Raw genomic sequence first — 144,179 nt, 5'->3', positions numbered from 1 at the left:
TAGAGGAAATGCTGGTTCAATCCCTGGGTTGAGAAGATCTCCTGAAGAAAGGCATGACAACCCACTCCAGTATTCTTGCCTGGAGAACCCCATGGACAGAGGAGCCTGGTGGGCAACTGTCCATGGGTTCACAAAGAGTCAGACACGACTGAGTGACTAAACACACACACAGTACCTGCATTACCAGAATAAATTTCATTTAAATATTTGGCTTTACCATACTTGGAGTCACAGAGTTATAATATGTTCTTGGGATTCTTAGAAATCATCTAATCCGAGTCTCTCATTTATAGAGATGAGAAGATTAAACCACAGACAATCCACTAAGTGAAATAAAAATCATATTCAGGTATTATTTGCAATCTTCCACGGAATTCCATCTTCAAGGCAAAGAAAATGGTATCCCACACCTTACAAGCTAGAGCTTTACAGCCATTCTTAAGGGAGGACATAGGAAATTGTACATGCCATCAGGTTTAGCATAATCTGAATTTTTGTCCTTTTGGAAAGGAAAACTGAAGTTTGCCTTTTAAGGAGCTTTGTGAATCAGTAAGCAGAAAGAGCCAAACAATGCCTCAGTGGCAATGCAGCTCAGCACAAGAATTACAAAAATTCTCTTTGAGGTCTTTCCTGGTGGTCCAATGGTTAAGAATCTGCCTGCCAATGCAGGGGACACGGGTTCGATCCCTAGTTGGGGAAGTAAGATCCCACATGCTGCAGAGCAATAAGCCTAAGCGCCTCAACCTGAGCCCATGCATCTGAAGTCTGTGCTCCTAGAGAAGAGAAGCGTGTTCACGGCAGCTAGGAAAAGCCCGCAAGCAGCAGCAGAGCCCCAGCACAGTCAGAAACAGAGATAGATCATCCTTGAGTAGTTAAGCTTTTTAATGAATGAAAAGAAGAAATACTACATCCTCTGTCCTTTTATCTATAAACTTGGTCTTGCTAGTTTAAAAAGAAAGAATTTTTAATTTTTTATTTTGAATGAAAAGAAACTAACAAAGTTGTGACTGTCTCAGATGGACAGCAAAGGGACTCAGTCATACATAAACATGTATCCATTCTCCCCCAAACTCACCTCCCATCCCGGCTGCCACATAACATTGAGCACAGCTCCATGTGCTATTCAGTGGGTCTTTGCTGGTTATCCATTTTATATAGCAGTGTGTACATATCCATCCTAAACTCTCTAACTATCTCTTCCCCCCATCTTTCTCCCTGGCAACCAAAAGTTTGCTAAGTTTGTGAGTCTGTTCCTGCTTTGAAAGTAAGTTCAATTGTATCATTTCTTTTAAGATTCCACATGTAAGGGATGTCATATGATATTTCTGTTTCTCTGTCTGACTTACTTCACTTAGTATGATAATCTTTAGGTCCATCCACATTACCACAAATGGCAATATGTCATTCTTTTTTTATGACTGAGTAATATTCCATTGTATATATGTACCACATCATCTTTATCCATTCAAAAAGAAAAACTTTTAAGTAGCCAATGGCACATATCTTAATTTTGATTCATGTTTTTGTCTGGATCTCACAAAGTAGCTATTTTCCAATTTCTAGAAGAGGCACTTCATGATCAATGTGTGTGAGTGTGTGTGTGTGGGTGTGCAATTCCTCATTTGTATCTGACTCTTCAACTATGAACTGTAGCTGCCAGGCTCTTCTGATCATGGGATTTTTCAGGTAAGAATACTGCAGTGGGTTGCTACTTCCTTCTCCAGGGAATCTTCCCAACCCAGGGATTTTACCCAAGTCTCCTGCGTTTCCGGCATTGTAGGTAGATTCTTTAGCCACTGAGTCATCAAGGAACTCCTCAACCTCATGATCATCATTGCTAAAGATATAGCCAAATGTTCATCTAGGAAGAGAGTTCCACAAATGGAAGTAATAATGTTGTGTTTTAATAGTTAATCAGCATCTCTTCTCCATTTGTCTTTGTATGTCCTTAAGACCAGAACCATTCTCCTACCTTTGACATCTCTGGTGCCTGATAAGTGCTCAGATCTGTCAAATATGTGGACATCATCTGCCTGTCCTGCACCCAGTGCTAAACAGGTTCCTGGCATATCATTAAGAGATGGGGGTGGAGGAGGAAGTGAATCTAAATGGCTAGAGAGTCCCCAAAGGATTTATGTCCTGACTCTTTTGTCTAGAAAATTAACTTTGGTTCAGAGTGACATGCTTGACAGAATGAAGACCAAAAAATGCATGATCAAGCTGTCCTTGAATGGTTGATTGTCACTGATGCCACACCATGGAGTGACTGAGGTTTCCTGAAGAACAGTTCCTAAGGTAGCCTTGTAAGAATGCTGAAAAACTCTTCATCACAAATCATTGGGAATGTCTGCTAAAGGAAACCATGTCCTAGTGGATGCATGGTACCCACATGCTGTCCCAGAAAGCTAGGGAAGGAAGAACCCCAAATTGACAGGAAATGTCTATCACCCTGATGGAGTGGTGCCTCCAATTAGACATTATGTTTTGAAACGTAAGTTACAATTTTAGGCACCTAATTTGTAAACCAAAATTTGGGTCCAAACTATAGGAAGGCTTATCAAGAATCTCCAAGAACACTCATACAGGCATGAACAGGTAAAAAGCCCTCCACACAGAACAAAGTGCCCTGGAAGCAGTGGCTGTAATCCCAGGAGGGGATGACCAGACTCAGATATTGCGTCCGACTTGCAAAATCACAGACAATGATGAACCTATGACTGAAAAACATGTAACAAAATTCTGCAAGATTGGTCATTCAGAAAAGGAGGTAAAGAGAAAGAATGTGGCCTTGTAGATTCTTGTAGATTCCATTCTCTGGAACCAGAAGAACGCCAGAGAAGAGGAGAAGACTTACAGCCTCTGATCGGGACTAAGGGGTCCTCTAAGTACGAACCTCTCTCTGCAGAGAGGAGAATGGCTTCAGTATCACGGGATCCAGCCCCTGAGATGCCACCTTCCCACCCGTGACTTGCCGTTTCCCTGGCCACGAACCCTGAAGGCTAAGGGGGTGTATGGAGAGGTGGCGCTTGGAGAAGGCTGTGCTCCTTTGCAAAGCGGGTGGGCGATGATAGAAAGCGCACAGGGGACTTCTAAGATCCGCTGGTGCATCGCCTCTGGTCTGGAGACGGCCAGAGGCAGCAGGAGACCCTGGCTCCCAAAGGGCCTTGAGGGTGACCCAGAGGCGTGACCCTTCATCTGTGCCCCTGGATCGATGACCACAGGGCCCCAGATTCAACCAACACTTGCCCTCAGAGACTGGACGTCACCCCTGGGAAACGGAACAGGGGCGACCGCAAATCACTGTGACTGGTGGGATGAGGGCTTGAATAAAAATTAAATTCAGGCATTTAGAAAGTCTGCCATCTGAGACATAGTTCCTGTTTTAAAAGTCTATGGTTTGAAACCGCAAATCAGACCTCACACTGTAAGTGCCGCATGGTTCCCTGCGCACGGCTGCGTTGGTTGCCAGCAGCAGTGAAGAGCACCAATGCCAGCTTCATGTTAACGACCTGAAGAACCCACCTGTCCCTCCCCCAGGAATGCCCTCAGTCCCCAGGCAGACTTTGCCATGGTTCTCGCCTCAAGGCCGGCCTCTGAGTCTCCTGACAGGTTGGTGGGGTCCTTGACCTTTTATTGCCTTGTGACCCCTGGCCGGCCTTGCTACCTGACCTCCTGCACGCTGGACTCAGAGTTCCTGGGTCCACGAGGCCTGATTTCATCAACCTGCCTTGGCTGAACATCTTTGAACTTGGCCTTCGGACAATGTGACTTAGAGAGACACCAGTCTGACCTCAGGCTCATCCCTTAACCCAGACCAGCCCGTTCAAGATTCTCCGGAGGACACAGAGAAGACCCCTGTGAAGTAAGACAGTGCCCCATCCCCTCAAATAGCTATTTGTAGAGACAAGGATGGACCTAGTGTGTGTCACACAGACTGATGTCACTCAGAAAGAGAAAAACAAATATTGTATATTAACACACATATATGAACGTGACGTGAAAGTTGCTCAGTCGCACCCAACTCTTCACGAGTCCGTGGACTGTAAGCCCCCAGGCTCCTCTGTCCATGGGATTCTCCAGGCTAGAATACTGGAGTGGGTAGCCATTCCCTTCTCCAGGGGATCTTCCCAACCCGGGGATCAAACCCAGGTCTCCTGCATTGAAGGTGGATTGTTTACCATCTGAGCCACCAGGGAATCCCAAGAATACTGGAGTGGGTAGCCGTTCCTTCTCCAGAGGCTCTTCACTACCCAGGAATCGAATCAGGGTCTCCTGCACTGCAGGCAGATTCTTTACCGGCTAAGCTACCAGGGAAGCCAACACATATATGGAGTCTAGAAACAAGGTACAGATGAAATTTCTCCAGGGCAGGAATAGATGCACAGGGGTAGAGAGTGGACGTGGGGAGCAGGGTGGGATGAACTGGGAGATCAGGACTGACATATATATAGACCAGCAGGTGTAAAACAGGTAGCTCGCGGGAAGCTGCTGTTGGGCATGGGGAGCTCAACTCAGGGCTCTGTGTCGACCTAGAGGGGTGGGACGGGGGGTGGGAGGCTCAAGGGGGAGGGGATACATGTAAACATAGAGCTGATTCACTTCGTTGCACAGCAGAAATTAACACAACATTCTAAAGCAACTATACCCCCAATAAAGTGAAGTCGCTCAGTTGTGTCCGACTCTTTGCGACCCCGTGGACTGTAGCCCACCAGGCTCCTCCGTCCATGGGATTTTCCAGGCAAGAGTACTGGAGTGGGTTGCCATTTCCTTCTCCAGGGGATCTTCCCTACCCAGGGATCAAACCCAGGTCTCCCGCATTATAGGCAGACGCTTTTACCGTCTGAGCCACCAGGGAAGTCCCTATAAATACCCCCAATAAATTTTTTTTTAAATAACAATGTCAAGAATAGCAGGTAAAGGGGCCATTAGACCCTGAAGAAGAGAAGGTCAAACTGCAGCGTGAGGTGGAATTTGCACATTTCACATCAAGCTAGATAAACACGTCAAGATCACTAAGGCACTAGCTCACATATTTATTCAGAACTGGCCACAGAAATAATTTTGCATCTCAAAGCAGCCGAAAGAGTTGAGATGAATAATACATTTTTATCTATCCCAACATTTTAAAACCCAAGCAGCCCCGTGCTATTTGTTCAAACCTGTCGGTGTTTTACATGGTGCTCTAGCATGAGTGTTTGAGTAGAAATCTCATTTGAGATGTGAAATTGTTTATGATGCTGACACAAATTCAAAACAATCTACCATCTATCGACGCCCCACTGTAATGGATTTCTAAACACATTTATTATCACAGAGTCACTGCAGAGATGAGAGGCCGCAAAATGGAGCACAAGTCTCTTTCCTTCATGAAACTTCCCAAGGATGCTCCTTTTGCAGAGATGGAAGGTCTGTGAGCCGTTCTGATCCGCTCGAGAGACCCACATTCAGAGGTAGAAAAAAGGCCCTGTAGCCAAAAGCTACATAGGAATTTGTTCCACCTCCAGTTGCTTCAAAGGTTTCCAGGACAACAGCTCAAATGAAAAGGTAACATACGGGTAGCTTGAACAAGATCTAGAATTCTAAGCCATAAATTCCAGTGGTGTTTCCAAATCACGACCAAGAATCAGACAACATGAACGGCCACGTGTTACATGTTACATCTACATGTCCCTGTGAGGCCTATCCTGGCCAGTTGCTGGGGGAAAAATACTGTGGATATTCAGGATCCTGCCAGTTTGTTCCAATAGTGAAGTTTTATATCTCCGGTGGTCCAGGACAAGTCAAAATGACCCTTTACCTTCAAGGATTTGTTGCAACTTGTATCACCTGCCACCAAAGATAAAAAAGGCACAGGGGCCTCTTCTGCAGCCTTTCAAGTCAACTGATAATAGTCTGGGGCAAGATTCTGCAGTCTTACAGATGCTATTTCCCAAACCTAGGCTCAGGAGGGCCCCGGGGCAGAAGAAAGTTCTGCAGCAAATCCAGTGCCTGCCCAGGTGGGCCATGTGCCCAGCAGATCCAGGCTCTGGGGACCAGGGGTCGACAGGTCTCTGGCAACCCCCAGTGGGATGTTAAAGTACACACCAGCCATTCCACAGTAAAACTCTACCTCTGCTGCAGAGGGCTTCCGGATGTGAAAAGCGGTGCTGGGGTTGTAGCAGAGATTACACGCTTGACTGTTCGTGGGGAGCCATGGACCAAGTACTCCCCATCACATGACCCCATGTTGGGGCCAAGAGACCCCCTTGTTTCCCCTTTGGTAACCATAAATTTGATTTCTATGTCAGGCTTTTTAAACGTATGGTTTGGTCTCTACTCAATGGACTTCCCTTGTGGTTCAGCTGGTAAAGAATCTGCCTGCAATGCGGGAGACCTAGGTTCGATCCCTGGGTTGGGCAGATCCCCTGGAGAAGGGAAAGGCTACCACTCCAGTCTCTGGCCTGGAGAATTCCATGGACTGTCTAGTCCTTGGGGTCACAAAGAGTCGAACATGACTGAGTGACTTTCACTTCACTTCACTCTACTCAACATGTGTCCCCCACTGCCTGGCTTCTCCAGCAACCTCTGAGCTTCAGAGGAAGTGTGTTTGCCCAGGACACCAGGCCCCTGCCCTGCTGACCTGTGATAGATCATTGGTTAATGGAGTCCCTAGAAATTTCACCACCAGTAGTATCATGGGGTCATTTGCACAGACTCTTGGGATCCTAGCAAAACATCCACTTTTCACATGAGACATACTCGATCGTGTGCATGTCCCCACCTCACATCAACCACCTTTCTCAGTTTTAATCAAAGTTCCTTTTTTGCTTGAACAATTTTGGCACTGCCTAGAATCCTCACTGCCATTTCTCAGGTTGCTTTTCTTGTTTATAAAGAGAATGTATGGGCGCCTTAGTCACATCACAACTTTAAGTTATGATGGAATTTGGCATTCTATACTTTTGAAGTTTGGGTTCTATTTTCTAGGACCATTGCCTGTTATGACTGTTTCACTTTTTATTTCAACAAGACTAGAAGTTGGTGTTCTTTGGGGAACTGTGTTTTACAAAAAAATGGAACTGATTGCTGGGGGCAAGTCAGTGAATATCTGGAAAGTATAAACCAACAAACTGTTTTGAGACATGGCCGCAAGGATGTGTAGACACCAGGGTCGGCTACCCCTCTGGCTAAGGAACGCCCCTCCCCCCTCCCCGCCTCGTGGAACAGACTCAGAGTCTGCCCGGTTCAGATGTATTCTCAGTAACCTTACAACACGGGCTGGAGCCTCAGGGTGACTCACAGAATGCTAACTACTGAAATTCCATAATAGTACATCCTGCTCATCACTTCATGTTTCATCATGAGCATTTCCCTCAGTCATTATGGTGATTAAATATTTGCCTGGCAACCCACTTAATGGGTTTAAAAGATCCCATTATATAGATATGCCACGTGTTAACCATTCCCCAATGCCTGGGACATTTCAATTGCTTAATTCCTTCTAGTCATTGGAAGGACTGATGCTGAAGCTGAAACTCCAATACTTTGGCCACCTGATGCGAAGAACTGACTCATTGGAAAAGACCCTGATGCGGGGAGGGTTGGGGGCAGGAAAAGGGGACAGCAGAGGATGAGATGGTTGGATGGTATCACCGACTCAATGGGCATAAGTTTGAGTAAACTCCGGGAGTTGATGATGGACAGGGAGGCCTGGCATGCTGCAGTCCACGGGGTCGAGAAGAGTCAGCCACAACTGAACTGCAGTCCTTCTAATTCAGTATTCTCATGTGCAGAAATGGAGGTGATAAGCAGAAATGTTCTACCTCTGCACCTCCAAGATATGAAGTGGCAGTGGTTCATGGTGAGACCTTTAAGGAAGATGGGTATCACCGAGAGAGCCCCCAGTTGTCAGAACAGGTTAGAACTCACCCTGCAGGGCATTCTTCCCTCCACAGGTGAAATAGGGACACATCTAAATGAGTTATAAAGTGGGTTCCTTGCTAGACTAACCCACTGAGAGGAAGATGAAACAGGTTGGGGGTAAGAATCAAGAAACGACAGGTGGCATTTGCACTATATGGATAGACCTACAGACGGTCATGCTAAGTGAAGTAGTCAGACTGACTGACAAACACCATGTAATGTCACTTCTGTGTGGAATCTAGAAACATAATGGTGCAGATGAACTTATTTACAAAACAGAAATAGAGTCATAGATGTAGAAAACAAACACGGTTACCAGGGGGTAAGGGGAGGAGGGATAAATTGGGAGACTGAGATGAACATATACACACTTTACCTCAGTTCAGTCGCTCAGTCGTGTCCGACTCTTTGCGACCCCATGAATTGCAGCACGCCAGGCCTCCCTGTCCATCACCAACTCCCAGAGTTTACTTAAACTCAAGTTCATCGAGTCGGTGATGCCATCCAGCCATCTCATCCTCTGTTGTCCCCTTCTCCTCCTGCCCCCAATCCCTCCCAGCATCAGGGTCTTTTCCAATGAGCCAATTCTTCGCATGAGGTGGCTGAAGTACTGGAGTTTCAGCTTCAGCATCAGTCCTTCCAATGAACACCCAGGACTGATCTCCTTTAGGATGGACTGGTTGGATGTCCTTGCAGTCCAAGGGACTCTCAAGAGTCTTCTCCAACACCACAGTTCAAAAGCATCCATTTTTCGGTGCTCAGCTTTCTTCACAGTCCAACTCTCACATCCATACATGACCACTGGAAAAACCATAGCCTTGACTGGACGGACCTCTGTTGGCAAAGTAATGTCTCTGCGTTTTAATGTGCTGTCTAGGTTGGTCGTGACTTTCCTTCCAAGGAGTAAGCGTCTTTTAATCTCATGGCACAAACACACTACTGTATATAAAACAATCAACAAGGACCCACTGTTTTGTTGTTGCTCACTCATCCAGTTATGTCCCACTCTTTGCGACCCCATGGACAGCAGCACGCCAGGCTTCCCTGTCCCTCACTATCTCCCGGAGTTTGCTCAGATTCATGTCCACTGAGGAGGTGATGCCATCCAACCATCTCATCCTCTGTCATCCCCTTCTCCTCCTGCCCTCAATCTTTCCCAGCATCAGGGTCTTTTCCAATGAGTCAGTTCTTCGCATCAGGTGGCCAAAGTATTGGATCTTCAGCCTCAGCTTCAGTCCTTCCAATGAATATCTGGGGTTGATTTCCTTTAGGACCTACGGTACAGCACAGGAAACTCTACTCAATACTCTGTAATGACCTATATGGGAGAAAAATCTGGAAAAGAGTGGCTGTATGTGTGGGTATAACTGAGTCAGTTTGCTGTATATAGCAGAAACTAATACAACACTACAAACCAACTATGCTCCAGTAAAAAATTTTTCAAAAGGACCAGAGGAGTGGGCGACGAGATTCAAGGTCAGAGCCCTGCAGGGCCTCAGACTGCAGTCGCAGGAGGGGGTGAGGCAGTCACAGGGACCACTGACCAGCCCCATGAGAAATAGCTGCAGCTGGCCACATGGCCGTGCAGGGGGAGGGGCAGTGACTGAGTCTCTACAAAGCGTGGAAGTCCTGGAACCTCTGTCCAGGCTGATGGAGCTAAGCAGATGGATTTCCTTCACTCAGTAAGGCAGTTGGACCCTCCAGCCCCCTCTCACATTCCCTTTCGCACATTCCCTGCAGCTCACAGACCCTTACTGTCATCTCCCCAGCCATCATGTGCTGCCCCTGCCTTAGCACATGACCTGAAGAAACATTAAAAGCAGTTTGATGAGTTCAGTTGAGATACGGAAATCCGAGATTCAAAGCCACGCATGTTTCCTGAAAAGAACATGAAGCACATCCACTTCTGGCTGAACCTCTGATAGGAAAACTAAATTGTTCTTTATTCGCAGTAGAAATTGTATTTACAGTTCTGACTTACTTGAACTGCACTGTCCAAAGGTCCAAGGGAAAACGAGATCCTGCTCCTTCCTAGGCAAGAGCAGCTTCAGCAAGGCAGCCGTGGAGCCACAGGTGTGTGGCTTTTGCCAGGTCGCTCTCCTTGGGTGTCACTTCCATGCGATGACCCAATCAGGAGGGTCAGGAACTGTCAGGATCCTCGTCCGCCAGATTGTTCAGTCCACACTCGTGCATATTTGTTTCTCTAAACTCAATTATTCTACAGGCTCTTATGATATTGAATTACACAACTCACAATATTTGAAATGGCTCATTTGTTCTGGGAATTACATGCCTCTAATTGTATCACAAAAATGCTGACAACCAGCAGAATGCTAATGAAACACGGCCCTCCACCAGCAGGCTTTGAATGCGAAGCGAGATGGCACGCTTAAATATTGCTACAGCGCCGGTCAAGCGCACGACGGACGTGACCGAGTCCCATCAGGGGTAACGAGGGTTCGCATTGATGCCACTCACTCCTCCAGAGAGCTTTGCCATCAACCCACAGACTTCAGGATGCTTCCTGCCTTACAGGTTGAAGGACTCGCTTATTCTGCTGAAGACACACCCAACCTCCAAGTAAGCATTTTGCCCCTGACAATAGATTCCTTAAGACCCGGCAGTGATGGACAGCAAGACGCCCAGTAAGGGACACCACAATGTACCACCCAAGCCTCCTTCAGGGGTGAAGGACTCTCCACACACCCCCCACCAGGTGACTGATCGTGGCTGCCATCCTCTCTGCAAACTGCTCTCAGACGAGGAGCACCCCTTCACCCCGTGACGCACCACTGTGGGCAGAGGAAGCCACGCCTAATGACTGGCCAGTGTGAGAGGAGCAAGGCCAGGGCCCCTGAAAATGCACCCGCTTCCGAGGTCCTTCCCGGGACCATCAGCTGAGGCTGCTGTCGACACCCCAGTGCCCCCCGGGCCCTCCTCCCTTCCTCGGGCGTTGACCTGGAAAGTGCTCCCGGTAAACTGCCTGTAGGTGTGCCTGTATCCCAGAGCGCGCTTGGCCCCCTTTCCCCTTCTCCATCAAATTTAAACCGCTCACCTTGGCTTCGGATGCTCCTAGAGTCCAGCCCCAACTTCTCCGAATGAAAGCATTTAATGAAACCAGACTTCTCACTCTCTTCTGTTCATGCCACTATCGTTTCTGTTCCTGTGTCCTTTTGTTTTTTTTTTTTTCTCTCCTTCAACATGGGGAATTTTTACCCTAAATAGTAATTGCTAAGCTTAAGAATGATAATAAAGAAAGACATCGGTACGGATGAGAAGGGAACTCACGCACACAGACCGCAGCCAGTTTTGGTGGAGGAAGAAAACCCACCCCTCTCTCTGCCTCTGTAAGAGTGATGCAGGCGCTGAAAGAGATCGCAGTGATGGTCCCTGGTCCACCCTGAGCTCCCAGAAAAGGACGAGAGATAGGAAAGATGAGAGAGCAGGGGAGGTGGGACTGCCCCGGAGGAGGGGAAAGGCCCTTAACACCAGCAGCAAGACTTACTCCAGATGTTCCAGTCCTGTCTCCTCTCCCATCGAGGGCGGCCCTTGAGAAACACCAGCTGCCCACATTCCTGAGGAGATTTCCACTCCTGATGTCTGATAATGGATCCAGCTTTGAGGGGGAGAGAAGGGAGTCGAGTTAAGAAGAGGGTTTATCAGATGCTGTTACATCCCACTTAGTTCTCTACTCCACGCAGCGTTCAGAGAGCCCTGCCTTGGCCAAGAACACAACGTTAAGAACTGTGAAGTTTCTGTTTCAACTGCAGTGGCCTTTGCACTCTGCTGCAATACCTCTAAAATATCATTAGACTGACACCAAACAGCACTTTTTGTGTGACAGACACACCAGAAACGGTAATTTAAAGGATTAAATCAGGGATGGTGACATTTCGGGCAACTTACAGAACTGTAGTTCACATTAAACAAATGCAAATCCTTCATAATCCTTTTTCAAAAACACTTAAAACCGGTTTTTACTCTAAGAGAGGCCAAGTTGCCAAAATCAATGACTATAGATCAAAACTCTCATTTTAACTATTTTTCTCGAGTAAGCTCATTCTTTCAGACCATTTTTCCTGAGGCTTGAAAACTTTTAATACAAGATAGAGTTCACACTTGAGGGGCACTCCAGGCTGTGTTGATCCAGCAAGAATCCTACAAATACTAATTATTGATCAATGCTAATAGCATATCTAAGTTTCAGCCAACAAAACAAAGGCTGTTAACACTTATTAAAATATTCAAATATATTTACAGTCTGAAATTGATAAATTGAGTTATTGAACAGAATTGATCCTTTGCATTTTAAGCTCTGGTATATTACATCATGCTTTATTATCCATTGTAATTTACAATGAAAAGAAACAGTCCAGTAAGGAAAGATCATCAATAACTTACCAATTTTCATGATACAAGTGTTCAGGATGTTTCTGTTTGACAATTATTAGAAGAGAATCCATGAGGTTTATTGGCAAGCATCCTGTGTATGTCAGGATTTTCTGAGGAGCTTATTAAAAAGTACAGATGCTCAAATCTGCCATAGACGCATGACAGACTCATCAGGGGTAGACATAGGGATCTACTTTTTAATAAGTCTCTCAGTTGGAGCTACAGATGAGCCAACCTCAAGAACCCCCATTAGAGTAGATGACATCATATTCCTAGTACTGAGCCTGGGGGACATTCATTCTCTTAACCTTAAGAAGCTTTTTCCTGTCCTAAGAACTCTGGAAATCTACATGAAGCCTTCTGGTATCCCTGGGGGGAAATGGCAATTGCTAAATCAAATGCCAATCACCCCCAAGACATGCAACCACCCGAAAAAAGCTCTCTGCACACGAGGAAGTACTGAGGACAGTCTTCCCAATGAGAAAGGCTCGTTGTGAACACCACGTCACACGCAGTGGGTGTGTCGTTATACTAGTGGGGTTGTTGTTCAGTCGCTCAGTTCTGTCCGACTCCTTGTGACCCCATGGACTGCAGCATGCCAGGCTCCTCTGTCCTACACTATCCCCGAAGTTTGCTCAAATTCATGTCCATTGAGTTGGTGGTGCTACCTAACCATCTCATTCTCTGCTGCCCCTTCCCCTTTTGCCTGGAATTAAACATTTTTCAGTGCATGGTTGGAGTTGACAGCCACATCCGTGTCTATTCTCTTTCGTAGAAGTGAAAATTGACTAACAAATGAAGGCGCTGTCAGTGTGGGGCTTCCCTCATAGCTCAGCTGGTGAAGAATCCACCTGCAAGGCGGCAGGTTTGATCGCTTGGGTTCAATCCCTGGGTTGGGAAGATCTCCTGGAGAGGGAAAGGCTACCCACTCCAGTATTCTGGCTTAGAGAATTCCATGGACTGCATAATCCATGGGGTCACAAAGAGTCGGACATGACTGAGCGACTTTCACTTTCACTTTGTCCGTTTGTAAACAAATTTTCCAAAACAAAATTCTTAGAGTCATTGTTAGATATTTTAATTATTGTAATAAATAGGAGAGCACATCACTTAAGGAGAAACAGTTCTCCAGTTCTATGCATAATAATTGGATTTATTAGTGACCACATGAGCAGCCCTTCTTGTTGAATGCAGCCAAGTATCTTTGCAATACCTAATCACTAATAAATTACCATTTAAAATTCTAATCACCAAGATTTTTTTTATAAATATTGGGTTCAATTTGCATACTTGGTCTCTCCAACAAAATGGGGGTCAATAAGCATCCTTTAATTGTTTCAAAAGTTAGAGAAATAAGAGACAAAACACCCTCCTAAATATCACAAAGTCATAAAATGCCCTGGGTCTCTCCAGACTTTGCTGCTAATCATGGACAAAGCCTCTTCCGACTGAGTGACTGAACTGAACTGAACCCTCTACAGAAACTCAAACAGAATCAGTGCTAGAACCAACTAACTCTCCTGCACTTTCTCTCTCTCTCCTTCTCCTTTCTGCCCTCGAGGCAGGTGGACCTGAGACTCAGTGACACCCTCTGGCCATGGATTCCCAAGAAACACTAAACCAAAACAGGAAGGGCTGCCCACGTGTGTACTGAGAGCAGAGTCACCACGGTGATGGCCAAAAGAACAGCATCTAGAGCTAAGCAGAGACCCAAGGCCTCCATACCTGCAACCAGAGACGTCCCCAGGGCCATGTTTGCCCCTCCATGCTGCCAGCAGGCTTTGCTTTCAACTCTGGGAAGAATCCAAGTCTTCCTGCTTTCCCTTTCTTCTCTCCTTAAGCAGAAAGACAGACACTAGTCCCATTTAAAGATTCCATAGAATGCCCTGGTGTGCCACGCGCTTTCCCAGTTCATCATCTGTTGTTGTTCAGTTGCTGAGTAGTGTCTGACTCTTTGTGACCCCGTGGACCACAGCATGCCAGGCTTCCCCGTCCTTCACTGTCTCCCAGAGTTTGCTCAAACTCCTGTCCTTTGAGTCAGTGATGCCATCCAACCATCTCACCCGCTGTCTCCCCCTTCTCCTCTTGCCCTCAATAGTTTTCTCTATTTCTTTGTTTACCTCAAAAGTGAAAAGCATAGAAGGGTGTTGTGGGGGAGTCTGGGGGTGATTTATATGACTGTCCTCCTCAATCAGACTTCAACCGGAGGCTTATGTTGAACTTTTCATCTAATCTTTGGACTCCAGGTTCCCAATTTTGATCCTAGTGATTATCCATGCCATCCACTCTTTCCAGTGACCCAAACCCAGGTTCCCTGACCCTGTCTTGGCCAAGATCACTGACATTGACCACCCAGCTGCATTAGTTTCTTGTAACTGTTTTAATTCATCATCCTTTCTTCCTCAGGAACATATACAGCTCAAGTCTTAACTCAAAACTCCCATCAGAGTTTTCCAGTCTTACCTCCTAACCAATATGGGAGGAGCTAGTCTCTTTCTCCCAAATATACAGGATACAGGACTAGCAAGCATTCGGTCTATTCCACATGGAAGCAGGGCAGACTTCAAACTTCATCTTAGGAGTTCATAATCACAGGCAGCCCTCTAACCCCCTAAAATAGTCTATCTTCTCCCTGACTTCTTGAAACCTCCTAGTAAAGCACAGGGATATCACTGTGCTTTAAACTCAGATATCCCTTAAAACTCAGATATTAAAACTCAGATATTCGGGATGTCAGCTTGCATACATGATACTTTTAGAAGAATTAGTCAAAGGTGGTCCATTTAGGATTAGGGCATAGAAGCTGTAGTGAGATACCGTTTTCCAGAACAGTCCACAAGGACTCAGGACTGGGAAAGTGAGTAAGGTCTGACTCCAGCCCATCATGTTGGCACGTTGGCCAGGTGCCCTTGCATGGGGCACCGTCTATACAACCAGAAGTGCTGGACCCACAACCTCCTTTAGAAGACAGACATGTCACCCAGATCCATGTAGTGGAAATATCCTTTCAAAACAGTGTTCAAAAGCATGAAAGGAAGGGCAAGATAAAAGGGCAGATAGTATTTGAGAGAAGAAAGGAACGCATAGGAGAATTTATTTTAAAGGAGACTCTAAAAGACAAGAACAAGTTTTGTCTGCTTCATAATTTAACACATGGAGCTTTGCCTGACTGGGGTCCTTGCAAGAGAGTCAGGCAGATATTTCTTCATATCCCTGAGATACCACTTGTAGTATTACCCGTTGTAAGTCATCAATAAGCTTTTGGTTGATAGAGGAAAATGAGGGGTGACTAGCCAGTTTCCATGAGCCCAAAGGGTTGAATTAAAACTGTATCTGGTTAGAGACTTCCCTGGTGATCCAGTGGTTAAGAGTCTGCCGGCCAGTGAGGGGACCTGGGTTTGATCCCTGTTCTGGAAAGATCCCACATGCTGAGGGGCAACTAAGCCCATGCACCACGACTACTGAAGCCCATGCACCCTAGAGCCAGTGGTCCACAAGCAAATTCACCACCATGAGAAGCCTTTCTCTAGTTGCCCTGCAACGAGAGAGCAGCCCCTGCTCACCACGACGAGAGAAAGCCCACAAAGAGCAATGAAGACCCAGAACAGACACAAAGAAATAAATAATTTTTAAATGATATCTGGTTAAAAGCTATGACTCACATGATAATGTTCTAACCGACCACTTTGTAAATATGACTTAAATGGATCCTCCATACGTGTCAACGATTCAAATATTAGATGGGAAATATGCACATAGAGTATAGTATATTAGATATATGAAGGATTCTGATAAATCCTTGTAACTAATCCTTAAAGGGCTTCCCTGGTGCCTCAGTGGTAAAGAATCCGCCCACAATGCAAGAGACATGGGTTTGACCCCTGGGTCAGGAAAATTCCCTGAAGAAGGAAGTGGCAACCCACTCCAGCATTCTTGCCTGGGAAATTCCATCGACAGAAGAGCCTGGTGGGCTACAGTTCATGGGGTCACAAAAGAGTCAGACAGTCCATGGCATTCTCCAGGCCAGAATACTGGTGTGGGTAGCCTTTCCCTTCTCCAGGGGATCTTCCCAACCCAGGGATCGAACCCCGGTCTCCCGCATTCCAGGCAGATTCTTTACCAGCTGAGCTACCTGGGAAGCCCAACTGAAAAACAACAATCCTTAACAGACAAGGGGAGGGAGTTCCCTGGCCGTCCAGCGGCTAGGACGTTCCCTGGACCTAGTTCTTTCCCTGCTGAGGGTCTGGGGAACCCTTGGCTGGGGGAACTAAGATCCTGCAAAGACGCAAAATGCGGCCAGAATAAAGGCAGTTCAGTCCAGTTCAGTCACTCGGTCGTGTCTGACTCTTTGTGACCCATGGACTGCAGAACGCCAGGCTTCCCTGTCCATCACCAACTCCCGGAGCTTACTCAAACTCATGTCCATTGAGTCGGTGATGCCATCCAACCATCTCATCCTCTGTAGTCCCCTTCCCCTCCCGCCTTCAATCTTTCCCAGCATCAGGGTCTTTTCAAATGAGTCAGTTCTTCACATCATAAAGGCAAAGGGGAGAAAATAAAATACACCCCTGCCACACTCAATTTCACCAAAGATCAGAGGACACAGCAGAGCATAAAGGTCACTTGGCTACTTGCTTTGGTTTCTTCGGCATCTTGGTCTGCAGTATGGATAAAGGAGAGTGGATAAATTCTCCAGCAAACATCAAAATCTCAGAGTATTTGAACAGAATGCACACATGACTAGACATTTTAAGGATCTCTGTAGAGCATTGTTGTCTGGTCATAAAACCCCATAAAAATCTAGCTAGCCTAAATCTCTCCCTGGGGAGCAAATACCAAATAATAAATTTATCTCTAAGACCAAGTTGAGGATTTAAATCTATAATAGGACCACTGGTCCAAAGGCATTTGGTAATAAAAATTCACAAGTTGTTGGGTTAAATATTCATGGAGCAAGAACTGCAGCTATAACAATGAGTTTCCTTTCTGGATCAAAACTGTAGCGTTACTAATATTTAATGTCGTCTCAGGGGACTCAGTCACTTACTTCAATAAAGATACTTGTGCTAAACCTTTTCCATCAGACAAAAATGGTGAATTACAGCCCACATGCCAGGCAATTGAAAAAAAAAAAAAGAAAGAAAGAAACGTTTATTTTCATGTAGTTGAGAGCTGCCTTCAGAAGAATTCTGGAATGAATGGGGAGTCCAATGACTCCACTCTCCCTGGAAAAGCAACCACTTAACTAGTGAAAATTATTTTCTAAAACAGTCATCTAAACCTCCTGGGGACTGTCCTGAGGGCATTTAGCAATTGGAGAAATATTCGAGAAAATCGACTAAGGCTCAGTAAGAACGGTGGGGGTCTAAGGAATCTGAGCCCACTGTCACCCCAACCCTGGGTAACTCGATCACAGGCGCTCTGATCTGGGAAGGTCCAGCCAAGAAGACAGGGCTCCTCTCCCCACCTCATCCCAGTGCAGCTACACTTTCACTTTGAAAGGCGAAGGTGACTGGTGCTTCTCAGGCTTTCAGAATTCCAGGGAAGAATGGCTGAAAAGATGAGGTTCCTACCTGGTGGGGCAGAATTCTACCCCAGGTACAATGGGCTGGCAATACTGAAGCCTCGATCGACCCTACACCTACTCATTCATAAGGAGAGGCTCCACACCAAAAGGCCAAGCCCAGAAGACCAGGGGCTCCCACCCCAACCCATCGCTGCTCCGACAACAGGTGTATCACTCCAGGAGAAGCAGACCAGAATGTGAACAGATCAAACAATCCAATCAAAAGACACAGACTGCCAAACTGGCTTTTAAAAAAACAAGACTCAGTTATTTGCTGTGGACAGCACCCGGTTATGGCCACCATTTACATCATCATGTGCTGTCGGCAGCCACAGGCTGCAAATTGAAACCCCAGGGCTTGGAGGGTCCAGGAGAGGGTTTCAGTCACAGGGACCAAGAGAAGGTTAGAAGTTAGGAGAACTCTCTGAAAGGAAAGTTAGCAATAGCTGAACAAGAGTTTTAAATCTTTTGAGCCAGTAATTCCTCCGCCTCTGGGATTTTAGCTTTATAAAATAACCATCGGTGTGCACAGAGATTTAGTGCCAAGGATGGTCACAGCTGTATACTTCTAGTAACAAAGAAGAAACAGCTTTCGTGTCCAAAAACTGGGGATTAATTAAAGCTACTCTGGATATTTTAGACAGAGGATATTTAATACAAGAAATTGGTTTTTGGCAATTCCGACTCATCGGTGATGAAGTGAGGCCTGGCGAGGCAAGACAAAGACAGATGCTACCGCTGCAAGGCTGTGGGGTGCACAGCCCTGCTCTCAGAGACCAGGGGCTGTGGTCGTCAGTCTGTGAGTGCTGGAGCCTTCCCCTTGAGCATGAGAGTGGGAGGTAGAGGAAACATCGTGTCTCCTGCCAACCCCCAGGCTTCCATCCAGTCTTCCCTTTGGTCCAAGCAGGATCTGAAACAGCCTGGAAAATGGAGTCCCCATGACACAGAGCAGAGCAAGCTAAGAGTAGGGGTGAATGTGAGAACCGAAACGGAGAAGAGCAGCGTGGCAGACTAGCCAGGTTTGCGTGGAAGGACTTCTTTTCTATAAAAATGTGTGCACGTCAAGACCTCATACTCCAAGTGAATAGAAATGAAATATGCTTCACTCCAGCTGTTGACCTAACAGATGGAAGTGTTTTCCTATCCGTTTGCCAAATCATCTATATAAAGAGAAGTGAATGCCGCAGACCGTGGTCCAGATTCCCTCCTCCAGGACTGAAGCTCACATTCCCAAGTCTAGGGGGAGTTTTGGTGGCCAAACTCTGAAGTTTTCAAGCCCCGCCCCCTCCCAGGGTGGGCGAGGTCAGGCTACATCCAGTGATGGACGGAGGAGGGCAAATCCAAGTCCCCTCTTCCCCCCCATTCCAGGGTTACTCTCAAAGGTCTTCCCAGAACCGGAGGTCCCTCTGGAATCAGCCAAGGCCACTGGTACCTACAGGAGCCAGGAGAATGCACACAGGACCTAAGGTTTCTGGATGGAGGGGATGGAACACAGGTTTCCCAGGATGGGACCGCTTCCCAAAGCAGAGGACCAAGCACCCTGGGGAGGACCCCGGGGTGGTGCTGACATGATGCTCGGATACCCCTATGCGCGGGCCGTTGCTTCCTCCAAGCTCTCAGTGAAGGACAACGATCTGAACTGCTATGGTCAGTGGTGTCACAAGGGTTGGAGAGACTCAACAGTGTGAGCCTGTGGGGGGGACTGCTGTACAGGCCAGACCCCCAAATATCAATGCTGCTAACAACCTAGACAGTGTGTTAAAAAGCAGACATCACTTTGCCGACAAAGGTCTGTCTAGTCAAAGCTATGGTTTTTCCAGTAGTCATGTACTGATGTGAGAGTTGGATCATAAAGAAAGCGGAGTGCCCAAGAATTGATGCTTTTGAACTGTGGTGTTGCAGAAGACTCTTGAGAGTCCCTTGGGCTGCAAGAAGACCAAACCAGTCATTTCTAAAGGAAATCTTCTTTGAATAGTCATTGGAAGGACTGATGCTGAAGCTGAAGCGCCAATACTTTGGCCACCTGGTACAAACAGCCAACTCATTGGAAAAGTCCCTGATGCTGGGAAAGATTGAAGGCAGAAGGAGAAGGGGGCAACAGACGATGAGATGTAGCATCACTGACTCAGTGAGAATGAGTTTGAGCAAGCTCCAGGAGATAGTGAAGGACAGGGAGGCCTGGCGTGCTGCAGCCTATGGGGTCACAATGAGTCGGACACTACTGAGCGACTGGACTACAACAACAATTCCAGGTTCTAGTAACCTTTTCCTCTTCCATGTCTCTGACCTAAGGGTACAACAGCTCTATCCATCATGACCTCTTTTACCTAGCCCAGACTCTTACAAACAGTCCTGTTTTTAAGTCCCCCAGAAATGGTCCTAGTTGAAGAATGTTCCTCTTTCTTGTTGAAACCCTCTGATGCATCAGCAGAGATCACTCCTCACCAGGACTTTCAAGAAACTTCCAAATTGGTGGGAGTCATCCAAGCCAGCAAACAAATCACCTGCCTCCCTTGGTAACTTCTTAAGTCCTAGCCGTGTTTTTTCATTCTCTGAGAACTGCAATGCCTCAAGTCCCAGTGATCACAAAGCAAAGTCCTTTTGTGGCAGGATTGATTGGAATTCATTAATCCAGTTTTACAGAACAGAATACCAATAACACAATATAAAGCATTACTTTTAATTAACAAAAGCAATTAGCACTAATTAAAAAGCACTCACATTTGTCAAAGAGCCATTTCACCTTAATCACTAGGTGTGTTAAATAGGCAATTAAAAACAAATTAAAAGGAAGACCCCCAGATAAAAAGGGAGGCGGGCAAATGCATCTGTAACAACACACAGAAAAAAAATCTTCAGCTTGGAAACACACCACACTGCCCTTGATACACATCACAGCAACTCCAGCCCAACATGCTTCATGAGACAAGGCCATAAGTGCAGATCGGGGGTTGGGGTTAAAAATTTAAAGCAAGCAAATTTGAACTTTGGCACTGTTGTTGCCAACAGTCGCTAAGTTATGTGTGACTCTACTGTGATCCCATGGGCTGTAACCCACCAGGCTCCTCTGTCCATGGTATTCTCCAGGCAAGAATACTAGAGTGGGTTTTCCTGCCCTCCTCCAGGGGATCTTCCCAACCCAGGGATCAAACCCAAGTCTCCTGCACTGCAGGCAGATTCTTTACCACTGAGTTACCTGGGAAGACCCTTGTGGCACAGGAAAGTAAAAAATTCTTTCTGGAAGTTTTTGCAATATCCACACATGAATGGGCTCATAAGCGGTGCCAGTGGTAAAGAACCTGCCTGCTACTGCAGGAGACATAAGAGATGTGAGCTGGATCCCTAGGTAGGGAAGATTCCCCAGGAGGGCATGGAAATCCACTCCAGTATTCTTGCTGGAAAAATCCCATGGACAGACCAGCTTGGCAGGCTGCAGTCCATAGGGTCGCAAAGAGTCAGACGCGACTGGAATAACTTAGCACGAACACACGAGTATGTCCCCAGTGCCTCCACGGTCGAATTCAACAAGGAACGTGGAAGCCATCCACCATCCAGATGCTGAGATGTTTCCTTGTGATACATACTGTTTCGATGACTCAGGTGGACAACAAAGACAGGAAGGGTGGTAAACACACTCAGTGAAAAGCTCTTTAAAGGGTGTCATAACCAGACGGGTTTTAATGGGAGAAGAATTTATGTCAGACCTTGAAGTAGGAGTAGGAAATGTTTTGAATAAGAAGAAACAAGGGTATCCCAGGCAAGAAGAGTAGTGTAAATGAAGGTCAGAACTGGAGCCAATCGGTCTGACACACACCCCTTACATTTAGAAATGCTGTAGAAGATGTTGGTTTGAAGTATATCTTGTAGGGAGAGTTGTCCCCAGAGGGGAGCAACTGAATATTTTCAGTTTGGGTAAGTTATACAATGAGTTGGCTGTTTGCAGCAGATGAGTCAGCTCTTTGCATCAGGTGGCCAAAGTACTGGAGCTTCAGCTTCAGCATCAGTCCTTCCAGTGAATATTCAGGACTGATTTCCTTTAGGATGGACTGGTTGGATCTCCTTCAGATCCAAGGGACTCTCAAGAGTCTTCTCCAGCACCACAGTTTGAAAGCATCAATTCTTTGGCACTCAGCTTTCTTTATGGCCCAACTCTCTTTTCGTTGGAAAAGACTCTGATGCTGGGAAAGATTGAAGGCAGAAGGAGAAGAGAACAGAAGAGGATGAGATGGTGGGATGGCATCACTGACTCAGTGGACATGAACTTGGGTGAACTCTGGAAGATAGTGAAGGACAGGGCAGCCTGGAGTGCTGCAGTCCATGGGTTGCAAGAGCGGGACATACTTAGTGACTGAACGACAAAGTTATACAATATTCCTGGCGTGCTTCTCCAGTGGACCTAGTGATGGGCTAGCTCTTCTCCAAGCTACAATAAGAAGAGAATTCTCCAGTTCACCAAGAATCACCTAGCTGCCAAAGGACAAGCCTACCAGCATTCATGTAAACATGTGACCTGTAAGTTACTTCATCTCAGAGGGGTTTTTCCAAAAGTGATGGGAAAGTGACAACAAGTTAGCAAATTAAAAAAAAAAATTGTCCATGCCTGGCAGCATGTAGGACTGTAGTTCCCTGACCAGGGACTGAACCTATGCCCCCTGCAATGGAAGGCAGTGTCTTAACCACTGGACTACCAGGGGAGTCCCAAGTAAGCAAATTAATAGAAGACATGAAGGTGGGAACATAGAAAGTTCTCTGCATGCCTCCTACAAATAAATTACATAGTCAGTCTTCTTGAGCTGCCATAACCTCACTGACAGAAGGGCAAAATGTGAAGACATTAAGCTCTGATTCAGTGGTTGGTTTTAATGAAAGTGAGAAAACTGAAGACTTCATTATTTTGAGAGCACTAATATTTACAAAAGGTCTTGAGTTGATGTTGGCATCCCAGATGAAAAACTTCTCCCCTCAGGGATTTCTGACTCTTTCAGGACCATTGCAATTAAAAGCAAGTGTGAGGCAGATGTTTGGCTGCGGAAATCACTAATAAATAATAAAATGACAGATACAATGAGATTTAAAGTCCAGGATACAATAATTTCTAACTCTGAATGGTGGGACAAAGTCAAAGCCTTTCCATATCTCTTATAATCTTAAGACAAATTTAGTGACCCGGAAAAAACTGAAAAATACAAAGGGCGCAGGGAGGCAGGAGTCATACATATCTCTAAAAATCTGCCAAGCTCTGATCCTTAAAAAATACATATCATATCCCAAGGCCATGAGAATCTTCTGAAAGTTGATCAAAGGAAGTTGGTAAATGATGATATCTACCCGTGCATGTTGGTAGGAATGCAAAATGGTACAGCCACTATGGAAAACAGTGTGGAGGTTCCTCAAGAAATCAAAAATAAAACTACCATAATTTTTAAAAATCCAATTTCTGGGTATTTATTCAGAAGAGTTGAAATGAGAATCTTAAAGATATATCCACACCCCATGTTCATTAAGGCATTATTCACAGTAGTCAAGATATAGAAACAACCTATGTGTCCATTGAAGGATGAATGGAAAAAAGAAAATATGGTACATACCTATGATAGAATGTTATTCAGCCTTTAAAAAGAATGAAGCTGTGCCATTCAACCTATGTGTCCATTGAAGGATGAATGGAAAAAAGAAAACATGGTACATACCTATGATAGAATATTATTCAGCCTTTAAAAAGAACGAAGCTGTGCCATTTACGACAACTTGGATGAACCTGGAAGGCATTACCCTCAATGAAATAATTCAGATGGAGAAGGATAAATATTGCCTGATGCCACTGACATGAGGCATCTAAAATAGTCAAGTTCACAGGAACAAGGGGCCTCCCAGGGGGCGCTAGTGGTAAAGAACCCGCCTGCCAGTACAGGAGACTCAGGAGAGGCGGGTTCAGTCTCTGGGTCAGGAAGATCCCCTGGAGATGGCAGCCCATGCCAGTGTTCTTGCCTGGAGAATCCCATGGACAGAGGAGCCCGGCGGGCTCGTCTATAGGGTTGCAAAGAGTTGGACACAACAGAGCAGGCAAACGTAAACAAATCGTAGAAACAAAGGGCAGAATGGTGGTTACGCATCTTTTCTTTTCCCATCAGGCATCCCTAACCGGACCCCCAGGGATGTGTGGGGGCTAAAGCTAGCCTAGCAGCCTACTGGTCCTGCTGCACTATGCAGTGCTTCGTGTCCGACTCTTTGCAACCCCACGGACTGCATCCTGCCAGGCTCCCCTGTCCGTGGGGACTCTCCAGGCAAGAACACCGGAGGGAGTTGCCACGCCCTCCTCCAGGGGATCTTCCCGACACAGGGATGGAACCCAGGTCTCCTGCGTTGCAGGAAGATTCTTTACCGTCTGAGCCACCAGGGAAGCCCTGTCCTGCTGCTAACCAGGTGCAAACCTCACAGACAACGAGGACCACACACCAAGCTGCCTTGTACCTTTCTCCCCACATCTGGCATCTAGCACAGGGCTTCATGGGTAAGATGCTGTATCTTTAAAACCGACGCGGAGTGCAGACTGCCCAGGGACCACCGCTCCAGGAAACACATTCGCCTTGACTCACATGACCAAGATGGTATTTCTGGCAGTCCAGTGAGTCGGGGGAGGAAGCTGTCCAATAAAGGGTGTATTTGGGGCCAAAGTTCTCCTCAACCTCACAAACAAGTCACCAGATCTGACTATGCTCACAGCTGGATGTAGACCACACCTGATCTTTGTAGCCCCTTTCCCAACAAATAAAAATGGCAAAAGGCATTTTTTTCCAGCTAAAATTACTTAAACTACAGGCATTGGGCTCCTGAACTTGAGAAAGCCAGCGCTCCCCAGGCTGCTACAAGTACAGGATTTTGACCCCGTGATCGAGTTGCTATCAGGCAGCCTCGGGACAGGATGTGTCTGACAGAAAAGCAAGCCCTGTCCCTCCGTCAGGTGACTTGAAATGTCAGCCTCGTGCGGCTCTCCGGGCTCCCTCAGCCTGCTCTGACTCCAGAATTCAGGACACGTTTCTGTTTCAGCTGACATGGTGGCCGGATGACTCAGAGCTGGGCCGGTCTGGACCTCCCCCCTCTGTCTGGTATTGTCCACTCCTCCGGGGAGCTGGGGCTCCTGGTCAGAAGCTGGGCGTCTGCCCAGACTCTGGCGGGACGCTCAGAGCCACTGGGGTGAGCTGCTGCGTCATAGTGGCCACTATCGGGGCAGATAACAGCCCAGAGGGAAGGGCATGAGGCCAACATCGACCAGTGGCAGAAAACTTACTCTCCCTCCCCTCAGATGGACTGTTCCCGGGCACAGTTCCCCGAGTGGCCTGCCCAAGGCCATCCACGTGGTCAAGCAGGTGCCCTGTGTGTGACGGGGTGTCTCCTAGCAGTCCCACGGGAAGCAGGATGCTCTTTGCCCATCCTTCCCTCACCACCCTTTTCCATCTCTCTCTGCTCCAGAATGGGCTTCCGTGGTGGCTCAGACAGTAAAGAGTCTGCCTGCGATGCGAGAGACCCAGGTTGGATCCCTGGATCAGGAAGATCCCCCTGGGAAAGGCTACCCACTCCAGCATTCTTGCCTGGGAAATGCCAGAGACAGAGGACCCTGGCGGGCTACAGTCCATGGGGGTCACAAATCATCAGACACAACTGAGCGACTAACACTTTCACTTCACTTTCTGCCCTGGGGTAGCACCTCCCTAGCCCACCGGTGATTAAACCTCGCCTTGGGTCTGCCGTTTTGGAAAAGTCTAAGTCACTTGGTCTTCTGTTCTACTCATGAAAGGAACTCCCATGTCCACACACAGGGCCCTGAATGCCAGCGTGAGCAAGGGCGAGTTGGCACGAGATAGACCTCAGCCCCGATGCTGCGTCCATCACTACCCAGCCGGTGTCTCTAGATTTTTATCTAGTAGGGACTTCATAAAAATCCTGCAAGGTGGTTAGACAGAAATTGGCTCATTTGACAGATAAAATACTGAGACAGAACTTAGCTTTCTCAGTTCACACAGCGAGTGGCTGCAAAAGAAACCCCTCCCTCGTAGATTTCTCCACAAGGGTCTGCATATTAGTGGATGAACTCAGGGACAGGGTCCTTGGGAGTGAGGAATTGAGAGGCAGGAGCTGTTGAAAAGGCTGCCATGCCTAACTCTCCCTTGTTAAAACAAAGATAGCATGCACACCCAGGTTCTCTCCATGACCCTAAAACAGCCACTTGAAAAGCGAGTACTGGGTGAAACAGGTATTTGGCATAGTGAAGACCAAAAGAAAAGTTTTGCAGGCAAGTTTCATAAATCAAGTGCCACACACCGTATCCATCTGTACTGCCAGAGGTTGGGAAATGTTTGCCAGCCATGTGCTCCCATCAAAAGTAGATCTGTAGGGTTTGTTTTTTTTTTAAAGGAACCGATATCTCAAAAACACTGCTGCGATTCTTGGCCTTGTCCTCGACAAAGTACAGCGAGACTGCGCAGCAGCTGGCATTGTGTATCTGTGCCCATGCAGAGCTCCCAGAAGCACCTGCAGAGCTCCCGATGCCAAGAACAACTGTGGAATATACTGGAACAACCCAAGCTTGTTGGAGGCCAATTCCTACAAGAAGCCTTGCTTATCAAGCCATACAGACAGAACAGTGGCCAGTGCTGTGGATGAAACACAGCTGCCCGTATGCGCTAGCCCACCCACCCCGTACCACAGTAGGGTCCCCAAAGCTTCCCTGGTGAGTCTCCTTGAATGTGAAGTCCCAAGGCTGCCACTGAAAGGAGGAAGGAGATAGGAAATGTCAGGACAAAAACTACCAGCGCACACCATTCCCTGGATCCTTAAGTCACAGCAGACAGCCTGCCCTGCCGGGGATTTCCCTAAATGCGGGCCACACTGATGTGTTCAGGTATTGAGCAAGTAAGCTGTCAAGAGTGACAGGTGGGTCTGCTTACTGCCGAGCCCTCCAGAGCCCTGCTTTCCTTCCTGTTCGCATGTGCTGTCTGCAGCAGAGGGCTCGAGTTCCACAAGTGTGTTTCTTCTAGACAACTTCACAGGATCCAGTCATGCCCTGGGCACACACCTCCGGACGGCCTGCTACAGAAAACACCGCTCTGGACACAGAGGGTGGGGCTGAAAAGAGTGAAAACCTCTGACTTCAGGAGTGTTTGCTTTGCTGGGGAAGACAAAACAGTAAATAACAGAGACGAGATCATTGTAAGCATTATATCTGTAGATTGGGATAAATGCACTAAAAGAAATAAACACAGTCATAGAACTGTGCATCATGACAAACCTCTCGCCTGCAAACTTCATCCCGGCTCCTCTGAGCCCTCCTCTGCACTAACCTTGGCCCCATCCTTGCTTCACTGGCAGAGCCTGGTTTCAGCAAGAATCCTGCCAAGTCCACTTAGATGCTTGTCCCCACCAGCCCCCAGTGATCATCTGGCCTGCCTTCAGCATGAGCCCTGTTAGGCCAGTTTGGAAAAGCCCTGCCCCCAGCCTCGATGGAGTCTCCTGGTCCTTCCCATCCACCAGCGCCCCCATACCCTGCTCCTTGGCTGGAAACCCCCACAGGTCCTGTTATATTCAACATGAGCCCCATTTCTCTCCTCTATTGTCAGCACAATATCCGGATAGTCCTAATGAAGTCTTCACCATTTTAACAAATATCAGAATACTTTTTTCCCTTGGCAAAAACCAAAGGAAGAGGTGTGCAGTCTTTTATAAGGTGGATGAGAAAGGCCTCTCTAGTGAGTTCAGGTCTAAGGACAGAGGGAGGTGGCTGCAGGGAGAGCTAAGGGCAGGGTGTTCATACCCAGAGCAGCGTCGGCGCTAACTGCGGTTCTGATGGCTCTGTGTCCAGAGCAGAGACGCAACAGCGGGGCAGATTCAACGGGAGAGGGGCCAGTGTGACAGGGTCCTCGGGAGTGAGGGGCTGAGGGGCAGAAGCTGTTGAAGATGAGGCCACCTCATGTGGGCCTTGCAGGGGTATTCATGGATTTCATTTCATTGAAAAGGAGTAGCCAGAGAAGATATTCCAATAGAGGTGCATCATGTTTCAAAGTGACTATGGAGAAGAAGGTGGCAGTTGACTTCTGATTAAAAAAAAAAATTTAATTGCATTACTGTTGATGGTTAACTTTTGATTTTACATCTATTATCCATTTGAGCCTGAGAATACATCGGCTCCAGCCCCATAGAAAATTCATGGTTTGTCTAAAATTGTTAGCTTGGGACTCAGGGAAAGCCAAACAGCACTGAGGTCTCCCACGAGGGGATGAAAGATGACACAGCATAAAACTACAGCCCGCCTTCAGACGTTCTCTTTACTGAAGCAATATCTCGGGCAGCTCCAGGGACCCAGACTTCATTACACAGCACAGCTGTGCCCAGATCTGTCCTAACCACATCATTATTGGAAGGATACCAGATAGCCACTGGGTCAGGAAAACATCTCTGGGCTTGGGAGAAGCTGAGATGTCCTGCCCTGCTCAGGATTAGCCTGTCCAGGAACAGTAACAAGGCTGAAGCAGAAACAGTGTCAGGAATCAGCTCTTCTATTTCCCAACCACCCACTCACCTCTACCCTGCATCTACTTACGCATCACAAGGGAGAAAGCACATTATAGAGGTTTCGTTGAGTTTCTAAAGTCCTAAGAATGCTTCCCAAAATGGTTAGATGACAACAAAATACCTCTCTTTAAAAGCCTGCATTCAGAAGACAGCAGATGAGGAGATGCTCTGCATCATTCATTGTTTGTTGTGTAGTCGCTCAGTCACGTCTGGCTCTTTGTGATCCCATGAACTGTAACCAGCCAGGCTCCTCTGTCCATGGGATTCTCCAGGCAAGAATACAGGAGTGGGTTGCCATTCTCTTCTGCAGGGGATCTTCCCAACCCAGGGATGGACCCTACATCTCCCACATTAGCAGGAGGATTCTTTCTTTACCACTGTGCCTCCTGGGAAGCCCTTCATTCATCACTAGAGGAATGCAAGTCAAAACCTTACTGAGCTATACCACCTTGCACCTTCTAGGATGGCTGTAATGGTACTATTTGGCCAGGCCCAGGCCCCATGCCCACCCCTGGAGGAGCAGCTGGGCACAGTTCCGCCACACAAGGGACAGAGGATGAGGGGAACACAGTGTCCAGGGGGGCTGACTCTTTGTTTATCAGAAAAAGGGGAAATGGATCCTGGACAGGTGAAACAGCACTGCCCACTGAAAGCCTCCCCATGTCAGTGGTAGGCTGAAAAGGCCTATTTTTAAGTTGAAGCAAATTAATAACAATCATTATTCCCCGGGAGATGCTCAAGCAGCAGCTTCTGATTCTAATCACTTTGCTAATTATAATTATTTCCATTAAAGCAGGTGCTCCAAAGCTTTCCACTTGGCAGCACATTGTTCGTGGTCTGAGTTATTGGGTGCAGTTGGGAGCTTTTAAAGCTGTGTTTCTTGCCGAACATTTGATCAAGAATCTGAAGCCATCAGGGCAAGTCCCACCTTAATGGGGTTTTGCACTATTGCCATCACTCTTCGTTCTTTTATTCTGTGAATGGGCAGCTGCTTGGAGAGGCTACGTGGGGCTGGGATCACAGAGTGGCCCCAGATAGCTCACTCTTAGGGGATTCAGAGGGCTTTCCTGGTGGCTCAGTGGTAAAGAATCGCCTGCAATGCAGGAGTTGCAAGAGATGCAGGTTCAATCCCTGAGTGGGGAAGGAACCCTGGAGGAGGGCATAGAAACCCACTCTGATATTTTTGCCTGGAGAATTCCATGGAGAGACGCGTCTGGCGGGCTACAGACCATGGGGTGGCAGAGAGTCAGACACGACTGAGTGACCAGGCACACATTAGAAGCTGAACACAGGTCCCCACCTTCCTTGGGAGAGAAAGCACGGATCTCCTGTTCTCAGCTGAAACCAAAGTGCAGTAATGTTCAAGGAGCTCTGCAAGCACCTCAGGTTTTCAGTTAAATCCATCTTTGCATCTGATGGAGAAATGGCCCCAGCCATCCCTCATCCTGGATTACCCACACCCTTGATGCCACGAATGATAGATCTCATGTTCATTTCATTTACTGGGCGGCAGATACGTAAGAAGGGATTGACATAAAAAGCCACGTTGCACAGGGCTCTTGGTGTGATTGAATTTTGGATTAAAACCCACTTGAGGGATTTAAGGTGAAGCAGTCATTCCAAATGTAAAGGATTTCTGATGTGGAGCTGGAAATGAGCTCTACCAGCTCTTCTTTGTATTGCATATAATAAGAAATAAAGCAAAAGAAAACCAAGTGTGGAGCCCTTTTTCAATATGCTTTTGACAGAGGTCAATATCCACAGAAAATTCTCCAGTTTGAGATTTGCTCAAAGTCTGGAGGAGAAGTGAGTGAGGAGAGAAGAGCTTTGGGCACAGCTATGGGCCAAGGAGGTCCAGGTTTGGTTTTGCTTTCCCTGGGGACCACAGGTCACAAGGGTCAGCATCATTTGCTGATGCTGACAGAGGGAGAAGTCATCACCCCAACCTCGGGGGGAGGACCACTGGTCACAAGGGTCGGCATTGTTTGCTGATGCTGATGGGGGGAGGAGTCATCACCCCAAGCCCAAGGGGGTGTGTTTGCTTCCTGAACATTGTGCATCTTGGAGTCCGACAGCTTCCTCCCCCTTCTCTTTTCTGCATTCACAGGAGGTATGTCCATCTGCACGAGTCTGCACTGACATGCACACTCTGTGACTGAAATTACCACTGCGCTTGATTCTTTTCCTGCGCCGCTCTGGTTAGCCGGGTCAGAACCTGCGTCGGCAACAAACTGCAAAAATAATTACGAGCCGATTCGTATCATCACCTCCTGGCTCGACACTTGCTCTTCCACCTCCTCACCCAGTTTTTCAGAAGCATTTTTTAAAATAATTAAACTGCGTGTTTGCTGGCATTTTCTGGCATCACTAATGCAGCTGTCTGCTCCTGGACTTCGTGATGGAAGAAATTAAATGCAATACACTCTCCCCACTTGGGGAGCAGTAACAGGAAAATCTAATTTTGTCTTTGCGGAGACATACTCTGCTGCCACTTTGATCCAAATTGTCTCCTGGAGAAAGTCATTGGACTAGAAAGAATGGCTACGTGCAGCTTTGAATTCTTTCAACCTGTTTTTTATTCTACAAATCAGTATATTTGATTAAGAAGTCTATAAGGAGGCAAAGGGATTGTTTGTATTAGCCAGGAAAATTAGTAGACATTTTTTGTAAACCTTTTACAGTTTACAAACACCCTAATTTCAATCACATTGATTTTTTGAGATGACACCTAAATCTCTCTCTATCTCTATCCCTCTGTCTACCCAGACAAACACATATGTATTTATTTTACAGAATTAAACCTGGTTTTGATTTTGAGATCTTAATGTTGTTTTAGATATTACTGGTGGCAGTGTATAAAAGTCAGCACTGGTAATATTTTAAACTAGTATTTATGAGATTTCCAATACCATCATAAAAATACAATTATTTCTCCTTTTGTCCAAATCCAGAGGGTTTTTAATTTTCTTTTCTTGTTATTCTGAGGGTGGATATCTGGTACTCAGATCATGTGCTTTCCACGGCGGATGGTTTATATCATGTCCATTTCTGTGCCGGGTTCTTAGGGGTGAATGTGCAGCTGTAAGCTGTCCTTTGCTTTTCCGCCTTATGTATGGCACAAAGAAGTGTTTTGAAGTATTTACAGCATAGAGCACAAAAAACTACTCATCTATAGCAAGGGTGATGAACGTTAGAATACTTTTGGCTGCAGAGGGGACAGATGGAACCAATCTGAATGATCTCAATAAGGAAGCTTTCCAGCTGTTGTTCAGTCACTCAGGAGTGCCCAGCCCTTTGTGACCCCATTGACCACAGCACGCCAGGCTTCCCTGTCCTTCACCATCTCCCAGAGCTCGCTCAAACTCATACCCGTTGAGTTGATGATGCCATCCAACCATCTCAGCCTCTGTCGTCCCCTTCTCCTCCTGCCTTCAGTCTTTCCCAGCATCAGGGTCTTTTCAAATGTGTCACCAAGTGGCCCAAGGATTGGAGCTTCAGCTTCAGCATCAGTCCTTCCAATGAATATTCAGGACTGATTTCCTTTAGGACAGACTGGTTTGATCTTCTTGGGGGTCCAAGGGATGCTCAAGAGTCTTCTCCAGCACCACAGTTTGAAAGCATCAATTCTTCAGTGCTCAGCTTTCTTTATCAGGAAGCTGCTTGGCTCTATAACTGAACGCCTGCAGGAAGGGGAGATCTACAGCTGGTTACTGGGAGCTCAGCACGGTCCCAGTGCTCTCATCTGCTCATGAGGAAGATGCTTCTTCTCTCATATGTGTGCTGCTAAACGCTTCCTCAGAGGGGCTATGTGGAGACCTCGGGGGCTTCGAGTATAACAGTTTCCCCTGACGAGTGAGGAACCTCCTTCTCCAGAAGTCTCTAGAAAACCCTGTCTCATGTCCCACTGGCTAAAATTACACCACAGTCGTTCCTCGGCTAATCATGGGGCAAAGAGGAGGAAAGAAAACTCAGGCCACCCCTAGAGTGGGTGTCATTTCCCTGTAGCACTGGACTCTGAGACAAAGGGGGAAGATCCTGATGCTGGGAAAGACTGAAAGCGGGAGGAGAAGGGGCTGACAGAGGACCAGGTGGTTGGACGGCATCACCGACTCAAAGGACATGAGTTTGAGCAAGCTCCGGGAGACAGTGAAGGACAGGGAAGCCTGGCGTGCTGCAGTCTATGGGGTCACAGAGACTCAGACACGACTGAGCAACTGAACAACAAGAACAGTTCCTTTTAGGAAAGGAAAACGGGAAAATCTTGCCAAGGACCAGCCAGCAACACCACTGCAGGTGCTGAGGCAGAAATGACGTTACTGCATCTAATTTGAAGAGATGCACACCTATCTATCCCTATTCATATAGGGGTATAAAAATATGCCCTGTGTGCACAGCAGCACTATTTACAATAACCAATCCTTTGAAGCAACCTAAGTGTCGACAGATGAATAGCTAGAGAGGATGTGGTGCATATACAATGAAATATTATTCAGCCTTGAAAAAGAATGAGGTAATATCATTTGCAGCAACATGGATGAGCCTGGAGATTTTCATAATAAGTGCAGCCAGACAGAGAAAGATAAATCTTATATCATTTATATGTGGAATCTAAAATATGACACAAATGTTGTTTATAAAACAAAAATAGACTCACAGATGTAGAAAACAAATCTATGTTTACTAAAGGGGAAAGGAGGTGGGGAGGGATAAATTAGAAATTTGGGATTAACAGATATACACTATTATATAAAAAAAAAAAAAACAGGTAAACAAGGGCCTACTGCGTAGCACAGAGAACTACATTCAGTATCTTGTAACATCCCATAGTGAGAAAGAATCTGGAAAAGAATAGATACATGTGATATATATACAACTGAATCACTTTACTCTACACCTGAAACATTGTGAATTACTATGAAAGTGACAGCGTTAGTTGCTCAGTCATATCCGACTTTTACGACCCCCTATAGCCCTCCAGGCTCTTCTGTCCATAGAATTCTTCACGCAAAAATACTGCAGTGGGGAGCCATTCCCTTCTGCAGAAGATCTTCCCAACCCAAGGCTCAAACCCAGGTCTCCTGCACTGCAGGCAGATTTCTTACCGTCTGAGCACCTACCTCAACAAAAGAATAGCGCTATTGCAGAAGGGAATCTTCCAGAGCTCTACAGAGAGCAGCTGGGTCAGGTCCCAAGTCAAATGAAAGCAAGGCCCAGCAGGGTAACAAATGCATGAACAGGCTGGTGTCCTGCAAAAGGAAGAGTGGATTCTGGTCAACGGGGGTGTGCGTGCCTTCCCGGGGCATCCCTGCCCCATTAAACAGAGGCAGACCTCCGCTGCCACACTGACCTGAATTATCCACTGGAGAAACTGGCTTTGGACCAGAAGGAATAGCAACGTGCAGCCTGCGTGCCCTCAGGCCCCTCCCCTACACCCATGACCTGTCCCCTCTACCTTCTCATCCGAACCTACAGGACGTTCATCCCAGGTCCCCCCAGCCCTGTCCATTCACTGCCCTCTCACCTGGGATGTGGTGTAGACCCACATTCCACGCACCGTGTAAATCCCATTCACGGGCTAGCCATATGGGCTCACCTGGCCGGCAGGCAAACACATGTGAGCACAGAAACCAAAAGTCAAACTTCGATCAGTTTGCTTACATTGCTCAGGGCACTGCCCCAGCTTATATTCAACTTCTGGGACTCAACCCCTTGAATGCACTAATAATCGAATGAGCTGGACAGGTCTTGTCTGCACTTGAATGTAAACTTTGCCACCAATGAGGCCCGTCACCTTGAACAACAAGGCACATCCATTCGTTTGATGAATGAAAAATCCCAGGCTCAAAGATGAATACTAACCATCAAGCATTTGGGGAAGATTACATGAGGGTTTATGTAAACCACCACCCACTGCCTGCGCACTCAAGTGTCACCCCCACAAACACCCTGGGCTTTGGCATGTGGACAAACATAAAACCAAAGTATTACATTGTCTCCTTATTTTCTAAGGGGGTCTCCCCAGGACCCCAGACTCCAGCTGCTTGGGCCTTGGACAGCTGGTCTTCTCAGGTTTCTGCTGAGAACACTCTCTGACGTCAGCCCGCCCGCCCCCCCAAGTCTCCCTCTGCCATCCCATCCCAGACTGCCAGCACCACCCACCAGCTGGGAGACCAGAGGACAGGCGGCCTTTCTGGAAGGTGGCTTCTGGCACGTCCAGAGCGTCTGGCCCAAGGGCACCTCTCATGGGGACAGGCGGGGTGGGCAGCAGGCCTCCTGTGTCCCAGCCCCCATCTGGTGAATTCCCACGGACCCCTGCCACATGGCCGTGTTGACTGTTCTCCACCAGCCTCCCCCGCTGAGTTCACCCCAAGTTTTCTTAGCAAAGGAACGAAACTCCTCCATGATGTCGCAATGCTGGATGCAGAGAAGAAATCTGAAATACACCTGGTGCCTCCCGACCCCTACTCTAACAGGAATGGAACCCCCATCTCCCAAACTGCCACGGCTGCTGCTGAAGACAATAACTAATAAAAGATGCACACGTGATTTCTCAAACAGTATTTTATTAATTTGCTTTTTATTGGAGCATAATGCTTCACAACGTGTGTTAGTTTCTGCGGAACGACGACGCGAATGGGCTCCGTGTGCACGTATATCCGCTCACTCTCGAGCTGCCCTCCCAGCCAGCCCTCTAGGTCATCACAGAGCACCGAGCCGAGCTCCCTGGCCTATAGCAGCTTCCCAGTAGCCATCTCTTTTATACAGTCGTGTGTATACGTCAGTTCTACCCTCCCAATTCGCCCCACTCTCCGCGTCCTAAAACCTAAAACAGTGTTTTTCATTACCGCCCATCCTGTGTCCCCCGCAGCCGGTCAGAGTACCAGACAGCTGCTCCCATTTGACCAATAAGGATACGGGGGCGGGAGGAGGGGGAACCAAGCTGCCTATCAACCCACACCGTGAGTGATGGATGGAGGTGGGGCTCAAACCCAGAGCTGTGACTTTGGATGACAATTTTTTTCCACTTTATATTCCAATTTATCCCCTCATCTATGAATCCATAAAACATTCCTTTAGTGCTTCTTACTCTAACCTTCCTTTATAAATCAGGCATAAAGATTCCGCACGAAGCGCCGAATGACTTCCATTCCATCCTGAATAAAACGCTCCGCGGGCCCTTACATTTCAAATTCACTGTGCTCCACACCCGAATACACGCCTCCCATCACACTCAAGGGGATCACGTGATCAACTGTCGGCTGTTACCCCCTGGAGGATCACAGGGGCTGTCATATTTGGGGAGTGAAGCTACACTTTAGTTTCCACTTTAAGTGTTCAAATATGGAAAAGAATCATGTCAGTTGACATAAATGTGATATTTTAATGAAAATCTGAAGTTGCATTTGGCCCCAAATCATTGCAGACAGTGACTGCAACCATGAAATGGAAGGACAATTGCTCTTTGGAAGACAAGCTACAACAAACCTATTAGCATATGGAAGAAAAGCTTTGACGTACCTACAAGTGTGAGTCAGTTCTTCACATCAGTTGGCCAGAGCATTGGAGCTTCAGCTTCAGCATCAATCCTTCCAATGCATATTCAGGACTGATTTCTTTTAGGATTGACTGGTTTGATCTCCTTGCTGCCCAAGGGACTCTCAAGAGTCTTCTGCAACACCACAGTTCTTACTGGGAAAACCATAGCTTTGACTAGACAGACCTTTGTTGGCAAGGTAATGTCTCTGCTTTTTAATATGCTCTCTAGGGTGGTCATAGCTTTTCATCCACAGCGCAAGCGTCTTTTAATTTCATGGCTGCAGTCACCATCTGCAATGATTTTGGAGCCCAAGAAAATAAAGTCTGTCACTGTTTCCACCGTTTCCCCATCTATTTGCCATGAAGTGTTGGGACCGGATGCCATGATCTTCATTTTTACAATGTGGAGTTTCAAGCCAGCTTTTTCACTCTCCTCTTCCACCTTCATCAAGAGGTTCTTCAGTCCCTCTTTGCTTTCTGCCATAAGGGTGGTGTCATCTGCATATCTGAGGTTGTTGATATTTCTCCAAGCACTCTTAATTCCAGCTTGTGCTTCATCAAGCCTGGCATTTCACATGATGTACTCTGCATATAAGTTAAATAAGCAGTGTGACAATATACAGACTTGACATACTCCTTTCCCAATTTGGAACCAGTCTGTTGTTCCATGTCCAGTTCTAACTGTTGTTTCTTGACCTGCATACAGATTTCTCAGGAGGCAGGTCAGGTGGTCTGGTATTCCCATCTCTTGAAGAATTTCCCACAGTTTGTTGTGATCCACACAGTTGAAGGCTTTGGCGTAGTCAATAAAGCAGAAGTAGATGTTTTTCTGGAACTCTCTCACTTTTTCACTGATCCAGCGGATATTGGCAAGTTGGTCTCTGGTTCCTCTGCCTTTTCTAAATCCAGCTTGAACATCTGGAAGTTCTCGATTCACGTAATTTTATTGGAGTTTGTTGCTTTCCAATGTTGTGTTAGTTTCAACTGCTCTCCATATACATATATCCCCTCCCTTCTGGACTTCCTTCCCATGCAGGCCACCCTAGGGCATTAGGTAGAGTCTCCTATGCTCTATAGTAGGTCCCCATTAGTTATTTTATATTGTTGTTGTTGAGTGACTAAGCCGCGTCCAGCTCTTTAGTGACACAGTGGACTATGGCCCACCAGGCTCCTCTGTCCATGAGATTTGCCTGCTTACATCCAGGCAAGAATACTGGAGTGGGTTGCCATTTTCTCCTCCAGGGGATTTTCCCAACCCAGGGATCGAGCCCACGTCTCCTGCACTGGCAGTCAGATTCTTCACCCTGGAGCCACCTAGGAAGTTACATAGCATCAATAGTGGGTATATATGTCAATCCCAATCTCCCAACCCCTCCCACCCTCTCCTTTCCCCTTGGTATCCATACATCTGTTCTCTATATCTGTGTCTCTATTTCTGCTTTGCAAATAAACTTGAATAGAATTCTCAAGAATATTCCCTGGGCTATAATGAAACACTTTGACTGAAGAGAGTGGGTTTTTAACTCAGCCACAGGAGAAAAAGATACAGAAATTGCCAAAAAAAAAAAAAATCCCAATTCCCAAACTCCCCTTCCAGGGCCCCAGACAGAAAACTTAGAGAAGCAAGTGCTTATTTATGAAAGAGTTTCTGTGATAATTGTATAGCATTTGCCTCACGCATGAAGACTGAAAAGACAGCCAACTTGTTTGAGGTCTCTTCTAGGTAAGATGGATTTAGATACCTATAAATCTCCTAGACACAACCAGACAGCATCAATAAACTTGAATGATGGCCCAGCACTCACATAATTAAGAAGAATTAATCCTCCCAACTCTGCAGTGATAGGTGTGTTGTCTGTAAGAGCCTTGTCAGCACTTCAAATATTTCTCAGCTGACAAAGATTGGACATTGGGGAAGACTAAACAGTTGTTGTCAGACACAATCTGACAAGATCTGCTAAGGTGAATCAACCTCCCCACCCTGGGGCAAAAGAGGAAAAGAGAGTGAGGAAAGCAGAGAGTGGGCAAAGCTTATCTCCCCAGACTCTGGAAGTCACCTGAAGATTAACTTCACAAATAGAGCAGATTAGGAAACGACCCAGCATGATTTCCTGTTGGGCAGGAACACAGTTGGTTGACAACAGTGTTCCTCAAAGGACCTTGCTGACAGTGCCAGCTTGCAAATTCTTCCAGTTCATGAAGAGATAAGGAGTTTGTGCCAGAATATGTCAACGACAGCCCTGTTTAGTTCAGCTCACCTTTTAAAAATGTTTTAGTTTTTATTCAGTTCCGTCACTACGTCATGTCCGGCTCTTTGCGACCCCATGGACTGCAGCACATCAGGCTTCCCTGTCCATCACCGACTCCCGAAACTTGCTCAAACTCAGGTCCATCAAGTCGGTGATGCCATCCAACCATCTCATCCTCTGTCGTCCCCTTCTCTTCCCGCCTTCAATCTTTCCCAGCATCAGGGTCTTTTCCAGTGGGTCAGCTCTTTGCATCAGGTGGCTAAAGAATTGGAGCTTCAGCTTCAGCATCAGTCCTTCCAATGAATATTCAGGACTAACATCCTTTAAGATTGACTAGTTGGATCTCCTTGCAGTCCAAAGGACTCTCAAGAGTCTTCTCCAACACCACAGTTCAAAGGCATCAATTCTTTGGCACTCAGCTTTCTTTATGGCCCAACTCTCACATCCACACATGACTACTGGAAAAGCCATGGCTTTGACTAGACGGGCTATTTTGTATTGGAGTACAGCAAAAGGAGAAGGGGGCAGCAGAGGATGAGATGGTTTGACAGCATCACCGACTCAATGGATGTGAGTTTGAGCAAACTCCAGGAAGCAGCGAAGGACAGGGAAGCCTGGTGCGCTGCAGTCCACAGGTCACAGAGAGTTGGACAGGACTTGGCGACAGAACAACACCTGGATGGAGTATTAGCTGCTCACGACTCACAGCTAAGAGCATCTCCAGGAGTTGTTGGAGACCAGGATTTCCCTGCTCTGTCAAACGCCATCACCTGCTCCCAAGCGCTCTCTCCTGCCCCTTATAAATGGCACCGTTCTCACTCCCTCCAGCCAAGGAGGGTGGGGGTATCAGGGGAATGATAAGGTGGTACTTTTAGCATCTCCAGGCCTAGTTCCTGGGGCAGACACACACCTGGGAAAGAACATCCGCTGCCACATTTCAGTGAGACAGAAAACAAAATTCCTTACAGTATGTGGGGATTTATTTCCCTGGTGGTCAAGGGGCTAAGACTCCACACTCCCCATGCAGGGGGCTCGACTTCGAGCCCCAGTCAGGGAACGAGATCCCACACGCTGCAACGAAGATCTCGCCATGGCAACGGAGATCCCGAGTACCACAACTAAGACCCGGGGCAGCCACATTAATTAATCAATTTTTTAAAATAGAATAAAAATATAAATAAAAGGAAATGGAAAAAATATATATTTCCTGTTAAGATTTTGAAAAAGAAAAAGAAAAAATTCTTGAGTACTCCAAAATAGTGAACATACTTTGTACTCTAGACTGTGATTTTGATCACTGTGTCTGATGCTGTGAGTATGAACATTAGTTCTGGGGATGAATTTTAATGTTAATAAAGAAATATTCAACTTAACCAAATACCTGACAGGATTCCTCAGTGACTGTTTTGAGGAAAGTAGATGACTAGAAAGATTAACAGATTTAAGTGTCTTTAGGAACAGGAGAGAAGTGTCTCACAACTGTGTGTGTGTGTGTGCAGAACAAGCTCAGGGCACCACCCGTGGAAGGCAGGTGTGAACACAAGGAGTGTGTCCACATCCCCAACACGAGCCTCCCTGCCCCATCACACGCCCAGAATACAATCCTGGACCAGCGACTTCCTCTCAAAGTCCAATCACCTCTGCCTGAATTACCCAGCTGAGGACACCAGCCATTTTCAACAAGGGTCTGGGCTTGGATATTTCCTTTTTAAGCACTAAAAATTATTGTATTGCCACTGACAAATGCTCATTATTCATGCCTTCTGAAAATGAAATCTTTTTAAATTTACAATGCTGTGTTTAACATCTGCTGTAAAGCAAAATGACTCAGTTATATATGTGTGTGTGTGTGTGTATATACATACATATATATATATATTCTTTTTTGTATTCTTTTCCATTATAGTTTATCACAAGATTTTAGGATTTAAGATGAAAATGCCCCCCAAACCTGCACACTTCTGCATTATCCTCAGTTTCTTCTCATAACTACATCCCCAGAATTTAAATCAGGTTTCTCTCATTTTTCTTTCCTCTTAAGAAATATTTTATTGTTAATTCTCTAACCTGGAGTCATATGAGCCTTTTCCTCCAACTTGAAGTTGCCTTGCTAAGCTCCAGGGCAGATGTCTGTCAGCGCCCATACGAGGCTTTCTGTGAACTTCTCCAAGACTCAGGCGCTTGGCCCCAGGTTCTCTCTGTTCTCAAAACAACATTCCTCCACCTTCTGAGCAATGGAAATTATAGCGAAGTTAAGCCAGAAATCAAGCTGTATAAAATCACAGTCACAGTGACCAACTTGGTATTATCACCATAGACCAAAATCCACTGGGGGTAAAAGTCCCAAAACCCCTCAACAAGACTGTCAAAGGTCATTTATTCCTTCTCCCTCAAAGTAGATGCTGCCAATTGTCCTCTCAACATGTGTCTCCCCCTCTCTTTGCATATAGGCAAAAAAAACAAAAAACCTTAGTCCAGAAGTGTGCGGGGAAGAGTTTTGTTTACAAACCCTCAGAAGGAGCAAGGTAGCTTCGCATTGGCATGAGCGCACTTTAAACATATTAGGGCTTATCATGTCATGGAAGAAGGACAAATGAGATTTAGTGATATTCCTGGTGACTAAGGCCATGATTAAGAACTGGCTGTAAAAAGCTCTCTTCATAGACTGGAGCCGTATATTGTTACCTTCTTAGGAATTCAAGAACTCCAAGAATGAAAGCTTAAGGAGTAAATAAGCTTTGTTTCTGCCATGAATTAACGGACGAGAGGGACAGCGTCCTTGAAATGGATTATTATTTTTTTTACTATAAGGTGAGTGAAATCTCAGTAAAAGACAAAATCTCTCCCCACCCACTCCACCCTCACACTCCCACACAAGGACATGCCCTGGGGAAGTCAGTCTGCCAGGAACCAAAGCCGAGAACCCAGCAGTGACCGCCGTCTGACATTGTCTACCAGGGAGACTGAGTGGCTTCAGCAGAGACAGAGAAGACACTGTGGGTCTGAGGTGTGAGCCAGAGACAGATGGACTTGGCCACAGCCTCCCTCTCATCTGACTGCCAGTAGCTCCATGCGGGTCCGAGGCCCTGACGTCAGGGCCAGCCTGAGTTCTGTGGCTCAGAGAGCCGTGGTTGCCAGTCCAGCCCTGTTTCATCACCAGCGTCCCCTGGGGGCTGGGGTCTTCAGTCACCTGTTCAGCCCTGTTGCCCATCGTACTATTTATTGAGTTGGCCAAAAAGTTCATTTAGATTTTTCAGGACGATGTTATGGAAAATCCACATGGATTTTTTTGGCCAACTCAACACATCCACTAGCCTTTCACACTTAATTGCTGCATCTTACCTTCTGTTTTTTCAGCATCCTTTCTTCCCCTTGGCCACAGGAAGCCCAGCTTCTGGGCAGTAGTTTCTATCAATCTTGGCCTACAGAGGATGGCCACCACTGGCTTCTCAAAGATGCTGGTGACCCCCTCGTGGAGTCTTTATCGGCATAGTGACTGAGTGTCCTTGGACTCTGTTAGGGAACAAGCAGGTTTCTTCCTCATGCAATAAATCCACTCCAAACTTCACACTTCCCTGAACCTCCTGACCTGTTCTGCAAATCCCTGACAAGAGACTTCTGAATCTTTCATCTCCTGTGTTCTCCCTCGTAGTCAGACTTCGGGGAGTCAGCTCAGCTGTATCTTAGGACCTGCTCCAGGAGTTCCTGCCTGTACTCAGTTATGAATCACAGAAGGAAGCTCCACGTTCATCAACTCGCCATTTTTCACCCTGGAGTCGATCCCTCCCGCTGTCTCCTTCAACCTCCATCCCCATGCGTTCTCTTGCTTTTGTCCATTCCTTTCACCCAGGTCCTACAACTCTTTCACTGAGGAGGCATCTCTTCCCATAGCAGAAACTGGATTTCTCCAGCTGGGCTAGAGTGGAAACTGATTCAGCTCTTGGTCTGGAGACGATGAGGCAAACAGGAGCAGATTTTGAGGAGGAAATGCATCATCTTCAAGGCATTGGCCTAACTGAGATCCCAGCATGGTCTCCAGGTCATAGCAGAAGCGTTCTCTGGGAATAGTGTCAGTCGCTCATTCACGTCCAGCTCTTTGCAGACCCACGGACTGTAGCCCACCCGGCTCCTCTGTCCATGGAATCCTCCAAGCAAGAATACTGGAGTGGGTTGCCACTTCTTTCTCCAGGAGATCTTCCTGACCCAGAAATAGATACCAAGTCTCCTGCATTGCAGGCAGATTCTTTACCATCAGAGCTACCAGGGGAGCCCTCTTTGGGAACAGAGTCTACTGCTTTTTCCCAACTTGAGACTTCAGAAGGACCTCAGAGTTCACAGTGGAAGAGGAAACGGGGGCCACGTGGGGAGCAGGGTTAGATGAGACCCATATCATTCACACCTGTGGGGACACTGTCCTGGAGCATAAGCAGGTGTTATCACCAACCAAAACAAAATGAGGGGATGCATCCGTTAAGTTACCCCATCATAGCGTCTCCCCCAAACAGCAAGCATGAGTCGGGAATTACCCCAGACGTACCTTTTAGGTCTCAACCTCTTGCACGTTCCAAGATTTTACAGGAAACATTCATTCTTACGGCTTCTCAAATGACCCCAAAATATAAGAAATTTGTCACTGCTGTCTTAAGTGCTCTAAGTGGTTTTTCCCTGTAGAGAGCAATCTGTCACTAGCCCGGGAAAGTGGTCCAGGAGCAGAAAGATCAGTAAGGCAGCACTTCTCAGGGCAGCCTCACGAAGCCACTTCCACGGTCACCGAGAGATGGATGGATGACGTGCAAAGGTGTGCTGATTCTCCAGCTGTCATGGGCTCACAGGAGATGCATGGAATGTCCCCGACAGGCGGGAATATCAGTGCCATTAATGTGCCACTGTGTCTGGTGGGGACACTGGGGGCTGGATGGAGAGTCATTTGTTAAGGGGCCCATTTAATCTCCTGTCAGTTCGTTAGCATATTTAAATAGTTTTCATATGGCTTCAGCACTCCAATTAAAACTGCTGACAAAGATAAAAAGTTCTGCTTGACGGGGTGAAACATGGCCAACAACGTGGACTCCGATTGGTTGATCGCAGGGCAGGTGTGAGTCTCTGGGGCCAGAGAACCTAACCCCACAGGTGAGACGTTACAGAGTAGAACCTGCATCACTTTACAGAGTGAGTGGCCCCCTCACCCTGGCACGCAGCACTTGTGTTTCACATGTGACCTGCTGTGAAAGATCCCATGATTTATTGATATATAATGTCTTTACTAAATCATCATGCTTCCATGAGCACTGTTGTTCAGTTGATACGTCCAACTCTTTACAACACCATGGACTGCAGCCTGCCAGACTCCCCTCTCCTTCACCGTCTCCCAGAGTTTGCTCAAACTCATGTCCACTAAGGTGGTGATGCCATCCAACCATTTCATCCTCTTTCATTCCCTTCTCCTCCTGCCTTCAGTCTTTCCCAGCATCAGGGTCTTTTCCTGTGAATCAGCTGTTTGCATCAGGTGGCCAAAGCATTGGAGATTCAGCTTCAGCATCAGTCCTTCCAATAAATATTCAGGACTGATTTCCTTTAGGATTGACTTGTTTGATCTCCTTGTAGTCCAAAGGACTCTCAAGAGTCTTCTCCAACACCACAGTTTGAAAGCATGAGCGCTTCGGTGCTCAGCTTTCTTTATAGTTCAACTCTCACATCCATACATGACTACTGGAAAAGCCATAGCCTCGACTAGACAGAGCTTTGCTGGCAAAGTGATGTCTCTGCTTTTTAATACACTAAGTTGGTCATAGCTTTCCTTCTAAGGAGCAAGCATCTTAGATGAATGAAAAAATACAAAACTGCCATAGATTAGGACATCTCTTGCCTTCCCTGTAAATTTACTCTGTAAATTTTGTGTCTGAGTTTTCAAATGCCTGGAGATGTTTGCCGAGCATCATGGTCACTACGGAAATGGAGCCTGGAGGTTTCCTGGCAGTGATGCGGTAAGTAGCAGCTGCGGAAGCAGAGGGGATGAATCACTGTCTCCACTCTGGACTCACCTGTGCTGTGTCCTTCAGCCCCACTGCAATGAAGCAAGAGTGATCCATGTCATACATACACTGTCTTATAGAGGAATCCTTGCGTGGGTTCATTTTTTTGGAGGACAGTTGAAGAGACACATCTGGTAACGTTTAACAGGAAGCCTCAGGGAAGAGTGAAATAAATCTCTCTAAATCTGACCCCTTCCCCTGTACTGTTCTGAAAAGAGGCTGGTGACCCTTTCCCCAGCACTCGCTTACTCGCTTCCAGCCTCCTGCACGTCCCTTCATCGCTGCTTCTGAAAGAGATGGTGCCTCGGAGCTCTTTAAGATGCCAGATTATTGCTGTAAAATGTAATGTGATACAAGGACAGATCAAATTTATGGAATGCCTTTTATGAGAAGATCCCAAAGGGCTCTGCATAATGGCTATAAAATTGTGAAACACATTGTGGAACAGATTTAATTTTTAAAGCAGCTGAAAATATATATTAATGATTTACCATCCCTATTCCTCATTAGAGGTCTTTAGGAATACTAATAAAATGACTCTACCTACAATTATTTCCATCCAAGTGTTTCTTCGCAGAATTCAGTCTGATCATACAGCAGGTAATTGACCGATCAAGGTAACATTCTGAAAGGGGCTGGGGGGGTTGTTTCAGCCAAACAGCCATCCGATTTTGTTATTAGTTTCCTCCTCTTCCTGCACCACCTGCTCAGCCTTCACCTGCGTTACTCGGCTTGGGTTTGCTTACAACGATGCATCATCTGAACATCATTCAGGTAATGTAAACTGGATGGAAATCTGTCCTTGGTAGACAAGGCACGTGGATCCAGGTCTACCGTGTATTTGCCGTGTGCAAATGCTACCCATTCTTTAAGATCTGACTCGGGGCCCCATCCTTACCTGGCAGAGGTGGTGATGTTTCCCCAACATGCTCTCTGAGCACCCTACCCTTCCGCTGTCTGCCTTTGATGTCACCAACTAGAAGGTGGCCAACGACCTCTTCACCCAGCGAGTGGGGGTAATAGACTCAACTGGGGAACCGTCCAAGGAGTTGTGTAGATGCACACGTGTCCTGTCCTACAGGACAAGTGTCAGGGCAGTTTTGTTAGCGGGGATCCCAGCAGGCAGTCTGGGACGCAGAGCCGTCCGAGACAAGAGCGGTCTTGGAAACATCCAGGAACACTGGGGCTCCGAGGGATTGCAGCCCCTCTTCTGAGGGAGTGAGACCCCTGGTGCTGTGGGAAGCTGAGTGGAGTATAACCCCTCCACTGGGAGAAGTGGAGAACCTGGTCCAATGGGCTTGTGGTCCAGGCACCCCAGGGTCACTACCCCCCAGTAACACACACTCAGGAAACACGCTGAGTGACTGAACGCCTGGAAAAGACTGAACAGCAAGAGGAATCGGGTACCAGCCCGAGGTCCACAGCAGGAGGTCACCAGACAGGACACTCAGAGCCAGGCCAGGGGCCGCCAGGCTTGGACTGGGCACAGCCTGGGAGCCAGGGGCCCTGGCTGTGACCAGTGACCTCCTGTCACCTGGGGACTAGCCCTGACCACCGTGCCTGGTCCCCACGCCAGCCTCAGTCTCATGCTTGAGTCTCACACCCACCCACCCCATGCCCCCTCCCCCACACCACCCCATCCCGGGCCTGGCCCTCTGATGCCAGGCACAGACGTTCCTGATACCCACTAGCCCATGCTTATAGCTCCAGCAGCCCCGTCCCTTCTGCCGGGATGCACATTCCTCCGGGCTCTCCTGCCCCTCCCCACCAGGGATGGCCGTCACCTAAGTACAGCACTTTGCCCCCCTGTGGATGCCTGCATCTCCTGCCCCTGGACCCACACTCCCCCCAAAGTCATGCCCACGCTCACCTATGACAGTGGGGAGTCAACCTGCTTCCAGTTAAACATTCGACATCTATTTACATCAACGCCCTACAGCCATGATCAACGAACAAGCCAAAATGGAGAAAACAGGCATCTTCTCAAGAAATAAGCCCAGGACACTCCGAGCTCAGAAGCACCCAGGCAGCTGGCACCTGCCTCGATCTAGTTGGACGGTCACTGAGGGCTGAGCCAAGGCTGAGAAGAGTCAGGAGGAAGAGGGGGGACCCACATCCCAGTCCTGCCGGGAGTGAGAACAAGCTTTTCATTCCTCCCAGGCCTTGTCCTCTGCTCTCTGGAGAGAGGGCTCCCAAGAGCCTGCTGAAGGTCCCCTCTTCGCCTGGGGAGCCTGTCCTGCATGGGGAGGATGGTGGGCAGAAACTCAGGGTCCCTGGTGGGTGTGGCTGGAGTGTTGATCACCAAGGAGCACTTCCTGGACACAGTTTCTTATCGCCCTTTTCCCTTTTCTCTGCATCTCATAACCCGGTAACTTTCCCCTCACGTCACTCCCCTGGTGTCTGCGGTAAATCGTCGGAGCTGTCTTGCTGAAAACCAACTGGGTATCTTGTTCCATGCTGAGGAAGCGCGACAAGAACCTCCCCTTCACCCCTTCCCCTGGGCATCCATCCTGGCGTGGTTCAGTCTCCGTTTCTGGGAAAGGAGAGGACTGGACAGTGCTGATTTAGGAGACAAGGGGCCCAGGCTGTGCTCACCGCTGCGCCTGGAACTCGCCGTGTGACCCCCAGCAAGTCAGCTAACTTCTCTGGCTCTCTTATCTACACAGTGAAGTTTGGGGCTATGATTCTTTCTAATCTCCCCTCCAGCTTTTCTCTTCGATAATTCATGGCTTGCAAAACCGCAGAAGGCTTCATCATTTTTGACTGATCTCATTAATACAAATGAAGGGAAAGAATCTGGCGTTTTTTAAGAATAGAAGCCCTGAAGTCAGAGCATCACCATTCTCCGGGGATGGGTTTGGTGATCCCCGGAAGGGAAAAGCTCCTTACTGCTTAATCCCTATCTCTCCAACAAGCCAGACATAAAATCCTTTAATCAAATCTAATAAACTCAGCTAAGCTTCAGAATGGGGCTAAGAAATAACCAATGTGTTTTCTGTCTGTCCAGATTTATTCACACGGTCCCCTTTGTAGATGTCCTCCCAGGTGATGCTGGGAACAAACAGGGATGGCAGAAAGCAAATAAGTACTGTGAGGATCCCTGAGGCTGTGGGAGACACTTGAGTGCCTTTAGCAAAGGATGCTGTCCTCACCCTTCCTGAGAAGAGGGTTGATCTCACTATGAATTAGGCAGGAGGGTCGAGGCAAACCCCACCCCAGGTGTAGGCAGGTTGGGCATCAGAGCTGGCTGCCAGCACCCGACTCTTACTATCCCACAATTAGTGTCCGTGATTTTTTCCCTACTTCAGTGCATTTGCAAATAGTCTTCCTTGACCTGGAAAATGCATCCAGTTTCTCCAATGTCTATTCCAGCATATGCAGTGTGCACACTACTGCGCCTCCTTTGCTGGGAAGTGAACAACGTATGCAGTGGGTCAAATATACTATAAGCCCTTGGTCAGTGGTGCGGGCTAAGATCCTGCAGGCAGGAAAAAAAGAACACATGCTTAGGATATGCATCAGTTCTAGGAAGATAAGTGGCTTCCCTCTCAAGGATGGAGTTGGTCCAGGGCAGTCACTTTGCTACCAGACATCTGTTTGGTCTCTTCAAGAGATGGACCCATACTGGGGTTTAGGGTTTGTCACTGACTACACTAAAGCCTTTGTGTGGATCACAACAAACTGTGGAAAATTCTTCAAGAGATGGGAATACCAGACCACCTTACCTGCCTCCTGAGAAACCTGTATGCAGGTCAAGAAGCAATAGTTAGAACCAGACATGAAACAACAGACTGGTTCCAAATTGGGAAAGGAGTACGTCAGGGCTGTATATTGTCACCCTGCTTATTTAACTTATATGCAGAGTACATCATGAGAGATGCTGGGCTGGATGAAGCACAAGCTAGAATCAAGATTTCTGGGGGAAATATCAATAACTTCAGATATGCAGATGACACCACCCTTACGGCTGAAAGTGAAGAGGAATTAAGGAGCCTCTTAATGAAAGTGAAAGAGGAAAGTGAAAAAGCTGGCTTAAAACTCAACATTCAAAAAACTAAGATCCTGACATCTGGTCCCATCATTTCATGGCAAATAGATCACAACATAGTGGAAAAAGTGAGAGACTTTTTATTTTCTTGGGCTCCAAAATCACTGCAGGTGGTGACTGCATCTATGAAATTAAGATGCTTGCTCAGTGGAAGAAAAGCTATGACCACCCTAGACAGCATATTAAAAAGCAGAGACATTACTCTGCTGACAAAGGTCTATCTAGTCAAAGCTATAGTTTTTCCAGTGGTCATGTATGGATGTGAGAGTTGAACTATAAAGAAAGCTGAGTGCCAAAGAATTGATGCTTTTGAACTGTGGTGTTGGAGAAGACTCTTGAGAATCCCTTGGCCTGCGAGGAGATCCAACCAATCCATCCTAAAGGAGATCAGTCCTGAATATTCATTGGAAGGACTGATGCTGAAGCTGAAACTCCAATACTTTGGCCACCTGATGTGAAGAACTGACTCACTGGAGAAGACCCTGATGCTAGGAAAGACTGAGGGCAGGAGGAGAAGGTGACGACAGAGGATGAGATGGTTGGATGGCACCACCAACTTGATGGGCCTGAGTTTGAGCAAGCTCCGGGAGTTGGTGATGGACAGGGAGGCCTGGCATGCTGCAGTCCATGGGGTCACAAAGAGCTGGACACGATTGAGCAACTGAACTGAACTGAACTTGTTACTGACGTGATGGACACCAGCACAGGTGGCAGCTAGATCAGCCTTGGCAAGTGGTTTCCAAGCTGCCTGGTCTCCATCCCAGCCATCCCTGTCCATGTTATACACGTGTGTGTGGTGTCAGCCCTGGTGGCCCGACTTCAACCATGTAGGTCTCTCTGTACTGAGTCTTCTGAAGTAGCTTCTTCCCTAACGAGCACTATCATGTGATAACGGTCTTCAGGCTTCGTGCTCGCTGCCTTTGGCTCATCTCTACACCTCTCTCCTTGCTTCTGATGCCACACTGTAGCTCTTTCCAGGGCCCTAACTACCCAAGCCATTTGTCACTTGGTTCAGGCCCCTTCAAATTCCTTGGGAAAATAGGAAGTTAATGTAACCATGTGACAAGACTATAAACATATACTGTTGTCCTTCCCAAGTAAACGGGAAGAATGTCTGATACTCTTTTCTGATAAGGATCAGGGCAGATCAATGACCACATGCCGAAATACGCGTGCACGCGTGCATGTTCATCTGCTCTAACAACGCTGTGTGTGGGATGGCAGCCGCACCTGTGGCTCCTACCTGGGTAACTTTGCAACTGCCCACTTTCATTCTCCTAGAGATGAGAGAGAGGGGGAGAGAGTGCTGGTAAAGTCAATGAACATAAGATGGGTATCACGGCCCGTGCAGCCTCTCGGGTTTTAAAGGTTCCGTTAATGTGTACCATCCCCCTGGGGTGTGACACTGCTTCTGGTACTTTTATCTCGGTCATGGGAAGGCAGTGTCAGAGCTTTGGCTTGGCTTCCCCCGCAACGATAATAGCTCTTTCCCACAGGATGAAATACCAATATGGAATTCTCCCAATTACCATGTATGTCTAGCCCAGTTACAAATTCAAGGACAGGGAAATTAACCACAGGGTGAATGCAAACTCGGTGGACCCACCGCTAGCCACTCTGGGCCAAGTTTCCACTCATCAGTCAGTCCTCTCTGGGGGGAGGAGGGGACACCTGATGACACTTTAGATCCACAGGCATCGGTGTCAACATATACTCCACATTGTATGTGCCACTTCAGCCCACTTACCGAGCAACCTGCAAAGTTACTGGTTTTGAGTGGGGCCCAGAACAGAAGGCTCTGCTCTTGGCCTTCGGAGTTAAAATTATGATCAGAAGTATTGTCTTTATTTGGAGATTAAGGATGGTGTAAGGAGATGTGTATGGGTGCCAAGTAGACAAGGGGTAGATTTGTGATGGTTAATTTCATGTGTCAACCTTACTGGGTTATGGGTGTGGGGGAGGGGGGTCAGATATTTTGCCAGACATCAGTCTGGATGTTTCTGGATGAATTTAACAGTTGAACTGATAAAGAAAAGCAGATTGCCCTCCCTAATATAATGAGCTTCAATCAGATGACACTCTGAAAGCAACAGAAAGGCTGAGTAGGAGGGAATTTCCCCGTCTGGCTGCTATCAAGCTGGAACATGGGATTGTTTTCCTGCCTTTGAACTTGAACTGAAATATCAGCTCTCCCTGAGTCTCTAGATTGCTGACCACAGATTTGGGGAGTTGTCAGCTTCCATAATCACATGAACCAATTCCTTATTTTACATACATACGTACCTATATACTGGGCTTTCCAGGTATCGTTAATGGTTAAGAACCCCTCTGCAATGCAGGAGATCTAAGAGATGAGGGTTCGATCCCCAGGTAGGGAAGATCCCCTGGAGAAGAAAATGGAAACCCACTCCAGTATTCTTGCCTGAAGCATCCCATGGACAGAGGAGCCTGGCGGACTTCAGTCCACAGTGTTGCAAACAGTTGAACAAGACTGAAGCGACTTAGCACGTGCACACACACACCACATACACACCCACACACATCCTTTTAGTTTTCTTTTGCTGCGTGACCTTAATATAAGCCTTTATATTTTAATTGCTAGACTCTTCTGCATGAGGGTCAAGTTCCCCTGTTTTCTTCTTCTGAATTCTGCTCTATGGTGACAATTGTCCTAACTAAGCCTGAATGCACTTGGGGACGTCCAGGGTTGATACAAACATAGAGTCCTATTCCTGTCTACACATCAAGTACGTGAAACAAAGGCTTGCAAGCTACCTGCAGACCTTGTGATCTGCTCACCAAGCCCCTGGAGGACTAACTCTAACCACAGTGAATGTACGCTCTTAGATGGCGTGTTTTCCCCACTGTGTCTATTGACCGATCCTTTGCCAAGGCACCTGTATCCAGGGCAAGGTCAAGTGCAGCTATTGCTTAATTTATGGATTTATTTTTGGTTGCCCTGGGTCTTCACTGCCACGCGGGCTCTTCTCTAGCTGCGGTGAGCAGGGGCTGCTCTTCGTTGTGGCTCACAGGCTTCTCGCTTGGCGGCTTCTCCTGTTCTGGAGCATGGGCCCGAGGCACGAGGTCTTCAGGAGTTATGGCATGTGGGCTCAAGAGTACTGTGGTCTTCAGACTCTACAGCACCTCAATAGTTGAGACACACAGGCTTCAATGCTCCATGGCATGTGGGATCTTTCCTGACCAGGGAGCAAACCTGTGACCCCCTGCATTGGCAGGAGGATTCTTCAACACGGGACCACCAGGGAAGCCCCAAGGGTAACTATCACAACCCTGGTTTCAGGCGTGTTCCTGTGCTTGAAGACCGAGTCCACTCCAAGTTATCAGGGCCCAAGAGTCACGTGAGCAGCGGCCCTAGCCTGCAGCCAGCTTTCCCCGAGCACCACCTGTCACCACGGGCCAGAGCAGAGAGGGGAAGTGTTCAGCACTTTCCTGCTCCCTCGGCGGCTGCAGGCGGAAGAGGCATGGTGGCCATCTGGGGCTCTTGTTGCGTCGTTTGTCATGAAAATGAGGTATTAGAATTTCAGCGTCTAATATGCTCCCTGAGTTATAGTGGAGCGTGGGGCTGCTCCTCTGGTATATTTCCCATAATAATGCAGCTTTGTCAAACGCTGACGGCCAGCGATCCGTTCAAGAGGGCCTCGGAAAAGCACACGCTTCGTGTTGAAATGGCTTACGTTGCAGAAAACACGACGATCGGTCAAAATGGCACGTGGGGGAGGAGCTCACACACCTAGAGGAGCAGTTTTAGCCCTCGGAAAACACCTGTAAGGTGACGCAGTGGATAAAGAACCTCCATGGAGCCTGTGTAACAGCAGATTGCTCGGTGGCTCCCAGGTTACTGATACCCCACTAAGCCCTCGTGCTCCCAGAGACCACCAGGCCTCGTCTTGTGCATAGAGGAGAAAGCAGTGTGTGATATTTCCCCAAAGAAAACCTGCCTGAAAGTACCTCCCCACCCACCCAACACTGTGCATGAACGTCCACCAGTAGACTCACTTTTTAAGAGTCACGTGGAGTTAGATGCCTTTGCTGCTGTTCAGTCGCTCAGTCGTGTCCGACTCTCTGTGACCCCATGGACTGCAGCCCACCCAGTTTCCCTGTCCTTCACCATCTCCCAGAGCTTCCTCAAACTCATGTCCATTGAGTTGGTAATGCTATCTAGCTATCTCATCCTCCGGCCCCCTTCTCCTTTTGCCTTCAGTCTTTTCCAGCCTCAGGGTCTTTTCCAATGAGTCAGCTCTTCGCATCTGGTGGCCAAACGATTGGAGCTTCAGCTTCAGCATCAGTCCTTCTGATCAATATTCAGGGTTGATTTCCTTTAGGGATTGACTGGTTTAATCTCCTTGCTGTCCAAATCACTCTCAAGAGTCTTCTCCAGCACCACAACTTGAAAACATCAATTTTTTGGCCTTCTTTATGATCTAACTCTCTCATCTATACATGACTACTGGAAAAACCATAGCTTTGACTATACTGACCTATGTCAGCAAAGTGATGTCCCTGCTTTTAAACCAAGTTAGAAGTCTATCTTCTCAGGGAAGATAATACATTCAACAGTTTGTAGTGTTCATTTAGAAGGAAAAACTAGGGGCAGTTGTCAAGAGCTCTAGGAAAGAAGATTTTAATTCCACAAGCACCCAACACAGAAAGGGTTCCTCGGCCACGGGATATTTTTGGATAATAATCAGATGGTCTTCTTTCTACATGGGGTAGGAAGCTGGAGCAGGTGGGCACCAGGTTCCTTCTGACTCAGAGGTCCTATAATTTATTTTACCATTAATTCAGAATAGGGAGAACAAGGGGATTCTCCTCCTCTTTGGAAAGATATTAAGAACGTTAGCAGATCACTGGGCAGGGAAATGTAGATTCTGTGTGTGTCTATGGGGGATGCCCATTTGTTAAGCAGAGGAGTTGTTTGCATTCCCTTAGGCTCTTCTCATTCTGAAATTCCACAATTCTTGAGCCTGGGTGAGTCATATGGGATCCTTCCTATCTCTTTAGGGAGGCAGAATAATAATACCATGCCAGAGCAGCAAAGAAGGACTAAATCTAGCACCAATTCTCATTGATTGGTAGTGGCTACTTAAAATGAATACATCCAAAAATGATCTGAGGCCAAGTCCAAAGAGAAGTGGGTAGTATTTTCATGAATAATTAAGCGTGTCTGTCAGAAGGTCTAGAGTGTGGAAATGTTGACAATAAGTACCATATTTGTCAGCCCTGCAGTAAACCCTTAAAAATTCAACTTTGTCAGTTTCAACAATCACAGGTGATTGCTGACCCAAGATATGTCAAATAAAAGGCAGTGGTTGAACTGGACTGAGAAGCTGAGTGTGGTCACAGGCATGAAGGTCACCTAGGTCTTGGTACCCCAAACTCAGCCCCTGGGGGTCCAGCCTCTTCCTCGCCCTATAGCATCATCATGCTCTGTCTAGCCTGTCTGAAGGTATTCTTCAAATGCTTCCACTACATTCTATTCCATTTTAGGAGGGAAATGACAGACTGATTTTGAAGACTTGAGAAGGCTCCTGGAAAAAAGATTACTCATTAATATTAACAGATTATTGTATAAAGCCTCTGCTCTGGTGCAGGAATGTTTAAGATTTATAAAAGTGCTTTCAGAGATGCAAAGCTGTACAACTTCAGTGTATCATTAATATTATTAATAATAATTTGTCCTTCATGTCTCCAAAAGAGATATCTTAAACACATTGTCGGGACTTCCCTGACAGTCCAGTGGTTAGGACTCGACACTTTCACTGCCAGGGTGTGGGTTCAATCCCTGGTCAGGAAAATAAGACCCCAAAAGGTGGCTGGCATGGTTAAAAAAACAGAAAAAAAAAAAAAAAAAACATTGTGGACAACAAAACTTCAGTAAAACAGTCCACACTAACATGAAGAAGTTTGGTAGAGAATTAATTGATAAAGGAACAGATAAACACTGGATGAAATGAACAAATAATGAATCCCCAGGGGGCAGGTACCACACCCCTCCAGTTACCCTTTGCCTCACTTTTCTAAAGCATCTGGTTTGAAGCTACTTTTCACATCTCCCAGAGTCCTAATTTTGTATTCAGTACAAAAGATACTTATCTTGAATTAAACTGGTCAGACATTTTTACCACATGAATTAGAAACTAGAAGGATGGTAGCCTTATATTTTCCCATTTATGAATGACAACCTAGAAAGTTAGAACAGAATGGGAGAGTTAAGACGAAGCTTAGAGATAATTTAGTCCAAATCTCTTCACTGACTGAGGGGAACTGAGGTTCACAGAAGGAAAGTGATGTGCCCTGGATTGCACAGCTAATTAATAATAAAATTCAGTAGAAACTTGGGTCTTCTGCTTCACAGAAACACTTAAACATTCTACCCTCCTTGTTGGGGGGCTGAACTCTCAGTGGGAGTGTAGCCCTTCCTGCAGGTGGGGGCAGGCGGACACAGCCTGCTGCCTGAGGGGCACTGGCCAGTAGGAGGTTAAGTTGTATGGCTTCTCCATTTCTTCCTGCAACGGCAATAAATGAGCTGCTTCTGTCCTCAGAGTGGTGGCTGCATGGAGATCTGTCGGGGACACATGAGCATATACTAGGCAAGATGGACCAGATGTCCCCTCCCTAGGATGTCTGGGCCTGTCTTTGTAGTATTCTCAGGATGCCTGGGCCTGTCTTTGTAGTATTCTCAGGTGCCTCTAGGTTTATAGGGTGGTCTGAAAGAGTTATCCTCAAATCTGGAGTGAATTTTAACTCACCTTGGCTCCAGTAGGAGAGTTTTTGGGAATGTGTCAACTTTAGACCAAACAAAAAGGTTACTAACATTTCCAAAAGGTTGGAGACCACCAAAAAAAAAAAAAATTCAGGGCTTCCCTAGTGTCTCAGTGGTAAAGAATCCGCCTCCCAATGCAGCAGACCCGAGTTCAATCCCTGACCCAGGAAGGTCCCACATGCCGCGGAGCAACTAAGCCCGTGGGCCACAGCTACTGGGCCTGTGCTTTAGAGCCCGGGAGCTGCAACGACTGAAGCCTGCACGCCCTAGAACCAGTGCTCCGCAACAAGAGAAGCCACGGCAACCACACCTAAAGAGTGGTCCCTGCTCGCCACAACTTGAGAAAAGTCTGTGCAGCAGTGAAGGCCCAGCACAGCCAAAAATAAATAAACAAAATTATATATTAAAAAAATTCAAATGAATATGTATGGTGGTATTGTTAGGGACATAAATACTTAGTAGCTCCTAGCATGTGTATTAATTTCCAGGGTCATCTTCACAAATGGGTAAAATTTTCATAGATTCATATGAACATATGGATATATATTCATATTATGTATACATAATATACATATGTAAGATACACATGCATTATGTACATACACATAATATACACACATAATACATATAGAATATACTTATATGTATATATATATAAATGTATTCACACACGTTATTATGTAATGTTATTTATTTATGCCTATATTACATGTATATATTGTGCAACATGCATAATGTGCATATGTGTATACGTGCGTGCGTACTTGCTAAGTTGCTTCAGTCCTGTCCAACTCTTTGTGACCCTATGGACTGTAGCTGCCAGGACTGTAGTCTGCTAGGCTCCTCTGTCCAAGGGATTCTCTAGGCAAGTGGGTTGCCGTGCCCTTCTCCAGGGGATCTTCCTGACCCAGGGATCAAACCCGCGTCTTTAATGTCTCCTGCACTGGCAGGCAGGTTCTCTACCACTAGTGCTTCTGGGAAGCCCTACATGTACATATATACATCCATATATTCATATTGATCTACAGAAATTTTACCCATTTATGACGATGACCCTGGAAATTAAGTAATAAACATATTAGGACACAATAAGTATTTATGTATATACATACACATACATACACATGTACACATATAAACACACAATATACATTTATAGTAATGGATTATATACATATATATGCTAACTCGTCTTTCTCCATATATGAATATATTGTGAGAGCCCTCTCCCTCCACATCTGTATATATGGATATACTTTACACTTTTCTCTTTTTTTAAAAAATATTTTATTTATTTGTTTGGTCACACCAGGTCTTAGTTGCAGCATGTGGGGTCTAGCTCCCCAACCAGGAATCGAAACCAGGCCCCCTGCATGGATGCATGGAGTCTTAGCCAGTGGACCACTAGGAAAGTCCTCACTTTTCTCTTTACTATTCCTTTTTATTTTCCCTCCAAGAAGACGGAGGGAAGAGAAAAGAGGGGAAGAATTAAAGAGAACAGAATTGGGTGACAAAAAGATGTGCAAACACTAATAGGAAAAGAATGAATGCTTAAATCATAATAATTAATGACACATGCCCTTTTTGGCTCTCATCTGTTCTAGCCTAAGGAAAGAAATTTTAAAAGAACATTCTAAAATGGAAGAAACTCTCTTTTTCTACTTTCTAAAACCATGAAGGCTATGTAATATCCCAAGCCATTATAGCAAAAGCATTAGGAAGGACCATTTCAAGTTAAATCTGTAATTAATTTACTAACTACTCACTTGAACCTCATATATAACTTTAAGCAGAATGGGTTGTCAAGCTTGATTAAGGTCATTATTTTGGGTTAAAGTAGCCCACAGGCGTTTCTCATGTCAGAGCTCTTTCCATAAAAAGAACAAGTAAGGTTTCTCCAAGGTTAAGGGCCTCTGGAGCCTTTTCCATGAAGATATATTACAGCAGAGAGGATAGAATGTATAGAAGTCTTCTAGGAAGATTATACAAGGTTTCTCAAGGTGAGAGGTCTTTGAACAAGAACAGATTATGTTATTTTAAGAAGATTTGCTGGGTGTCCAATTTCCAAAATGAATTGTAATATTTCCTGCTACCTAGAAAACTGATACCTGTGGTGAGAAAATGATAGCCTTGGCATCAATGAGTTCATTCAACAAATATTTATGGAGACGGTCCCATATGCCAGAAACTCTTCTAGGTTCTTGGGATCCAGCAGTGAACAGAATGAGATCCCTGCTCCCGAAGACCTCATACTCTAGTGTGAAGGCAGGAAAAAACAAAAAAAAAGCCATATTTGATTTCATTGATTTTGTATATAGATATAATTATGTCAGTATGGTTACATATATAATTCTATATACATGAAACACAAATTTACATCTTCAGCTCTGTGTTCCCAATTTGTATAACTGGCGACCTGCTGAACATCTTTGGGCTTCGCTGGTGGCTCAGACAGTAAAGAATCCGCCTGCAATGGGAGAGACCTGGGTTCGATCCCTGGGTCGGGAAGATCCCCTGGAGGATGGCATGGCAGCCCACTCCAGTATTCTTGCCTGGAGAATCCCCATGGACAGAGGAGCCAAGTGGGCTACAGTCCACGGGGTTACAAAGAATCGGACATGCGACTAAGCACACAGAAGCACACAGAATCTAAATATAATCTAGATTATAATTGGAGTCAAGGAGGTAGATACAACTGCCTTGGCACAATGTTTAGGGTGTTTGGAGAAGATAGCTTAGCACCCCCAAAGAACAGACACAGAAAACTTGAAGAAGAGACTGACGGGGACTTCCCTAGTGGTCCAGCGGTTTAGGAATCTGCCTTACAATGAAGGGAACACGGGCTTGATTCTTGGTTGGGGAACTAAGATCCCACATGCTGGGGGGCAAGTAAGCCCACACGCCACAACTAGACAACCCATGCATCACCACCACCACCACAAGGCCCTGTGTGACACAACTAAGACTTGATGCAGCTAAATAAATAAAAGTAAATATTAAAAGAAAATAAAAGGCTGACAGGACGTGGATTGAGAAGTGTGAGGAAAGCAGAGAAATGGGCTGAGCAAGAACTAAGAGGCTCTTCCAGAGCAGGAGGGACTGAGCCTCATCACGCTATCTGAGAGGGGGAGGGCTGGACGCTCGTTGGATCTGACAGTGAGGATGTTCCTGGTGGAAACCGTTGGAGTTGATGAGAGTAACAGCCAGATGGTGCTGGTCAATGAGACGGTGAGTGAGGATAACTCAAGAAGGGAGAAGGGAGGTAGGCGGTTGCGGGAAAAGAACATAGGGAACAGGGACTGAGGAAGCTTGATTTTTAAATAAAGGAACTATCTGTGCGCATCTCCCACACACTGATGATAAGGAAGTAGTTCAGAAAAAGAAGTGAGAGATGGAGCAGAGGCAGGACAAAGCGAGGAATGTGTTCTTAGAGCAGAAATGGGTGGAAGAGTTGACTTCAGACTGGGGGAGGGGGGTGGGTGGAGGGGAAGGGAGGGTGTGGATGCTGATGTTTATGTGGGTTTGGTGGTGGGAGATTGTTGGGCTGCCTACTCCATGGTTGTGCAAACCCCACAGCTGCCCAGACTCAAGAGTGAAGAGCCTAGAGACAGCAACAGAGACATCAGTGGCTTCCTGCACAGGGGATCTTATACAATGGGCCCTGGAGCGACACTCCAGCTTGCATGGCAGATGGAGAGTGGGACATGGAAACAGTCTTTCCTCCTCAGGGGAGAGGGAGGCGACCATTTATAAGGGTAGGCTCACCAGTCACCAGGGACTAATGAAGTCCTATAATTAAGAGGATGCGGTAGTCATGTGAGTGAAGCTGGGACTGGTAGAGCAGGGCATGTAGAGAAACCAAGAGAACAGCTGTCTTAAATGGTCTAATCATACAGGGATCAAGGGTTTCTTGTTACAGGAATTCATTTTAGTAGGACTGCGTGTAAAGGGGAGATGTCATGCGGCCAGAAGTTTGAGGAGGGTAGAAACACTGAAATAATGAGAGAGGAGACTGTGAGGGTGGATCAGGGCAGGACTCACAGGTTGCTGGGAGCACTGAAGAACCTGATAGGGTCTGGCAGCCATGAATTTATGGTGGCACCAGTCTGTGAGGTTGTCTGGTGTCCTCAAGCAGAGTTTGGCAGCCTAGTGTACCAAGAGCCCAGAAACCTTGGCTCGGTCAAAGTTGAGGTGTTTCCAGGTGGCTGGGGAGGGTGAACTATGGAGACACTGGAGCAAGGGAGCTGAGGGGCTGCAAGAGACTGGGTGAAGGGGCAGGTCGTGGAGGCTCAGCTGGATGGGAAATGGGGAGAAGGAGGGGTAGATTCCTATCTGGCTCTCACTTTGACTCTGTTACTTTGGGCCATTTGCCACATATCTCTGGGCTTCAGTTTTTTCCCACTTATAAGAGAGGGTGTTGGCTCACTTGACTAATATCCCTTCCAGTTCTAAAACTCTGTGGTTCAATTTTCCAAAAATGTAAGTATTCTCTGACCATGAGTGACAGACCCTGCCAACTCCTTTCAATCACTGGGGTCAAACAACCTTCTGTATGCCAGAGAAACAAATTCCATTGATGTTTCCAGACCACTGATGCAACTCTTTCATTTTCTCATGAAAATATGAAAAACATTTGGGCCCCTCCCCATAAAGCAAAAATAATTGTCTTCTTGCCATTGGCTATCCAACCCTGTTGTACACTTCTGAACCTATACTTGATCAGTTCAATCAGCTTAAAAACATATTTATTGAGTACTGACTCTGGGTAAGTTACTGAGACAGCAATGGCAGGGGATGGGAAGGTAACAGAGCTTCAGTCACTGTTCTGTTATAGTCTAGTCAGAAGGATCAGACTGAAACAGAAATAAATGTTTGGGGGTATAAGTATTCATATTCAACTCAGGGAAGAAAGGACAATTTCTTTAGTTTTCCTTTACTTGATTTCTGTTCTGAGCCTACTTTTTACCAAGTTGGAATAAACTCAGTGAGGCTTTCACCATTTTTTGGTCACAATAATTCTCAGGGCTTACATAATCCTAAGGCATCAGGAGGGGCTGTCTTTATTGTCCTCCAGGTCATCTGTCAGCAGATAGAGGCATCCACAGGCCCCATAGTTCTGCATCACCAATTCATGCCGGCAGCCTCAGGGACTTGCTCATTTGCTTGGCATGGTCCCTTTAGAACATTTTGATTCTCTACTACTCTAGGCCTTTCTAGGCTGCCTAGTAATCAGTGTGCCCCTTCCCAGCATGCTTAAACACACCACCATGGTCTGTCTGTGTCTCCCCCAAATTCACGTGTTGAAATTCTAACCCCCGAGGTGATGGTGTTAGGAGGTAGGGTCTTTAAGTCATGAGGGAAGAGCTCTCATGAACAGGATTAGTGCCCTTATAAAACAGACCACTGAGAGATCCCACGCCCCTTCCATGTAAGAGGAGTTTGGGCTCTTATCAGGTACTAGATCTATCAGTACTTGGACACCCCAGCTTCCAGAACTGTCAGCAATAAATTCCTATTGTTTATAAGCCACCCAGTCTATGATATTTTGCTATAGCAGCCTGAACTGAGTAAGACACACACCATTCATTCTTTCTTTCTTTCTTTTTTCATTCATTTTCTTACTCTGTGTTCCCAAGGTTCTATGTGTGTATAAAATGCCTCTTTTCTCTAGAATCAATTGACATGTTGGTTCTCCTCATTTGGTCCCCCTGCCATCTTTACTTTTAGCCCTGAGAACCCTCTGATATGGGAAGACTAAGCAGGTGGGGTGGGGAATCTTACTATGACAAGTAATGTTTCCTTCTAAATCTTTTGTTTTTACTGTGAGCCATTTGTGTTATACTGGAAACCTTTTTCTCTCACTTTCCTGCTTTATCACAATCTTTTAAGGCAATGAACACAGAATGGATTATCTGCTTGCATGTGGGGAAGAGAAAGGGGGGGAAAAGAAATGTGGGGGAAAAATCTGGAAGCTAATTTCATACAAGGCAGAAATAGGGTGCATTATGAGAGGTACAAACTTTGTGCTCTGAGGATTAAACTATATCAATAAGGATATCTGGTTGAACATGAAGATGAGATTGATGAGATTGTTTGGGTGGGCCTTAATCCGATACAACTGGTGTCCTTACAAGAAGAGGAGCACCTTAGTACATATGGCAAGTGCTAACCCCTATAAAAAAAAAAGAGAAATTGATAGTAGCACAATAATAGTGAGAGATTTTAATATGCCACTTACCTCAAAGGACAGATCATCCAGAAAGAAAATCAATAAAGAAACACAGGCCTTAAATGACATGTTAGACCAGATGGACATAACTGATACTTACAGAGCATTCCATCCCAAAGTAGCAGAATACACATTCTTCTCAAGTGCACCTGGAACATTCTCCAGGATAGAGCACATACTGGGCCACAAAGCAAGCATCAGTAAATTTAAGAAAATTGAAATCATATCAAGTATCTTTCCTGCATACAATGCTATGAGATTAGAGATCAACTATAAGGAAAGAAAAACTGTAAAAAACAGACATGTGGAGGCTAACCAATATGTTACTAAACAACCAACAGATCATTGAAGAAATCAAAGAGGAAATCACAAAATGCCTTGGGATAAATGATAATGAAAACACAATGATCCAAAACCTATGGGATGGGGCAAAAGCAGCTCTAAGAGGGAAATTTATAGCAATACAATCTTATCTCAGGAAGAGATTAGGACACAGACATGCAGAGGGAGGACCATATGAAGACATAGGGAGAAGATGGCCACTTACAAGCCAAGAAAAGAGGCCTCAGAAGAAATCAACCCTGCCAGCATGCAAATCTTGGATTTCCAGGCTTCAGAAATGTGAGAAAATAAATTTCTGTTGTTCAAGTCACTTGGTCTGTAGTACTTTGTTATGAAAGACCTGCCAAACTAATAAAGAATTTTAATTTCTTATTTTGGAAGCCCTGGGTACCTGTGGAAACTTTGTAAAGAGGGAACTTACATACTGAGATTTATTCTGCAGGAAAATAGGTCTAACAGTGGTACATAAGTGAGGGGAATGGGTAGAGTCTGGAGGCTGGGAGACAAGTTAGAAGGCTACCACAAATGCTTGAGAAAGGTAGAGGATGATATTAGCTTGGACAGTGAAGAAGAGATGGTGACTATGATGGAAATAGGATTCACTAGGTTGGTCATGAACTGAATGCTAGGAAAACCGAGTTAAAGATGTCTTAGATTTTTTCTAACCAGTTCCCTAGGAGAATGGGTCATAAAAGAGGATTTCTGATAATGAATGAGGAAAATCCAATTCAAATAAGCTTAAGGAACAATGGAATTTAGTAGCTGTTATAATTGTGAGGTCTGGGGGAGGGGTGGTGTACCCTCAGGTGGTTGATGAGGAAACTGAGGCCCCAAGAGGGCCATGACTTGTACGAGTTCCCCATGGGGTCTTATAGAAGAATGAGGATGGTCAACCAAAGCCTTGACTCTGGGTTGGTATTCAACACTAGGTCTGCTGTCTGGTGTCAGCCTGCAGCTCCCCTACACCAAGAGGCACCCTCAGATGCTTCTGGTGCGCCAGTACATGCTCAGTCACTCAGTTATGTCTGACTCTGTGTGAGCCCAAGGACTTTAGCTCACCAGGCTCTTCTATCCATGGGATTTTTCAGGCAAGAATACTGGAGTGGGCTGCTATTTCCTCCTCCAGGGGATCTTTCCTGCCCAGGGTTCAAACCCATATCTCCTGTGTCTCTTGCATTGGCAGGTGGATTCTTTATCACTGTGCCACATGGGAAGCCCTCAGCAAATGAGTGAAGCTGTCCCCATTAACGGGGACCCCTATTACTCAGTTCAGCTGATCACTGCCACGTGGGACAAGGGGTGGGAATCGTCCAGATAGGATTTTCTGAGAGAAGCTGGTATCTGAATTTTCATGTTGGCAGCTAACTTAAAAACATAAAAACACTGTGTGAGCAAAACAGGTTTGTGGTTGGGCTGCCAGTTTATGACTTTGGCTCTACATCTTGGGGATAGGAAAAAAAAAAAAGAGGCCAAGATGTGGAGGAGAGATGATACAAACAGCCTTCACCTCCAACTTACTTTTACCAGAGACACTGGTGGGAAAATGGCTTCTGTGATCCTGAAAATCTGGACACCTCTAGTAAGACAGGACAGAGTGTGGGACTTTCAAAGCCATCCATGATCTAGATTTTAAATCTCCTCTTATCTTTTATATACATCTGGAAAAATTTTTAGTTATGACCATTCTTTCCTTTTTGGTGAAAATGCTATAAAATATGGATATATATATATATATATGTATATATATATATATATATATAGTGAAAATACTATGTAATCTGGATTAAAATAGTATAGGACAAGCTGAAAAAAAGATTTTGCCAATTTTGCAGTCGTATCTTTCCTTCAATCTTTTTTTTTTTTTCCCTGCTATGTGCAAGGAAATGAGTTCTACCTTGAAAGGTATAAGAAATGAACAAGGATGAGATGCATCCATGCTCTTGAAGTTTATAACTGAGGAATCAGAATGTCATTGTTTCTTACAGTCTCCCAACCATCATGTGTTCCTTGTACCACATTATTATTGAGGACAAAGTAAAATAGAACACGTTCGTGGACTCAGAGTTTAATGTAGAGAGAGATGTAAACAAATAATGACAAATAATTACATATGTAAACAAATAATAGGCTTGTGTATGTGTTATAACAATAGTATGATCAAGAAACTATAGAGGGGACTTCCCTGGTGGTCCAGTGGTTAAGATTCCATGCTCCTGATGTAGGGTTCTGGGTTCAATCCCAGGTCAGGGAACTAGATTCTACATACTGCTACACCTAGAAGATCCCATGTGCTGCAACTAAGACCTGGTGCAGCCAAAGAAACAGATAAATAGGGAAATAAATTAATTATAAAAGAAGGAAACTATAGAGGAACAGAGGAGAATGACCTAAATCTGTTTGTATGAGCCAGGATAGGTTTCATGGAGGAGGTAACATTTACGATGCGTTCTTAAGGATGACGAGGATTTGCAAAACAGATTAAGGGTGGATAGGCTTTCTAGGCAGAGGGCACAGCATGTTCAAAATGCAGGCACAAAGGAACATCACATGTTTAGGGTGTGATGAGTGAGAAATCAGATGTGGCAAGTTCCTTGGGAAACTACAAGCAAAGAGCTTCATGATTCTCATTTACATCATGATTCTATTGTTCTGTGTAAAGTGAGTCAGGGCAGGGGAATGTTTTGGGCATGCCAGACATTCAGGTAGTTTGGGACTTGCCTTATACACTCTACACATGAGAATTTTATTGGAATTCTTACTGGAAAGAAGCCATTTATGTCATCATATCTTGGGAGAACAGTAGCTTCTACAAATTACTTCAAAGTATTTATTTCACTTCTGGTATCTAGAGTCAAGAGACCAAATATTTAAAAATGAGCATTACTAGTTACCATAATCCATAATTGTCCTATGTTACTGTGGAATTAGTGGTTCTTTTTCCTTAGATGGCAGGGTTATGGTTTAAATGGGGATTTAATGGTAAGATCTATTATCTACTTACATTGAATTTTGTCATTCAGGAGATTATTGAATATGTATAACACACATAGGTAGCTATGGGCTTCCCTGGTGGCTCATATGGTAAAGAATTTGCCTGCAATGCAGGAGACCTGGGTTTGATCCTTGTATTAGGAAATATCTCCTGGAGAAGGGAATGGCTACCCACTCCGGTATTCTTTCCTGGAGAATCCCATGGACAGAGGAGCCTGGCAGGTTACAGTCCATGGGATTGCAAAGAGTCAGACACGACTGTTGTTAACACTTTCACACACACTACTAGGTAGCTATATGAGCCTGTAAAGACAAGAGGATGCTTTTTACATCTGGTTTGTATAATCAGTATCACTACCTTAATTCACAGTGAAAAAGAAAAATACCAATCAAAGGAAAGGTACAGTTCCTTCCTCAGCAGAAATGTTCAGAAAGACAGTATCACAATCCAAGGAAAATGTCTTGGTCCATACCCTGGGACATCATGATGCTCATCATGCTCATCATGATGCTCAATGGCATCATGACCTTCCCACCCATGAAGGTCACAGGTTGGAGTTTAGCCAATGTGATTTTTGCTTCTTTTACACATGTATAGTTATCATGAACTGTATATTAAATATATGTGGGTTTCCAGCCAATTTTTGTTAAAAGACAAAGTGTTTCAGAGGATTTTATCCATGGAATTTGACTTTAACATTATTAGATATTTACAAAAAAGACAATTACATACTAAGTAGAATCCATTGAATTGGTTTACTATCATAGCTTAAAAAAATGAACTTTTGTGAATGTGAGCTGGCAACTGCCAATGCCAGGGTGATCATCTCATCTTCGTTGCAGCCCTGAAGGTCCTGACTCCCAGGGCCCCGACCATGAGGTAATTCTGCCCATTGAAACCAGCACCGCCCAGTCCAGGCTCAGATCTGCATGCTGACTTGTGTTCTGAAAGCAACTTGAAGGACTTAGTATCTGGCTGGAGCAGAGCTGGCTGGTGGCATGTGGATTGCTTGAAAATCAATGACCCAGGGTTGTGACAAGTGATAAAATACTAAGGTTGTACTGTCACAAATCTGACTACAAGTGATGGGGAATATGAGAAAGACAGAAAATGTAGGCAGGAAGGAAGGAGTGCCAACAGGCTGGAGAGAAACTTAGGAAAGCTTGGCTCACTAGCTCACAAGCCTCGTCCAGAAATATTCATCAAGGAATGTTTTTTCTCTCCTCACTGCCCCTCCACATGCCTATGTTCAGGGAAAATCCAGATAAAAATCCTCATGTGCAGCATTTTAATCTTCCTTTTTTAAAAAAAATGTACTATGTCCTTAAGTGAGCTTTCCTTACTATTTTTTAATGAAAAATTTCAAACATGCAGAAAAGTTGCAAAAATTTTACAGTGAACACCTAGACACCCACCACCTGTATTGCACAAAGACCATTTTACTATATACTTGCTTTATCACATATTTTTTATCTCTCCAGCAACATTCAGAAAACTAAGATCATGGCATCTGGTCCTATCACTTCATGGCAAATAGATGGGGAAACAGTGGAAACAGTGGCTGACTATTTTTTTGGGCTCCAAAACCGCTACAGATGGTGACTGCAGCCATGAAATTAAAAGATGTTTACTCCTTGGAAGGAAAATTATGACCAACCTAGACAGCATATTACAAAGCAGAGACATTACTTTGTCAACAAAGGTCTGTCTAGTCAAGGATATGGTTTTTCCAGTAGTCATGTATGGATGTGAGAGTTGAACTATAAAGAAAGCAGAGCGCAGAATTGATGCTTTTGAACTATGGTATTGGAGAAGACTCTTGAGAGTCCCTTGAACTGCAAGGAGATCCAACCAGTCCATCCCAAAGGAAATCAGTCCTGGGTGTTCACTGGAAGGACTGATGTTGAAGCTAAAACTCTAATATTTTGGCCACCTGATGCGGAGAGCTGACTCATTTGAAAAGACCCTGATGCTGGGGAAGATTGAGGGCAGGAGGAGAAAGGGATGACAGAGGATGAGATGGTTAGATGGCATCACTGACTCAATGGACATGAATTTGGGTAAACTCCGGAAGTTGGTGATGAACAGGGAGGCCTGGTGTGCTGCAGTTCATGGGGTCACAAAGAGTCGGACACGACTGAGCATCTGAACTGAACTGATCTATCAATTCATCTTATTTTTATACATTTCAAAGCAAATTGCCATATTCCTTCCCCCAAACACTTTGCATGCATAACATTAACTTAGTATTGTTTTCTTTCTCTTGAGATAAAATTTGTACTTAATGAAATGCACAGATCTTCAGTACATTTTTCCACGAGTTTTGACAAATACGTACACCTATGTAACGCAAACCCTTGGCAAGACATACAGCAGAACATTACATCAAAAAGTTCCCTTCAAGTCTCTTCCCCACCACTGTCATGCCTCCCCCACAAAAGCAGCCAATTACTCTTCTGATTTTTTTCCACTACTGATTAGTTTTGTCTGTTCTAGAGCTTCATATGAGTGGAATCACAGAGTACACATTCTTTGGGGTCTAGTTTCCTTTGCTCTGTATAATATCTGCCAGATTCATCCTTGTTCATATGAATATCAGCATCCCACTGAACATCTATATCATAGTTTGTTTGTTCCTTCTCCTATTAATGGACACCTGGTCTGTTTTCAGATTTTGAATATTATATATAAAGCTGCTATGGACATTCTTGTGCAAATATTTTTGTGGACATTTCTCGCTTTTCTGGGGTAAATAGGAATAGAATCCCCAGCATTATTTTAACTGGTTTAGTTTAGTACTAGGTGGTGTAATAATTGTAGCTCAGCACATCCCCTGTCTCTATCCCTCCATCCATCTGATTTTCTCTCCTTTTCTCCTTCCTATTTTCCTGATCACCTTCTCCTACCTCTTGTCTCTTTTCCTGATAGGGTATAATATTTTATTACCATTTTTTTCGTTGTCCTAAAAATTCTTCCAGAGGGAAGCAGCATAATGTTGATGGAAAAAGCCCCACTTTTTTGGGCTGTATTCAGAATACACCCCTGCCACTACTTAGCAGGGCAAGTCACTACCTTTCTGGGCTCATGGATCATTTATTCAAGAGGTTGAAAGAGGTGACTCTGAAGTCCCATTTCCAGATCTCTTGTTCTGTGAATCCATGATGAATCTATTGTTCTGTGAACCTCTATTTCTAAGACAAAAATAGAGCAGAGAGCCAAGAGAAAAGGAGGACAGAAGATGAGGATATCAGGGTAGAGGTGGAGAAGGGAAAATAGAAAAATAAACCTCTTCCCTGCTTCTTGACCAGGAAAATAGTGGCACATTCTCTGGGATCAGGACAGTCCCATCCTGTAACCAGGTTTCTCTTCTTACTCCTAGTTTTGAGGTCAGGCACGCCACCTGATCAAGCGTTTCCTCTCCTGCCAGAAGCTCCCACCGTCTCTGTTTCCCCATTAATCTGTTTGTTCTGTGCTCCAGGGAAGCCCACTGCCTTTTGAGGTGGCAGCGTGCGTGTGTATTTGCTCAGTCATGTTGAACTCTTTGTAACCCTTTGGCCTGTAGCCCGCCAGGCTCCTCTGTCCATGGGATTCTCCACGTGTCTCCTGCATTGCAGGTGGATTTTTTTTACCGGCTGAGCCATCAGGGAAGCTCTTTAAGACATCATGATATGCTAATTTATGCCAATGAACCAATGAAGAAACCGAAAAAGGTCATTTCTTGCCCCGGTAAAATTTGCAATTTAACCTAGGCTTTGTGGATGCGACGGCACTCATTTTTATCATATAATCCAAAGTTAGGAGATGCAGGTCCAAGAAGTGAGGTGACACCATGTTAGCCTTTGGGGAGTTCCTCTTGAGCACAAGAGGTTGGGCATTTGAGATCCAACCATACAAACTATGTGACCTGAATTTTATCGTGTGGCCTCAATTCCAAAAGCTTCATCTGACTGCTCTCAAATGTACCCCTACACTTAACAGAACACATATTCCATCCTCTGGCTCACAAACTCTGTTTCCGGGCGTGTTGATTGATACCATTTTCAGGATGTGTGCTCTTGTGGGCAGTCTCTGCTGGTTAATAATTAGCATATAATTAGCACATATGTTATCTCACAAAGGAAGAGTTACAGCCCCCTGGTACTGGATTTACAGAAAGGTTAAGTAAAGGGACAAACTACTAATACAAGAGGGAGATAATGTAATTTTTTAGAAAAGGGAGATAATACAGACTGAAAGAGAGGGGAAAGATGGGACAATTGTGAATAGGAGACAGAAAAACAAAGGGGGATGTGTACAAAGAAAACAGAAAGCCCTTAGAAGACAACATTTTATTGTTATTATTTTTATTAAAAACATTCTGGGCTAATACTATTTAAAATTGCTTTACCCAAAACCAGAGGATTCAAGAGTAAAATGTAAATCTTGGGCCATGGCGCCCCCTGGCATACCTAACTGCAAGTACAGTTCTGCACATTCAAACCCCTTCTGTATTTTGATGCACTCAAAAGGTACTCATATTTCACAACAAACACAAATTAATTGTAGCTCAAAAAAGAGCAGAGCTAGGCTTTCATTTAAGCTCCAAGCAATCATATTAGTGATTATTTTTTCTGTTTCTAATACACACCAATTAAGCTCATTGAGTTACTAATTAAGTTACTTCACTCAGAGATAAGGGAATCATAACATGCATAGAGATGGCATGAGCTCTAGCTTTTACGTAATTATCTTTCTGAGGTTGGGGCTCTTCAGTTTCCTATGTTATGGAATTGAATCTGAAGAGTCACTTACAGAAAAAGAAAAAAGGCTTTCAGACAGTTCTAATCGTCCTCCTTCTCAGACACAGCTAAGAGCAATGTGACTTTAAGACCCAGAGGCAGGCACCTGTGGGAACCGGAGAACACACACGCTTTGAAAAGAGGCCCCACCACAGCGGGAAGTTATGCTGTTCCCTCTTCTTGTCATCTAAAACCTAACTCCCCGCTCCAGGTATATTGAGGAGCCACCTGACCTTTTGTTGTTCAGTCACTAAGCATGTCTGACTCTGCAACCCCATGGACTGCAGCACGCCAGGTTCCCCTGTCCTTCACTATCTCCCAGAGTTTGCTCAGACTCACATCCACCGAATCAGTGATGCCATCCAACCATCATCCTCTGTCGTCCCCTTCTCCTCCTGCCCTCAGTCCTTCCCAGCATCAGGGGCTTTTACAATGAGTTGGCTCTTGGCATCAGGCGGCCAAAGTATTGAAGCTTCAGCATCAGTCCTTGCAATTAATATTCAGGGTTGATTTCCTTTAGGATTGACTGGTTGGACCTCCTTGCAGACCAAGGAACTGTCAAGAGTCTCCTCCAACACCACAGCTCAAAAGCATCATCAATTCTTTGCTGCTCAGCTTTCTTTACGGGCCAACTCTCAGATCCGTACATGACTACTGGAAAAACCATAGCTTTGACTATATACTTGATGTTTAACTCCTTAGAAAACAAGCCTTCAGAAGACACGGCGAGCAAATAGAGGCTCTAACTTTGCAAACTGAAGAGATTATGACTTGAGATAACGAGGGAGATCAGATAGATGGGGTCAGGATTAAAAAAAAAACAAAAAACAGCCCTCAGAGTCAGGATCTGGGTATGAGGAGAGGAAGGGGAAGAGGGCAGAGCATGCTGTTTTGAGAATGCAAACAAGCGAGGCCCCAGACTGGGCGGCAGGTTGTGCAGCTGCACAGGGGGGTTAAGAGAATCTTAAAAAGTGGGAAACACCTGCCACTGTGGCCTTTCAACTCCAGCCTGAGTTCGGGGAGAACCACTTCCCCCACTACGCTCCACCATAATTACAGTTAGCTCACGTCTTTGCTGAACCCTGAGGATGTCTACCCAGAAATCTGTTTGAAGAAGGGCTTTATAAATTTATTTTTTTTAAAGGGAAGTTTTCCATTTTAAAAAGACTGACAGCTATGAACTAGTCACATTTCTGACATGGGCTGCCCCTGGGAAGAGCTGGCCGCCTGTAGCCAAGAGCAGAGCCCAGTGAGGGACACAGCTGTAAATCTTCCGTGGCTGGCCTTTCCAGTAGCACTGGTTCTATCCTCTCTGCTTGTTTGTTTGATTTTCATATTCATTTGTTTGATTGTGCTGGGTCTTACTTGTGGCACATGAGACCTTCAATCTTCGTTACGGCATGTGGGATCTTTTTTATTTTTAAGTGGAGGATAACTGCTTTACAGAGTTGTGTGGGCTTCTGCCCTACATCAGTGTGAATCAGCCACAGGTATGGGAGGCAGGATCAAGAGGGAGGGGACATGTGGGATCTTTTACTTGGGGCAAGTGGAATTTCTAGTTGTGACATGTGGCATTTTCTGTCTCAAAAACAACAGAATGATGTCTGCTCGTTTCCAAGGCAAACCATTCAACATCACAGTAATCCAAGTCTATACCTCAACCAGTAATGCTGAAGAAGCTGAAGTTGAATGGTTCTGTGAAGACCTACAAGACCTTGTAGAACTAACACCCCCCAAAAGATGTTCTTCTCATCATAGGGGACTGGAATGCAAAAGTAGGAAGTCAAGAGATACCTGGAGTAACAGGCAAATTTGGCCTTGGAGTACAAAAGGAAGCAGGGCAAAGGATAACAGAGCTCTGCCAAGAGAACTCACTGGTCATAGCAAACACCCTCTTCCAACAACACAAGAGAAGACTCTACACATGGACATCACCAGATGATCAATACTGAAATCAGATTAATTATATTCTTTGCAGCCAAAGATGAAGAAGCTCTATACAGTCAGCAAAAAACAAGACTGGGAGCTGACTGTGGCTCAGTTCATGAACTCCTTATTGCAAAGTTAAAACTTAAATTGAAGAAAGTAGGGAAAACCACTAAACCATTCAGGTACGACCTAAATCAAATCCCTTACGATTATACAGTAGAAATGACAAACAGATTCAAGGGATTAGAACTGAGAGAGTGCCTGAAGAACTATGGACGGAGGTTTGTGACATTGTACAGGAGGCAGTGATCAAAACCATCCCCAAGAAGAAGAAATGCAAAAAGGCAAAATGGTTGTCTGAGGAGGCATTACAAATACCTGGGAAGAAAAAGGCAAAGGAGAAAAGGAAAGATATTCCCATTTGAATGCAGAGTTTCAAAGAATAGCAAGGAGAGAAAAGCAACAGCAAGGAGATTCCTCAGCAATCAATGCAAAGAAATAGAGGAAAACAACAGAATGGGAAAGACTAGAGATCTCTTCAAGAAAATTAGAGATACCAAGGGAACATTTCATACAAAGATGGGCACAATAAAGGACAGAAATGGTATGGACCTAACAGAAGCAAAAGATATTAAGAAGAGGTGGCAAGAATACACAGCAGAACTATACAAATAAGATCTTCATGACCCAGATAACCACGATGATGTGATCACTTACCTAGAGTCAGACATCCTGGAATGTGAAGTCAAGTGGGCCTTAGGAAGAATCACTATGAACAAAGCTAGTGGATGTGATGGAATTCCAGTTGAGCTATTTCAAATCCTAAAAGATGACACTGTGAAAGTGCTGCACTCAATATGCCAGCAAATTTGTAAAGCACAGCAGTGGCCATAGGACTGGAAAATGTCAGTTTTCATTCCAATCGCAAAGAAAGGCAATGTCAAAGAATATTCAAACTACCACACAATTGCACTCATCTCACACGCTAGTAAAGTAATGCTCAAAATTCTCCAAGCTAGGCTTCAACAGTACGTGAACTACAAACTTCCAGATGTTCAAGCTGGACTAAGAAAAGGCGGAGGAATTAGAGATCAAATTGCCAACATCCGTTGGATCATCGAAAAAGCAAGAGAGTTCCAGAAAAACATCTACTTCTGCTTTATTGACTATGTCAAAGCCTTTGACTTTGTGGATCACAACAAACTGTGGAAAATTCTTCAAGAGATGGGAATACCAGACCACCTTACCTGCCACTTGAGAAATCTGTATACAGGTCAAGAAGCAACAGTTAGAACCAGACATGGAAAAACAGACTGGTTCCAAATCGGGAAAGAAGTATGTCAAGGCTGTATATTGTTACCCTGCTTATTTAACTTATATGAAGAGAACATCATGCGAAATGCCAGGAAGGATGAAGCACAAGCTGGAATCAAGATTGCTGGGAGAAATATCAATAACCTCAGATATGCAGATGACACCATCTTTATAGCAGAAAGCAAACAGGATCTAAAGAGCCTCTTGAGGAAAGTGAACGAGGAGAGTGAAAAAGCTGGCTTAAAACTCAACATTCAAAAAAGTAAGATCATGGCGTCCGTTCCCATCACTTCATGGCAAATAGATGGGAAAACAATGGAAACAGTGACAGATGTTATTTTATTGCCTCCAAAGTCACCACAGATGGTGACTGCAGCTAGGAAATTAAAAGACACTTGCTCCTTAGAAGAAAAGCTATGACAAACCTAGGCAGCATATTAAAAAGCAGAGACATTACCTTACCAACAAAGGTCTGTCTAGTCAGGTAGTCTGTCTACTACTACTTGCAGTAGTCATGTATGGATCTGAGAGTTGGACCATAACAAAGGTTGAGCGCTGAAGAATTGATGCTTTCTAACTGGTGCTGGAGAAGACTCATGAGAGTCCCTTGGGCTGCAAGGAGATAAAACCAGTCAATCCTGAAGAAAGTCAATCCTGAATATTCATGGGAAGGACTGATGCTGAAGCTGAAGCTCCAATTCTTTGGCCACGTGATGCAAAGAACAGATTCATTGGAAAAGACTCTGATGCTGGGAAAGATTGAAGGCAGGAGGAGAAGGGGACGACAGAGGATGAGATGGTTAGATGGCATCACCGACTCAATGGACATGAGTTTGAGTAAGCTCCTGGAGTTGGTGATGGATAGGGAAGTCTGGTGTGCTGCAGTCCATGGGATCACAAAGAGTCAGACATGACTGAGTGACTGAACTGAACTGAACTGAACTTAACTGTGGCATGTGAGATCTAGTTCCATGACCAGGGATCGAACCTGGGCTTCCTGCATTGGGAGCACAGAATCTTAGCCATTGTGCCACCAGGGAAGTGCCAAGCCAGTGGCTTCTTGGTCGTGGGGGAGTCTCATTGGTTCTCATGGTCATTTGCATTTCCTTTGCTGTCAAGTGGATCCCTAGATTCTATTCTGTTTGGAGAGATTTTATTTCAGAGGATTAAGCCCTCTAAATCCTTGAATAGTAGTGCTACCCTGAGGCACTGAGGGCTGGGGAGGAACATCCATACATGGAATCCCAGGCAAGATGAATTTCTGTCTTTCCAGGGGGAAACGGTCCAGCGTGGTCAACCTGTTACCAAGTGGCTGGTCTCTTCAAAGGCTAGTGCCACACCAGGGCTGGCAGATTGGCCTTCCAGCCTGGCAGCAGCTGACTCAGCCCGGGTGAGTGGGCTCCACGAATGTGCAGGACTCATATTGGTTCTCTGACCTTCATATAAGAGTTGGCTTAGTGACAAAGCTGTTGGGTATATCAGCAGTTCTATTGTTTATATTATTACTCCTGTTTAATTTAGTATTCCATTCTACAAATTAATCTATTTATCTGTTCTTCTGTGGACAGACATTTAGGTAGTTTGCTTTGGGGAAACCATCATGAACATCCATGTACAGGTCTTTTTGTGGTAATGAGGCTTGGGAATCTGTATCGTGAGTTCAGTTCAGTTCAGTGGCTCAGTTGCGTCCGACTCTTTGAGACCCCATGGACTGCAGCAAGCCAGGCTTCCTTGTCCGTCACCAACTCCTGGAGCTTACTTAAACTCATGGCCATCGAGTTGGTGATGCCATCCAACCATCTCATCCTCTATTGTCCCCTTCTCCTCCAGGTGATTCTCAGGTACACTAAAGTTTGATCATTTGCCTGTTAGGATGAATCCTGACTTTATGCTGAGGCAACTGAAGGAGATCTAGCCCCACCTGGGGAGTCTGATTCAGTAGCCATATTTTGGTGTGAGTCTGGACCCCAATGTAACTAACTTTTGTGCCTGAAACTGAATGTCTACCTTGAAGGTAGTAGTAGTGTTAGTTGCTCAGTCATGTCTGACTCTTTGCAACTCCATGGACTGTAGTCTGCCAGGCTCCTCTGTCCATGGGATTCTCCAGGCAAGAATAAAGGAGTGGGTAGCCACTCCCTTCTCCAGGGATCTTCTTGACCCAGGGATCAAACCTGGGTCTCCTGCATTGCAGGCAGATTCTCTACTGTCTGAGATGCCAGGGGCTCACCATAATATGGGATTTAGACGCTGGATTTGATGTTGAGTTTCTTGGTGATCAAAATAAAAACCTGTTATGTTCTGTTCCAGAATTCTCATTGTTTCAGAAGAAAAGAAATGCCACCAGTATCTTGGGAGAAGCAAAGCAGGTCCTAATCCTTTGTCTCAAGGAAATCTCTCCCTGACTGACATGGTAGACAAGTCCTCAATAACAGCCCTGAGTAGATGCAGCCATGGTGGTCAGCTGGGTGAACAACTTATTAAAGCCTATAGCTTTTAAGCCAGCCAGACCTGAGTTTGAAATTGTAACTTAAATTGCTTCCCTGGTGGCTTAGACAGTAAAGAATCTGCCTGCAATGCAGGAGACCTGGGTTTGATTCCTAGATTGGGAAGGTCCCCTGGAGAAGGGAATGGCAGCCCACTCCAGTATTCTTACCTGGAGAATTCCATGGACACAGGAACCTGGCGGGCTACAGTCCATGGGGTTGCAAAGAGTTGGACACGACTGAGTGACTAACATTTCAACATTTCATTAAATTGCTTTTACTAGGTGGATAATCTCTAACAAGTTATTCTTCTTGAACTCTGACCACTAATTATTTTTTTTAACACTGTGTAAACAATCAGTCTCCATTATAAATGGCTCTAGACACGTGTAAGTATAGAATGAAATGGAAAGCTCTCCTCTTCCCACTCTTATCTTCTTCCACTTCCCCCATTCTGCTCCCTCTGCCTTAGGTAACCACCATCAATTGTTGATGCATGTCCTGTCCAGCCTTTTGTAAGCACATTGTACTTTACACGAATGCATTATTCTGCAAATTGCATTTTTCACTGAGCAAAATATCTTGGAGGTAAGAATGGGTTTATCTCAGGATAAACAAGATGAAAAAACAACATATTTGCAAACAAGGTCATCAACAAGGGCTCAATCTCTAAAATATACAAACAGCTCACACCACTCAATATCAGAAATACCAAACAGTCCAATCAAAAAATGGGCAGAATACAGTCACTATAGAGAACAGTATGGAGGTTCTTTAAAAAACTAAAAGTAGAGCTACCATATGATCCAGCAATCCCATTACTGGGCATACATCTGGAAAAGACAAAAATGCTAATTTGAAAAAATACATGTACCCAAGTGTTCATAACAGAACTATTTACAATAGCTAAGTCATAGAAGCAACCTAAATGTCCATCAACAGATGAATGGATAAAAAAGATGTGGTGTATACATACAATGAAATATTAGCCCCAAAGAAGAATGAAATATTGCCCTTTGCAGCAACATGAATGGACCTAGACATCATCATAAATGAAGTAAGTTGGATAAAGACAAATATTATATGATATCACTTATATGTGGACTCTAAAATATAATATAAATGAATTTATTTATAAAACAAAGAGACTCACTGACATAGAAAACAAACATGGTTACAGAGGGGGAAGATGGAGGAGGGATAAACTAGGAGCATGGGATTAACAGATACACATCATTAGATATAAAATAGACAAGGAACAAGGATTTACAGGACAGCACAGGGAACTATCTTGCAATCCCTGGTGTCTCAGTTGGTAAAGAGTTTGCCTGCAATGCAGGAGACCTGGGTTCGATCCCTGGGTCAGAAAGATCCCCAGGAGAAGGAAAAGGCAACCCACTCCAGTACTCCTGCCTGGGAAATTCCATGGAGGAGCCTGGTGGGCTACAGTCTGTAGGGTCGCAAGAGTTGGACACGACTTAGCGACTAAACCTACCTACCTAATAACCTATAATAGAAAAGAATCAGAAAAAATATGACTGAATCACTTTGCTGCACACTTGAAACTGACAGTATTATAAATCAACTATACTTCAATAAAAAGAATGGGTTTACCTCATTCATTTTTAAGGTTGTTTAATATTCCATAATATGGCTATATCATAATTTATTTAACCACTTCTCTTTGATGACTTGTTCTTTTCTCCTTCTCTCCCCGCCCCCCACCTTCCCGCTCTTTCTTCCTGCTCCTTTGCTAATATAAACATCGCTGTACTGAAGAGCAAACATGCCTTTAGGGTAGATTCTAAAGGAGAGTTAACTGGGTCAAAAGATATGTACATATATTTAAAATTTGGATTCACACTGCCAAATGCCCTCCCAAATGGCTTTACTAATTTATACTTGAGGCAAGTTGCTTAATTTCTGGGCTTTGTTTCCTCAACTACAGAAATTAAATATGATAAAACCTACCATGTGGGGCTGGTGAAGTGATTCAGTGAGAAAACAAATGTAAAAAGAGTGCTGGGGCGGGGGGGCGGGGAAGAAAAAAAGAGTAGTGGGAACATAGGTGGCTGTCATCATTTTTATTCCTTCAGCTCAGTTCAGTCAGTTCAGTTGCTCAGTCAGACATCTGACGTTTTTCGATCTCATGGACTGCAGCACGCCAGGGTTCCCTGTCCATCACCAACACCTGGAGCTTGCTCAAACTCATGCCCATTGAGTCGGTGATGCCATCCAAACATCTCATCCTCTGTCGTCCCCGTCTTCTCCTGCCTTCTATCTTTCCCAGCATCAGGGTCTTTTCAAATGAGTTAGCTCTTCACATCAAGTGGCCGAACTATTGGAGTTTCAGCTTCAGCATCAGCCCTTCCAATGAATATTCAGGACTGATTTCCTTTAGGATGGACTGGTTGGATCGCCTTGCAGTCCAAGGGACTCTCAAGAGTTTTCACCAACAGCACAGTTCAAAAGCACCAATTATTTACCACTCAGCTTTCTTTATAGTCCAACTCTTACATCTATACAGACTACTGGAAAAACCATAGCCTTGACTAGATGGACCTTTGTTGGCAAAGTAATGTCTCTGCTTTTTAATACGCTGTCTAGGTTGGTTATAACTTTTCTTCCAAGGAGTAAGCATCTTTTAGTTTCATGGCTGCAGTCACCATCTGCAGTGATTTTGGAGCCCCCCAAAATAAAGTCTGACACTGTTTCCATTATTTCCCCATCTATTTGCCATGAAGTGATGGGACCGGATGCCATGATCTTAGTTTTTGGAATGTTGAGTTTCAAGACAGCTTTTTCACTCTCCTCTTCCACTTTCATCAAGAGGCTCTTTAATTCTTCTTCACTTTATGCCATAAAGGTGGTGTCATCTGTATATCTGAGGTTATTGATATTTCTCCTGGCAATCTTGATTCCAGCTTATGCTTCATTCAGTCCGGCATTTTGCATGATGTATTCTGCATATAATTTAAATAAGCAGGGTGACAATATACAGCCTTGACGTACTCCTTTCCCGATTTGGAACCAGTCTGTTGTATCATGTCCAGTTCTAACTCTTGCTTCTGACCTGCATATAGATTTCTCAGGAGGCAAGTAGGGTGGTCTAGTATTCCCATTTGTTGAAGAATTTTCCACAGTTTGTTGTGACCCACAAAGTCAAATGCTTTGCTGTAGTCAATAAAGCAGAAGTAGATGTTTTTCTGGAACTCTCTTGTTTTTTTGATGATCCAACGGATGTTGGCAATTTGATCTCTGATTCCTCTGTCTTTTCTAAATCCAGCTTAAACATCTGGAAGTTCGTGGTTTACGCACTGTTGAAACCTGGCTCAGAGAATTTTGAGGATTACTTTGATAGAGTGTGAGATGAGGGCAATTGTGTGGTGGTTTGAACATTCTTTGGCATTGCCTTTCTTTGGGATTGGAATGAAAACTGACCTTTTCCAGTCCTGTGGCCACTGCTGTATTTTCCAAATTTGCTGGCATATTGAGTGCAACACTTTTACAGCATCATCTGTTAGGATTTGAAATAGCTCAACTAGAAAAACAATCTATTCTACTATTATTAATAAAATGAAAAAAACTATTATTTAATAGTTACGATATTCGTGGAGACCAAATGTAGTCACAACTTTCCTCATGGCATGTCTTCACAGTTTGTAAATTTCAGAGACTAAAATTTTGAGGGGATTACTCTAAAAAAAGTTCTCCAAATCATGGTGTCATGATTTTTATTGTTATGCTAAAGCATTACTTAACAAGCCTGTCTCAGGATTATCTGACTCTAGGCAAGTATCATTTTATTTAACTTACTATTTACCAATGAACAAAGCCCAGGCATTTTACTACAAAAATTATAAGTTATATGTAAAAAAAGAAAAAAGTTAAAAATAACTTTTTGTCCAAGAGCAATGCAAACAATTTCTGCTTATGAGAGAAAGTGAAAGTGAGGTCGCTCAGTTGTGTCTGACTCTTTGTGACCCCATGGACTATAGCTTCCCAGGCTCCTCCATCCATGGGATTTTCCAGGTAAGAGTACTGGAGTGGGTTGCCATTTCCTTCTCCAGGGGATCGTCCCAACCCAGGGATTGAACCCAGGTCTCCCACATTGGAGGCAAACACTTTACCATCTGAGCCACCAGCGAAGCCACGCGAAAAAATAACCCTAAAGATGATAGCATATTGCCTTGTAGGTACTGAGTTTTGCATCTAAATTGATAATTTTATTATATTCTTATTTTCTTTACTCTAGGTACATCTGGTCTTCCCTGGTGGCTCAGATGGTAAAGAATCTGCCTGCAATGCAGGAGACCTGGGTTTGATCTCTGGATTGGGAAGTTCCCTTGGAGGAGGGCATGGCAACCCACTCCAGTATTCTTGCCTAGAGAATCCCATGGACAGAGGAGCCTGGCAAACTACAGTCTATGGGGTTGCAAAGAGTTAGACACGACTGAGCAACTAAGCACATAGGTACATCTGTTTCTTGACTCGGCCTTGGAATCATTTTGTCATTCTGGTGGTTCCCTCATGACTGAGCTAAATAAGGCTTTGACGTAAGCTCTCTACATGTGTGTTTTTAGTATTTTGAGAACCATCCTTTGCCAGTCATTCCCTATGCCGAGCAGGGCTGTGGGGCTCCCAGGCACAAAGCCTTTCTGTGTCTACCATTTCTTTGATGATAGGAAACAGCCTTCATCTAGCCTCCATGACCTTGGTGGTTTAGTCACTAAGTCTTGTCTGTCTCTTGGGACCCCATGGAGTGTAGCCTGCCAGGCTCCTCTGTCCATGGGATTTCCCAGGCAAGAATATTGGAGGAGGTCGCCATTCCCTTCTCCAGGGGATCTTCTGGACCCAGGGATTGAACCTGCGTCTCCTGCATTGCAGGCAGACTCCTGCATTGCAGGTGGATTGTTTACTGACTGAGCTACAAGGGAAGCCAGCATCCCTGAAACCACCAGAGGTAAGATTGAGAAGTTCATCAAGATTAGGAGACCTGAGACCCTGCACACACCCTAATCCTGTCAGCAACCCCACCCTTTTGGAACTCTGCAAGAAAGAATGCAAGACTGTTACTGCTTTGATTCTTATCACACCTGGCTGCCTGACCTGAGACCTCTCCCTGTTTCCCAGGGAGGGGGCACAGTTCTGGAACCTACTGTGTTCTGCCTTTGCCTGGCAGAGAAATCAAGCCACTCTTTATTTCTCTTCGCTAACTCTGTCTTCACATTTCTGTTCTGGCATCAGTGAACAGAGAGCCAAGATTCTGGAAGCACTGCTTGCAGCGGGGTCCTGTCCTGGGGGTCTTCATTTGTTTTGTCTTCTTTTCTGTTGCTTCTGAAGCTTTTAGGTCTGGGGAATAATTAAGCACAGTACTCAAGTAAGGAGGGAAATCCCCCTGTATCTGTCCTCCAGTCCTCAGCTTAGATTTCATCTTCTTTGGAAACCTTCCATTCTCCTTCCATCTTATCTTAACACCCCGTAATTTCCTCTTGCCATGTATTCATCTCAGTGTTTTTGGAATTGCTTATTTACTTGGCTGTCTCTGAATTTCTCGGGAACACAGACTAGATTATAACGTTTAAATTTTTTTTCTGGCCGCACCACGCACCTTGGCAGAATCTCAGTTCCTTGACCAGGGATTGAACCTGGGCCCACAGCAATGAAAGCCGAGAATCCTAACCACTAGACCACCAGGGAACTTCCTTGTTAACTTAAATAAATCATTTATTTCCATTTGGCTGTGCTGGGTCTTTGATGCTGTGCGAAGGCTTTCTGTAGTTAGGACAAGCAGGGGGATGCTCTCGGGCTTGTCACTGGGGAGCCTTCTCTTGTCCCAGAGCTCAGGCTCTAGACTGCGGGCTCAGTAGTTGTCGTGTATCGACTCAGTTGCTCCTTGCACGTGGTGTCCTCTTGGACCACAGCTCGAACCTGCATCCTCTGTTTTGGAAAGTGGATTCTTAACCACTGGACCACCAGGGAAACCCTCCCTTGTTTAACCTTTAGGCCCCAGTTTTCAGTGCAGTGCCTGGCTGTAGGTTCTCAATAAATACCCTAATGAATGGATTACTGGGTGAATATTACATCTGTCTTTGTATCTCAAGGGTTCTGCGGTCTGCTTGCACGTGACTTACCGTTCTAACAACAGTGATGTCAGTCTTTAGCTTGTGTGTTTCTCGCAGGTCTTCCTTGGGGTGCCTGCTGGTGTATAACCAAGGCTCCATCTGCTGCTCACTGCTTTTGTTTCCTTCTCTGATAGTTTCAGAGTGCTGTTCCTTTAAGATCAGCAGAAGCCTCCTTGTAGAGAAGAGGCCCTGATACTAAACACATCTGTGCTGATCTAGCCACACTTATTTTACATGTTCCTTCGTCTCCTTTGATTTGCCTGTTCATCTATCCTTGCCTGATGTGTCCTTAGATTTGCCCCCAGGACGCTGGGTTTGGCTTGTCCTGGTTTGAACTTGGTGTCTCTGGCTATTGACTCATGTTCTGACCTCCACCCAGCCCCATTTCTGCTCTTCAGAACCAGGCTTTGGCACCTCCAAGGACCTGACCTCAGCTCAACCTGCCTCTGGCCCTGTTTCTCCTGCCTGACACCAACAACTGGAAGGAACCCTGTCCTTCTGCAAGGAGCTCCATAGAGCTGAGTGGTTTACCTGAAATAAAGCTTGCATTATGGGGGAGACCAAACAGGTACCTAGTGTTTTAGAAGGGAGCATTTGAACTTAATGTTGGCGTTGTTTTCGTGGTACATCTCTTCTGTTTCTGCTTTTGTTATGAAGTATGTTTTGCCAATAGGGAATGGAATATTCCAGAAGTAAGAAAAAAAATAAAACCCTGGTTGTCTGTCAGTAATTAAACTAAAACTCTGCTTTATTTTTAGTTCCTTTTCCAACTTCCTGTACAAAGAGGGGAAAACTTCAGAGTTTGGAAAAAAATTTAGACCCTGCCTGCTTACCGATAATGTCGCGTTCTCTTCTGTTGACTGTATATGTTCTTTCCGTACATTATTCCACAATGTTTTAACAAATACTTGATAAAAATATTTGTGGGAATTACAGCAAACCTGCCTTTAGACGACTGGAAAATTGCTATTTTAAAACTAGTAAAGCTCATCTCTAGCATTTTATTGACATGTGACAACTGAACACAACCCTATAAGGTCTTCCTGGGACAGACCCCTCCCCAATATCCTCTGCTCTGGCTCCCCTTGAAGGACCTAGATAACAGGCTCTGTCCACATTTCCTGAGTTGTTTTACAGATGCTGAATTCCTACCAAAGGAAAAGTAACTAATTACTTGATGACTATGAGCCCCCAGACCTCCTGGCACCTAAAGGACTGATACGTAATCCCCTATGACATCACCCTGTTACCTCCCCATCAGCCAATCAGAGAATTGTGCACGAGCTGGCCACATACCCTGGGATGCACTCTGGCCCTCCCCTCCCACACTTTGCCATTAAAAAGTCAGGGGAATTCGGGGTCTGAGAGCTTCAGCCACCTATTCTTGTATTGACGTCTTACAGTAAATGCCACATTTCTCTTCGCCGCAACCTGGTGTCAGCAGATTGGGCTTTATGGCACATGGGCGAGCAGCCCAAGCCTGGTTCCGTAACAATGGTGTTCAGCACAGTTGTTTCTTAAAAAGCAAACCTCCAGAGAATGCATTTTGCAAGATGAAATCAGCTCCCTACACAGGAAAGCCTCTTCATGCTTGTTCATAACTTTTTAGATAAAGTGGTTCTTTTCAGATATCAGATTTTTTTCTTTTTCAATCTCTAAGGGAAACATCATCTGAACTGTTACACCCCATCAGCCGATCGCTGTCCTCCCGTCGGATCCAGGCCAGGTGAAGAAGCTACCTGCCAGGGCACTTGTGACTGCCCTCAGCCTGTGATGGGCTGTCAGAGGTCTGCGGCTCACAGCATGCTGATGGGAACAGCAGAGCTGTTGGCCTAGCCCAAATAACCACAGAAAAGAACAGATTTTAGACAGGCAGTTTTACGGTTTCCCTGTGGTTATTTTGCCAACTTTCAGCCAATTTCTCTAGCACTGAACATAAAAGACAAACGATCCTTCTTTCAAAACGTTCTGAATATATAGGTCATTCCGTTTCTTTTCCTTATCTTTAATCTGATGGGTATCGATTTACCTCTCCACACTAACCCACTCAATTTACATTTAAATAAAGCTTTCTAATTAATTGCATATAGAAAGCTATTTAGGAAGACAGAGTTGGTAAAAATGTGTTGTCTTTTTTCTTCATCTCTCTAAAGAGGGAGCTGACCAGCTTCTACAAAAAGGCTGTAAAACGTTTTTCATTCTAGCCATAGCCAGGTTTGCTGTGTTCCTAAAACACTCAAATGTAGCACACCTATTGTAAATATTTTGTTTTAGTGGTTTTTATTTAAAAATCCTGAATCACATTTTCTATAGTAAAAAGGAAATCTGTTTTGGAGAGAGTGATTTGGCATTTTTCATTGATTTTATTTCTGTCCTGTTTGGCTGTGTTTTCACTGCTACACCATCTGTCAATAAACCAACAGCTCCACCAGAGGAGTGAAAACCAGAGAGCTCTGCATGGCTGCAGGAGTGAGCTTGTTTGTCAAGGGACTCATGTTTTGGAGACAGAGCTTTTCAATGTAGATAACCCCCAGGTTTTCTTTTTTCTTTTTTTTTTTCCCAGGGATGGATGACTTTTAAAAAATCCACAGGCCCAGATGCAGGGCCAGAGTTACAAAATCACCAAATTTTGACATCTGACTCTTCAATCTTGAGTCTTTCTAAGGATCTATTTCACTTGCTATCCAAAACATAGAATCTTCCTATACTCAACAGTAATGTATGATACACTTAAAAAATGGTTATGTGGATAGATCTCATGTCAAATGCTCTCATGATAAAATTAAAAAAAAGTCTTTTGAAATATTTCATTAATGCAAGTTGTTGCAGTCACTATGGAAAACAGTTTGGAGGTTCCTCGAGAAACTGTGATTCAGCAGTCCCTCTCCTGGGCATATATTCAGACAAAACTGTAAATCAAAAAGCTATACACCCCCCTGTGTTCATAGCAGCACTGTTCACAGTAGACAAGGCATGGAAACAACCTAAATGCATCAACAGAGGAATGGATAGAGATGTGGAACATATACACAGTGGGATATTACTCAGCCACAAACAGGATGACATAGCACCATTTGCAGCAACATGGATGGAGCAAAGATGATCACACTAAGTCAGTCAGAAAGAGAAAGACAAATACAGTATGACATCACTTACATGTGGGATCTACAACATGATAAATGAACTTGTCTATCAGTAGACTCACAGGTAAACAGAACAGACTTGTGGTTTCCAATAAGGGGTGCTGGGTGGGAGAGGGACGGATTGGGAGTTTGGGATTACCAGATGCAAACTATTATACAGAGAATGGATAAACAACAAGGTCCTACTTGATATCACAGGGAACTATATTCAATATCCTGTGATAAGCCATAATGGACAGTGAAAGTGTTAGTCACTCAGTCCTGTCCGACTGTTTGTGACTCCATGGATTACAGCCCAGCAGGCTCCTTTGTCCATGGAATTCTCCAGGCAAGAATACTGGAGTGGGTTGCCATTTCCTTCTCCAGGGGATCTTTCCCACCCAAGGATTGAACCTGGGTTTTTCATGTTGCGAGCAGACTCTTTACCAACTGAGCCATCAGGGAAGCTTCATAATGGAAAAGAATATAAAAAATAATGTACGCAATTAAAAAAAACAATGTAATAACGTATGTAATATAAAAAATAATATATATAATTGGGGCTTTCCTGGTGGCTCCAGTGGCAAAGAATCTGCCTGCAGTGCAGGAGACACAGGTGTGATCCCTGGGTCAGGAAGACCCCCTAGAGGAGTGCATGGCAACCCACTCCAGTATACTTGCCTGGAAAATTCCGTGGACAGAGGAGACTGTCAGGCTGCAGTCCACAGGGTCACAAAGAGTTGGATATGGCTGAAGTGACTGAGCACGCATGTATAACTGAAATTACTTTACTCTATAGCAGAAATGAACATAACACTGCAAATCAATTAACTATACTTCAATTTTAAAGTCTTTTAAAATATTTTATTTAATTACTTTAAAAACTATTTAATTAAATCTTTAATAAATTTTGAATATTCTAAGACAAATAATATTGGAATAAATAACCTTTTATTACTGTACTAATATAGTCTAGTAATATACTATATAATATACTAATGTGAGAATATTATAAGATAAATTCCTATAAGTGGAATTTCTTGAATATTTTTAATTTTGATAGATACCACTAAATCGCCCTCCACAGGGGTTTTACCAATTTACTTCTCCACCAGCAAGGTATGAGAAGGTCTTAGTAACCAAAGTGTGTTACCAAACTCTTTGATTGATTTTAGCCAAACTGATACGTGGAAGTGATATTTCAGTGACACTTTCCATGGCGTTTGTATTTTATGAGTAAGGCTGCGTGTCTTTTATAAGTTTTAAAGTCACGGCATCTTGTTTTTGGTAAACTGTCCTGTTCCTGTTACCAAGCTGAACTTGGAGCTTTTCACCCACACGCCGAAAAGCCAATCTACTGACCCCAGGTTGTGGGGAAGCAAAGTGCGCCATTTACTGCAGGTGCCAAGCAAGGAGTCCAGAGCAGCTGGTGCTCAAAAAACCCGAACTCCCTGATGGGTTTCAACAAAGGTTTTTGCAGGCCAGGTGAGGGAGGGGTTTGTGATCAGCTCTGCACAGTTCTGAATGGTTGATGGTGAGCTAAGAGTGGTGTCACAGGGATTCACATTATCAGTCCTTAGGCACCAGTAAGCCTGAGGGCTATGTGCTCAGGGTCATCAAGTAGTTAATTTCTTCTATATGGTGGTGACTTTAGTGGGACTTGGTGGAGAGGTCTGACAGAATGTCGTCCACTGGAGAAGGGAATGGCAAACCACTTCCGTATTCTTGCCTTGAGAACCCCATGAACAGTATGAAAAGGCAAAATGATAGGATACTGAAAGAGAAACTCCCCAGGTCGGTAGGTGCCAATATGCTACTGGAGATCAGTGGAGAAATAACTCCAGAAAGAATGAAGGGATGGAGCCAAAGCAAAAACAAGAGCCAGTTGAGGATGGGACTGGTGATGGAAGCAAGGTCCGATGCTGTAAAGAGCACTATTGCATAGGAACCTGGAATGTTAGGTCCATGAATCAGGGCAAATTGGAAGTGGTCAAACAGGAGATGGCAAGAGTGAATGTAGACATTCTAGGAATCAGCGAACTAAAGTGGACTGGAATGGGTGAATTTAACTCAGATGACCATTATATCTACTACTGTGGGCAGGAATCCCTTAGAAGAAATGGAATAGCCATCATAGTCAACAAAAGAGTCCAAAATGTAGTACTTGGATGCAATCTCAAAAACGACAGAATGATCTCTGTTTGTTTCCAAGGCAAACCATTCAATATCACGGTAATCCAAGCCTATGCCCCAACCAGTAACGCTGAAGAAGCCGAAGTTGAACGGTTCTATGAAGACCTACAAGACCTTTTAGAACTAACACCCCCAAATGATGTCATTTTCATTATAGGGGACTGGAATGCAAAAGTAGGAAGTCAAGAAACACCTGGAGTAACAGGCAAATTTGGCCTTGGAGTACAAAAGGAAGCAGGGCAAAGGATAACAGAGCTCTGCCAAGAGAACTCACTGGTCATAGCAAACACCCTCTTCCAACAACACAAGAGAAGACTCTACACATGGACATCACCAGATGGTCAACACCGAAATCAGATTGATTATATTCTTTGCAGCCAAAGATGGAGAAGCTGTATACAGTCAGCAAAAACAAGACCTGGAGCTGACTGTGGCTCAGATCATGAACTCCTTATTGCCAAATTCAGACTTAAACTGAAGAGAGTAGGGATAACCACTAGACCATTCAGGTATGACCTAAATCAAATCCCTTATGACTATACACTGGAAGTGAGAAATAGATTTAAGGGACTCTGATAGACAGAGTGCCTGATGAACTATGGATGGAGGTTTGTGACATTGTACAGGAGACAGGGATCAAGACTGTCCCCAAGGAAAAGAAATTTAAAAAGGCAAAATGGTTGTCTGAGGAGGCCTTACAAATAGCTGTGAAAAGAAGAGAAGCAAAAAGCAAAGGAGAAAAGGAAAGATATTCCCATTTGAATGCAGAGTTCCAAAGAATAGCCATAAGATAAGAAAGCCTTCCTCAGCGATCAATGCAAAGAAATAGAGGAAAACAATAGAATAGGAAAGACTAGAGATCTCTTCAAGAAAATTAGAGATACCAAGGGAAAATTTCATGCAAAAATGGGCTCAATAAAGGACAGAAATGGTATGGACCTAACAGAAGCAGAAGATATTAAGAAGAGGTGGCAAGAATACACAGAAGAACTGTACAGAAAAGATCTTCATGACCCAGATAATCACAATGGTGTGATCATTCACCTAGAGCCAGATATCCTGGAATGTGAAGTCAAGTGGGCCTTAGAAAGCATCACTATGAACAAAGCTAGTGGAGGTGATGGAATTCCAGTTGAGCTATTTCAAATCCTGAAAGATGATGCTGTGAAAGTGCTGCACTCAATATGCCAGCAAATTTGGAAAACTCAGCAGTGGCCACAGGACTGGAAAAGGTCCATTTTCATTCCAACCCCAAAGAAAGGCAATCCCAAAGAATGTTCAAACTGCACTCGTTGCACTCATCTCACACACTAATAAAGTAATGCTCAAAATTCTCCAAGCCAGGCTTCAGCAATACGTGAACCGAGAACTTCCAGATGTTCAAGCTGGTTTTAGAAAAGGCAGAGGAACCAGAGATCAAATTGCCAATATCTGCTGGATCATCAAAAAAGCATGAGAGTTCCAGAAAAACATCTATTTCTGCTTTATTGAGTACGCCAAAGCCTTCGACTGTGTGGATCACAATAAACTGTGGAAAATTCTGAAGGAGATGGGCATACCAGACCACCTGACCTGCCTCTTGAGAAACCTGTATGCAGGTCAGGAAGCAACAGTTAGAACTGGACATGGAACAACAGACTGGTTCCAAATAGGAAAAGGAGTACGTCAAGGCTGTATATTGTCAACCTACTTATTTAACTTATATGCAGAGTTCATCATGAGAAACACTGGGCTGGAAGAAGCACAAGATGGAATTAAGACTGCCGGAAGAAATATCAATAACCTCAGATATGCAGATGACACCACCCTTATGGCAGAAAGTGAAGAGGAACTAAAAAGCCTCTTGATGAAAGTGAAAAAGGAGAGTGAAAAAGTTGGCTTAAAGCTCAACATTCAGAAAACTAAGATCATGGCATCTGGTCCCATCATCTCATGGGAAATAGATGGGGAGACAGTGGAAACAGTGTCAGACTTTATTTTTGGGTGCTCCAAAATCACTGCAGATGGTGATTGCAGCCATGAAATTAAAAGACGCTTACTCCTTGGAAGGAAAGTTATGACCAACCTAGATAACATATTAAAAAGCAGAGACATTACTTTGCCAACAAAGGTCTGTCTGGTCAAGGCTATGGTTTTTCCAGTGGTCATGTATGGATGTGAGAGTTTGGACTGTGAAGAAAGCTGAGTGCTGAAAAATTGATGCTTTCGAACTGTGGTGTTGGAGAAGACTCTTGAGAGTCCCTTGGACTGCAAGGAGATCCAACCAGGCCATCCTGAAGGAGATCAGTCCTGGGTATTCATTGGAAGGACTGATGCTGAAGCTGAAACTCCAATACTTTGGCCATCTCATGCAAAGAATTGACTCACTGGAAGAGACCCTGATGCTGGGAGGGATTGGGGACAGGAGGAGAAGGGGACGACAGAGGATGAGATGGCTGGATGGCATCACCGACTCGATGGGCATGAGTTTGAGTAAACTCTGGGAGTTTGTGATGGACAGGGAGGCCTGGCGTGCTGCGATTCATTGGGTTGCAAAGAGTCAGACATGACTGAGCGACTGAACTGAACTGAACTTAGCATCTGTAAAAACAACTGAGGAAATGTGCATCAGATACTGTCGTCTGGGTACTTCCGAGAGGAGCTACAGCACGGGGCATGAAGGAAGGGTCTGTCCCAGGAAGGCCCCATAGGGTCCTGCTCGGATACGTTCCTATACTTCGCCAACTCTTTTATTGAGTTACTGATTAAAAAATTATTTTGTAGTAGCTCATTATATATTTACACGTTTAGCTCTTAGTCTGTGATATAGTAGGAAATGTTTTCCTTCATTTCTTGTTTGTGTTTTGACGTGGTTTATTTTTTATGTTAAAATGTTCTTTAAAGATGAATTTATAAATCTTTTATTTTATGATGTCTGGATTTTGTGTCATAGTTAGAATGTTTTCCCCTATACCAAAGTTATGAAAAAATGCTCCTAAGTTTTCAATTCTTTTTATTTTTCCCATTTTATTCCTCCCTCCCTCCTTCTCTCTCTTCCTTCCTCTCACTCCTTCCCTCTCTTTTTTCTTTCCTCCCTTTCTCCCCCACTTTTTTCTTCTTCTTTTTCTCTCCCTACCAAACAGGGTTCCAGGAATGAAATAAGTCCAGAGTGGGTGTTTGGCCAAGCTGGGAACCAGAAATCACAGGAATGAAGTTTGGAGATCATGACTAGAGAAATAGTAGAAAGCATTAAGTCTAATCATTGGTGTGAGGACAAAAATGGAAGAAGCAGCAGAAAGTGAAGTAGCTACAAAAGATGTAAGTAGAATCAGGGGCAAGACAAAGGTCAAGGGGAGTGATTCAGAACTGTGAATGCTGCATTTGTTCTCAACAAACAAAAACCTAGTGCATGTCATAGGCATCCACGAGAGCTTCAGTGGGCTCTCCAGGGCTGGACAACTTGTTAACACCAAGTCTAAAGAAGCTGGGGTGAGGCTGGGTGCACACAACTCAAACTGCGGAGAGTGCCTTGAGTTATGGTCAGTCTTGTTTTCTTTAACAGACTATAGGTACATCTGTTTCTTGACTCTGCCTTGGAATCATTTTGTCATTCTGATGATTCCTTCATGAATCAGCTAAATAAAACTTAGTTCTTAGTGTGATGGGGCTATGGATAAGCCTTGTGATCATTATTTTGAATTTTGATTTAATCTCTTTCTGCTCTATTTCCAGTGAACTCTTTTTAAAGAGAGCACGGGGCCAGGTGATGCAAGTCAATTTTATGGGCTCCCTACCCCATATATCCTATAAAAAAAAAAGAAAGTTGCTCAGTCGTGTCCAACTCTTTGCGACCCCATGAACTTGTAGACTACCAGGCTCGTCCATCCATGGGATCTTCCAGGCAAGAATACTGGAATGGGCTGCTATTTCCTTCTCTAGGGGATCTTCCCGACCCAGAGACTGAACCCGGGTCTCCCGCATTGTAGGCAGATGGTTTATCATCTGAGCCACCAAGGAAGTAGACCCACTAATGTTCTCACCGCTGTTGCCAGGGTGACCTGTGACCTTCCTGCTAGACCCTCACCCCTCCCACATTCACTGATTTTTCAAAAATTTATCTTTTTACTGAGAGGACATTCACATAACAAAAAAGTTAACCAATTTTAAATGACCAACTCAGAAGCATTTAGTACATTACAACCCCCACCTCTATTCAGTTCCAAAACATTGCCATCACCCCCAGAAGGCAGCTTATACCCGTTTAACAATTGCTACTCTGTTCTTCTCCTCTCCCTTCTCCCCAGCCAGCAATCTGCTTCAGTCGCTATGGATTTACCTCTTCTGTATTTTCACATTCATGGATTCACACAATATGAGACCATCTGTGACTGGCTTCTTTCCCTTAGCACAGCAGTTTTGAGGTACATCTGCAATGTAGCATGTGTCAGTGCTTCCTTCCTTTTTATGGCTGAGTAGTATTCCACTGCATGTACAGACCACATTTCATTTATTGTTTATCTGCTGGTGAACATTTGGGCTATTTTCACCTTCTGGCTATTGTGACTAGTGTGTGAATATGTAGTGCACAAGTCTTTTGAGTCCTTGCTTTCAGTTCTTTCAGGTGTATACCTTGGAGTGGAATTACTGGGTCCTATGACTTCTACAGCAAGGAGATCCAACCAGTCCATCCTAAAGGAAATCAGTCCTGAATATTCATTGGAAGGACTGATGCTGCAGCTGAAACTCCAATACTTTGGCCACCTGATGTGAAGAACTGACTCATTTGAAAAGACCCTGATGCTGGGAAAGATTGAGGGTGGGAGGAGAAGGGGACGACAGAGGATGAGATGGTTGGAGGCATCACTGACTCAATGGACATGAGTTTGAGTAAACTCTGGGAGTTGGTGATGGACAGGGAAGCCTGGCGTGTTGCAGTCCATGGGGTCGGAAAGAGTCGGACACGACTGAGTGACTGAACTGACTGATGGCAATTCTATGAACTTACTGATTTAAAAACTTTTGTGAATGCTGCATTCATTTTATTTTTCATTGAACAAGTGAGACTTCATCTTGTTAAGAATTCAAATAGAACCAAAGGGGATCCAGAGAAAGGAAGTCTCTTTCCCACTCTGATGGCAGGCTCTCTCCGCAGGAGTCATCTCTGGTTCCCAGAGGTTAAGAGTTCCCTGTGTATCCGTCCATGCATTTTCTATGTGTGTTCAAATAGATCCACCATTCCATTTTACATGAATGGGAGTGATGCAGTCTGTTCTCCTTTTGAGTACAGCTTCCTCATGGGTGGTCACCCAGATGGTGGGGGTGCTGGCTTGCTGGTGCTGAGTTAATCTCTTCTCCCATCCCTCTTTCCATCTGTTTCCTAGCCTGGGCTTGATGCTGCTAGCTCAGCCGGTCTGCACAGCTCCGCCCAGCCCTCCTTTCTGCCCTCTGGGCATGTAGCAGCAGGCTCGGGGAGAGTAATCAGGCTGTGGAATGTCAGGACCCAAGAAGCACAATATTCATTAGTGTCACTGAACATACTGTGCTCATCTGACCTACTTTGTAGTTGACAGGCTGATGGGTAAACGAGGGAGGTGGTGTATGGTTAGAAAAGCCACCTTTTCCTAAGAGTCTGAAGTTTACCCCAGATGATTCTCAGCTTGTTAACTCTGCGGGCAAGGGACTTGCCCGGTGGTCCAGTGGTTAAGACTCTGCGCTTCCAATGCAGCGGGTACAAATTCAACCCCTGTTCAGTGAACTAAGATTCTACATGCTGCATGGTGCAGCCCTAAAACAACAGAAACAGCAAAACTTGTGGGCGGGACTCTGTGTGTGATCATGCCTCCTGGATAATACCTTTCAATATAATAGGTGATCGGCACGCGTCCGCTGTATGACTGAAACGAGTTTCCTTTTGAATACAAAAAACCTCAAAAGCACATATTTCACTTTTACATATAAAGGTCCACATAGTCCAATACTGATGAGAAATCATGGAACTACTGAGGTGTAGAATACTGAGTGGCACAGCCAAAGTTCACAGGTTAAATATCAGAACATCTTTATTCACAACAATGGCTAACGTCGTATATTACAATGTGATGAAAACTGAGTGGGAGAAACCCATAGACCAAAGCATCTTGTTCATCAATAGGCTCAAAGTGGAATTAACTTTCTCCCTCTGCAAAACTGGTCCTGTATCTTTATTCTCCTCTTTTGTTAAGCGTATAAGCATTCTCACAACATCCTGGAGAGATCCCAGGCTCTTCTGGTCTCATCCCCATATCCGACTGGTCACCAAGCAACTCCTATTGAATATCTTCAGGGTCCTTGAATTTGTCAATTTTCCCCTCGTTACTACTCCACTCCTGGTACATGATAATACAATTTTTTTTTTCTTTTTGACTGTGAACAAATTTCTAGAAAAGTCTCTTCCTGCTTCTGGTTTTGCTTTAATCTAGTTTGGTCTATCATAAACCTCTAATAAATCTAAACCCCCAACCTTAAAGGACCCCAAGGCTCTCGTTATGGCAGGATGGCTACACAGCATGTTTTATGGAAGTTAGCTCAGACACACCAGGTATTGTGAATAACATACAAGTGAAATACAGTGTGGAAACCCTCAGGCCCCTTTATAACTGAGGAGGACTCCACGGAGCTTTCCTGGGACAGACTGCCTCCTTGCCCTTGGCCTGCCTCTCGTTTGCAGAAAAGTTGTCATCCTCAGGTCTCTTCTGAGTCACAAAAGGATGGCTCAAGAATTCATGATTGAACTAAAAGAAAGAAAATGGCTTCTGACCAAAGATCAAATCCTGGGCACTCTCAGGAAAGAACAATTTAATGAATAAACATGGCTTCCCTGGTGATCCAGCGGTTTAAGAGTCTGCCTTGCGATGCCAGAGACACTGGTTTGATCCCTGGTCTAGGAAGATCCTACAGGCCACAGAGTAAAAAAACCCCTACTCCACAACTACCTAACCAGTGCTCTAGAGCCTGCAAGCCTCAACTGTTGAGCCTAAGCGCTGCAACTGCTGAAACTGATTTGCTAGAGCCTGTGCTCCGCAACGAGAGGACCCGCCACAATGCGAAGTCTGCACCTGACAATGAAGACTAGCCCCTCTCGTTGTAACTAGAGAAGGCCTGCATGCAGCAGTGAAGACCCACCACAGTCAAATACAAAATAAATAATCTTAAAAAAAAAAAGAATAAACAGAGGGTATTGCTGTTTTGGCTACACCTTCCTTCACCACGCCACTAGTGTCAGCAGACTGGCTTTACCATGTGTGGATACGTGAATCCAAGTGTGACTTTATAAACAAAAAAATTGAATTCATGGTTGAAGGGATGTGAACATGTAGGACAAAGATAGCAGCTGGGCCAGGAGAGCTAGTGAGAATTTAAAGTCAATCAGCCATATGGCAGTCACAGAATCTTTAGTTCCTACCTGAAGTACCTAGATAACAGTATCTGATGCACATTGCCCTAGTTGTTTTACAGAAGCTAAAACCTCCACATCAAATGGAAAAAGTTAATTTTTTGATGATCATGAGCACATAGCCCCCCAGATCTACGATAGTCTGGGGACTGATAATGTTAACCCCTGTTCCCATCCTGTCACTCCACCATCAAGCAATCAGAGAACTGTGCACAAGCTGAGTATACACCCCGTGACTTCCCTCCCTCACCTTGCCTTTAATATGCCTCCGTGAAACCCACTGTGGAGTTCAGATTTTTGAGCATTAGCTATCCCAGACTGCTTGTCTGGCACCCACAATAAAGGCTACACTGTCCTTCACCACAATCTGTATGAGTAGATTGGCTTTACTGTGTGTAGGTGAGTGAACCCAAGTTTGATTCAGTAACACCATCACTGGGGACACACTTAGCAAGTGATGGTCAGGGCTATATCCCTGCCCTGATCCTTGGGACCTTCTCTCCCTGAATACCTGATCCCTCATCATTCTGTGGTGCTCTCATGAATCCACACCAGTGCACACCTGCCACATTGATTCCTGTTGAATGGACTCAGGGCCATGATTAGACAATTCTTACTTCTGTGTTACAGTTCAAAGTCAGACTTCAGATTGTCAAGTTTTCACAAACTGTTAATTTCCCTAATTCCAGCTATTTCTCTTTTTTCTTGCAAGAGGATATTGTTTAATCCACAAATATTTTTAGATGTAACTCTTCAATTCTGCAAAATTCTTATGAATACTAGGCAGGGATCTGGAGCTTACATACTTCATGTCCACTTAGCAACGTGTGGGTTACAAGGACTTAGGTCATCTCAGACAGATTTAGCTTTTTCCCAGAACATAAACAACACAGTTTAAAACACTATCTCTACCAGCTCCCATTAGAATCAAAGAAAATCAGTTTCACTTACTTCATCTAAATGTTTATTAATATATTAAGCCTATTTGCTTAGAACTTTAGAATTTTCCATGAAAAGATTCCATGGGATCTCAAAGATGTAGAGTAATGCAGGCAATAATTATTCTAGAGCAATCTCATTGCTTTATTACCACTATGAGTATTTTAAAATTTTAGGTAGGTTAAGGTAGGTGCTATGAACGTTCAAGTTGGTGGATTGTTTTTCTGAGTTGGGAATTCCCCAGAGATACACTAGTTGGAAGCTCTAATTTGATGGAGGTATCTATATGTGCTGAGTGATTTCCCCAAGGCCTTAAGGCCCCTGGCTTCCTGGAGTGTCCTCTTTCTACAGCACAAAGGTAGCTCGGGAACAGCATTTGCATAAACAAATTTAGATATATAACTCTTCATTCCTGAGTTCCTCTTTTGTTAAAGTTGCTATATATCCTTTTAATAACATTAGTTATAAATACAGTAGAGAAGGGAAGGATTTTAATGAGGTGCCCTGGGAGGTTGGTAAAAGGTGTTTTCTTTTATCCTCATATAAAACACTATGGCAGAAAAGCTTGTGATCCAAATGAACCTAACTACAAAACAAACAGACCCACAGACATAGAGAAGAGACTTTTAGTTGCCAAGAGGGAGGGTGGTGGGGGAAGGATGGACTAGGAGTGTGGGCTTAGCAGATTCAAACTGGTATATATAGAATGGATAAACAACAAGGTCCTAATGAATAGCAAACGGAACTCTATTCAGTATCCTGTGATAAACCATAATGGAAGGGAATATAAAAAAAATAATATATATATTTTGTTGTTGCTGTTTAGTCGCCAAGTCATGTCCGAATCTTTTGTGACCCCATGGACTGTAGCCTAGCAGCCTCCTCTGTCCGTGAGATTTCCCAGTCAAGAATACTGGAGTGGGTTGCCATTTCCTTCTCCAGGGGATATTCCCAACCCAGGGACTGAACCTATGTCTCTTGTGTTGGCAGGCAGATTCTTTACCACTGAGCCACCAAGGAAGCCACGTGTGTGTGTGTGTGTGTCTGAATCACTTTGCTGTATCTCAGAAAGTAACACAACATTGCAAATAAATTATACTTTAATAAAAAAAATAAAGCTTGTGATCAGTTCTATTTCATGCTGGATATTCAGAGAATAATGAATATCAGGCATGCTAGAAAATGCAAGCCCTCCAAGTGAAATCTTTGGGAAGATTTCAGAGGATCCCTGAGGGTTTTCTTAAGCATGTAAGTTCTAAGACCCTACAGAATTTATGTTCAGGTATGAATTATTCACTTTCCTCCCAGGATTCTAAGAGACACTTGGAAGAGCTGGGTAATTGGCAGACAGATTACATTATATCCACAGACACATGCAATCATCACCACAGTCAACCTCAGAAATTTTTCATCTGCCTAATAGAAGCCCTGTCCCCATCAGCAGTCACTCCCGCTCTCCTTCCCAGTGTCCCTAGACCACCACTAATCTACTTTCTACATCTATGGATTTGTCTATCCTGGACATTGCATATAAAAGAAATTACACGGTATGTGATCTTTGGGGACTGAATCCTTTTTTACTGAGCATAAAGTTTTCAAGGTTCATTCACTTACAGCACTGTTCATTCATTTACAGCATCCATTCAGTTTCAGCACTCCATTACTTTTTACGTTTGATAATAGTTCATCATATGGACATAACACATTTTATCCATTCATTTATTTTTTGATGGACATTTGTGTTGTTTCCACTTTTTGACTATTATGAATAACGCTGTTATGAACATTAATGTGCAACACTTTGTGCAGACACATATTTTCATTTCTCTTGAGTATATACCAGTAAGTGGAATTGCTGGATCATATGCTCACATTATGTCTAATGTTTTGAGGAAGTGTCAAGGTAGCTAGAGCCCCATTCTATATTCCTACCAGCAGTTCATGAGGGTTCCAGTTTCTCCACATCTTCGCCAATACTTGTTGTTATTGCCATCCTAGTGGGTGTAGAGTGGTATCTCACTGTGGCTTTAATTTGTAGATCCCAAAGGCTAATAATTTGATTATCTCTTCATATTCTTCTTAGTGATTATGTCTCTCTTTAGAGAAATGTTTATTCATATGCTTTGTCCATTTAAAAATTGGGTTATTAGCTCTTCTCAAGGAGTTGTAAGAATTCTTTATATATTCTAGATCAGAGTCTCTTATCAGATAGATGACTCACAAACATTTTCTCCCATTCTGTGGGTTGTCTTTCCACTTTCTCAATGATTCTCTTTGCAGCACAGAAGACTTTAACTTTGATGAAATCCAGTTTTTATCTCTTTTTTTCTTTTGTCACTTGTGCGGTTCCAACAGTTTGAAAGATAAACTAGTTCCTCAGGACAGAGGTAAAAGAATTACTTACAACTTACAGGCCTGATGGGAAATTTATTATTAATGGGACACAATGAAGATGAGGAAATAAGACACTTAGAACCAAGAAGTGAGAAAACAGCAGACAAAAGAGCTTTTTAAAAAGTCACTGGCTAAAAAAAAAACAACAAAAAAAAAGTCACTGGCTAACTTCAGCTGTTGGTCATGGTCTTGGCAGGAAGAAGATGGGGTACTCAGAAGAGGTTAATGAAGGAAGCCTGTTGACAGTGTCTAGGGAAACCAACAAGAGATGATGGAGCCCCCAGGGACAGAGGTGCTGGGAAGCTGCTCTCACAGCTTGGTGATCAGGAAGGGAGCACTTACTGGGAGCCAGTTATAGGGAGGGCAGCCCAAGGGAAGCCATGACTTTTAGTAAAGGAATGTAGCCACTGCCAACCCACAGGGAGGCGAGGAGGAGGCTGGAGGAACACTATCTCCAGCTCTCTGTTCTCCCACTCTGTAACCTTTGCTGTTGTTCAGTTGCTGAGTCATGTCTGACTCTTTGTGACCCCATGGACTGCAGCACGGCAGGCTTCCCTGTCCTTCCTTGTCCTTCATCTCCTGGAGTTTGCTCAAACTCATGTCCATTGAGTCGGTGATGCCATCCAACCATCTCATCCTCTGTCATCCCCTTCTCCTCCTGCCCTCAATCTTTCCCAGCATCGGGGTCTTTTCTAATGAGTCAACTCTTTGCATCAGGTGGCCAAAGTATTGGAGCTTCAGCTTCAGCATCAGTCCTTCCAATGAATATTCAGGGTTGATTTCCTTTAGGGTTGACTGGTTTGATCTCTTTGCTGTCCAAAGAACTCTTAAGAGTCTTCTCCAACACCACAGTTTGAGAGCATCAATTCTTCAGCACTCAGTTTTTTTTTATGATCCAACTATCACATGCATATATGACTACTAGAAAAACCATAGCCTTGACTATACAGACCATTGTCGTCCAAGTGATGTCTCTGTTTTTTCATATGTAATCTCTTGCTTGTGCCCTTTAAGGTGAACCCAGGTAAAATCCAGGAGAACCTAGTGGACATGCTCTGGGGGCCAGAGAACTGTTAGAGCAACCACTGTCTGAAACTGGCCATCCTGGCCAGGCATGATAGTAACCATTTGCATGAGTTATCTTATAACAGGAGATCCAGGTAAGGAACGAGGAATTAATAAGCTACCACCAATGGGAAGAATTCAGGAAAGGTCAAAAGGAGAGAAGAGATGCCAGTCTATTTGTCCTGTCAACCTCCTAGAATCTTTCTCGCTGGAATCCATCTTGGCTGAGCGACATTTGCATCATAAGGAAGGACAATGAGTCAGAATGATGGGCTACAGACAGTCTGGAAACTAACTCTATCACCATAAAACCCGAGACTGAGTCACATGGCAGAGCAGTCCTCCTGGGTCCCCTTACCTTCCTGCTCTCCTTCCCAATAAAATCTCTTGCTTTGCCAGATGTGTCTCCTTGGATAATTCATTTCTTAGTCTTAGGCAAGAGTCCACTCTCAGGCCCTTGGTGCAGAACCATTTTCATTCACCTCTGCACACACACAGCTCCTCAACTAATATTTGATGAGTGACTGGATTGAGGATGAGGAATTATCTAGGATTCTTGGACTCTGCTCATCGGAAGGGTCCTCAGCCTCTTTCTGTTTTTAATGCAGCCACTTCATGGTCCTACTTATCAAAGGCTCTGCTTCTAGGTAGGGACGTCGTTGGTGGCTGATTCAGCATTTCTCCCTTATTCCTCTTAACACGGCCCTGCTCTGCTAAAGTCTCCCTACTCCCACCCACAGCCCAGGATCATAGGGGACCCTTGCCCCAGGCTAGATAATGATATTGTATTCCCTTTTGTTAGGAATCAGTTTAGGGAGGGACATGTGACCAAGTTCTGGCTACAGAGCCTTGAAGGGAAATTGTTTGTGATGTCCAGGAAAGTCCTTCCTCCCTCTTGAGACAGAAGCTCCTGTCATTATTGGGAGCCACTTTACACCCAAGAGGAGAAGAACCAGCTTCAAGACAATGTCAGGTAGATCACAAGGCAGGGATCTGAAAAGAACACGGCCCTTATTGACATCATAGCCGGTAACCTGAAACCTGTTCTATCTTGGAACCTCTCCTTCTCCTGATTAAATATGTGTCCTTGTTTGGGAGGACCTCTGAGCTGGGTTTTCTGTTACTCTTTATCTGAAAGCAGGCACATACACTCTGCCATTGTTTTCCTTTTCAATTCTGTTATAGGAGCCAAAATATAATTGGATAGCCCTCTGAATGTTTGGACTCACTCTGCCCCCAGGAATGTAAGAATGGTTTATACCCAAGAGACTCTGTCAAGTTTGAACATCATACATCATTTCAGAGTAGCTGGTGTTCTGGACACTGGAAGTTTGGTCTGAATTAATCCTAGGATCCTGTTTACGTGCTGCCTCTTGTCTATTACATTGGACCTGGATTTTTTTTTTTTTAATAGCTTCTCCAAAATATTAAACATGTTTTCTTTTCCACACACACACAAAAACTCTTTGCTTCTTCAGGGTTAGATGAGCCTTAAGCACCCCGCCCCCCACCCTTTTCTTTTGGCAGGCATGTGAGATCTTAGTTCCCCAACCAGGGATCAAACCCACACCTGCTGCGTTAGAAGCATGGAGTCCTAACCACTGGCCTGCCAGGGCAGTTCCAAGCCTTAAGCCCTTAAGCTCTGAACCCAGGATAGATCAATGACAGCATTTGCCAAAGCAAAGCCAAGCTTACCCCAGGGCCCTTATAGTACCCCAGGACTACTAGCAGGATTTGATGCTTCACAATAGACAGGAATGGGGCTATTTATACTACAAATTGACAGGTCAACTTCACAGAGGGATTTATTTTGCCTTTTCTTAGAATTTAGATGAAAAGTCAAAATCAGCTCTTGTTTTCCATAGCGGCTGTACTAGTTTGCATTCCCACCAACAGTGTAAGAGGGTTCCCTTTTCTCCATACCCTCTCCAGCCGCTATGGAAAACAGTGTGGAGATTTCTTAAAAAACTGGAAATAGAACTGCCATATGACCCAGCAATCCCACTTCTGGGCATACACACTGAGGAAACCAGATCTGAAAGAGACACGTGCACCCCAATGTTCATCGCAGCACTGTTTATAATAGCCAGGACATGGAAGCAACCTAGATGCCCATCAGCAGATGAATGGATAAGGAAGCTGTGGTACATATACACCATGGAATATTACTCAGCCATTAAAAAGAATTCATTTGAACCAGTCCTAATGAGATGGATGAAGCTGGAGCCCATTATACAGAGTGAAGTAAGCCAGAAAGATAAAGAACATTACAGCATACTAACACATATATATGGAATTTAGAAAGGTGATAACGATAACCCTATATGCAAAACAGAAAAAGAGACACAGAAATACAGAACAGACTTTTGAACTCTGTAGGAGAAGGTGAGGGTGGGATATTTCAAAAGAACAGCATGTATACTATCTATGGTGAAACAGATCACCAGCCCAGGTGGGATGCATGAGACAAGTGCTCCGGCCTGGTGCACTGGGAAGACCCAGAGGAATCGGGTGGAGAGGGAGGTGGGAGGGGGGATCGGGATTGGGAATACATGTAAATCTATGGCTGATTCAAAGAATAAAAAAAAAAAAAAAAAAAAGATGTAAAAAAAAAAAAAAAAAAAAATCAGCTCTTGTGTAACTTTAAGTCCAGGTATGCTACAGGGAAAAGCCAATTCTGACTCCATGTTGTATCTGTTTCTTTGAGTTTAACCTTTGCTTTTCATTGCTTTTGTTGTTTTAATCATACATAATGGCCTGCCCCAGGGAACCCTGCCCCTCTACCTGACTGTTAGACTAAAGTGCCTTTGTTAGAGACAATCTGACCCCACCCACTTGTGAATGGCTGCAGAAAAGAAGAAATTAACACATCCCTCCTATTTTTTGACTTTCCTGATAGCTCAGTTGGTAAATAATCTGCCTGCAATGCAGGAGACCTGGGTTCTATCCCTGGATTGGGACGATCCCCTGGAGAAGGGAAAGGCTACCCACTCCAGTATTCTTGCCTGGAGAAGTCCATGGACTGTGTAGTCCATGGGGGTCATAAAGAGTCGAACACGACTGAGTGAATTTCACATGCTCACACTCCTATTTTGCAAGATGAATGGCTATTTTATGTGGCTTCCTCATCTCCTCTCCCTCGCTGTTCTATAAAAGAAACTGGCATTCAGACCCTGAGAAAATGGGTTATTTTGATGGGTTTCCCTTGTGGCTCATTGGTAAAGAACCTGCCTGCCAATACAGGAGGCATGAATTTGATCCCTGGTCTGGAAAGATCCCACATGCCAAGGAGCAACTAAGCCCACGAGCCACATCGACTGAACCTGCGCTCTAGAGCCTGGAAACCACAACTACTGGGCCCACAAGCTGCAGCTACTGAGCCCAAGTACTCTAGAGCCCATGCTCTGCAACAAGAGAAGTCACCACAATGAGAAACCTGCTGCCATAACCAGAGAAAGCCCACGAAGAAACAAAGACCCAGCACAGGCAAAAATAAATAAAAAAAAAAATTTTTTAAAGATGCTTATTTTGAGACATTAGTCTGTGATCTTTTCAGTCAGTCAGCTTTCCAAATAAAGTTGCATTCTTTGCCTCAATGCCTAATCTCTGGTTTCATGGGCTGTTGTGTGGTGAGCAGAGTGAGTTTGAACTCAGTGACAAAGGTATTATTCAGCTTAGTTCAGTTCAGTTGCTCAGTGGTATCCGACTCTTTGTGATCCCATGGACTGCAGCACGTCAGGCCTCCCTGTCTATCACCAACTCTCAGAGTTTACTCAAACTCATGTCCATTGAGTTGGTGATGCCATCCAACCATCTCATCCTCTGTTGTCCCCTTCTCCTCCCGCCTTCAATCTTTCCCAGCATCAGGGTCTTTTCAAATGAGTCAGTTTTTTGCATCAGGTGGCCAAAGTATTGGAGTTTCAGCTTCAGCATCAGTCCTTCCAATGAATATTCAGGACTGATTTCCTTTAGGATGGACTGGTTTGGATATTCTTGCAGTCCATCATATCTAGAAAAGCACTAAATCCCTTCATGGTGACATCAGATCCTCCTGACTAACAGAAAACCTTTTGTTAAATGAGTGCTAATCAAGGAAAGGAGGGGATACAAGGAAGGGAGGGAATACAGAAACAAGGGAGGAGCAGTCAAGAAACACTAGTGCAGCCTTGGGGCAGGGTCTTAGTTTCTCCTCAAGTTCAGTTCAGTTCAGTTCAGTTAGCTCAGTCATGTCCGACTCTTTGCAACCCTTTGGACTGCGGCACACCAGGCTTCCCTGTCCATCACCAGCTCCTGGAGCCTATCAAACTCATGTCTATTGAGTTCCTCCTCAAGGAATATACATAACAATATCTTTAAATTCTTCTGCAGAACTAAGGCCTTCACCCAGATGTTGGGTGGTAACTTCAGATTGAACACAAGATTCCTCTAGCATCACCCTGTTACCTTACTACCAACCAATCAGAAGAAAGTCACATCCTGCAGCTTTCACCCCAGATTTTTGCCTAAAGAAACTTACCTTCCCAAATAATTAGGGAGATTGGAGTTTTTGAGCACAAGTCACCCACCTCCTTGCTTGGCCCTGCAATAAACCTTCCTCTGCTCCAGCCACTAATGATTTGGTTTATTTGGCTTCACTGTGTGTTGGGCACACAAATTTTACTCAATAGCAAAAGTATGTATTGTCAACTACAAATGGCCACTTGCCAAGATATTGCCAGTGACTGAACAACAAGGGCATTTGCCATCTGCCTCTGAGGAGACTGAACTCTGTGCTGCTGCAGCTGTTCCCGAGGGAGTTCAAGGTGGAGTGAGACACTCTGTGCTCCAGGGAATCTGGTGGGACAGGTCCTTAGATAGTTAGATATTTTTAGGAAGTGACTTTATGATCCCAATCCTTTTATCTCCTCATATCTAGAAAAGCACTAAATCCCTTCATGGTGACATTAGATCCTCCTGACTAGCAGAAAATCTTTTGTTAAACGAGTGCTTAATGGTAATGTATTGAATTCTCCCTTCACCAAAACCTTATATATTGACCTTGCCCCACTGCCTCTTTGGAGCAGTCTCTCAGCTATCTGAGGTTGCTGCCTCCATTTTGCTCCAAATAAAACTTAACTCGCAACTCTGAAGTTGGGCATCTTATTTAGTCGACAGTATCATGTAGCTCCACACCAGCCTGAATGATTCAGAATCTTTGGGGGAGGGATATTTTAAACCAGCACCCCAGATAATTTTTTTTACAAATTCTCACCTTCAGAAACACTGGTCTAGATTTCAAGTTTCTTGAGACAGGATCCATGTCATTTATTTTTGTTTCTTTCTAATGCCCAGCATGAGGAAGCGTTTGAGAAATGGGTTTTGGAGGAATGGATTTAAGTGACTGTCTCAAAATGTGGCTTTAAAACCCCTACTGTCCTGTCCTTGCCTATGGCCAGAGTAAACCTTACTGTCTGTTTATAAACTTCTGTATCTTGGGATTTGTGATAGTGGGAGTAGATAGTAGTAGCAATTTGAAGGCCCCAGTAGCAAGAGTTCATTCCAAATATTTCTCTAGAGTGAACGTGGCTGGGTTTCCTGCCTTTGTAAGGCTGGATCTCTAGCCATCCTATTCTTCTGATGACCTACCCAGTAACATTTCTTTTTTTTTTTTTTTAAAGACTGATCTTTCTTTTTTAAAAAATATTTTCTTTTTTATTTAGGTGCACTGGGTCTTAGTTGTGACACATGGGGTATTTAACTGTGGCATGTAGACAGACTCCAGGAGTTGGTGATGGACAGGGAGGCCTGGCGTGCTGCAGTCCATGGGGTCATGGAGAGTAGGACACGACTGAGTGACTGAACTGAACTGATGTAGGATACAGTTTCCTGACCAGGGACTGGACCCAGGCCCCTTGCATTGAAAGCGTGAAGTCTTAGCCACTGGGCCACTAGAGAAGTCTCTGTTCTTGTTTAGTCACTCAGTTGTATCTGACTTTTTGCGACCCCACGGACTGTAGCCTGCCAGGTTCCCCTGTCCATGGGATCTCCCAGGCAAGAATACTGGAGTGGGTCGCCATATCCTTTACATGAGTCTCTTCTGTCTCCTGCATTGGTGGGCAGATTCTTTACCACTGAGCCACTGAGGAAGTTCCTATCTAGTAATGTAACGGGAGGGAAAGGGGCAGGGCACAACTTTTGAAAGAATGACATAGCCCAAGGACACAACATAAACCAATTAGAGTCAAATGGGACCAGGATGGCAGACAAGACTAGACCTTGATCCTCAATCAGCAGGTGAAATGACCCACCCAGAGGTGCCAAGACAGCCCCAAGGCACTGTCAAAAGAGTGGGCGGTGGCCCAAACCCTGGAAATCTTCACCCCCTTCGCAAAACTAGTTGGACTCATTCTCCCACTCATTAGCATATGAGATTACCCAGCCTTATAAAGACTAACCATGCCATACTCGCAACTGCACTCGCCCTCTGCGATGGCCCACACTCTATCTGTGCTCTCTGAATCTGAATAAATCCACTTCTTACCTATCACTTTGTCTCCCACTGAATTCTTTCTGTGATGGTACTGTGGGTTTTGGCTGAGTTTGAGTCCCAGCACGTGGGTTCAAGTCCCAATCTGTGGTAAACGGTTTCAGCAACATTTCAACAATGTCCTTTTCTACTTAAGTTAGCCAGAGCAGTCCTGACTGCCACTGCTACTGACAGTACTCCTGTCTAGCCAGGAGACAGGATATATACAGATTGAACATGAAAAAGTGAATATAAAAGTCAATCAGGTAAATATGTGCTCATCATAAAACTATAAAAGAGTAAAACGAGAACTCCAAGGGGTCATGGAGGTAGCGACGACAGCTACCCCTTTCAGAGTTGCAGCACATGGGCTCAGTACTGAGTACTGAGTACTTGCAGCTCCTGAACTCTAGAGCATACTCTTAATAGTTGTGGGGCGCGGGGTTGGCTGCTCTGTGGCATGTGGGATCTTCTTGGATCAGGGATCGAATCCAAACTTTTTACTGTTAGATAAATTTGGATTCCCACCGTGTTCTTCTAGTAACTTCGTGTGGAGGTTGCCTGCCTACTTCTGTTCATTTTGGTTTTCCTTGATCGGCAATAGCACAAGCATCTATGGGGTGAGTGAGGAGTTGTGTTACTAGGTTTTTGAATACAAGAAGGTGCTCTGTTGGTACAGCAAAATGCAGATCTTATTTTTTGGTGCCAAAAAATGGTAGTATATCTTCCAGTTGCATGGCTCCCTTGTTTCTGTGACAATTTTAATTTCCACTGCTTATTTTCTTTTTTTCCTCACTTCTTCAAAAGATGCCTCCCCCTTCCAAGTCTTCCTCCTCACTCAGAACTGGTACACTCTCAAGCTGATCCTCCAATCCCCCACTTTCAAGCATCTCTCTTTTGATTATTTTGTAGCCAAGTCTACCTGGGCTCAGAGCTGTTCTGAGAGGTCCCACATCCTGAGGCAGACACTTTCCTCCTGGCTGTGATGTTTTCACTGGGGTGTTCTGCCACCACTAGGAATCCCGCTTCACTCTCCTCATTCTCTCGTTTTCACTGGACTCTCGGCTCCACTGTGGGCTTTACAGCTGGGTCTACTGGTTCTGTATGTTCATTTCCTTCCTGAAGTGTGAATTGACATTTGTAGTGTTCTAGTTACAATGTAGATGTGCCTTTTTGGACTGTTTCACTTGCTCTTCTTTTTGATGTTTTTACTGTATTTATTTGTTATTCCCCATTTCCCTTCCAGTTTTATTGAGAAATAATTGGCATACATCACGGTATAAGTTTAAGGCATACAGCATGATGGTTTGATTTACACGTTTTGTGAAATGATTACCACTTTAGATTCACCTAGCATCCGTCTTCTCATATAGATACAAGAAAAACAGAAAAAAGGGTAAAAAAAATTCCTCCTTGTGATGAGAACTCTTAGGATTAACTCTCTTATTGATCTTTACACCTCTTGAAGAATGTATGGAGAATTTCATATTTAGGGAGTAGCCATCATCCTAGGGGGTTTCCCAGGTGCCTCAGTGGTAAAGAATCTGCCTACCAATGCAGGAGATGAAGGTTCCATCTCTGGGTTGGGAAGATCCCCTGGAGGAGGAAATGGCAACCCACCCCAGTATTCTTGCCTGGAGAATTCCACGCACAGAGGAGCCTAGCAGGCTACAGTTCATGGGGTTGCAGAGAGTCGGACGTGACTTAGTGGCTGAGCATGCAACCATGCAGCTATCATCTTACAGGAATCTGGAAAGGATGCCTCCTTAAATTTTTTTATTCTTTTCTAACATGACTGGTAAATAGACATGTAATTGAATTCATATATTTGTTTTGTATCCAACAGCCTTGCTAAATAAATGTTGGCATTCATACAACAGTTTAGATTATTGTAGAATTTCCAGGTGGACACACATATCAATGAGTCAGGACAGTTCTGTTCTTTCCTTTTCAACCCCTTGTAACGCTTAGTTTCCTTTCTGGCCTTACTGTATCAGCTGAATCGTTAGCACAACTGTTAACAGAGGTGTTGATAGCAGGCATCTTGTCTTATCAATTATTATCCATTATTAGGGTTCTTTGCCATTAAATAGAATAGTTGCTAAAACTGATAGATAACAATAATCAAAGAAATTTCTATCTTCTCATTTAAAAAAGAATTCAATGGTGAAAGTGTTGAATTTTAGAAACTTTTTCTATATCAACTGACAAAATTATATGATTTTAATCTTAGTCAAATAATGCTCCAAAGAGAGGTAAATATAGCTTTTCTAACGCTAAACCACTCTAGCATTCCAGGGTCAAACTTCACTTGGTCATGATGCATTATTCTTTTTTAAAACACATTTTAGAAAAATAAAATACATTTTTGACTTGTTTTGGTAATATTTTATTTAGAATGTTTACATCTATATTAAAAAAATAAAATGCCTATGATTTTTATTTCTTGTAGTGCTCTTGTTTGCTTTTGGTATCAAGATTATAAAGGTTCAAAGAATGAGTTCTCTTTTTCTACTCTCCAGAGGAGTTTATGTAAAACAGAATTTTTTGTTCCTTGAAACTTTTGCAGAATTTGCACATAAAATCATCTGGATATTGAGTTCAGCAACATGGCAGTAACACACCTTGACTTTGTGTTTTGAGATTAAAAATTTAAACAATGGATTTGATTTATTTAACATTTATGAGACTCTTTAGGTTTTCTACTTCTTGAGCCAATTTTGGAAATGCAAATTTTTTTTTAGGAATTTGTCTAGGTCAAATGATAAACCATAAAGGATGTCATGCTACAGTTCAAAGGATTAATATCAAACATAGTGTTTTTTAACTGTATTTCAATAAAATTAAAAAGTAGTAACAACCTAGTTGAAAAATAAATAATGTGCTTCTAAAGAATTATGGATTTTAATAGGATTTGGATGTTATAAAAAGTAAAGAAATATGTAGAATTAGGCTATGATGAAAATACTACCTGTCAAACTTTGTGGGAAACTGCCAAAACAGAATTCAGAGGAAATTTTTTAGCTCAGAATAAATTTTTAGCAAGACTGTTGGATACAAAATAAATACATGAATTCAATTACATGTCTATTTACCAGTCATGTTAGAGCCCCCAAAATGATCTTAAATGAAGTCAAAGAAATGGAGAAAACAGCAACACAAAGGAGACCAACACAAAATCCAAAGTCTGTCCTTTGAAAAGATTAATAAGGTAGAAGTCTGGCAACCGAGATTGAGAAAACACAAAAGAAGATGAAAACAGACAGGATAATGGGGAGAGACTTCCCTGATGGTCCAGGGGCTAAGACTTTGCACTCCCAATGCAGAGGCCTGGGTTCAACCCCCGGGTCAGGAAACTATATTCCACATTCTGCAACTAAGATCCTATAGGCCAGACTTCCCTGGTGGTCCAATGGTTAAGAATCTGCCCGTCCATGCAGAGGACACAGGTTCGATCCCTGGTCTGGGAAGATTACACATAACTGAAATGTTTTAAAACATATGTAAGAAAGATTTTGGGCTTCCCTGATGGCTCAGATGGTAAAGAATTTGCCTGCAATGCGGGAGAACTGTGTTCGATTCCTGGGTTGGGAAGATCCCCTGGAGGAGGGCATGGCAACCCACTCCAGTGATCTTGCCTGAAGAACCCCCATGGACAGAGGAGTCTGGCGGGCTACAGTCCATGGGGTTGCAAAGAGTCAGACAGGACTGAGCGACTAAGCACACACACACAGGAAAGGTTATAGTTTTAAGTTTGGTTAAATATTTTTTGAAAAAAAATTATTTTATAGCATCACAGCAATTATGCTCTTTGGTATTTACCCAAATGAATTGAAAAATTATGTCCACACAAAAACCTGCACGTGGCTGTCCATAGAAGCTTTATTCATAATTGTCAAAACTTCTAGAGGGAGATGGCCAAGATGGCAGAGTAGGAAGACCTTGAGTTCATCTCCTCCCATGGGCATAACTGCCAATACTTGGAAGCAACCAAGAAGTCCCAGGTGATAGATAAATTAGTAGGTGATGGATAAATAAACTGTGGTACATCGGAAAATAAATTAAAAGATGCTTGCTGCTTAGAAGAAAAGCTATGATCAACTTAGACAGCATTACTGCCTAAGTAATTAGAGACATTACTTTGCCAACAAAGGTCCGTCTAGTCAAAGTTATGGTTTTTCCAGTAGTCATGGATGGATGTGAGAGTTGGACTATAAAGAAAGCTGAGCACTGAAGAATTGATGCTTTTGAACTGTGGTGTTGGAGAAGACTCTTGAGAGTCCCTTTGACAGCAAGGAGATCCAACCAGTCCATCCTAAAGGAAATCAGTCCTGAATATTCATTGGAAGGACTGATGTTGAAGCTGAAACTCCAATACTTTGGCCACCTGATGCAAGGAACTGACTCATTGGAAAAGACCCTGATGCTGGGAAAGATTGAAGGTGGGAGGAGAAGGGGACGACAGAGGATGAGACGGTTGGATAGCATCACCGACTCAATGAACATGAGTTTGAGTAAACTCCAGGAGTTGGTGATGGACAGGGAGGCCTGGCGTGCTGCAGTCAATGGGGTCGCAAAGAGTCGGACATGACTGAGCAACTGAACTGAACTGAACATCAGACAATGAGATATTACTCATCACTGAAAAGAAATGAACTATCAAGACACGAAAAGACAAGGAAGATACTTAAAGGCATATTATAAAGTGGAAAAAGCCAATCTGAAAAGGCTATATGCTGTGTGATTCCAACTATTTGACATTCTGGAGAAGGCAAATTATGGAGACAGTGTGAAGGTCAGTGGTTGCCAGTGGTCAGTGTGATAGGCAGAGCACAGAGGATTTTTAGGGCTGTGAAACTCTTCTATATGATGCTATGATGGTGGTTACATGTCATTGTATATTTGTCGAAACCACAGAATGAACAGCTCAAGAGTGAACCCTGGACTGTGGGCGATAATGACCTGTCAGTGTAGGTTCACAGACTGTAACAAACATGCCTCTTTTATGGGGCATGTTGACAGTCAAGGAGGGTCTGTACATGTAGGAACCCTACACTTCCTGTTCAATTTTGCTGTGAACCTGAAACTGCTGTTAAAAAATTAAGTTTTTGAACTAAAATATATATTTTAAAAGTTCACATTCCTGTGAAGAGGTGAATTCTTTTTTCAAACTCGATTGTGCCAACCACAGAATAGAGACTGTGACTCTGGAATATTTAATGTTAGTGTAAGATTTGAGAAAAACTTCAAGTTGCATATGGCCTACTGTAATTTTGCGGTTGCTAATTCTTGCCAACATTCTTAGTAATCTGTGATAAGACGAAATTCCAACGGTCATGACCTGGTTAAGGCCAAGCATCATTGCCTTGATAGCATGTCTAAACAGGTTAAAGACTAAGACAAAGCAATCAAGAAGGTTGTGGATTAAAAAAAAAAACCCAACCAACCAATCAACCAAACAACCAAAGTGACCTGGTGAACGTTCACAAACACCAAATTGGGAAGCCTGGTACTCGACAACACATGACTGGGCCTTCCTGACCTCCTCCTGTTATAATCCCCCAACAATGCCCCCATTCCTGGGGCCAAGCAGCAACTGGACCGGGTCACGCCTCCGCCTGCCCTGAGGCAGCACGTAGGCTGCACTTGCCAACCAGGTTCCCGAACCGCAGTGTTCACATAGATGTCATTCTTCTTATGAACACAAGACAAATGATCCATGGTGATCGCACCAAATCTTAATCTCTAAGTACATATATGACACTTCCGATTCCACCACCCCATTTTCCCTCATCCGAGGATGGATTATAAGCATCTCACTACAAATTCATATCCACCTTCTGCAAAGCAAATCAAGCCATAACTGTGCTGCTTTGACTTAGGTGTCAGCTCAACTCACTCCTGTCAGTCTTTCCTCCTACTTCCTTTCCAGCAGACACCTCTTCTGGCCTGTCCCTTTCCACTCGGTTCCAGCTTGGCCTTGCCCATCTTATTTCTTCCCCAAGTAGGCACTTCCCCTGATCCTGGCTTCATGCAGAGTCTTCTCCATGGGTATCAGACCCGGAGTCAGGTGAAAAGTACTCTGAATTATCTTGACTTTAAAATTACATGTTAATAAATGTAATTAAAGAATCTTACTATAAAAACAGCAAACATATTATATGTCTATTCATGTATATATATACTTTGATACATATATTTATATACATGAAAGTCACTCAATTGTGCCCGACTCTTTGCGACCCCGTGGACTATACAGCCCATGGAATTCTCCAGGCCAGAATACTGGAGTGGTAGCCTTTCCCTTCTCCAGGGGATCTTCCCGACCCAGGATCTTCTGCATTGCAGGCAGATTCTTTACCAACTGAGCTATCAGGGAAGCCCATATATTTATATACTTATATATTTATATGTATGTATATGAATATATATTTATACACTCATATATATATTTATATGTATGTTTATTTTTAATTTTTTTTAGTTCTACCACTTTATTGCTACCAACCCATCCCCCTCCACCCTTGTGCACACATGCTCAGTCATGTAACCCCATGGACTGCAGCCCGCCAGGCTCCTCTGTCCATGGACTTTTCCAGGCAAGAATACTGGAGTGGGTTGCCATTTCCTTGTCCATATATGTATGTGTATAAATATATAAAATATATTTATATTCTCTTCCTTAAAAAATTCAGAATATTCTGAACTTTGGAAAAATCACATGGAACCCATCGCGCCATCCAGAGACTACTATTGCTGAGTTGTTGCTGTTGCTTAGTCACTAAGTTGTGTCAGACTCTTTTGTGACCCCATGGCTGTAGCCTGCTAGGATCCTCTGTCCATGGGATTCTTCTGGAGTGGGTTGCCATTTCCTTCTCCAGGGGATCTTCCCAACCCAGGGATCGAACCCACATCTCCTGCATCTCCTGCAATGGCAGGTGGATTCTTTATTGCTGCGCATCCTGGGAAGCTGTGTATATGTATTCTACTGATTTAATAGATTTAAATCAGCCCTACCCCAGCCACTTCTAGCTTTCTTCAAAAGAAGGGAGTGGACAGTGATAATCTTTTCTCATCTTCTTTTAAACACATTTATGTTTTTAATTATCATTCATACTCATTGTTCAAAGACTGATTTCACTGGTTCACATCAAAATAACCCTGGCTTGGAAGCGTTTTCATCTTCTTCCTTTTCTTTGTTTACTGTCTTTTGATGCTGAACAGTCTTCCCTGATTTGGGAGCAGACCCATCACCCAGCACCTGCAGCTGAGCCCGAACCCTCTTTTTGACCCTTCTGTTCATGCAGCTGTTCCCAGGGAAAGGTCTCTCAGCCCCGTTCTGCCCTCCAACAACCAGCCCAGAAGATACCCAGAGCTTGAGGTATGTACTGGTTTGGGACATAGGCCACAATTGGAGTGTGGGCTCTCGGAAGGAGCCTGTGTCAAGAAAACGGGAAGAAGGCAAACTGGTGGCAGGAAGCTAGAAGAGGAAGCTTGTGGTCCTAGTGGACCTGGACACTTGAAAAATGAAAGTGAAAGCATTAGTCGCTCAGTGTCCGACCCTTTGCGACCCCATGGACTGTAGCCTGCCAAGCCCGCCAGGCTCTTCCACCCATGGGATTTTTCCAGGCAAGAATACTAGAGTGGGTTGCCATTTCCTTCTCCAGGGCATCTTCCCAACCCAGGAATTGAACCTGGGCCTTCCGCACGGCAGGCAGACTCTTTACCATCTGAGCCACCAGGGAAGCCAGACACTTGAGACCAAGACAAATCCAAAGAAAGGGCTCATCCTTCTACCAAAGACGCACACAGAACAGGAGAGAGAGGTCAGGGGAGTCAGGCACAGCAAAAGCTGTGGGTGAGCTGGTGTCAGAGGTCAAATGCAAGCAATAGGTCAAAGGTCTGAGTCTTTCTAGAGAGGGACGGAGGAACTCAGGCTGTGATTCTGAGATCAGGTGCACGATGTGCCTAAGGAAGGTGTTTGGTGTTGCACCGAAGGGCCAGCCCTGGAGGAGGAAGTGGCGCCCCACTCTGGTATTCTTGCCTGGGAAATCCCATGGACAGAGGAGCCTAGTGGGCTCCCTGGAGGTCACAGAGAGACACAACCTAGCAAGTAAACAACAACAACAAAAGGCCACCGGATGGAGGCTTCCTACCCACGTCTCTCGAGGGCAGGACCCCTTCTGGGAGTCAAGCCCAGGCTCCCCGGCAGAGAGGAGCACACAGCAGCACTCCTTTTCCTACCTTAGTGGGTAGAAAGAGACGAGCTTTATGCTGGAAACTTTCAAGCCAACATGACTCCAGGGTTAAGCAGAAGACCACTCAGGGGGCTGCCTGTGAGGACTGTTTTCCCAAAGGAGCTTCCCCATCTCTCAGGGTAGCCAGGGAACCAGCCGCGCTCTCTCTCAAATGTCCTGCGCCCAGGTGCTCAGACACACAACAGACACCACACACTTTTGTTGGATGAGTAAATCAGTGGATTCGCAGGAGTTGATATGATTGACTAAAATGACCATCCACGCATCTTAGAGTCACAAACTCCTCTTCCATCTCCCCGCAGCAACAACACGGCCCAGATCTCACTCTCCACTGGAAATGACCCAAAGGGCGACTGCCCTCTCACCCAGGCAGAGACCCCATCCCTGCCTTTCCCTCCCTGGGCAAGAACTCTCGACATTGACAGCGAGGGCTTGGAAATTCCCAGGAACACTTTTCATGGCCAACGCTTGCGATCTCCCATTTGCATTTTGGAAAAGTAACCTTCCTCCCTAGAGGCTCTCGAGGAGGAAGGGCGATCATTCACCACCAAATAATGAAATCAAGTCCTACCTTTCCCTGGAGGCAGTGGGAGGATTCCACAGTCCTAACCACCAGACTGGCAAGACCAGTGAGGGTGAGGTCACAGCTAAGTATCAAGTGCCTGGAGCAAACTGGAGGTGATAGAGGGGCCATCTGTGGCCCGTGAATGAGCAGCCCCTCCTCGATCATTATTTCCATCTGCTCCCGCCTCCTCCTATCAGACTCCTAAATGCGAATTTGCAGAAAGTCAGACCAAGCAGGACCTCTGGGTAATGTAGATGACGCCACCTGCAACTCCTAGGAACTCAGAGAAACAGAAGGATTAATATTATTATTGAAAATGTAATTAGGGGCCTTCATTGTAAAGTAATAATGAATTGTCTCACCCTTGCCATATGGCCAGAACTGATTAACACCGAGAAGGAAGTGATCTAAAACCCGGAGAATCAGAATTCACGTCTCCAATCATAATGAGAAACTTCTGTGTTTTGAAAGGAAACGTGCTTTGGCGTTGACTAAACCACAAAGCAAAAAGAAAAAATATTGGGGAAACCACTCTAAAAACTCTTATTTAAACTAGGTGAGTTATGTTTTCAGTATAGGACCACATCACAAATACAGAAATAAGATTGACAGATAGGGATGGCTATTTCATTGAATAATTTTCCCTCTTATCATTATGAGGAACTAATGGAAGAGCCTCCAGCTAGACTGACAAGAGTCATAAATCACCACGGATGGGTTCAGCCCATTGACTGAGTATTTCTTCAGAAGTTACTGGTTGGACTACTCTTTGGTGGCAGAGGGATTATGCATTGTGACTTAGGATACATCCCTTAGGAGTAGTCAGGGTGGTAGAAACGTTAGAATTTCTAGGCAGTGCCAACTGGGTTAGCATGAGAAGCTATGCCTGGAAAGAGGCAGGCCTGTTGAGAAGACAGTGTTCCTGTGGAAGGGAGTTTGCAGGTGCACCTTGGGGAATTACAGGAGGCCTAATTAGCATATGCCCTAATTAGCACGTATGCCCTTGATTAGCATACGTGTCCTGGGGCCATCTGGGAAACAGAAAGATGCAGAGATAGTATTTTCTTTTTTTTCTTCTCCACCAGAATCCCTTAGATTACTTTGTATATTGCTCAGAGAAAGTTTAATGGGCTCAACACTAACTGAGGGTGAGAGGGCAATATTTTTTCCAGCAAATCCCTCCCTGGCGAGGTGGCAAGGGTCATGATTACTGGCAGCAGAGCTGGTAGTGCTGGTAAAGGCTGGAATTCCAAGAATTTTAAATGAAAGCTTGAACCTGCAACTCTCAAAACCACTTCAGTTTTGCCTCTTTGCTTCTCTTTGGCCACCAGGGAAATGGACAAACCTTATAGTATTCGTTCCTAAACTACCTCTAAAAAAGTTCTCATCTTAAATTTGGGGCACCTCACTTTTGATCAAGACCCATGGACCTAGATGAAGGTAAATCAGAGAATTCCCAGGGTGGCCAAAGCTCCCCCTGGACAGAATTCCTCCTGCTGGCTTTGGATGGAGGAGTGAGACAGCTGGTCACCCCAGGCATGAACACAGCTACTGTACAAGCCTAACTGTTGTTTTTTTAATGACCCAAGTTAGATTCAGAGAGTACCTGCTTTTCTGTGATTACTACATCGATCAACATTAAAATTTCCTCATGTCATAAGCCAGAGTGGAGTGGTAACCCTTTATGGAAAAATCAGGATCTTTCTGTAGAATCAATATCTGGATGTCTCTTCTATGGCTGAACTTGCATTAAGGGCTCTGCCCCTCACTCTCTGGACACTGTGTATACTTAAATGATCTAACTCTTGTGACATGCAGTCTCATCAGCCAGGCTCCATCTGGGGACATTATAAAGAACTCAAACCTGGTTTGGTCACGAAGCCCTGTTGGAGAACTTCATCCTGAAATCCACAAAGAGATCCTGCAACCCTGTCATCTACAATGTCTGGAAATTTCCATCTTGTGACCTACTTATGGGAAGTAATATATATATATGTATATATAGCTACCAATGGGAACCATGGTGTTTCTCTTTCATAGCATACGATATCAGATAATTACATTTTTCTGTGAAAATAACTGCTTTTACTAAGTGTGTTATTAAACTAATAAAGCATCAATACTAACTCTTACTAATTTAGGCCAAAAGAACATATTTCAAAGGTGCCATAGAATCATTAATTATTGATAAATAACACTTAATATCACCCTGGTTTTCCCTATTCTCCTTGAAAGTGAAACCTCAAACTCTCCCTTTCATAAACAAAACTTTGTAATTTTAAAAGAGTCCAGGACTTTCCAATAAGGGCCTGCCTTAAAATGAAACTGCAGTTTTGGCTTTTCTTAGAGTGAAAAGCTTGCAAAACTTTCTCAAAGAGAAAAGGCCCCTGATTTCCCTTCTCAGCCCCTCCAGATAGCTGCCCTAACCTCTCTGCTCCCTGGGCTCCTTCTGAGCAGTGTCTCATCTTTTCTGCAGGAAGAGTGACTCCCAACCCTGGCCCCGCCCACCTCCTTTTCCCAGCATGCTCACAGCTCAGCCACCCAGGGAGCCCAAGCTTTGAGGTTAAAAAAGATCCTTGACTCTCCAGTTTCTTCCAGGACTACTGAGATCCGATGAGTTCTTGGGAATCAGGGGCCTGGTAAAGGCACTGTGGCTTACCCGAGTGCTGAGAGCTCCAAGGCCTCCTGAAAACCTCAACTTTCATAGAAAGGAGGCAATAACAGAGTCAGTGCCTGGGTGTGTGTGGCACAGATGGTGGTGGTGGGGGGCGGTTTAGACCTGAAGATTCTCTACTGTGCATTGCCTCTGGTACTTCTTGGGGCTTTGCTGTTTTCAGTATCTACCCAGATGAAGTCAGGGTATCATAGCTGAGGGACTTCCCTGGCAGTCCAGTGGTTAAGGCTTCACCTTCCAATGCAGGGAGTGATAGTTTGTTTCCTGGTCAGGGAGCCAAGATCCCACATGCCTCATAGCTAAAACAAAACCCCCCAAACCCAGAGTATCATAGCTGAGCTATTTCAAGTAAAATCAAGACAAAATACACTTAGGAAAAACCTTTACTTTTTAATCACTTGAAATGCTTCCTATTCTCATTGATCATACACACCTTTGATCTTGGTCACTAAGTTTCTACTGATGAATTAAAGAGAGTCTAGGAAATGATTTCAGAAGCAAGTTCTCAGCAGTTTCCCTAAGACATGGATCCTTGTTATAGAAACGTCCACATATAAGCATAAAGCTGCTGGGGGGTATTTCTGACCCTTTCCTTGTGGAACTGAGGGCCGTGAGGAGGGCAGCAGCATTGTGGAAGGATGCTTGGGCTCTGCCGCATTAGGGTTAAACCCTCCGTGGATTGCACTGCCCCGAGCAGTCCTGTGCTATTCTGGGCTTTGGCCGTGGGGACCTCCTGGGGGCTGACAGCAGCTGTCTTGGGGCTCGGGGGGACGGGTCCTGCAAGGAGGGGGTAGGCAGCTGCTGCGCTTTATCTTTCTTGTATCTTTGAGGGCCTCTACATCCCGAAAGCAACCATGTGTAGCCGCAATTTTAAAGGATCTCTGTATTGCAATTCCTTTCTATTATTCTCAAAGGTAGTGGCCATCTGTTGTTTGCCTTCCGAATATTCTGGTAATAGCGCCTCCATTTCCTTCTGGCAATTGAATTCCGCATATATTGCATGAGTTTCACACAGGGTTGGCCTCATCCCTAGGCTTTATGGGTTTTTCACAGAGCTGACCAATGGGAGCACTGGGCACCCCTGGCCACAGTGATTGGCTCATGGATGAGCATATGACCCAAGCTGGGCCAATCAGAGCCAGCCCTCGAACTCACCAGGACTGCTGAGAAAAAGTCATCCTCTTAATACTAGGATGGGCAAGCCTGGAGCTGCTGGGGGTCTCCTCCTCGTGGAGGTTAAATTCCACAGAGGCAAACAGAGCCAAGAAAAAGATTTTGATTCCTGAGGACATTTTTTGAATCTTTGAATCCAGCCACACCCAAACTAAAAATACGCCTGCGCTTTTTCAGTTACAAGAAGCAGTAACTCCCTTTTTGGCTTGTCCATTTTAATTAGGGTTTCTGACATTTGCTCATAAAGATATCTTGTTAAATGTTGAACCCTTGTCTCAGCTTTCTGTGGGAAATTCAGGAGGATTGGATGCCTGGGCTCGGAGTAAAGTGCATTGTGGGAGAATAGTAAAAGCTTAAGGAAGTGGGTACAGATTTGACAGGAAATAATCCTCAGGGGGAGGACATGGACAGCGGTAGTCCAAAGCCAGATCACTGCTGAAGCCAGCAAGCTTTAAATAGGACAGATTTGTGGAACACGTCATCATTCTTCGTAGATAGATGCTCAGAGATACCTGGGAATGGAAACCTAATAAAAGGCACTAGGTGTTATAATGACTTAGGCATTAAAAAGTCATGTTATCTCATTCCCGTTACATTCAATATATATCCAGATAGGGAGGCCAGGCCACATTTGGGTCATGTGGCTAAGCATTGAACATTTTGCTGGGGAAGAACAAACACTGTTAGCTAGGGAGAGTCAGAAAAGTCCCAAGTTTCCCCGAGGGGTTTCAGGTTGGAGACTGAAACCTCTTGTGCTGCGTGAGCTCAGTCGAGGCTTACTTTTTGCAACCCCAAGGACCGTAACCTGCCAGGCTCCGCAGCCCATGGGATTTCCCAGGCAAGAATACTGGAATGGGTTGCCATTTCCTCCTCCAGGGGAATCTTTCTGACCCAGGAACCAAACCTGCTTCTCCTGCATTGGCAGGAAGATGCTTTACCGCTGCGCCACCTGGGAAGCCACCCGGAGACAGGTTCTGAATCCAAAAACATTGTAGGAACACTCCATAAATTCAGACTACCTGGGAGGACTAGAAGGAGAGCTGGGATCAGCTAAAATACTTGGAGGTGAGATCCAGCCGTGTTAGGGCTATGATCTTCATTTTTATTTCTTACTTTTACGTTGTGAATCTGGACCACCTCGGAGTGATTGTGGGTGAGAGGCAGAAGGTCCTGGCGACCCTCTGTGTCATGGTCGGTCAGATGCAGGATGTTTTGGAAGTGATGAGGTCCGCCTAGAGGGACAGATTTAGGTAGACATGTGGGCTTCTTAGTCTTCCTTATACCCTTTGTCTCTTCTTATCTTTGGTCAAGTATAACTTCTTCTCTGCGTAAAAACTACATTGAATATTGTTTAAAAAATGCTTCCCTTTGAAGTATAAGGGATCTAGGTGAATGAGTTTTGCTGGCCGGGAGCAGAGAGGGCAGCATGTCAAGGCCATGGTGAAGGTTTCTGCATAAAATGAAGATGGTGTTTACCAGCCTGGGCCCCAGGGACTTCAGCACGAGGACCTGGTACCCTAGGGAGAAAACGCTTGGGAGACAGGAGGTGGGGGTTCCAGCTGTTTATCCAAGCAAGGGAGGCTTTTAATATCCTTGAAGTCCTTCTAACAGGAACTGAAAGTGTTATATTTTGTACAATTTCCGGGTGGTTTGTGAGCAGCTGTGTTCCACGTATGAGAGTCTATGTAATACATGTGTTCCTTCAGATGGTGTGAGATATAACAACAGAGTTATATTTCTATTTTCTCTGTATCAGTAAACTCAATAGAGAATGGTTGCAAATGAGATACATAGAAAGAATAAAAGAGAAAAAGGGTAGCCTGGGGAGTAAGTTCAAATCTGCTTTCAGAAAGTGACACAATAAGGTTTTATCAACAAGATGAAGTGAAACCCAGGGACTTTAGAAAGTCCCCATTATTTTAGCAAAGTCCCCATTTGGGGAAAGGAATTGAGTTTCAAGAAATTGAAACTTACGTGATTGCTTAAAACCCAGCTAAGGGACATGAACTCCAAAAACTCTGTTGACCTGGCAAGTACATGATGTCCTTTGTTGAGTTCTGTGGTAGTAGTTTCTGGTACATTTTGTTAGGCGCTCTTAGGAGCTATGCCCCCAGTGGTTGGGGCTTCCCAGTTGGCACTAGTGGTGAAGAATCTGCCTGTCAATGCAGGGGACGCAAGAGATTTGGGTTTGGTCCCTGGTTTGGGAAGATCCCTGCAGTAGGAAATGGCAACCCACTCCAGTATTCTTGCCTGGAAAATTCCATGAACGGAAGAGCCTGGCAGGCTACAGTACAATGGAGTCACAAAGAGTTGGACATGACTGAGCACGCACGCAACACACACACACACACACACACACACACACACACACACACACACACACACACACACACACACACACACACACACACACACACACACACACACACACCCCTTAATAGTCTGGAGTTTCTTTGGTCCTGAGTTTTCAACCAATTAACCATAGCTGCTCAAAAGCATCATTCCTCTAGGAAGGCATTTAAAATAAGTAGAGAGAGAAGATATGGTATGTGTATGTATATATATATATGTGTGTGTGTGTGTGTGTGTCTATACACACACACATACATACAATGGAATATTACTCAGCCATAAAAAAGAATGAAATTATGCCAGTTTCAGCAACATGTATGGACATAGGGATCATCAAATTAAGTGAAGTAAGTGAAACAGAGACAAATATTATATGATATGGCTTATATGTGGAATCTAAAAAAGTGATACAAATGAATCTACAAAGTAGAAACAGACACACAGACCTAGAAAATAAACTTATGGTTAACAAAGGGGAACAGGGAGGGAGGGATAAATTAGGACTTTGGGATGCAAATATACACACTGCTATATTTAAAACAGATAAGCAACAAGGATTTATTGTATAACACAGGGAACTATATTTGACATCTTATAACAACCTATGATGGAAAATAACCTGAAAAAATATAACTGAATCACTTGCTGTACACACAATACACACAATATACTTGTAAGTAAATTATATTCAATAAAAAGTAAGAGATGAAGAAAATCGTGTTTTTAAAATATGTTTATACAAGTGTGGTAACAGTTTGAATTCTTCGAGTATTCTCTGATTTTTAACATGATTGAAACTTTTAAGAAAACTGGATCTTCTGAATTTATAACTCTGATATGAGAATTATAAAAGTCACATAAGTGCTCAGAGAGTTTATGCTTTGGTGGGAGATGCTGTCAGGGCTGCTCCCTGAGGCATCCTCTCGGATCTGTTTACCATTTTCAGGCAAACGGGTCCCCGGGATTTTCCTTCTGACAGTTGGGACCTGCATGTTGGAGGGCTGCCATCAAGCTGTCAGTTTTGAGTGGGTTCCAGAGCAAGAGAGGGCTTTGCAGTGGTCCAGGCTTGGAACAAGTGGCCCTCCTATATATGGCTTGGTAGGTCCAGTGATGCCACATCAAGGCACTGCCTCTCGCAAGCCCCATGGGTCTTAGCATAGCTCCCTGGGATACTGAAGTGATGCCATGCCCCCTGCAGAAGAACTCTACACCCCTGGAAAAAGCTCCTTTATGCTGAAGGGCACTGAGCATCTGACCAAGAGATATCAACTAATATGTGATCAGAGCTGCTGACCATGAATTGGGTGCTGGGGTGCTGTTAGTCCTACCAAGTTATAAAGCTGAGAGAACATAACTGCAATCCTTGATGAAGCGAAAGTGGCACCCAGGACAGAGCCTGAGCGTGTCAGGGGGGCACAAGTAAGTTACACAAAAAGTGGTCCAGACTTTGTCACTTACCACTCTTGCATCTTCTCTTCTCCCAAGCCTATACCTATGGCCCCACACGGGCTCCCTATGACCAACTCTTGGAGGAAAAACTCTGGGTCTGCTTCATGGAAGGTTGTCTTGATAACTTGGGGCTGCAGGCATGGGCCTGCCACATTATAACCTCATTCAGAAGCGGCCCTGCAATCAGTGGTGACTGGAAATCCTCTCTCCACAGAGCTTCCAATTCATGAGGAGAGACAAGTAGGAGTATACATGGGTTCCTGAGTACTGGCTGAGGGGTGTCTGGTTTGGCCCTGGAAGTTTATCTGCAAAGAGGTTTGGGGAAGAGGAATGTAGATAGACCTCTGGGAGAGATCACTATGTCAATACCCACTGGAGAGCATCTGCTACAGAGGAGGCTCAGACAAGCAGATAAACAATGACTCATCTGGTAGATGTCAGTCAGCCTCAGTCCTCGGCCACCCCAGTGGGCTGATGAATGGAGTAGCTTTGGTGGCAGAGATGGAGGCTGTGCGTGGACCCAACATAGAACTGGACCCTCTCGCCAAGGCTATTTTAGCTACTGCTCTGCCTGTTAGCAGGGTTTCTCAGGTGGCAAATGCAGGAGATGCAAGAGATGCAGGTTTGATCCCTGGGTTGGGAAGATGCCCTGGAGAAGGGCATGGCAACCCACTCCAGTATTCTTACCTGGAGAAGCCCATGAACAGAGGAGCCTGGGGGGCTACAGTCCATGGGGTCACAAGGAGTCAGACACGCCTGAGCATGCACGCACACTGCTTGTTATCTGCAGAGGCTAATACTGGGCTGCGGGTATATACATTCCCTCGAGACCAATCAGCCACTTGGTGGTAAGCTGATTACATCAGATATTTTCTACCCTGGGAAGACGTGGCAATGATTTCTTTGTCCTGACCACAAAGAAATATCTATTGGGTATTGGGTTTACATCTCTTGCCTACAGCGTTTCAGTCAACATCACTATCTGTGGGCACACAATGCCTGATTTGCTGACATGCGATCTTGTGCCACACTGCCCCACAGCAAGGGGGCCACTTTACAACGGTTCCCACAGGCAGGCACCACTGTGTCACCAGCCTCTTCGCAAACCTCTCTTCCCCAGTCATCCAGCCTTGGTCCTTCCTCGGTCCTGAACATCCAGTCAAGTCCTCGTGCACTCTTATCTTCTTCTCAGGGCACTTTTCCCACAAAATGAAGAAGCCCTGTCCACTGGGAGGATTTCCCCTCACCACCAATTTTCTTTTTCTTTCCTTTTTAAAAAAATTCCTCTGGTTGCACCACAAGGGATGTGGGATCTTAGTTCCCCGACCAGGGATTGAACCTATGCCCCCAGTAGTGGGAGCGCAGGGTCTTAACCACTGGGCCACTAGGGAAGTCCCTCACCACTAGTTTTCAATGTCACCCCTGAGTTGGGGTGTAGAGCAGGAGTGGTCTGTTTTCAGCTAAACTCATCCACAAACCAGGGCCAGCTCCTGACCCAAGAGAACATTAAGGCTGTCCTCTCAAAACCCAGCTAAGACGCCTGCTCTGAGATGTCACCGCGTGTGGAAGGAGTACCCAGAATACAGCATATAACCTGGATCCAACAGCCATTATGTGTGCACCGTCCCGGGGAGGGAGGGTAACAGGCCTGGGAACCTGGGGTGGAGATAAGAGTAATCCTTCCCGCCAGCACTCTCAGTGACCCGCTTGGGGGAATTCGTCCTTCCTGGATTTGCAGCCCTGGGTCTGGTGGGCTGGTCTGTGTGATGCTCTCCTCAGGGGATGCCATGACGTCTCCCTTGTACCTAAACCTATGAGTGTCCCCTGGCCAGGTCATTTTGGTGTCCTCCTGCCAGGGGAGCAGGCAAAGAAGGACTTATAAATATACTGACAGGGCGTCAGCCTGTATGCTCATTGCTACATACCTGGGGCAGAGAGGAGTATGTCTAGAATCCACTAGGGCATCTCTTCATGCTCGAGATTTTTAACTGTGATGAGGCAATCATAGCCGCTGTGGTGTGAGAAGGACACGGTAACCCGGGACTCAGGCTCTTCAGAGATGACATCTCGGGCACCCCATCAAACAAATGCTGGCCTACCGCAAGGGGAATATCACAGAGCAGAGGAGGGAGCAAGTCATCAGCTACAGCCCGAGGGCCAGCCAGCAGTGACTCGCTCCACCAACCCTCCTCGTGAAGTCTTTGCTTCCAGAAACGGTGACTGGCCAACCCCCTGCAGGATTACTGAGCTCATGGGAGGCATAGAGGGATCTGAGTGGTGTGAGGGGTGGACAGTGTTCTGCCCACGTGCTTTAGGAGCTACCAGTTTGATCCTGGCGGGCTTCCCCTCTGGGACCCGCATCTCTGAGGCTGAGCTTCCCGCATCTCTTTCGGCTGCCAGAGCTGGCGTGCTGAGAATTTCCATCCCACCAGGTACAGCTGGCATAAGCACTCAGCATTTTTGCCACTAACTGGGACAACTCTAGACGGTGTCCTCCAGAGCGCCTGTGTGGGTCCGAGTCAGTTACTCCACCTGCCGATTGGCACCTTTGTGTGGCCTTATTTTCTTTCTCTCCCTATTTCTTCATTTTTCTCCCAATTTTCTCCTAATAAATCACTTTAACACAAATTCTTGTCTCACAATGTGCTACAGGTGAACACAGTCTAAGACATTTTCTTCCCTATTTGAAGTCTTTGAGAGAAGCAGTGCATTAAATTTATAATTAGAGTTTGAAATGTCTAGGGAATTTAATTAATCTTCCAAATAAAGTGAAATGTTTAAAGATGATTTGGTCAGTTGGGTTGACTGAAATCCGAATAAAGGAGCAAACCAAAATGACTGTTATTTTTCATACAAATGTGCTAGATTTATACTTAAAATAGCAAGATCTAGAAATGGAGCTTAATTTTCAAAGAATTAGGTTTCTAACTTACACTTTTAATAAATTTAACTTGAGGATGACAAAATATATTCAGGAATTCCTTTCTAGGCTGAAGAGTCCTTTTTGGGCAGTAGAAGCTTGCTAGACTGAAGAAAATATTGAATGAATAAACTGAAGGCCTACCTTTACATTTATAAATATCTGTAGCTGCATTCTTCACTATAAATGTGTTATCAAATGTATCCAGCAAGGTGTATAAGATTCTCAAGGCAGTATTAAAATGTCAACTCCAAGCTAAAAATTAAAAACACTCATAAATTATCACAGATACTCATTTACCAAACTAGACACCTAATTACAATTACGCTTGTCAACGCATACAAAATAAGTAGTTCAACATAAAAATGAATCTATAAAAAGGTGCATCAATAATCATAAATGCAGGATATCATTACACCCCCATTTTGGTAATCATCAGTAGTAACTACAATTTTAAAATCTGAAATTCCACCTTGAAACTTAAAGGTGGGATAAATACAGTCTAGTGGAATATATTCTAGGTGTCTTTTTCACAGGACAGTGTTCAGTCTTACTGAAGTAAATGAGAACAGAATTTAGAAAATGGAATGAGGTGGTATTTATTTGATTACAATGACAGATAGTGGTTATTCTGGCTGCATTTTCCTAACTTGCATGAAACATAGATTAAAACATTTAGTGCTTTAAAAGACACAAAGATTGTTGACAAGAATTTAGGGTTTAAATGCTTATCACTAGTAAATTAGTTTTGCTGTCTGATGACCACATGAGTTTTCTCACAGTTTAAGGCAGAACTACTCTTATTTTCTCAGGTTTTTGATTTTATAACAAAGTGAGTACTGGATATGGATATTCTTATAGGCACGCCTTTCTCCAGGGAGGCAAAGGAGAATGCTTTGGGGAGAAACACTGAAAGTAAACAGTTTTTTTTCCACACAAAATCCCACATGTTGCATATGTTAAATTTTTCTATGTAGTCATCCATAAGCACTGGAAGAATAGACCTGATAAACAAAAGATATGCAATCATAAATTATAATAAGTTGGTGCAGTGGTAAAGAATCTGCCTGCCAGTGTAGGAAATGTAAGAGCAGTGGGTGCGATCCCTGGGTTGGGAAGTTCCCTTGAAGAAGGAAATGGCAACCCACTCCAGTATTCTTGCCTGGAAAATCTCACGGATGGTGAAGCCTGGCAGGCTACAGTTCATGGAGTTGCAAAGAGTCGGACACGACTGAGCATGCATGCACACCACACCAAGAATCATAATGTAATCAGACATATAAACCATATTTGAAATACTTCTGCAACAAATTTTAACTCAGTTCAAAAAATATTTCTATGAGCATACATTATGGTTTAAAAATTGAATAAACATGGATAAGACCTTTAAAGGTCTATATCATAAAAGAGAGTAGAGTGGGTTAGAATGAAAAAAGAACTGGAAGTTATAAGAGTGAAAAAGTAATGTTCCAAGAGAAGCAAAACAACAACAACAACAACAACAAAACCCATAGAGAATGTGTAAGAGGGACGGAAAGGAATCTGAGAGAAGTTTTCAAATTTATTTAGCAGAACTTGTGAATATAAGAAAGCCATAACATGAAGATACCATGACTTCATTTTCAGAAATGTTCTTAGATTCTTTCGCAATGACTGGGTTGCTAGTTAAATTGGTTGATCTCCAGACTGTGGGTTGTCTTCTTGGTTCAGACACGTGTGAGAAAGACAGCTTCCCAGTTGTTTTGGTTTTGTGTGTGCTTTTGGTTTTTGGTTTCTCTCTCCTAGCAGTCATGAAGCTAGTCTTCTCTATTGTGTTTCTAAAGCTTATAGTTTTTCTCTTAATATTTGTGTCTTTAATTCCTTTGAAACTGATTTTTGTGTATGCACTTCATTTTTTAATAGAGGTTCCATAGCCCCAGTACCATTTATTGGGACTTGAAGATTTTACTTTCTTTGTGAATGAGTTTTGAGAAATATTTCTTTTTTTCTGGAAATACTAACTTCTGGAAAAGTTTATTGGCATAAAATTGTTCATAATAGCATCCCCTGTCTGTTGTATCTTCTTCCTTTTTAAGCATCTTCAGCAACCTCTTTTTCATTCCTGATTTTGGTTATTGGGACTTTTTCTCTTTTTTTCCTTCATTGGTTACCTTTATAGTTTTTATGAAGAATTCACTTACTTCTCACTGATACCCTCTATTGTTTGTTTTTTAAGTTTTTCATTAATTTCTACCTCCCCTCCACCTACTTCATTGAGTTTGTTTCGCTGTTCTTTTTCTAAAGCATTGAGGTGAATGTGTTGTGTATGACCTTTTAGCTGTTGTAATTTTCAGTATCTGCACTTAAGGCTGTATACATTTCTAAGTACTACTTCAGCTTCATCACATAAGGTTTGATGATAAGATCTCTCATACTAATTGCAGCTCATTCTGTCACTCCTTATAGTTCGACAATATTTGCTTTATATATTTGAGGCTAGATCTTACATGCATATAAGTTTAAAAAATTTTACCTTCTTAGTGGTTGAATCTTTTGTCATTGTGCTGTGGCTCTTTTTTCTATAGTATTGCCTTTTGCCTTTTGCGTCTATACAGACACCATCTTTCTTTTCACTAGCATTTACATGGTATACTTTTATTTTATTATTTTATTTTTTTTTATTTTTTTTACATGGTATACTTTTAAAAATCTTTTTACTTCCAACTTTTCTGTATTATTATTGGATGAGTTTTTTTTATAAACAGCAGAGTTGTATTTAAATTTTTAAACCCAGTTTGACAATGTTTTTCTTTTATATGGAGAAATTAATTCATTTGATTTAACAAATTACTTACGTATTTGGGTTAAAATATGTCATTTCATTTTGAGCTTTCCATCTGTCCTGCCTTTTCTTTTCTTTTACTTGCTTTATTTTAGAATTATATAATATTTTTCAACATCTAATTATTTCCTAATTCTAGCTTTGAAATTGTTCTACCTGTTTCTATTCTTTTACTGGTTACCTAAGAAATTTTTACCTGTATATTTATTATCAAATTCTAAATATTTTAAAATTTTTATTTATTTTATATTTTTTGGTTGTGCTGTGTCTTCATTGCTGCGTGCTGGCTTTCTCTGGTTGCAGCAAGCAGGAGCTATTCTTCATTGAGGTGCATGGGCTTCTCGTTGTGGAGGCTTTTCTTGTTGGGGAGCACAGGCTCTAGGCTCAAGGGCTTCAGTAGTTGCAACACTCGGGCAGGCTCAGTAGTTGCGGCACACAGATTTAGTTGTTCTGCGGCATGTGGAATCTTCCCGGATCAGGGATCGAACTCGTGTCTCTTGCATTGGCAGGTGAATTCTTATCCACTGTACAACCAGGGAAGCCCTTGAATTCTAAATTAATCTGTGATTTTACCCTGATTTTGGAGATGATGAGAACTTTAGAACGGTTTAAATTCATTAGTATTCTTGACTCACACATTATCATGCATTTCTGTTCTTTTTATTTTGGCTCTGCCATGTGTATTTCTGTTTTTTTTGAAACTTCACTAGACCTTGTTATTACTTATTTACATAGGATTATTTAGTTACTCTTCATGTACATTAACTGCAGGTTTATTTCTCTTTGTTCTCTATTCCTTCTTGCATTTCAGACCATCTGTCTTGAATCCCTTTTCCCCTGCTGAAGTACGCCCTCTAGTAGATCTCTTAGTGAGAGTCCAGGGAGAGACAAATGCTGATGGCTGAGTTAATCAGGATACACCACCAGATGTGAGGAGTGGATAAGGACCCCGACTTCTCCGTGATGCACTATTTCTCACTACACCCATGGCTGGAGTAATAGTCTCTAACATTTGCATTTTCCCCAAATCTGAGACAGCATGGCCTTGGGTTAGCTCAGCTCTGTTTATTGATGTGACTGTAGTCATTCACCTGAAGAACAACTTGAATGTGTATATCTGCTCCTCTGAGATGGATACATCGTTGACTGCTGAGCATGTGTTCTCACTGGCTGAAATTAATGGCTCAGCCATAAAGAATCTGCCTGCAATGCAGAAGACGCAGGAGACCAGGGTTCAATCCCTGGGTCAGGAAGATCCCCTGGAGGAGGAAATGGCAACCCACTCTAGTATTCGCACCTGAAAAATCCCATGGACAGAGAAGCTGGGTGGGCTACAGTCTTTGGGGGTCACAAAAGAGTCAGGAGCAACTGAACAGCCACACAAGAAGTTACTATAGGTAGGATGAGAGTGTACAGATTCACTGGTCTCAATGATGTTAGTTTCTGAGATACACTTTTTAAAAATTTTTATTTTTCAAAAATTTATTTAAAATTGAAGGATAATTGCTTTAGAGAATTTTGTTGGTTTCTGCCAAACCACCAGCGTGAATCAGTCATAGGTATACATATGTCCCCTCCCTCTTGAAACTCCCTCCCATCTCCCTCCCCATCCCACCCCTCTAGGTTGTTACAGAGCCCCTGTTTGAGTTCTCTGAGTCATTTTGTTTGGCAGAATGGGACACATATTCAATTTCTGTTTCTTAGTATAGGCAAAAATGTTTGTCATCATTTTGGTCAATTAATAAAGAGTGAAAGGGTAAAATGCACTAGGTTCCCAGTTGTGCCTGAAAAAAAAATTGAAGTAAAATTTATTTCATCGTAAAGGATCAGGCGGTTTTCCCCATTACCATGTAGAATTAGGAGGTGAAACAACAAAAGCCCCAAAGCAGCTGGAGACCAGTTTTCAGCAAGTGCCATGAGGTAAGCTGCAAAGAACTTTGAATTAGGTCAGCATAAACAATAGTGGGTTATTCAAGTCCTTGCCTCAGGAAGGTCATGAACAAAGTGAGTATTTGTGATGATGTTTGTCTCACCAACAGCCAACTCCCAGGTGTCGAAGGCTACAAAGCTACCTCATTGTCGTCTTGGATCATCTAACTTCAGGATTCTCAGTGACATTTTAAATTGCTCATTTCAGAGCAGACCAAATGGAGTTTGGTATTCAAATACATTGTGAATTTTAGAACATGATAAGCAGAAAATATGAATGAATTCAAAGTGCGTTTAGAAAAAAGTCTGTTATGGTCGTGATTTGTTGTTAAGGAGATGTTTTCATAGAGTATTAGAACTGGAGAGGCTCAGAGAAACAGTCATGTGCCATGTTTGGGACCTATTTATGTTAAAAATGATTGTTTATGTATTTATGACGCCTACATTATATTAAGATTACTTGTATTAAATTAAAATTCAATTTAATTGAATGTCTGGTATTTTTCTTTGCTAAGAAACCAACCTTTGGTACCAACCTATGGTACCCAACCTATGGTAGGGTATGGCAACCCTACCATAAAAATTTTTCCCAGGCAGCAAGATCTCACTCTGGAGAAAAACTGTGTAGATTATTGTCAGAAAGTCTGTCTGATATCTTATAATATTTAAATATATTCAGAAAAGAAATTAATGAAAAAAATTTAAAAAACTAGTCCTGTGTTACTTAATTAAATTGGAAATAAGAGAAAAAAAAAGAAGAGCATTCTTTCAATGTCATTTTGGAGCATTGTTTAACAGGTCTTCTTAAGGATTATTTCACTATTTAGGGCAATATACTTGTTTGTCTTGCTATCTGTTCATGAGTAAAGGGCCAGAGTCTACAGAATTATATGTTATCTTGAGATATCTGTCTGGAAAATATGTGAATAATTTCAGTGTAGTAGAAAAGATAACTGAGAGGTTATTGCTTTATTGCTTCATAGGAGCAATATACAAAACCAGTTTTGTATAACCTTGAACTCTTATCCTAACATTCTTTTTTTCAAGGCCTCTAAATACTCACTTCCTCAAATGTTCCGTGAACCAACTTTGCCATCCAGCTGGTTCTCTCTTTAAGAAGGGAAGAATGCTTGGGCATGCTTTCATTTTCTATTTATGCATGAATCATGTTTTAAAGTTTATGACAATTAGCTTTGATGCCTTTGCATAAGCAAGGGCAGTCCTGCCATGCACTGTACATTGTGACTTTTTCTGCATAAGCCAAGGTGCACGGAGCAGAAAGCCCGATCTGAGGAGCTGAAGTCCAGTTTCCTTCACCTGCAGAAGAAATCAGCCAGTGAAAAAGTAGTCAGGATCTAAGTATACACCCTGAATGGGAATGTCTGATGGTCAAAGTCAATAGCAATGGATGATTTAAACCTTCTATCTCCCCATACACAATGACAATATATTATACTTATGATAAAATACTTGAATAGTGCTTCCCAGGTGTTGCTAATGGTAAAGAACCCACCAGTCAATGCAAGAGATGTGTAAGAGATGCGGCTTCGATCCCTGGGTTGGGAAGATACCCTGGAGAAGAGCATGGCAACCCACTCCAGTATTCTTGCCTGGAGAATTCCATGGACAGAGGAGCCTGGTGGGCTTTAGTCCATAGGGTCACAAAGAGTCAGGCACAACTAATGTAACTTAGCACACACACATGCATGATAAAAAATAATTAAAAATATAACTGAAGAAAACCTTCTAGAAACTGTTTTCAAGGCTTGGATTTTTAAACTATGAAGCACCAATATTCAAGAGATAAAAGCTTTAAAACTGGAGGGGAAACCAGAGTGATAATAATCTGTGATTAATCTGTGATTAGTAATCATTGATGGTGTTTTATAAGGTACCTGAATATACTTAAGTATATATGTTTCTTGACACTTTTCTCTAAAATAGTTGTTACTACTGGTAAAGCAAAATTTCTTTCTGTTAATTTTGGGCTATTGATTTTTTTCATAGAACACATAATTGGATGGAATTATGACCTCTCCTATAGTGTTATCCACCTCTGAGAAAGCTTAACAAATTAGATCACAAAGTCCATGAGAAGAGAAACTTGTTCAACAGTTGGGAATCATCAAAATCTTAAATATTTCCTAAATTTGAAGAAAACAGCCTTGGAAAGGGCAATCAGGAGGAGAAGTCAGATTATAACTCATGGAAGAAAAAGACTGAGAGTGAGATGATCCGGACTTGCCTGGTGATCTAGTGGCTAAGACTCTGTGCTCCCAATGCAGGGTGCCAGGGTTCGATCCCTGGTCAGGGAACTAGATCCCACATGTTGCAACTAAGAATTCACAAGCTGTAAGTAAGAGTTCATAAGCTGCAACTAAGATCTGATACAGCCGAATACACAGACAGATTAAAACAACAACAACAACAACAGGAGTGCAACAATGTGAGGTCTGGAGTTAGTTCTATCTGCAAGTAAGCGTGTGAACGTGGCACATTTTCCTCCCTGGCCTCTAGTTTTCTCCTCTGTGAATTAGATGCTGACAGTAGTAACAGCAACTAACACTTACACCGTCCTTACTTCAAATGTGTTAATGTGTGAGTGTAGTCTATATAGTAGCCTTTATGAGACATTTCACTCACACTGACTTGGTGTTGTAGACTGAACTGATACACCCCCACCCCAAATTCATATGTTGAAACCTAATCCCCAATATGCTGGTACTAGGAGGTGAGGCCTTTGGGAGGTACTGAGGTCACCAGGGTGGAGCCCTATGAAAGGGATTAGTGCCCTTGTCAAACAGACCCAGCTGGGCTCAGGCTGCACCTTGAGAAATCCGGGAGGTAGCAGGAGTGTGAAGGGGACAGAGACCAAAGGCAGCTTGGTTCCTGGAATCCAGTGGGTAGGAAAAAATCTGTGGCATTATTTTATAGACAAATCTGTAAGGCTTGAGTTTGCTGGTTACACGTATAGAAAAACCATTTGCATTCATTTCTGTTGTTCAGTCACTAAGTCATGTCCAACTCTGTCACCCCATGGACTGCAGTATGCCAGGCTCCTCTGTCCTCCACTATCTCCCACAGTTTGCTCAAATTCATGTCCACTGAGTCAGTGATACTATCCAACCATCTTGTCCTCTGTCATCCCCTTCTCCTCCTGTCCTCAATCTTTCCCAGAATCAGAGCCTTTTCCAGTGAGCCAGCTCTTTGCTTCATGTGGCCAAAGTATTGGAGCTTCACCTTCATTTCTGTAGGAGGGGTACTATTCATCTTCGGGTGCTTAGCCAGTACGTTCCTCTCTGGGGTCAAATGTTTTGTGTTTTGCTGAAACCCAGAGTCGCTTCGTTATTTTGTTCCTCTTCCTGGATCTTGTGCGGATAGTGTCCAATGCTCTGATTTTAGGGATATGTTGCTGCCATGTTATTTTACCCCCAAGATACCACATTTGACAACTAAAAGGCAGAGAATAGAATGTTGTTTCATCACTGAGAATCCATAATCCTTGAGGCTTAAAGTTACTCAACAATACTTTCATTCCCCAGAAGAAAGCTCACTGAAAATTAAATAAATAGTTCTAAAATTTCTTAGTTTACATAAGTGGTAAAATGTCTCCTCCTGTTTCCCCCAACCTAAAGGGGATAAAGGGACAAGTTTTTAAGCAAAAAAAAATTTTTTTTCCATTTCAAAGATGTAGAGACCTTAGTATGGGATTCATAATGGCCAAAAAATATTAGCTACCTGGGAGCAACCTTTACTGCTGGGAGGAAATTATGGGTTTATGGTTTGTTTTGTTGCCAGCATCATTCTTTCTAGTTTTGTCTATGGCCTAAACTGTGAGAGAAAATAATTGGGAATGCTATGATGAAAATAATAGTGATTCCTCTTGTTGCTATGGTGACAAGAATACACTGAATCCATTACTCTGAAAAAAAAACTGCCTGAAAGTGTACTTCAGCGTTCCGCAGTGGGTGTATTTGTTAAGAATTTTAATCTGTCATCTTCCATCAAAATGGCACAGTACTCAGAGAAATATTTCACACCTGTACTTTTAGCTGGTTTTGATTGTTTTAAAAGAAAACAGTGGAGAATAAATAGTCATGATTATATTGAAAATGTGAGTAATTTTTTCTAAGAGTATTTTGCCAGGTACACACCTAAAAAGCACATTATGGCTTTGTTTCCACATGAGCTTTGGATGAGTTTTCAGGTAATCAGGATAACCAGGAATCAAAAGGTCCAGAAACCACAGGGCACAGCTTCCCTCCGTTCTTCTCGCTCTCTCTTCTCCTCCTGGGAGTTATGAATCCCTGCAATGGTGTGTTTAACAACTTCTCCTGTCAGAAAAGCTTTTATACGCTCATTTGTTCGGGCTCCAGATGGTTTGTACCCATTTCCACTTGTGGCGCTCTCTGATGAAAAGTGAGGATTAACTATGCAGCCTTTTCTAGCTTAGAAAAGCTAGAAAATAGGCTGCTTTGGAACTTCCCTGTTCTGATGGATTTCTAACAGGTCAGTATTGCTTTAGGGATTCCCGGGTGGCGCAGCGGTAAAGATTCTGCTTGCCAATGCAGGAGATCCAAGAGACTCAGGTTTGATCGCTGGGTCAGGAAGATCCCCTGGAGGACGAAAAGGCAATCCCCTCCAGCATTCTTGCCTGGAAAGTTCCATGGACAGAGGAGCCTGGAGGGTTATAGTCCAAGAGTTGGACACAATTGCGCGAATGAGCACACACACACAGCACACACATTGCTTTAAGTCTCTGGTACGGATAAGAAGGACATAAGAGGGAAACTATATTCTCACGCATTTAACTCAGGCTTTAAAATTGTTTTCATTGATTTATTTTTGACAGTGCTGGGTCTCTGTTGCTGCACAGGCTTTCTCTAGTTGTGGTGAGCAGGGCCTACTCACTGGTTGCGGTACACGGGCTTCTCATTGTGTTGGCTTGTTATGTTGCGGTGCGTGGGCTCCAGGTACATGGCCTTCAACAGTTTGTGCGTGGGCTGAGTAGTTGCAGTGCAGAGGCTCCAGAGTGCGCGCACAGTAGTTATGGTCTATGGGCTTAGTTACTCCATGGCATGTGGGATCTTAGTCACCACATCAGGGATCAAACCTGTGTCCCCTGTATTGGCAGGAGGATTCTTAACTATTGGACCACCAGTTGTTGTTGTTCAGTTGTGTCCGACTCTTTGCAACCCATGGGAATTCCCTTAATTCAGACTTTACTTGTTCCTAGGCTCTTTAGTTTTTGTTGCTACTGGAGGAATATTATCTCTTTTCAAGAAGAAGTTCTGTTTCATCAGCTCTATAGAAGGATGGGTTTCCTTAGTTTCTAGACTAAGGACACTGTCTCCCCTTCTTCCTCATTTTGTGCTGTATTATTGTCTTGGGCTTCCCAGGTGGTGCTAGTGGTAAAGAACCTGCCTGCCAACACAGGAGACTTAAGAGATGAGGGTTCAATCCCTGGGTCAGGAAGATCCCTTGAGGGGAGGAGGGTATGGCAACCCACCCCAGTATTCTTGCCTGGAGAATCCCGCAGACAGAGGACCCTGTCCACAACCGAAGCAACTTAGCACGCATCAACTGGCCCAACACTTCTATTTAGATGATTCCAAAATGAAGTAAACTCTGACACTCTTTTTCTATTTTTCCCAAGAAAGGAAGGTTAACCACAATATGTTTTTGTGGCATTCTGAGATTTATTTCCTCAGAGTTGGCCGTGGTGATTAACTCAGATTACTGAACTCAGTGCTAGTAGACATATAACAAATCCCTCTCCAGAAAGGGAGCCTCCCCTTGGGAGTAGTAAAGGCACAGACTCTTCACCTTTAGGCTTTTTAAACAGCTGAAACAGAGAAGAAGCATGTTTTCAGGTGTGCCAACGCAATCAATTTTTGGTAACTTTCTCAGATCTGGAAAACTGAGCAAAAATCAAGGGGGAAGTTTACGCATTGTACATATTCACCTTTTGAAGGACACAACTTAAGAGTGATTCTTTTCATGTCTTTTTCTCTCAAGGGAGGGCCTGTTTTGAGGAGGGCCATTCACAGGTCCTCTGTCTCCTGCATGCCACTTGGCTATTGATGGGCTCTCCTTTGCTGTGTCTTGATGAGGGCTCTTTGGGGTGGCAAGGAAACCTGCCCTGTCCCACCGTGCTACCCATTAGAAGACAGTCTAGGGGGAGCTGCGGTGGGGGTGGGGCGGTGGGGGGTTGCGTTCAGAGAGCGAGGCTGACCTGCTTTCTCCAGGACAAGTAGGATGATTCCGAGCTGTTTCTTAGTCTGGCTGGGCACTGAAAGGGCCCGGTCTTCTACGGGAGGGAGGGCTCAGCTGGGACCTTGCTGGGGAGGTGGTTTACTGTCAGCCAGAGGCTACTCCTGGGCAGAGAGCTTTCAGATGCTGCCCAGCTCGGAAGTGGCCATCAGGCTCCTCGGCACCCCTGGACCAACTGACCCTGCAGCAGAGCTGGAAGTGGGGGATGATTTTGGAAACACCTCGCACCTGGGATGCTGAGAACTGTAACTAGACACCTGCACGTGACTCAGAGGACGCACAGTTAAGCTAACAGATCTAACCACTGTTCGGAGTACTAAAACTCTAGTTTTTGTTGTTGTTGTTGGTTGTTGTTTTAACTCTGCTGGTCGTGTCACACAGCTCGTGGGATCTTATTTCCTCTGCCAGGGATTGAACTTGTGCCCCCTGAATTGAAAGAGCAGAATCTTAACCACTGGATTGCCAGAAAGTCCCTAAAATTCTAGTTCTTGAAGATTGGCAACATGGATGGAATTGTCATAGGCTTTCTGTGCTTCCTATGGACCATTAACCTGATGGGTGCATCGTCAGTTCCCAAGAAGCTGAAGCTCTGTTTGGAGTCACTAGCTTTGGCTCGAGGGGTGTGAATCTCTGAGGGGCGGGTTCCCCTGCATTCCAGCCCCAAATAAGGACCCTCTGGCAGTCCCAGAGAAGTTCTTTGCAACACATACAATAGATAGAAGTTTTGTGTCCAGGGTATAACCATGTCTATAAAGCAGTAATAGGAAGATAATAGGAAATCAATGAAAACAGTCACTAAGAGAAAGACCCATGAAAGACGGGAAAAGACAGGAACAAGCATTTCACATTAGAGAGAACATAAATGGCTAATAAGCTTATGAAAAATGTCACCCTCATTAGCAAGCAGGGAATTGTAAATTTTAAAGCCATTCAGTTCAGTTCAGTTTAGTTCAGTCGCTCAGTCATGTCTGACTCTTTGTGACCCCATGGATGGCAGCACGCCAGGCCTCCCTGTCCATCACCAACTCCCGGAGTTTACTCAAACTCATGTCTGTTGAGTCGGTGATGCTATCCAACCATCTCACCCTCTGTCATCCCCTTCTCCTCTTGCCCTCAATCTTTCCCAGCATCAGGGTCTTTTCAAATGAGTCAGTTCTTCGCATCAGGTGGCCAAAGTATTGGAGTTTCAGCTTCAACATCAGTCCTTCTAATGAACACTAGGACTGATCGATCTCTGGACTGGTTGGATCTGCTTGCTGTCCAAGGGACTCTCAAAATTCTTCTCCAACACCACAGTTCAAGAGCATCAATTCTTCGGCACTCAGCTTTCTTTATAGTCCAACTTTCACATCCATACATGACCACTGGAAAAACCATAGCCTTGACTAGACAGACCTTTATTGGCAAAATAATGTTCCTGCTTTTAAATAAGGTATCTAGGTTGGGAATAGCTTTTCTTCCAAGAAATAAGCGTCTTTTAATTTCATGGCTGCAGTCACCATCTGCAGTGATTCTGAAGGCCCAAAATATAAAGTCTGTCACTGTTTCCACTGTTTCCCCATCTATTTGCCATGAAGTGATGGACTGGATGTCATGATCTTAGTTTTCTGAATGTTGAGCTTTAAGCCAACTTTTTCACTCTCCTCTTTCACTTTCATCAAGAGGCTCGTTAGTTCTTCTTTGCTTTCTGCCATAAGGGTGATGTCATCTGCATATCTGAGGTTACTGATATTTCTCCTGGCAATTCTGATTCCAGCTTGCCATTACAGGAGACCAATTTATACCCATTTCATTGGCAAAAAATAAAGCAAAACCACGTGTTGGTGAGGCAATGAGGCAACAGGAACTCTCATACAAGGCATTTAGGAGTGTATATTGGCCCAATCGCATCAGAAATCGAGTCACCATGAACTGATTCCTGCAACTCAGCGATTATACAGCAGGGGATATAATGTGTAGGAGTATGTTTAGTATCATTATTTATAATAGTAAGAATTTGAAACAGCCAATATATCCATCAACAGTAGATTGGCTATATCAATTTTAATATGCTCATACAGCAGAGCACTACATAGCAAGGAAAATGAAGATAGCTTCATGTATCAATATTAGCAAATGCAAAAAACAAAATGAAAAGGAACAAAAAAGTAAGTCACAGAAGAATGCATCCAGCAAAATCTCATTATAAGTTGAAGGACAGACAACAGTCAGTAACATACTGTTTGGAGACATGCATGCATGGGGTAGAACTGAAAGGAAAGTTGGAAACTAAGTAATACGAAAATCCTGGAGAAGGAAATGGCAACCCACTCTGATATTCTTGCCTGGAGAATCCCATGGACAGAGGAGCCTGGGGGGCTACAGTTCATGGGGTTGCAAGAGTTGGACACGACTTAGCGACTAAACCACCACCAAAATGAAAATCAGAATGGCGCCCTCCATAGTGGAAATTGGAGAGGGGATTGTTGATAGAGATGGGCTCACAGAGGGTGTCAAAGTCATTGACAAAGTTCTGCGGTCTAAGTTGGGTAGTACTTTGTTTGCTTTTGCTTTGTTACTATTTAAACTACTCGTTAAGCTACATATTACTTAAATGATATATGTATATGTGTATACAATTGGTCTATGATGTTATTTCACAATTTCAAAACTAGAGAAAGAGGAGGGGAAGAAACATTAAGTGATGTTTGGGGTCCATGTGAGGTGGATTTAGCATTGGGGGGGGGGGTGGATATCTGAGAGGACTAATAAAGTAACATCTGCTCAGGTTCCATAGTGTCTGCTCTGGACTCCGAGTATATTCCTGATCAGACTGGGTCTCTGTGGTGCTAGACTGAGTCTATACACCTCTTCAATCTGTGCGCTCAGAAGATGATGCTTGAACTGGGTCCTGAGCGGTGGGGGGCTGTGTGTGTCCAAGAGCCTGGAGACTCATATTACAATGCAGTGTGATTGCCATTTGTTAAAAAAATATTTATTGAGGTTCTATTGAAAAAATAAAGGGACAGGGACACAGAAAGCTGGATAAAGCTCTATCTGAAAAGTGTCAGAAGTTTGCTTGAATGCAGTATTACAGAAACTGATGCAAAGAAGCTGCTGTTTTCAGTGGTAACAGAATCAGGAGTACATCGGAAGCATTGTATTTCAGAGCTGGGAAGAGAGGGAAGAAACAGCTGCTGAGCGTGGCTAGAGTCAGGCTCTGTGTATGGTGCTGTATGTATCAGGAGGGTGGAAAGGGCTTTCTAGGTGAAGGGGATGCCTGGGCAAAGGCCAGAGGAGGAAATTACAGGGTTCACTCAAGGAACGGTGAGTAGTTTGAGTGGAATAAAACAAAATAATTTAGCATTTATTGCAGGAGTCCAGCAGTTTACCTGTAAAGGGCCAGATGGTAAATCTTTTAGGCTATGAGAGCAACATGGTCCCTGCTGCAACTACTTAACTCTTAAAGTGACCACCAATGCAGGAATAGTCAGTGAGGGTGGGGTGTGTCCCAGTAATATTTACAAAAACAGGCAGTGGGCTGGTTTGGGCCCACCAGCCAGTTTACCAACCTTTGATTTACCGAATCCTTGCCATGTGATGAAGGAGCTCTGTGCTAAGCGCTTGATGTGTTTTATCTCAGTCCTCAAAACCATCACAGAGCAGGACAGTGTCCATCACTACCATTCTCTCCCATTTACAGACGTGGACACCATGGAAACCTCCGAGAGACTAAGGTTGTTTAGTAAGGAGTGCTGGGGGCAGGGTTCGAATCAGAGGATCAGGATCTGGTGTCACTCATAACCACTGTGCTGCCTGAAAATTAGAGAGACTGTGGAAATCTTTGCTTCTGGGCTAACAGTCATCTTGGCTGGACAAGTGAGAGCCATGGAAGGTTCTGGGTGTAGACTGACACACTCCAGAGCTGTTGACACCTGCTTCTCCTCCACTGAAGTATAAGCTGTGGAGCAGCCTCTTACTCAGCTGTTTGCAGACAGAACATCGAAGATAGATTTTAAGATGCTTTGAATTGGCCTCGCTAAGATATGAGCAACTCTGGTGACTGTCCAGTGCGGTGGGGCCAGGAGGACTGTCTAGTTGAGGAGAAAAGAAGCTTCTTCCCTGACAGGTGAGGAGTGGACAGCCTGCAATGAAGGCTGAAGCAGCTTCAGATAGACGCAGTCGTTGCAGGCTTTCTGGACTTGCTACAACAGAAAGAGGCTCTTTGGTTTCTGGAGACTTGATTCGGGGACCCAGTGTCCACACTGTCAGCAGTTGCCCTGGGGCAGCTCTCTCCCCTCAGAGAGCAGTTTGGTGAGCCCATGTTTTCTGTTTTCTAAGACTTCCCAAACATACACATCATGTTGCCTCTGAATGGAAGGTTGACACTGTTTCCATTTCACCAGAAGGCAGTTACTTGCTAATCACCCCTCCATCTGAAAGACAAGGACCTGTGAGAAAGGGTCCTCACTAGTATATTTGAAGATGGGCTGGACAGAGGATGGGAGCCAATCACTAGTGATTTCTATCCCAGTTCATGTCACCATGGCCGGAAGGAAAAGATTGAGGCCAGATTCTGAACATCTTTACAAGATACAACTTCAGCTTCTTCAGCATTACTCAATTCGGTTCACTTCAGTCGCTCAGTCATGTCCGACTCTTTGCGACCCCATGGAGCACAGAATGCCAGGCCTCCCTGTCTATCACCAACTCCTGGAGTCTACTCAAACTTATCTTCATTGAGTCTGTGATGCCATCCAACCATATCATCCTCTGTCATCCCCTTCTTCTCCTGCCTTCAATCTTTCCCAGCATCAGGGTCTTTTCAAATGAGTCAGCTCTTCACATCAGGTGGCCAAAGTATTGGAGTTTCAGCTTCAACATCAGTCCTTCCAATGAACACCCAGGACTGATCTCCTTTAGGATGGACTGGTTGGATCTCCTTGCAGTCCAAGAGACTCTCAAGAGTCTTCTCTAACACCACAGTTCAAAAGCGTCAATTCTTCAGTGCTCAGCTTTCTTTATAGTCCAACTCTCACATCCATACATGACTCCTGGAAAAATCATAGCTTTTACTAGACGAACCTTTGTTGTTAAAGCAATGTCTCTGCTCTTTAATATGCTGTCTAGGTTAGTCATAACTTTCCTTCCAAGGAGTAAGCGTCTTTTAATTTCATGGCTGCAGTCACCATCTGCAGTGATTTTGGAGCCCCAAAAAATAAAGTCAGCCACTGTTTCCATTGTTTCCCCATCTATTTGCCATGAAGTGATGGGACCGGATGCCATGATCTTAGTTTTTTGAATGTTGAGCTTTAAGCCAACTTTTCCCTCCCCTCTTTCACTTTCATCAAGAGGCTCTTTAGTTCTTCTTCATTTTCTGCCATAAGGGTGGTGTCATATCTGAGGTTATTGATATTTCTCCCAGCAATCTTGATTCCAGCTTGTGCTTCCTCCAGCCCAGCGTTTCTCATGATGTACTCTGCATATAAGTTAAATAAGCAGGGTGACAATGTACAGCCTTGATGTACTCCTTTTCCTATTTGGAACCAGTCTATTGCTCCATGTCCAGTTCTAACTGTTGCTTCCTGACCTGCATACAGATTTCTCAATAGGCAGGTTAGGTAGTCTGGTATTTCCATTTCTTTCAGAATTTTCCACAGTTTATTGTGATCCACACAGTCAAAGGCTTTGACATAGTCAATAAAGCAGAAATAGATGTTTTTCTGGAATTCTCTTGCTTTTTCATGATCCAGCGGATGTTGGCAATTTGATCTCTGGTTCCTCTGCCTTTTCTAAAACCAGCTTGAACATCTGGAAGTTCATGGTTCATGTATTCCTGAAGCCTGGCTTGGAGAATTTTGAGCATCACTTTACTAGCGTGTGAGATGAGTGCAACTGTGTGGTAGTTTGAGCATTCTTTGGGATTGCCTTTCTTTGGGATTGGAATGAAAACTGACCTTTTCCAGTCCTGTGGCCACTGCTGAGTTTTCCAAATTTGCTGACATATTGAGTGCAGCACTTTCACAGCATCATCTTTCAGGATTTGAAACAGCTCAACTGGAATTCCATCATATCCACTAGCTTTGTTCGTAGTGATGCTTTCTAAGGCCCACTTGACTTCACATTCCAGGATGTCTGGCTCTAGGTGAGTGATCACACCATTGTGATTATCTGGGTCATGAAGATCTTTTTTGTACAATTCTTCTGTGTATTCTTGCCACCTCTTCTTAATATCTTCTGCTTCTGTTAAGTCCATACCATTTCTGTCCTTTATCGAACCTATCTTTGCATGAAATGTTCCCTTGGTATCTCTAATTTTCTTGAGGAGATCTCTAGTCTTTCCCATTCTATTGTTTTCCTCTATTTCTTTGTGTTGATCACTGAGGAAGGCTTTCTTATCTCTCCTTGCTATTCTTTGGAAGTCTGCATTCAAATGGAAATATCTTTCCTTTTCTCCTTTGCATTTCACTTCTCTTCCTTTCACAGCTATTTGTAAGGCCTCCTCAGACAGCCATTTTGCTATTTTTGCATTTTTCAGCATTACTGGTTGGGAAATAGACTTGGATTACTGTCATATTAAATGGTTTGACTTGGAAATGAACAGAGATCATTCTGTTGCTTTTGAGATTGAATTCAAGTATTGCATTTCGGACTCTTTTGTTGACTGTGATGGCCACTCCATTACTTCTGAGGGATTCTTGCCCACAGTAGTAGATATAATGGTCATCTGAGTTAAATTTACCCATTCTAGTCCATTTTAGTTTGCTGATGCCAATGTTCACTCTTGCCATCCCCTGTTTGACCACTTCCAATTTGCCTTGATTCATGGACCTAACACTCCTATGCAATATTGCCTTTTACAGCATCGGACTTTACTTCTATCACCAGTCACATCCACAACTGGGTGTTGTTTTTGCTTTGGGTCCATCCGTTCATTCTTTCTGGAGTTATTTGTCCACTGATCTCCAGTAGCATATTGGGCACTGTCAACTACAAATTGGCATTTACCAAGAGCATTGCCAATGACTGAACAACAAAGGCGTTTGCTATCTGCCTCTATGGAGATTGAACCCCATGCTGCTATAGCTGTTGACCTTCAACAACCCCTGAGGGAGTTCCGGGTGGAGTGAGGCACTCTGTGCTCCAGGGAATCTGGTGGGACAGGTCTTTAGATAGTTGCACATTTTTAGGAACAGATTTTATGATCTCAATCCTTGCATCTCCTCATATCTAGAGAAGCACTAAATCCCTTTATGGTGATATGAGATCCTCATGATATCATACAAAAAGCCTTTTGAAAAATGAGTGCTTCATGGTATTCAACTCCCCTTTCACCAAAATTTTATATATTGTCTTTCCCCCACTCCCACTTTGGAGTAGTCTCTCAGAGCTATCTGAGATGCTGCCTCCTGGCTGCAGTCCTCATTTTGCCCCAAATAAAACTTAACTCATGACTGTCAGGTTGTACATCTTTTTTTAGTCAATAGCACTTACCGACCTGGGGAGTTCATCTTTCAATGTCCTACCTTTTTGCCTTTTCATACTGTTCATGGGGTTCTCAAGGCAAGAATATTGAAGTGGTTTGCCATTCCCTGCTCCAGTGGATCAGGTTTTGTCAGAACTCTCCACCATGACCCGTCCGTCTTGGGTGGCCCTGCACAGCATGGCTCATAGTTTCATTGAGTTAGACAAGGCTGTGGTCCATGTGATCAGATTGGTTAGTTTTCTGTGATTGTGGTTTTCATTCTGTTGCCCTCTGATGGAGAAGGATAAGAGGCTGATGGAAGCTTCCTGATGGGATAGACTGACTGAGGGGGACACTGGGTCTTGTTCTGATGGGCGGGGCCATGTTCAGTAAATCTTTAATCCAATTTTCTGTTGAAGGGTGGGCCTGTGTTCCCCACCTTGTTATTTGACCTGAAGCCAAACTATGGTGGAGGTAATCAAAATAATGGTGACCTCCTTCAAAAGGTCTCATGCACAAAGTGCTACACTCAATGCCCCCAACCCTGCAGCAGGCCCGCTGCCAACCCACGCTTCTGCCAGAGACTCCTGGACACTCCTGGGCAAGTCTGGGTCGGTCTCTTATGCGGTCACTGCTCCTTTCTCCTGGGTCCTGTTGAGCACAAGGTTCTCTTTGTCCCCTCCCAGTCTGCTTCCCAGTCCTGTGTAAGTTCTGGTGGCTCTATGGTGGGGTTAATGGCGACCTCCTCCAAGAGGGCTTCTGCCATACCCAGGTCTGCTGCACCCAGAGCCCCTGACCCCGCAGCAGTCCACTGCTGACCTGTACTTCCTCAGGAGACACCCAAACACAGTTCTGCCTCAGTCTCTTGGGGTCTCTGGGTCCTGGTGTGCACAAGGTATGTTTGAGCCTTCTGAGCATCTCTGGTGGGTATGGGGTTTGATTCTAAATGGGATTTCACCCCTCCTACCACCTTGCTGGGGCTTCTCCTTTGCCCTTGGATGTGGGATACCTCCTCACAGTTGCTCCAGCACCATGCAGCTGCTGCTCTAAGATCTTCTAGAACTAACACCCAAAAAAAAAAAAAAAAAAAAAAAGAACTAACACCCAAAAAAGATGTCCTTCGCATTATAGGGTCTGGAATGCAAAAGTAGGAAGTCAAGAAATACCTGGAGCAATGGGCAAATTTGGCCTTGGAGTACAGAATGAAGCAGGGCAAAGGCTAACAGAGTTTTGTCAAGAGAACGCACTGATCATAGCAAACACCCTGTTAACAATAACACAAGAGAAAACTCTACACATGGACATCACTAGATGGTCAATACTGAAATCAGATTGATTATATTCTTTGCAGCCAAAGATGGAGAAGCTCTATACAGTCAGCAAAAACAAGACTAGGAGCTGACTGTGGCTCAGATCATGAACGCT

This window comes from Cervus canadensis, chromosome 3 (assembly GCF_019320065.1).
Source record: "Cervus canadensis isolate Bull #8, Minnesota chromosome 3, ASM1932006v1, whole genome shotgun sequence".
NCBI classification, from domain to species: Eukaryota; Metazoa; Chordata; class Mammalia; order Artiodactyla; family Cervidae; genus Cervus; species Cervus canadensis.
This window is presented reverse-complemented; position numbering follows the sequence as displayed.